Source organism: Cyanidioschyzon merolae, chromosome 1, assembly GCF_000091205.1.
Source record: "Cyanidioschyzon merolae strain 10D DNA, chromosome 1, complete genome".
NCBI classification, from domain to species: Eukaryota; Rhodophyta; class Bangiophyceae; order Cyanidiales; family Cyanidiaceae; genus Cyanidioschyzon; species Cyanidioschyzon merolae.
This window is the reverse complement of record NC_010127.1, coordinates 33411-165456: the sequence shown is the minus strand read 5'-3', so window position 1 is coordinate 165456 and position 132046 is coordinate 33411. Positions and strand designations below refer to the sequence as shown.

The 132046-nt window shown below is 56.3% G+C and overlaps 31 protein-coding genes and 6 non-coding genes across 37 annotated transcripts, besides 4 other annotated features; 22 read left to right on the top strand and 15 right to left on the bottom strand.

The window, feature by feature from the left end:
* Positions 1-1144: 1144 nt before the first annotated feature.
* Positions 1145-9802, bottom strand: CYME_CMA053C (hypothetical protein; the record flags this gene model as incomplete). The annotated part of the gene is made up of 1 exon (XM_005534995.1): positions 1145-9802. One exon carries the CDS (start codon positions 9800-9802, stop codon positions 1145-1147), a length of 8658 nt encoding a protein of 2885 aa, XP_005535052.1.
* A 3822-nt stretch (positions 9803-13624) lies between these two features.
* CYME_CMA052C (probable ornithine decarboxylase) lies at positions 13625-16135 on the top strand (the record flags this gene model as incomplete). Its single annotated transcript, XM_005534994.1, has 1 exon — positions 13625-16135. The coding sequence occupies one exon, from the start codon at positions 13625-13627 to the stop codon at positions 16133-16135; it is 2511 nt and encodes an 836-aa protein (XP_005535051.1).
* A 343-nt stretch (positions 16136-16478) lies between these two features.
* Positions 16479-18188, top strand: CYME_CMA051T. The gene has a single exon (XR_002461194.1). It is a non-coding gene; the product is annotated as a hypothetical transcript (transcript).
* A 1283-nt stretch (positions 18189-19471) lies between these two features.
* CYME_CMA050C (hypothetical protein, conserved) lies at positions 19472-21595 on the top strand (the record flags this gene model as incomplete). The annotated part of the gene is made up of 1 exon (XM_005534993.1): positions 19472-21595. The coding sequence occupies one exon, from the start codon at positions 19472-19474 to the stop codon at positions 21593-21595; it is 2124 nt and encodes a 707-aa protein (XP_005535050.1).
* A 765-nt stretch (positions 21596-22360) lies between these two features.
* Positions 22361-23992, bottom strand: CYME_CMA048C (3-phosphoshikimate 1-carboxyvinyltransferase, chloroplast precursor; the record flags this gene model as incomplete). The annotated part of the gene is made up of 1 exon (XM_005534992.1): positions 22361-23992. The coding sequence occupies one exon, from the start codon at positions 23990-23992 to the stop codon at positions 22361-22363; it is 1632 nt and encodes a 543-aa protein (XP_005535049.1).
* Positions 23993-28580: 4588 nt separating this feature from the next.
* On the top strand, positions 28581-30161 carry CYME_CMA047T. The gene has a single exon (XR_002461193.1). It is a non-coding gene; the product is annotated as a hypothetical transcript (transcript).
* On the bottom strand, positions 29389-31044 carry CYME_CMA046C (hypothetical protein, conserved; the record flags this gene model as incomplete). Its single annotated transcript, XM_005534991.1, has 1 exon — positions 29389-31044. The coding sequence occupies one exon, from the start codon at positions 31042-31044 to the stop codon at positions 29389-29391; it is 1656 nt and encodes a 551-aa protein (XP_005535048.1).
* Positions 31045-34464: 3420 nt separating this feature from the next.
* Positions 34465-36447, top strand: CYME_CMA045C (hypothetical protein; the record flags this gene model as incomplete). The annotated part of the gene is made up of 1 exon (XM_005534990.1): positions 34465-36447. One exon carries the CDS (start codon positions 34465-34467, stop codon positions 36445-36447), a length of 1983 nt encoding a protein of 660 aa, XP_005535047.1.
* A 1076-nt stretch (positions 36448-37523) lies between these two features.
* On the bottom strand, positions 37524-39320 carry CYME_CMA044C (cryptochrome DASH; the record flags this gene model as incomplete). Its single annotated transcript, XM_005534989.1, has 1 exon — positions 37524-39320. The coding sequence occupies one exon, from the start codon at positions 39318-39320 to the stop codon at positions 37524-37526; it is 1797 nt and encodes a 598-aa protein (XP_005535046.1).
* An 81-nt stretch (positions 39321-39401) lies between these two features.
* On the top strand, positions 39402-42174 carry CYME_CMA043T. Its single transcript, XR_002461192.1, has one exon. It is a non-coding gene; the product is annotated as a hypothetical transcript (transcript).
* Positions 42175-43379: 1205 nt separating this feature from the next.
* On the bottom strand, positions 43380-44696 carry CYME_CMA042C (acetyl-CoA acetyltransferase; the record flags this gene model as incomplete). Its single annotated transcript, XM_005534988.1, has 1 exon — positions 43380-44696. One exon carries the CDS (start codon positions 44694-44696, stop codon positions 43380-43382), a length of 1317 nt encoding a protein of 438 aa, XP_005535045.1.
* Positions 44697-46585: 1889 nt separating this feature from the next.
* Positions 46586-47653, top strand: CYME_CMA041C (UDP-glucose 4-epimerase; the record flags this gene model as incomplete). The annotated part of the gene is made up of 1 exon (XM_005534987.1): positions 46586-47653. The coding sequence occupies one exon, from the start codon at positions 46586-46588 to the stop codon at positions 47651-47653; it is 1068 nt and encodes a 355-aa protein (XP_005535044.1).
* A 959-nt stretch (positions 47654-48612) lies between these two features.
* CYME_CMA040C (citrate synthase) lies at positions 48613-50124 on the bottom strand (the record flags this gene model as incomplete). The annotated part of the gene is made up of 1 exon (XM_005534986.1): positions 48613-50124. One exon carries the CDS (start codon positions 50122-50124, stop codon positions 48613-48615), a length of 1512 nt encoding a protein of 503 aa, XP_005535043.1.
* Positions 50125-50618: 494 nt separating this feature from the next.
* CYME_CMA039C (hypothetical protein) lies at positions 50619-51230 on the top strand (the record flags this gene model as incomplete). The annotated part of the gene is made up of 1 exon (XM_005534985.1): positions 50619-51230. One exon carries the CDS (start codon positions 50619-50621, stop codon positions 51228-51230), a length of 612 nt encoding a protein of 203 aa, XP_005535042.1.
* A 239-nt stretch (positions 51231-51469) lies between these two features.
* Positions 51470-53080: a sequence feature (possible transcribed region).
* CYME_CMA037C (hypothetical protein) lies at positions 53018-53863 on the top strand (the record flags this gene model as incomplete). The annotated part of the gene is made up of 1 exon (XM_005534984.1): positions 53018-53863. One exon carries the CDS (start codon positions 53018-53020, stop codon positions 53861-53863), a length of 846 nt encoding a protein of 281 aa, XP_005535041.1.
* Positions 53864-57294: 3431 nt separating this feature from the next.
* CYME_CMA036C (similar to tubulin folding cofactor B) lies at positions 57295-58068 on the bottom strand (the record flags this gene model as incomplete). The annotated part of the gene is made up of 1 exon (XM_005534983.1): positions 57295-58068. One exon carries the CDS (start codon positions 58066-58068, stop codon positions 57295-57297), a length of 774 nt encoding a protein of 257 aa, XP_005535040.1.
* A 2053-nt stretch (positions 58069-60121) lies between these two features.
* CYME_CMA035C (probable mRNA guanylyltransferase) lies at positions 60122-61366 on the top strand (the record flags this gene model as incomplete). The annotated part of the gene is made up of 1 exon (XM_005534982.1): positions 60122-61366. One exon carries the CDS (start codon positions 60122-60124, stop codon positions 61364-61366), a length of 1245 nt encoding a protein of 414 aa, XP_005535039.1.
* Positions 61367-62027: 661 nt separating this feature from the next.
* Positions 62028-63611, bottom strand: CYME_CMA034C (hypothetical protein; the record flags this gene model as incomplete). The annotated part of the gene is made up of 1 exon (XM_005534981.1): positions 62028-63611. One exon carries the CDS (start codon positions 63609-63611, stop codon positions 62028-62030), a length of 1584 nt encoding a protein of 527 aa, XP_005535038.1.
* A 3205-nt stretch (positions 63612-66816) lies between these two features.
* CYME_CMA033C (hypothetical protein, conserved) lies at positions 66817-68031 on the bottom strand (the record flags this gene model as incomplete). Its single annotated transcript, XM_005534980.1, has 1 exon — positions 66817-68031. One exon carries the CDS (start codon positions 68029-68031, stop codon positions 66817-66819), a length of 1215 nt encoding a protein of 404 aa, XP_005535037.1.
* Positions 67867-69353: a sequence feature (possible transcribed region).
* Positions 69354-70270: 917 nt separating this feature from the next.
* On the top strand, positions 70271-72370 carry CYME_CMA031C (hypothetical protein; the record flags this gene model as incomplete). The annotated part of the gene is made up of 1 exon (XM_005534979.1): positions 70271-72370. The coding sequence occupies one exon, from the start codon at positions 70271-70273 to the stop codon at positions 72368-72370; it is 2100 nt and encodes a 699-aa protein (XP_005535036.1).
* Positions 72371-75661: 3291 nt separating this feature from the next.
* On the bottom strand, positions 75662-77794 carry CYME_CMA030C (pyruvate kinase, chloroplast precursor; the record flags this gene model as incomplete). Its single annotated transcript, XM_005534978.1, has 1 exon — positions 75662-77794. The coding sequence occupies one exon, from the start codon at positions 77792-77794 to the stop codon at positions 75662-75664; it is 2133 nt and encodes a 710-aa protein (XP_005535035.1).
* Positions 77795-78052: 258 nt separating this feature from the next.
* Positions 78053-82417, top strand: CYME_CMA029C (hypothetical protein; the record flags this gene model as incomplete). Its single annotated transcript, XM_005534977.1, has 1 exon — positions 78053-82417. The coding sequence occupies one exon, from the start codon at positions 78053-78055 to the stop codon at positions 82415-82417; it is 4365 nt and encodes a 1454-aa protein (XP_005535034.1).
* Positions 82418-82780: 363 nt separating this feature from the next.
* On the bottom strand, positions 82781-83935 carry CYME_CMA028C (hypothetical protein; the record flags this gene model as incomplete). The annotated part of the gene is made up of 1 exon (XM_005534976.1): positions 82781-83935. One exon carries the CDS (start codon positions 83933-83935, stop codon positions 82781-82783), a length of 1155 nt encoding a protein of 384 aa, XP_005535033.1.
* A 1390-nt stretch (positions 83936-85325) lies between these two features.
* On the top strand, positions 85326-86444 carry CYME_CMA027C (hypothetical protein; the record flags this gene model as incomplete). The annotated part of the gene is made up of 1 exon (XM_005534975.1): positions 85326-86444. One exon carries the CDS (start codon positions 85326-85328, stop codon positions 86442-86444), a length of 1119 nt encoding a protein of 372 aa, XP_005535032.1.
* A 2213-nt stretch (positions 86445-88657) lies between these two features.
* Positions 88658-88869: a sequence feature (possible transcribed region).
* A 1398-nt stretch (positions 88870-90267) lies between these two features.
* CYME_CMA025C (hypothetical protein) lies at positions 90268-91596 on the top strand (the record flags this gene model as incomplete). The annotated part of the gene is made up of 1 exon (XM_005534974.1): positions 90268-91596. One exon carries the CDS (start codon positions 90268-90270, stop codon positions 91594-91596), a length of 1329 nt encoding a protein of 442 aa, XP_005535031.1.
* Positions 91597-95927: 4331 nt separating this feature from the next.
* Positions 95928-96578, top strand: CYME_CMA024C (unknown cupin family protein; the record flags this gene model as incomplete). Its single annotated transcript, XM_005534973.1, has 1 exon — positions 95928-96578. The coding sequence occupies one exon, from the start codon at positions 95928-95930 to the stop codon at positions 96576-96578; it is 651 nt and encodes a 216-aa protein (XP_005535030.1).
* A 3395-nt stretch (positions 96579-99973) lies between these two features.
* Positions 99974-101287, top strand: CYME_CMA023C (MYB-related protein; the record flags this gene model as incomplete). The annotated part of the gene is made up of 1 exon (XM_005534972.1): positions 99974-101287. One exon carries the CDS (start codon positions 99974-99976, stop codon positions 101285-101287), a length of 1314 nt encoding a protein of 437 aa, XP_005535029.1.
* Positions 101288-101520: 233 nt separating this feature from the next.
* Positions 101521-103452, bottom strand: CYME_CMA022C (hypothetical protein, conserved; the record flags this gene model as incomplete). The annotated part of the gene is made up of 1 exon (XM_005534971.1): positions 101521-103452. The coding sequence occupies one exon, from the start codon at positions 103450-103452 to the stop codon at positions 101521-101523; it is 1932 nt and encodes a 643-aa protein (XP_005535028.1).
* A 1878-nt stretch (positions 103453-105330) lies between these two features.
* Positions 105331-107751, top strand: CYME_CMA021C (similar to DnaJ-like protein; the record flags this gene model as incomplete). Its single annotated transcript, XM_005534970.1, has 1 exon — positions 105331-107751. The coding sequence occupies one exon, from the start codon at positions 105331-105333 to the stop codon at positions 107749-107751; it is 2421 nt and encodes an 806-aa protein (XP_005535027.1).
* On the top strand, positions 107194-109764 carry CYME_CMA020T. Its single transcript, XR_002461191.1, has one exon. It is a non-coding gene; the product is annotated as a hypothetical transcript (transcript).
* Positions 108188-111049, bottom strand: CYME_CMA019C (RNA polymerase III transcription factor IIIB; the record flags this gene model as incomplete). The annotated part of the gene is made up of 1 exon (XM_005534969.1): positions 108188-111049. One exon carries the CDS (start codon positions 111047-111049, stop codon positions 108188-108190), a length of 2862 nt encoding a protein of 953 aa, XP_005535026.1.
* A 144-nt stretch (positions 111050-111193) lies between these two features.
* Positions 111194-113343: a sequence feature (repetitive element).
* Positions 113344-113828: 485 nt separating this feature from the next.
* On the top strand, positions 113829-115499 carry CYME_CMA017C (probable lysophosphatidic acid acyltransferase; the record flags this gene model as incomplete). The annotated part of the gene is made up of 1 exon (XM_005534968.1): positions 113829-115499. One exon carries the CDS (start codon positions 113829-113831, stop codon positions 115497-115499), a length of 1671 nt encoding a protein of 556 aa, XP_005535025.1.
* A 4005-nt stretch (positions 115500-119504) lies between these two features.
* Positions 119505-120101, bottom strand: CYME_CMA016C (similar to transcription factor IIA large subunit; the record flags this gene model as incomplete). Its single annotated transcript, XM_005534967.1, has 1 exon — positions 119505-120101. The coding sequence occupies one exon, from the start codon at positions 120099-120101 to the stop codon at positions 119505-119507; it is 597 nt and encodes a 198-aa protein (XP_005535024.1).
* Positions 120102-121158: 1057 nt separating this feature from the next.
* CYME_CMA015C (hypothetical protein, conserved) lies at positions 121159-123906 on the top strand (the record flags this gene model as incomplete). The annotated part of the gene is made up of 1 exon (XM_005534966.1): positions 121159-123906. The coding sequence occupies one exon, from the start codon at positions 121159-121161 to the stop codon at positions 123904-123906; it is 2748 nt and encodes a 915-aa protein (XP_005535023.1).
* Positions 123907-125204: 1298 nt separating this feature from the next.
* On the top strand, positions 125205-127742 carry CYME_CMA014T. Its single transcript, XR_002461190.1, has one exon. It is a non-coding gene; the product is annotated as a hypothetical transcript (transcript).
* Positions 127227-128186, bottom strand: CYME_CMA013C (hypothetical protein, conserved; the record flags this gene model as incomplete). The annotated part of the gene is made up of 1 exon (XM_005534965.1): positions 127227-128186. One exon carries the CDS (start codon positions 128184-128186, stop codon positions 127227-127229), a length of 960 nt encoding a protein of 319 aa, XP_005535022.1.
* A 242-nt stretch (positions 128187-128428) lies between these two features.
* CYME_CMA012T lies at positions 128429-129666 on the top strand. The gene has a single exon (XR_002461189.1). It is a non-coding gene; the product is annotated as a hypothetical transcript (transcript).
* The last annotated feature ends 2380 nt before the right edge of the window (positions 129667-132046 follow it).

The window sequence follows — 132046 nt, the reverse complement described above, 5'->3', positions numbered from 1 at the left end:
AACGGGTCAGGGCTGGTGCAAATAGAGAACGACTTTTTTCAAGAAAGGTGTCACGAAAGAGGATGACTCTTGAAGCAGTCAGTGCGTGTGAAAATGACTTTTTACAACTGATGAGACGCCTTCGACTGGATCGGATGACGGAGCATGGGATAGCACCAAGATCGACTGAATGCCAATCTCGTATGCGTACTACTTGGCCGCTTTCGCCTGATGGAGAGCGACTTTATCTTGGAGCAGACCAGTAGAGCATGAAAGGTGGAAGCAGTGAATGGCTTCGACGATGGACCGGGTGCCGAAGCACCCGGCTCGTCTACCGATTTGAAGATGACCACACAATGAAATCGTCGCTAGGACGAATCTTGCCGGAAAGCTCGCTTGACTGTTCTTGACGAACAACGGTTTGTTGCAGTTTGAGTGCCCAAATGCAGATCTACCGTATCTTTCGAATGAACGAATGCTCTTCATGTGCGACGAACACCTTTAGCTCCTGTTCTAGGCGTTCACGTCTCAGCTCGAAATCAATGGGGTGCGTTCATCAGCGCGTGACGCTCTCCACTGGATGCCGTTTCGTTTCTTCGCCTCTCCGCATCTCTTTCTTGACCCTTCGTATCGGCTGTATGGAAACGTGACACCCTGTGATATCTCTGAACGTAGTGCTTGGAGAACGTATGGAGTGGCACGCACCGACGAGAGAGCAGTCGCGACGATAGCTGTTCATGAGCGCTGTTTTCGTTGCCCGATCTTCAGCTCATGGACGACGAGAAAGGCGATGCATCCACCTGCTGACCGTTGAACCACAGCATTGTGCAACTGAGACAGCTTTCCCTCCAGCTCGCAATCACAACACAAGCCGTTCCGCGGCCTTCCTCTATTCTAGAGGTTGCATTTCGTTTTCGAATGCCTGCAGCACAACAAACAAGAACAAAAAAGATTTACTGGTACAGGTAGTCCAGGATTCGTTTTTCTGAGTATCGATCTGGGTCCGGCAAAGCCGACGATGCATCATCATGACCATGTACAAAAGGATGCTCATCGTCATCTGTGGCGTATGCGCGAGCAGCCCAGCGTATCTACCGGTGCTTCCGTTTCTGATCCCGTTTCTTCTTCATCATCATGATCGTCTTTGTCCTCGCGGTGCGTCGCTCTAGGCTGGCAAAGCTAACGGTTCGTCATCATCATCATCTTCTTCTTCTTCGTCGCCGTCGTCTTCGTTGTTGTCCTCTGCATCCTCGTGCCTCAGTGGCTCTGACGCCTGCTCCGGATTCATCGCAGCGCTTCGTGCCGGGGGATCACGCATCAGCGCCCTGCGTACAAGCCGTAAACTACCGAAAAGTACCAGCTCACTGAGATGCTCACGAGCTGTGCTTCGTACTGCTGCTGCTGCGGAAGCCTGTTCCACGGCCTGTACAATTGGCGTGCGTCCCCGTTGTCGACGTCGGCGGATGGCTGCTTCTGTGGCTGCTGGCGACGCCAGTACCGCCACCTGGCTGCCTGGTTCGCCTGCAGAGCGCCCATCATCGATCGTAGATATACTTCGAAAAGGCCGTCGCAGGAACCCGAGAAACTTGCGCTTGCTCAGCTGCCCGATTGCGTCGCGAACAAAAGCTGAGGCAAAGTCTCGACGCACCATTTCGATAAAACCTTGCCACGAACCTGTCACTGCCTGGTACATGAGCGACGGCACCAGCACACAGAGATCGTCGAAATCGAGAAAACTGTGCTCCTTCCCGGTGCCGCTGTGGTACGAGCCAATGATCTCCAATGAGGATAAGTACGCATAGTCGATCTGAACGGGCGTTATAGAGGTGTTGGTCGCTCCTGTTGCGGTGATGCCACGACCCGGACGCGCACTGCTCCGCGACTCGCTGGCGGAGGCGTAGCGTTGAGCGCTCTCCTCCAGCGGCAGCAAAAATAGCGTCGATGAAGGGTCAGCGGGATAGCCAGGAGTACCCGTAAGCGCAGCATCCACAGGCGGTGCACCAAACGAGGCTTGCGGCGGTGACGCTGAGGTGGCGGCATCATGCCCGAGTGCAGTTCCAACGCTTGCCAGAGCACCAGCAGTACCAGCAGTGGCGTGAGCGTGAGCACCACCACCACCACCACTTGTCGGGGCAAGCGTTTCGTTGTCAGCGGAACGCGACGGACTGCGTCGAGTGCTCGCGTTCAGTGAGCCCTCGCGGGCCTCGTGCAGCGGCTCGTGCGCTGATCTCGTCTCAGGTTGCCCGGCAAGAATGCTGGATACGCTCGACCTCCTGCCATCTGCGACTGCAGGCGACATTCCCGGAAGAGACGACGTCTCAGACAGAGGCTGCACTGGTGCCGCTACGGTGCTCGCAGCGGGCACTGTCGCCTGTGCGGCGGATGCAGCAGCGGTAGCATTCGTGCTCGTAGCCACCCCGAAAAAGTACTCATTGAGACGATCCACCAGTACACCGTAGAGGCGAATATGCAGCGTCTTTGCCATGTCCAGTGTCAACCGCGAATATCGCATAATCCCACCAATGACGCCTTCAGAGACCGAAACATAGCGAAACGAGTCACCACGAATAACGCAGCCCAAGTCGAGGTCTCGTGAGCGATTCTGCACCACCAGATCCGTAATGCCATAGTCGTTGAGCTCACGTCCACTCATATAGCGCCGCTGCAACCCATAGATGCGCCGAATGCTCACTTCTAGGAACGCTCGCCGGCGACTTAGCAGCAGAGACCAGCGCACCCGCGCCACTTCCAGAATGATGTCGAGATCCTCGAGTTCATCTGCCAGCGCTGTAGACCGATCATCATAATGGATGCGTCCACGTAATGCATCCACAAGCAGTACTTGCCAGGCCCGGGCTTGTGCAGCAAGCCACCAACGGAACGCAAACGCTTGTTCGGATGTCGGTAACTTGGATACGGGTTGTGGGGCGGCAGTGCCGGCGCTTGTCGCAACGCTCAGTGCCGTCGGACGCGATGCAGCGCCTTCCTCGGACTCGCGGAGAGCAGCGTCAGCAGTAGCACCAGCACTTGCTCGTCCGGTTATGCGCAAACCGCCACTTGCCGTCCAGAGGAGACGTTCACCGGTTGAAGCGCCTGTGCTGCCGACCTCCGTGGATATCTTGCCGCGCCGGCTCTCTGGTGGCATTGTACTACCGCTGCTGCTATCCAGCTGCGTCCAGAGAGAGGCGAGACTCTCCTCACCGCCATGAAGCAGTAAGAGATCCACATCCTGGAGCAAGGCGCGAAGCGTCAGCGCTCGCTCAATCACAAAGTCGGCATCCTCGAAGACCACAGCGCGTTGACGGAGCGGCTTGAGAATGCGACTTACGCGCAACGCCTGGCTACCTTTGCTCAGAAGAACTTCGCGTACAATGCGGAAAAGCGTGTGGAACTCGGGAGCGGTGGCCGCCAGGTGCAGAGCCGGTACCACTACCTCCACGTGGCGAGCCCGCAAGTCCTCCGCTGGTACCGGATGAATATAGTAGAGAAAGATAGGTGCCGATTCCGCTGGATGCGACAGTTCCTGGCCCTCGACGGTGATATTCACACCGCGTAAACAGACTCGATAATCGATTTCGGTACCCAGGTCCTGGGCACCGCGGTGACAGACGCCCTCCACGACATCCAGAATGCCCTGGTTGGCTGACAGACGCACCGCATCCCGTCCCTGTTCGGAGCGAATCCAGACAGCGGGCTCGATGAGCGTCAACTGGAAGCGAACACGCTGGGAAAGCAGTTGGCGACGTTGCGTGTAACGACTTCGACCGGAACTGCTATCCGGCAGTCCGATATCGGCTGTCTCGGGAACGCGTGGATGTAGCGGCTGCTGACCAGCAACTGGTGGACGTTCCGAAGACGAAGCTATCCAGTTTGGCGAGGTCAGGTTGGCTTCATGAGCGCCCGCCTCTGTCGTCTGTGGCAACGGCTCCGGTACTTGAGTTGTCTCGCCTGCATGGAGTGTCGTTTCCGAGCGCCGCTCACTCGTTCGTGACTGCTCCCACGCTCGACTCGCTTCATCTGGACGGCGTCTCGTTGCCGAGAGTCGCTCACTGGTGAGCGACTGCGGCAAAGCGCCCTGATGACCAGGTTTCGTCCAAGTGCCGCGCTGGTGCCACAATGGCGGCGCTTCCAGGCTCTGCGCTCTTCTTTGTCTGCTGCTCGCTGCCGTCGTCGAAGCCGCTCCAGATGTATCAGCATCGAGAGTGGCTATCGCTGTGCTTCGAGGTTGAAGCGAAGCGTCGCTGGCACGCTCTCTCGCCGGAGTGCCCCGCGTGGACATGAAGCGTGCGGCAGCGTCTGCAGCGCTTCCGGAACGCGTTCGCTGCCGCTGTTCTTGTTGTTGTTGTTGTTGCTGCTGCCGCTTGACCTGCTCTAGATGCTCCTGCAGCAACAAATCCCTCAAGTCCAGGACATCCGTCTCTGGCTTGCGCTGCATCGAGAGCGACATCCCGAGCGCATTGGCGAGACGTCGAGCGCGGTTGCCCAGCTCATGCTGCTGACTTTGGGTGCTCTTCGGGGCGCTCAGTGCGCTGTTCCAGAGACCGCTGCCGCTGGTGCCAGCGCCGGTGTTCACTGCACCAGAAGCGGTGCCGGCGACGCTCTGAGCCGCTTCCGCGGCGTGCTGGTCCCGTAGCGACCCGACAAGCGTGCGCTCCGGCTTGGCGACTCTGGTAGCAGGTGCAGTGGCGGCAGCACCAGCAGCACCTTTCCCCAAGTTGCTCCCCGGAAACAGCGCATGAAGTGCATCGGATCCGGCGAGCAGAGTGCGCTGTGAGACTTTCTTCGCCGTGGCGAATACTGCAGCGAAGGAATCCGGCCAGATACGAAGCGTATCCAGGGTGCTGGGCAGAAGCAGGCCCTGCATCTTTTCAACTTCGAGTGCACGCTCATAGTGGATTCGCCCGGTCTGCAGCAGCAGCAGACCACGGTTCAGGTCGATGCGGAGCCAGTCTGCCGAGACTCGGATATTTTGCTCAAAGGCGCGGCCGCGAATAGACTCAAACGCGGAGCCAGTTGGACGGCACCAGCACAGCGTCGCCATTACGGGCCCTGCTCGCACTGTAAAGTGCTCCGTCGGACGCAAAGCATCGTAGCAGCGGAGTGCCCAGGGTTTGGGGACCGATGCGGAGAGGCTGAAACTTGACACGAGTTCCCCGAAGCGTACACCATAGCGCCGCTTTCCCGAACGGATGAGGCCGACTTTGCGGGATACTGGGCGGAAGGCATACGGTGACTGCCCCAGTAGTCGATTCACTCCGGCCAGTTCGAGCACTCGGAAGAGCATTGACGCCAAAGCGTACGTGGTTAGCTGAGCGCCTTGCGCATCGTGCTCTCCGGATGCTACACTGGAACTCCACGAGAGCTTGCACTGGAGTGATAGGTGCAGCGCTCGAGCCCGAAAGCTCCGGTATGTATCGTGTTGCGGGTAGTCCGCCAATGGTGTATACCACACTGCGTACGGCTCTCTGCGAATCGAAGCCGTAGAAGAGGCATGTTCGCTTGTTTTCGTATCGGTATCCGCGAGCGTGCTATCTGCGTGAACACCGGCGGATTCCCGAGTATGCGACGGGGTAACCGTTTCCGCATCCGGCTCCATTATCAGCTGCTTTGAATCCGTGAAACACCTAGCGCCTGCTGCGTCACTGGAGGCATCGCTCGCAGGCAAAGTGCCCAACGTAACGTTTTCTCGCGCTGCGAGTCGAGCGCAACTCCCCTGGTAGGCAGCAGTCAGCGGTACCAACGTCGACGGGACAGCGGGAGGCAGGCGTTCTCCCGGCCCCTGGACACCTCGAGGATACCCCAGTGGATGTGGGTACGCAGAGACGGGAACACCAAGCGCGGGCTCCGCATCGACCCGGAAAAGCAAGTGAATGGGTTCAGCACCGCACAGTCGACTCGGGGCGTGGAGCGGTGCTCCTTGGTTGCTCGATGTCGCTACATGGAACAGCAACTTCCAGGCGTCCGCTTCAAGTTCCACTGTTCCCAGTCGGCGATCGATACATAACCCCGTACGAGGTCCCGTTAGGCAGCACTCGATCCGCTCGTCATACTCAGGGTTGTAAGGCGCGCTGCTCAACAGGACAATCTGAAAGCCCTCGGGGCAGTGCAGTCGCCAACGGCCGTGAATCAACAGTCTCAGTTGATTCCACCAGTTGAGCAGCGGACTCGGGTCTTTGCCTGCACCCGCAAAGCCCTGAAAGCCATCCATCATATCCTTGAGGGTAGAAATCAGCGCACGGGACCAGTTCAGCCGAAAGCGTCCACCGCTCATGAGGTCCCAGTCGCAGTACCAGCGATTCGGGGAGATGGCTCGCCGGTAGCGCACCCAGCAGCTTTGACTGAGCTGAAGGTCTCGCTCAGCAGCGAACGGCTCGCAAACGTGCAGTTCACCGAGCGCAACGGTTCCCCGGAGGCGGAGTCCCTTCTCCAACTGCACCACCGGAAAGGGGAAATGACGCAAATGGACGACCAGTTCACCATCGATATCAATGACGAGGCGTCGGCGACCGAGCGTGTACCACTGGTTCGGGTCCAAGAGATGTTCTCGTTGTGTTGAAGGTGGTGGCGGTGACGGTGGCGGTTGCACTGCTCCAGGAGCAACAGCAGCAGAAGCAGTGCTATATGTGGACATCGTGGGTGCCCCAGACGACGAGGCAGCTGCGCTGCGGTGCACCAGTTCAGCTTCTCCGGCAATGCGGGTGCATCCTTTGCCTGCTTCCGGTTTCGCCGGTTCATCAGATGGTGCAGTTTCCGAGGCTTGCTTGGAACGCGAGCTCCAAGCGGTCTCGGTATTCGCCTGGCTGGAAACTGCACCTTCACCGAATGTGGCGTCCATACGCGCCGCGAACGCTGCTGCTTCGCGGTTCTCTTCAGCGCGACTCAGTCGCGAGCGGATCAGACGGAAACGTACGTTCATCGCTCTAGCCACAAACAACTGTTGGAAAGCAGCGTCCGGCATCCAAGGAGCGACCACTTGCTGGTGCAGTGCTGCGGCCCGCTCGAGTTCAAGTCTCTGCTGCTGCCATTGCTGCATTCTTCTGACATAGAGGGTTGCGTGCTGGTGCTCCAGTTCATCCGCCAATATCTCCTGCTGCCTGGGTCGATTCGCCTCCAACATGGAGTGTGCGAGCCGCTCTCGAAGAACCCGCTCCTGCGCCTCGTCCACCATCACCAGGAAGCGTTCGTTGAACCAGTGCTCCAGTTCGTGATCGCGGAGCACGAACTCCGCCTCATCGGCTCGAATGTCCACGTCGGGAAAAATAGACTTCCGCGTACCCGACCAAGTCGCCGTGCCTGGAGCAGCTCGGGCGGAGCGTGTGCCGGTATGGCGGCCAAACGTCTTGCGATATCGAAAGTAGAGCCGCAAATGCGCCAAAAACAGGTTGTATTGCTGTAGGAAACGAAATCCATAGGGCATCTGGAAGCGAAGCAATGCAGTGTGGGCCTCAATTAGACGCTTCTCCTTGCCCCAGTGCACACAGAAAGACGTCTGGGCTGCATGCCCCATACAGCGGTCATCCACAAACCAGGATAGGCGTTCGACACGTATGCGCCACGGCTGCCGCTGCAGCGGCATCTGCAAGGCATCGAATACCATACCCGAGTTATTGCCGTGAGGAAAGCGACCCCAGGCGCTGGCCTCGCCCACAACGCTGAGTTGCCACAACGAGATGGAATCCTCTGGAATTCGTGTGGGCGCCAGTTCGCTGCGCTTCTGAGATTTCCGCTGCAAGTGCTCATCCAACTGCGGTAATAAGGTTCGCCAACGATGCCAGATCGCTTCGAGTCCATCTTGGGCGTCGGGGCACCAGTCCAAGCGAGGACGCTGTACCTGCACCTGTCGCAAAGTCTGCACCACTGCCAGCTGAGCAATCACCAACAGAGGGTGTTGTGCGACCTGCAGCTCGACACGCTCGAGCACAGCCTCCTCCAGGGATCCGAATATCATCCCGCAGCGCAGCACTGTCGTTAGCGTGGCGTTCAAGGCACCGTCATCCTTCGTTGTTATCGAAGGTGTCACTAGCCTGTGAAACAGCTGTACAGCGGCCTGATCCAGGCGGATGTGCAGGGACTTGGCAAACGGACGAGCCTCGGGGACCATGAATGCCCCTACGGCGGATGCACCTGCCTTGCTTTGATCCAGAAAAAGTTCCAGCTCGGATGCTTCGAGACGCACCTCATCACGCTTGCTAATAAAGTCAAGTTTGACGTTGCGCAAATGCAGCGAGATCGCCAAGTGCGAGAGTTTCTGCAACAGTTTCGCACCAGAATCCGAACGCGACCTTCCGACCCGATTCTGTTCTGTTTTTCGTGCTTGTCTGCGTAACCACTGCTGGGTGTAGCGTTGTGCCAGTTCAACGAGGAGCTCGAAGCTCAGTTCCAGGCCGATCCCTGCCATTTCGAACTGAAGGTCGGCATTCCTTCGCGCCGAGGTCGGCGGTGTGGCTATCGCAACACTGCTGTGCGGCGGCGAGTCGATGCTTTCCTTGTCTGCATCTCGACCCGGTGGACGTGATCGGTAGACACCGTGGGTTGAGCCGAGCAGCGCGGCTCCACAACCCAACTGCCCGGGTGTCTCGTACCAGGCAATGATGGCGGCGTTCTGATGACAGCGCGTGTTGCGCTCCTCGAGGCTACGGCAGAGGTGAACGCAGCCAAAAACTCCGATACCGGCATACTGCTGCTCAGACTGGGTACCACGGAGCGCTCGCAAGAATGCTCGGGCAAAGCTTTCTTGATGATCTTCAGCACCGGATCGCTTGGGTTTGGCATAGAGCCCATAACGGCCATGAAACTGCACAGCTGGGGTGTTACGATCAAGTTCGCATTCTAAGCGCTGCAGTGTGAAGACCCCCTGGTCCGGACTGCTCGCGGAAACCAGCACCGTTGCCACCTGGGCTGCTCGGATGCCAGATAGGATCCCATACAGCATCTTGACCAGTGCATGCTCCAGCCGCTGTTTCCACACTCTACAAAAGGAACTAGGGTGCGTTTCGCGGCGCCCGAACGAAGACGCGCCTCTGTGGTGCCGCTGAAGACGCCCGTACAGATAGCGACCGAGGAGAATAACGAGCGCGCTGACTGGAACATAGAGCTGTTCAACGCGAATGGTCACAACGACCGGGTCAGCGCTCGACTCGCTTGCGTTGCTCGTAGCACTTGTCTCGGCAGCGGAAGCGCCATAGACCAACTCCAGAGCAGGTACATAGACGCCGATGCCGAAACACCGTTTCATCGGGCATCGTCGTTCCGGTTCGGGTAGCAAATCATGGCAACATTGCAGGTGCGGTACCCAGTCCAAAGGTGTATTCGAGGCCCTCGGACGAGCAACGCCTTGCCCCAGCAGCGCGCCCGGGTCTACTGCGGCAGGACGAAGCTCTCGCTTGCCTTGCTCAGCCCACGGGTGTGAGGGCTTGGTGCCCCAACACAACACCAGTCTCGTTCCAAAGGCGAGTCTGAACTTTTGAACCAAGCCGAAGGGAGCGGTCAGTCGAACGATTCGAGCGGCACGAGCCAGGAAAGCGGCCCCCAGAGCGTGCTGCGAAGGACGTGGCGGGGCTTCGCTCTCCGTGCTGCGCCTAGCATCAACACCAATACGGGTAAGAACGTCCACAGACAACTCCACGAGTGACGCTAGGAACTCACCAATAAATAAAAGAAGAAGCCAACTGCTCAAGAGTGCGATACCCAGACGGGAACCTCGCAGAAGCCACGATGTTCCGTTGGCTCGCCAGAATCCTACAGCACGCCCCAGTGTTCGGTACGAGTTGCGGCAGAGGAACACACTCAACGCGCAGCGAAAGAGCGGTCGGTATACAGGCATACTGAGGCGCTGTAGTGGTCAAAAGGAACTCTCTTCAACACACATAGACCAAAAGGCGCTCTCAAGACGACGACGACGACCAGGCTTTCGAAACGCTGGGATTGTCCGACGTGGTCTATGGCTTGCGAGCGCTGCGGCCCGGTGGCGGCGTTCAACCTGAGGCCCGCGTGTGTGCTCTTGCGAGTGGGTGGGTGTTTGTGTCTGGATTCGCGTCTTGCCAACGGAGATACGAGCGATAGGTTCATCCAGCGGAAATATGGTATGATCCATGACTGGATAGAAGCGAATATGCTCTTTATCTGTAGCGGGTGAGAATGGAACACGAAACTTGGCACTCTGTTGCTGGCTTTCGATACTGTTCGGATGTACTTTTTGGATGAACATCCTCGACTTGCGAATGCAGCAATGAGGGCTCACGGATTCATAGATCGTTTCTGAATACTCGGTCGGGTTTTCAAAAGTTGTTCCATTGAGGCTGAGCTGCTGGAATTCGGTGCGTCCTCGGGATCCAGATGATTCGACATGGTGTCGAACGAGGATTCGTGAAATGACAGGAATCATTGTTCAATGCCGAGATGCATGCCTGTACGCTTCTCTTTTGCTTTCAAGTGGCATGATAAAAGCGGGCTTCTTTCCAGTTTTCGATCGCTCTGGTTCAAGGCAATGCGAGGATGCCGAAATTCGCACCGATCGATTGAGGAGCATAAAAACATGACATTGTTCCTGGCTGTCTGAATGGAGACGGGTCTTGGACTCGGATCTGCGTCATCACTGCGATCATTTCCCGTTGAGACTGCGTCACAGCGTTACATGAAGGACACGTAGATGGAACGAAATTTTATGGACGTGTTCCCTAGTCTGGATAGTCCTTCTGGTTCTCGTTTTATCATGGACAACATCGTAGTCCACAAATCCAATATGGAATGGAACAGCGTTCGCTTGCGTGTACAGCGGACGGAATACTCGCCGAGAGCATCGCTTCGAAGAAGCCCGTGAGCGTACAGCACGGCAATGCGCACGAGAGCAGAAGAGGACGTCGACGGAGGCCTTGTGTGCGCCTTAAGAGCGGGTACGACGCGATGAAGCAGGCGTTCGCATGCCACGGGGCACCCCTGGAACTTGCCTGTGATGTGGCGGACCTCTGGGCACACCTGAGCACTGGCAAGCGTCGTCGCTGCGCAGAGCTCGTTGTGACTGTTTAGAACGAAGATGGAAACGTCGAGCGAAGGACGGAACGTATCCTCTGCCCGTGTACGAAATGCATTGATAGCGGCCATAAGCAACGAAATTGGGAGTTTATTGCCGCCATGAACATCGTTCGAGTGTAATAACAGAGCTCGAGGTGTTTCATAGACAGGCGTATGTAAATCCATAGAGAGGTGAGAAGAAAAGAACGCTGTTACAGAAAAAGCCAGCAAATGCTGGTGCTCACCATAGTTAGAGGTGGCTCAAACTTCAGTGTGCACACCCGAGGTAGAGAAGTCGTCCCCTTTCATGCCGATCTGGGTGTTGAGCGGCTGTCGATGGTCATCGACGCTTCGAGACGGCGGCTGCAGACGACTGGGAAGGGCTTTGCTTGGCGCAGCGTCAAGGAGCGCGCATACCGGAATACACGATGTTGTTTTGTATGTTCCAGAGGTCACGGCCGCGTCTGAGAAGCTGGATGCGTTCTGTGATATGCCTTTGCGTCTCGAGTGAAATGCATGACGAACTAAAGACGTCAGCGAATGGAATAGGCGCTTGCGACATTACACAGAGTTTGCGGGCACGTAATGATCATGCCTGTGAACGATAGACACTAAGAATGAGACTCTGCGAAGATGCTCTGCGTATGAGATCTAGCGGGCAGGCGTTGCACAGAGGGCCGCATGATGCACCCGGGTTCACAGACGCTTGCCCGATGCAGTCGTGCGCAGACGGTGAGCAGCGTTTCGTCGACGGCTTTCGTGGCATTCCGGTCAAGCGTAACAGGCTGCAGTCTCTTGTTCGAGTCCATCCAAGACGCTGGTGCTTGATGGCTGGTTGGCTGGCTGGCAAGGAGCATTTCAGAACAGTCCGTCACAGTGAAAGCCTTCCATACGGATATGCTCTCGATTCCGGTGCACGCGCGCTCAGTCTGTGAAAACTGGTCCAGTGCTGAGGTCGATTCCTCATAAAAATAAAAAACGAGATGATACAGGGTATACTGGCGAGCCAGGAAATGGCCTTCTCACGGGAACGTGTCTCGTGCTGGGCCCCGAAACAACCACCTGTGATCTTCAGTTGCCTGCCTTGCATCGCAGAGACGCATCACTTTTGCAGCCAGCTTCATACGTATGGCTGAGCCTGCATCTCTTCTGCAGGATATCCATGAAGTAGTTGATGTGCTTCAGGCGGAAGCCGCGACACGAATGTTGGCGCTACGCTTCCAGCAGCAGGGTTACGCGAATGCACGGGCCTGGCACTCATGCAAGGACCTCCCAGACCGACTATTGGCCTATGACATACGGCGACAGCGCGAAGGCTACAGCCTGGCGACAGATACCCAGCTCAATGCAGTTCGGGTGCGACGTTGAGACATCCACCGTTCCAGTGCATACGAGAACGCCCTCAATCGTTCCGTCAACGCCTTTCGATGCATTCGACGGCTCCAGATGCATTTCAGAGCCAGCAGACACCAGGCAACTCGAAGAGAACGTAAAAATTGCCCACCAGCACCAGTCCAATTCGCTGTTGCGCGGTATTCGGACACCGTTTCCGGCAAGCAGCATGCTTTCGTGGAAGCCGATCCACAAGCGGACCGGTGTCGGCGGCTGCCTCCTCTGTATGATGCCCCGCTTCTATCGGGCATCAGTGCCGATGTGTCCACCACGGTGCTCCGATCTGTTCCCATTTGCTCCAGCCCAGACGGCCGTATGGATTCGAGATATCGCCCATGCCGCTCGAGTTGCTCGACGCTGCGTAGGCTACCTGCTGCATGCACAGAGCGCTACTGGCGCTCGATGCGGGCAGCGCTGAGCACTCGGGTCGCCAGTTGCTGACTGTCTTCCTTGGTGTATGCAATGATGAAGCATACCCATAGATGCGAGCGACTAGCTTCTACAGTACTGACGTACATAGATGCATGGATGCGTACGTGCATCGACACCCAGCACCGAGGATCGCATCGATTGCGGCTGTGGGAGCGCGCGCGAACGCTCGCTCGCTCGCTCGCCGCTGACACCTGCATCGATCACATCGAGGCAGTGACGCACGCACGCACGCGCGCACGCACGTATTCGTACATGCACGCACGCACGCACGCACGTATTCGTACATGCACGCACGCCGGCAGCATCACCAGCACGCCGGCAGCAGCCGCATCGCCGCTGCGCACGCACGCACGCAAGCGCGAACGTCGCGACGGATGCCTGTTTGGTGCTCACGCGGTCTGCGTAAGCACTTTCGTCCAGCAGAGACACGTCGGCTGCAGGGACGAAACCGCCGATAACGACGCTGTTGCAGCTGCAACTGGCGTGAAACGTACGCGCTGGAAACGTTGTAGAGTGACATGAACTTTGTGGGAACAGGGTGGGAGAACGTTGAGAACGCTCGCGGACATACTGGCAGGGATCAGCGCCGACGCACGCAGTTGGTACACGGCGAGCCCAACTGGTGTTACTCGTCCTTGGGGGCTTACCCCGCAAGCTATCTGAAGCGTCGCTGGCGCTATCGGGAAGACCGGTGTTGCTGCTTCTGCACGAGCCCGGGACTGCGCTGACGGGAGACGCTTGTTCACACGCGAAGGCGTGCTAGGTGTGCGTGCTCTTTATTATCTTTACCTTGATTGGATAGGCATTTTGGATGCAAATATCTGACTCGCGAGCGAAGTCGCTGCGTATGCGCTTTTCAGCGGAGCACAGTGGCGACGAAGTGGCCGACGACGGGGTTCCGGCATCGAGCATGGTGACAGCTTCGGGAACCAGCGTTGTCGAGTGCCAGAGAGGCAAGCGAACGCCCTGGGCCGAATCACTTACAGGCAGCTGCGACAGGGACTGCCAAGTGTCGGTCGCGCGCTCGTTGCCAGCGTCGCTGACGCGCGAGTCCTCGGCGCCAGTGCATGGCACGGCGTATTCATTTCGTGGTTATGGTGTAGAGCACACGCTACCGGTGTCTCCAGGGAGTCGCCGAAAAAGCAAGCTGGGGAGTGGAATTCATCGTTCGGTATCCGAGCAGATCGCCCAAAGTCTTCGACAGCAAAATGTTCTCGTACAGAAACTTTTGAGGCGGCGGCAACAGCAGCAACAACAACAACAGCAACTGCTGCAGATCCTGGATCCATCCGAGGAAGATTTTCTGGAAAGGATTATGACGTCGCTGCCCGGCGTTGCCATTGATCGTCTGGTGCTCCCAGAGCCGGCACTCTTTCGTGAGCTACATTCTGCTTTCGATCCAGATACGACGGATGGAATCGGAGCCAAGCCCCAGCCGGACGGCGACACCTGCTCGGCGCCCGGAACGTCTGCGGTTGCCGGCAATAGCGAACCCGATGCCTGGACAGAAGAGGCGGAAATGATTATGCAGTCTGACACGGGCCTGGAAACCGATTCAGGGCACGACAACCACCGCATCGGTGGAGACCATACCATCTCACCGTCCGCGGCAGCGATGGCTGCCTATGCCCGAGCGATCATTACCGGGAAACCGACCGCAAGCCATGCCCAGTACGCGCGTTTGTCTCCGGATTTGTCGGCATTTTATGTGGTTGATCTGGGACATGTCGCTCGCCAGTATTGGCAATTTCGGCGACTCTTGCCGCGCGTGCGCCCTCACTACGCAGTGAAATGCAACCCCGATCGCTGTGTTGTCGCGGTACTGGCGGCTCTAGGATGCGGCTTCGACTGTGCGTCCCGGACCGAAATTGATCTGGTGATGGATACCTGCGCAGCGCTGGCGGCGTCGGGCAAGGAGAAAGGATTCCCGGTCGGCGGTGTAGGGTTCGGCGGCTCAGGGATTGACCCCCGGCGTATTGTATACGCTAACCCGTGTAAGGCACCTCCACAAATACGCTACGCACTGGAGAAGCACGGTGTGTCCCTAATGACATTCGACAACGAACTCGAGTTGTACAAGGTTAGGGACGTCTACTGGGCCGCCTGCAAAGTAGCCGGGATCGCGATTGGTCACGCGGGGAGTCAATTTGGCCCCGTGGCAGACGCGAGCGGATCGACAGGTGCACCTGGACCGTCGAACGAGCCCAGCAGCAGCAGCAGCTGCAGCAGCACGGCGGCTGGTACGCTGGGAACCGATAACCAACACATGATTCCGGTGCCGCGGATGCTTCTGCGTATCGCAACGCATGATCAAGACTCCTTGTGCCCCCTGAGCAGCAAGTATGGAGCGTCGCTGGAGGATGTGCCGGAGCTGCTACGCGTGGCTCGCGAGCTCGGCGTCCGCGTCGTCGGCGTTGCGTTCCATGTGGGCAGCGGGGCGCGCTCCTTTGCCGCCTACTATCAAGCGCTTCAGGATGCTCGCAAAGTCTTCGATATGGCAGAGGTGATTCTGGGAGAACCGCTCACGATTCTCGATATCGGTGGCGGATTCCCAGCCCATGATGGTGACGCGCCGATCTCGTTTGCCGAAATTGCTGCTCGTTTGGGACCGGCCCTGGAGGAGTTGTTTCCGGCCTCCAGCGGTGTCGATGTGATCGCCGAGCCAGGCCGCTATTTTATCGGTGCAGCACAGATCTTGGCGACGCAGGTGATCAGCGCACGTCCCAAGCATATCGGTGTCAACGGGAAGGATACGCCAACGCCAACGCCACTGAAACGCGGTATGGACTATTATATTGGAGATGGTATGTACGGAAGCTTCAAGGATGCAGCGCTGCTCGGTGTAACGTTCACGCCGAGGTTGCTACTTCCGGAACCCATTCCACCCTGTGCTACGGATGCGTCCCTCTTGCATCCGGTGCGATGCACGATATTCGGGCCGACATGTGATTCCCTCGACGTGGTGCGCCGCGACGTCATCCTGCCGCAACCGCTGCAAATTGGTGACTGGCTCTGGTGGACTGGCATGGGTGCCTATACGCTGAGTCTGGCTGGTGGTTTTAACGGCTTTACGCCTCCGCCCTGCTTCTACGTTTGTGGGATGAGTCCGAGCAGCTCGTATGCGCTCGTCTGGGGCCGCAATTTGGAGGCGGAATCGGTAACTGCGGAGCTGGTTGCGCTTCGTCGTTTGGCGAATGCGCAGCGCCAGCGCCGTGCGCGGATCACCTCTGGGCAGTCTGAAAAAGAGGCAGAAGCGTCATCGTCGTCGTCGCCGCTGCCCAGCTCTGAAGCGGGTCCAGCGGGATCAGCGCATCCGCTCTGAGAACGAGCGCAGCGCGCGGTACAACAAGTCGTCGCGCGTGCCTCGCATGCTACGCCCAGATGGAGCCCAGTTGTTGCGCGGTGGGATGCCATGAGCACACAGGTATCTGAGGCGTTGTTGATCGTCACGGCTGCAGGAAAGTGATAGGAGGCCGACAAGGGAAGACTACGGAAAGCTGGACCGATTGTTTCTCCAAGGCAAGTCGGCGAGCCGGAAATCAAGCTTGTGTTTTTCGCGTCGCCACGGTAAAGCGTTCAAAGTGTACTGGAGCATGGCGCTGTTGTTTATTTACCAGCACAGACCGCAACAGACAGCGGAACGGAGACCCGTTCTGATTCTTTTCACTGTCAACGGCCAACGGATCTAACCAGGCAGCTTCCGCACGTGCGTTGCCTACGGGCAGTCAGGGAGGCAACCACGAAACCGTTCCAGACCTCCACGTGTTTCATGAACCGCAGACTGCCTCGTTCTGACGCCCATTTTTATCGTGCGGGGAAGTGTTGGTCTGGCGGGTCTTCACCAGGCAACTTTTGTGTCTGTGCCTCGTTTTGATGTTTGTTGAGCACAGCGCAGTCGCGGGATCGTGCGTCGATGCTGCTGCGTAGCTGCTGCCCAGGTACTCGCCGGTGTTCAGACGACTTTCGGAGCGGGAAGCAGGCCCCAGTTTACCCGTCACGCCTCGAGCCTGCAAACCAGCGGGCACGCGTGAACGAGTCCACGAGCTGGCGCCATGAAGCGGGGTACCAGGAGTTTTTGGCCCCCTTCCCCGCCGCCCTCCGCAGAGGTTATGCACGGCACGCGAGAAGCAGTACTTGCGCCAGATGAAACGGGTACTCCACAAGGTGCGTTTGCGGGCGAAAGCGTTGATAGCGCTGCTCTGGTACCGTCGTACCGCTGCTGCTTGATGCATGGCAGAAGAATGGATCGAAGGGTGGCGACGCGTTCAAGTCGAGGCCGGTACAACAAACGACCCGAAGCGTCCCAATACAGCAGGTCTGTCTGAACGACACTCAGGCATTCGGTTGGTATGGGAGTACATTCAACTCTTGGCGCCCCGGAGCACACCAGAGCAGGCACGCCAGGCAACGCCCCGTGGTACGCTGTCACTCGACAACATGAGAGGCATCGTCGGCATCGTCGCGCTGACCTGCATCGCTGGTGCGTCCGAGGCCTTTCGACGCGTCCTCTGTCGGAGGAATCCCAGATCAGTGGCGGATGCGGGATACGGTTGACAGACGAACGCTACCGATGCATCGCTCGCACCAAAGAACGGGCGTGCGTTGCCCGCAACACACCTACTTGGCGAGAGGTTGCGCTTCATGCGGCCCTGCCTCGGATGCTTGCTTTCGAGTTCCCGAACGGTTACGATACCTGCTCCAGAACGGGTATCATCGTGTGCGTCGATCACGTAGCGGCACGTATGCATAGAGATGGATGAAGAGCATCGTGAGGTTTTGTGCGGATATCGAGCACAACGTTCTCGTGCATATGGATCCCATCGGGTTGGCGTGATCCGCTGCGACGCGGAGGCAATGCTCACGGCGCCCAAAAGGACTGGATTTCATCTGACATCCGCGTATGTATGCATTTGTTGCCATTTCCAGGCGATAGGATAGACGGGTGCATTGCGTTTCGTTCCCTGCTGATGCGCCAATGACGCTGGTCACCCAGGCATGCGCTTCGGAGACGGCGAGGCGTGCCTGGGGCATCTGTGGTGCAAGTTGGCTGCTGGACAGCTGAGGGCGTGTGGTGTATTTCCAGCGCGACCCTGGTGGCATGCAAAACTAGTTATTTCGTTCATTCGGCAGTCGGGATGACTGGCCGAGTACGCTCATGGGTTACAGTGCCCAGCAAGCGCGCCTAGCGTGGCAGGATAATCCCATCCACGCGATTGCATCGCAGGCGTACTCGGGTAGAGTCGACTCAGATCTGGGTGAAGCGCCTCGCCGGCGAACATACACTCTAGTCGTCCGCTGTTATTTTATAACGAGGCTCCGAATGCCTACAACCTGCGGTCTACGAATCATTTTGGCAACAGTCTTGTCGTAAACGGTGACTGGATATTACTTTGGGATTACGATCTGGAAAGTACACGCGAGTACTGGCGGGAGGCGCTCGGATCCCTGGAGCTTGCTCGATGCACCCGTCGGCTCGCCAAAGTTCGCATCGACGGGGGTTCGGCTCGCCCGCACGCCCTGTCTCTGAGTCGTGTCGGAACTCTGGATGCACACAGTACGAGTCATACGGCACCTGGTGTCAGGATGCGAACGCTGAGACTCCGATACACGTGCGCATACAGCGACCACGATGGTATCTGGAACGCAGCCTCCTCTTTGAGGGACGACAGCTTCTGGGTGTCACCATAGAAGGTAACGCGAGACGACACCGGCTGAGTACGGACCTGGCAACTGATGGGTCTGCATCCGAGCCGCAACGCCCTCGGGTCGCGACAAAAACACACGCACGATCTTCTGAATGAAAGGTCCCGCGAACCAGTTGCGTACGTGGGCCCAGCGATACGTACACCTCCTCTCGGGTAGGTACCGAGCAATCGTTCCCTTTCGCGAACGGACGATGCATTGCGCACACGCGATCGCAAGGGGGTAGCACGGACCCCCCGGGATTCATGCACATCTCGAGGGGCATTCAGACGCTTCGTTTCTCGAAGGCAGGCCCGCCTATGCAGAGTTTCTGTATGCAAGCTGACGACGAAACATGACGCGGCATGAATTGAATGAGGCCTCAATCCGAATCTTCACAGTAGCTTGACAGAGTCGTCATCGCTCTGTGCTGTACCATCCGCACCTGCGCCGCCATCGCGACAAAGGAAACGAACTACAGGCACTTGGCGCACGATAGAACCCATGAAATGAAGAGTACATCCGAGAACAAGTAATGGAACTTGAAGATAGGATGCAGCATGGTGGTTACTGTCCCGAAAGCCAATACCCATCCCGCATTCTACCATCCAATAGTCAAGGTCAACGTTTTGTCATCGGGAGAAGGGGCATCGCCGGACGTTGCAGCGTCTGCGCGGGATCTTGAATTAAGGGATTTGCCGGCGGCAGGGGTGCGCAGGTCACACGTTCACGCAAGCGCAGCTCTTGCAGTGCGCCGCGCCCTATGCATCGATTCCGCATCGGTCCGCGCATCTAACGGAGGGTATTCCCTTAAGTGCCGTTGGCCGGGGATTAGGGATTCCTTTCAAGTTTTGAAAGTTCAAAGCCGCTTGCGGTAACGCGGGTTCGTACCCGCGGCTCTCGCGAGAACGTCAGAGCCCGTGGAGGAGCGGGTCGCCTCTATATCCCTGGTGAACGGTTCGTTTTCGTGTTCCTGATGACTGATTCGGATCGAGTACCTGTTGAAGAGGAGAAGAAGCGGAGCTTTGGACAAGAGCCGGGTGACGCTTTGTCACGAGAGGTCGACGGTGATGTTGAACGCCGAGCGTCGCAGCCGGTGTTCGCCTCGCCGGCGGACGTTTCTCGTGCTGCACCGGCGAGCACGCCCAGTACCTCACCACAAACGCCATCCAAAGGTTCTGGTGAAGCGCTTCTGCTCAGCGCCCTGCGCAAGAGCGCGGTGGCGTCCCCGGGACTCTCGAGTAACGCTCTGGAGGGCGGGAGTGTCACGCGGCCGCGGAAACCGTGCAACTGCAAAAACTCCAAGTGCTTGAAACTTTATTGCGACTGTTTTGCTGCTGGAACGTACTGCAACGGCTGTCACTGCACAAACTGTTTGAATCTGCCTGCATACGACACGCTACGACAGAACGCGATCCGGACCTCGCTTGAACGTAACCCGCACGCGTTCCGTTCCAAGGTGGTTACCCTCGAATACGATACCAGCAGCAAGGATACGGCATCGAGACAAAATTGTGCTGCTACTGCTGCTGCCGCCAAGTCCGCGGACGTTGCACCGGAGGATTCTTCGGAACCTGTCCAGGAACAGGTTCCGAATGAGGAGGCCTCCAGCACGAGCACGCAACCGAGAACGACCGGAACGACGACGCAACGTCACGCGCAGCATATTAAGGGATGCTCGTGCTTGCGCAGCCTCTGTCTCAAAAAATACTGCGAGTGTTTCCAGAATGGCGTGTACTGCAGCGCATCCTGCCGATGTTCGAACTGTCGCAACTTTGAGGGAAGCGCTGAGCTCAGTCAGGCGCGCGAGCGGCTCGTGCTCGCTGAGCTTGGTATATCGTTCTCGCACCAGAAGGGTGCAAGCGGCACGCCTACCAAGAGCTCTCTCGTTGGCGTGGTAGAATCCGGACTGCTTTCTGAGGAAAGCGTGCGGAACATTGGACTCGAGGGCATTTTAGAAAAGGTCCAATCGTTACGGAAACGAACACCAGGCGAGTCGAATGCGCAGTCAACGGGTTCCAGCAAGTCACATCGTGCGAAGCGCTCTGAGACGAGCAGGCGAACGTCATATGCTCAAACATCCAACGGTTCCACAGTGGAGTCGTCGCCACGAACTCCGACGGCCAAGTTGCGCAACAGCTTTATGGCAACGGACACGGGGACGCCGCACAGGTCACCTGTGGCGTCGCCATCCGGTGGCAACCTGCGAACCGGATGCGAGTCTGAGCGATCCGAGCATGAAGTCTCGAATGATTCCCCGTCGAATATGGAAGCATGGCACCGGCATTCGCCGCAGTCGCATCGCAGTTCCGAGGCGAGTCCATCACCATCACCATCATCATTATCGGCTCCAGCGAGTTTGGCTGATCGGGCGTCCCTACCGGAACAGCGTGCTCGACAGCGCAATGGTGTTGCTGGCATCGGACGCGCATCGTCGATGACCAGGATGTCCAAGCGGAACGCGTCAAGAGTGGTCTTGTCCGGCCAACGTCGCCGACTGGATTCGGGTCACTCGCCGGGCGCTTTATGCGCCTCGCCGTCGTACGCGTCTGCCGGCACGGTTGTTGGTATGGCATCGCTTGTGTCGCCATGCAAGACGTGTGCGCTAACAGCGCCGCAAGAGTCCGCCGCCATCACCGCTACAACCGCCACGACGGGCATGAGGCTGGGCGTCCGCGGAGCGCCTCAGACGTTCATGAACGTCGCCGATGTTCGGAATCCGGCGTTTTTCTACCCGCCCATGACCGACTACCCGGAAGCAACCGCGAATAACCCGCGCGCCATCGATCTGAGCGAGGCAATGTACCGTCAGTACCCGACACTGCGGGGCAGGCCGCAGCTGCTGTCGACGCCGTCGACACCGCCGCCTCGAGCCGCTGCTACGGCAGCAAACATAGCATCCTTTTCCGCGGTGAATGCCGGGCTCCGGAACGGCGCCATCTTGCGCCTGCCTGCCGGCAAACGAGCAGATGCGAATGACATTGCTGGTGAGCAAAACGTGCCCGGTATCGCTCGAACAAGCAGAGCCTATGGCACGGCCTCTTGGGAGGAACAGATCGCTGCCGATGCGCTGCAGCATCTCAAAAACCAGTCCTCCTGAGCGACGTTCCAGACGCTTCACGAACACTTGCTTTCGTACGGGCATCGCCACGTGACCCAGACGCAAGTTGATTCATATGGTGCCTTTAAGCAACGCACTTGCGTATGTGATTAGGTGCATGCGTGTATGTGTCAGTGCCCGCGCCATGGCGAACGCGCACTCTCCGCCTTTATCCCGGCTAATCGCACCTGACTCGCTTTGTTTGTAAAGGTGCCTACGATCGTAGAGCGCCGCACGTTTGCATCTGCTGATTCATGACGTACGTTACCAAGATCATCCACAGTGCAAATTTTACGTATTCATGCATACTCGTCTACGTTGCATCCGGGAACACGACGTTTCCCCCATGCCCTGCGCCGCTGCCGCCTGCAATGCGTGACGGGCACGCACAGTCGCGCAATCTGCACCACACATGCCTGGTGCATCGCATAGCAATCCGTGCGTCGATCACCAGAAATCGGATAGAATCATCAAGCATCCTTGATGCCTGGTGCATCACATAGCGTGCATGGCATCCACAGCCGATGATTTGCACGCATGCGCGCAGCTGCGAATTGTCACCATCGGCAGCGCACGATGCTCTAATTCCACGCACGGATCGTGTACGGATGTTATGGATAGGCATCCTTGATATCCGGGGAATGTACGAGCTCCACACCGCAATGCAACGCTTCATAACGCTACACTACAGTACACTGCACTGCAGTGGCGCTAGCTCGTATCCGCGATGCTCGAGGCGCCCGCGTTGACTCGTGGCGATCTTCGTCACGTGCTTTCAAAAACGGATACCGATCGTAGTACTTGGAAATAGTCAGGAAACGTCTTTCGGACGCAGCTCGGGTTTTGGATACGCACCGGGACGCCCCCGCATGCCACGAGCGCGAATGCCATCGCCATCCGATGGTCGTCGTAGGTCGCGATGGACACGTTTGCGTGAAGCGCGCCCGGCTGCGGCGGGTCAATGATACAGTAGTCGTGGCCTTCCTCGACCCGGGCACCGAGTTTGCCCAATTCCGTCACAATTGCCCGCATGCGTTCTGTTTCTTTCACTCGCCAGTTGTAAACGTTGCGAATCGCAGTACGGCCTCTGGCAAAGAGTGCGACCACGGCAAGCGTCATGGCTGCATCCGGGATATCGCCGCAGTCCACATCGACGCCGTGAAGCACTTGTCCCGGTTCGCGTTGAAGGCGAATCGAGTCCGGAGACCAGGACACTTTGGCCCCCATTTTTTCAAGAATCTGGGCGAAGCGCACATCACCTTGAACTGAAGCGGATCCACATCCATGAACTTGTACATCGCCACCGGTAATGGCGGCACCTGCGAGGAAGTACGAAGCCGAGGAAGCATCGCCCTCAACCATGATGCAGTGATGGGTTGGCGGTCGGTATTCCTGCCGCGCCGGAACCCGGTAGCGGCGCGATTCGCGCCCATCAGGCAGGACACGGTGCTCTTGGTGCACGGTAACCCCAAATTTCTGCATGAGCTTCACGGTCATTTCCACATACGGCACAGAGACGAGTGTATCGCGGATTTCGAGTTCCACGTCTTGATTGCGCGCCAGCGGGGCCGCCATCAACAACGCACTGAGATACTGACTGCTGATCTTGCCGCTCACCGAAGCTCTACCGCCTGGAAACGCCCCGGTGCGGCGAATGCGCACTGGCGGACAGCCGGTACCCAAAACACATTGCACATCGCAACCGAGTTGCTGCAGCGCTTCGACCAAATCCTGGATAGGTCGCTCTCGCATACGCGGTACACCGTCGAGGACGAAGATCTGTTCCGATAGCGATGGATCAGGTGGCGCAACCGCGCATAATACGGCAGTTAAAGGGCGCATTGCGGTTCCAGCATTTCCTAGATGGAGTTCGATGACGGGCTTACGTCGCGGGATGCGGCCACCACAACCGGTGACGACTGCTGTTCGGTTGTGTTCGTCGACTTCGACAGGAATCCCCAGCGATTCCAGCGCTCGAATCATGGCCCAGACGTCATCGGAAAAGAGCAGATTTTCGACCCGGATCTGGGGCGTATCCGCTCCATCACCGCACAAGGCCGCGAGCAAGAGAACTCTATTGGAGAGCGATTTCGATCCGGGGAGGTAGACATCGCCCTGGAGTCGACGTATAGGCTCTAGACGAAGCTCGTCCTCCGAACGAACGCTCTCGTGATGCGACGCCAGGGGCTTGGTCCGCGGATCAGGCAGATTGGCGTTTATGAACCTCAGCGGTTGCGCGTTCCCGACTGATCGCGGGTAACCAAGGCCTCGAGGTCCACGCGCAGGCTTCGTAGAAGCGCGCCCTGTCTGCCCACAACAGAACGTGCTGATGTTATGTCGATCCGAGAGCCACGCAGATGCGCATACGAACGACAGCGTAAGAGCTGGAGACGGCATCCTGGAGCGTTCCCGCGTGCGCTGCGTGCCTTTCGAGTCGCTTGCCTCGATCAAGCGTCGGCACGGGCTGGCGAGTGCAGGTACCTTGTCGGGAATTCTCGATATCCCGAGGCGTCTCTACTCGCTACCAAGACGGCTAGGTAAGCCGATCTCGGTTAATGAGCGTTGGTGAAGCGGTAAAAACGACACGACGACAGCGCCGCACCAGTCAGGTCCAAAGCAAACGCTCGCCCGGGAACTGCCTTGAGTACGTAAGTATTTTCTTTCGATGTGGCCTGATTACAGTCGGTAAGCCCCAGACCTGTACTCTCAGGTCCAATACGGATCAATTTACGTGGGGTTCGTCGACTCTTGGGAAACGAACGCTCGGTAAATGAGCGAGCAATACCTTTTCGCGTAGTGAAACACACACTCAGGTGCGCTACCGCGTCAAGAAGCTGCGGCGACGTCGCAAGCGCCGCAGCGGCGCATCGCAGATGCCGCGTTTTCAAGTCGAGGCGATCGACGGGCGATGCTTCTCTTTATATACACATACGTAAGGAGGCCAATCTAGGAACTCTTGATTGCACGCTTGGTCTTAGCGTATGGTGAAGCGTCCATGGCTGGTAGCACACCGTACGTACAGATTCCAGACTCCATTCTGGGCCTCGGAGGTACCGGTTATTTTTCACGTGCTTGTGTGTGTGTGTATGTGCTGGGTGCCGGCTGTGTGTATTCGCTATAGCGGCGGTATAGTGCAGGTGTGGATGCAGTAGCATGGAGCGCGTACGGCTCTGTCAGTTCACTGACGCGACGCTCCGGACTGAGGTGTGGTTCGTATTGCACCGACTCGGGCTTCATCGTGAGATTGTTCTGGTGCACCCTGCGAATATAGGCCTGCCTCCACAGCGCGCCGCCTTGGGGCAGACCCGCGATGAGGGCGAATGCTGGGTACCGAGTTTTCATGTCGTTCTCTCGTGTGTGAATGCGCTGTCGGTTCGTGATGCGGGCCGGTGCTCGGTATCCACCAGTGGCAGGGCGCATGAATCGCTGGACTCGGGTGCATATCCGGGTAGCTGGACCTGTCATGTTGAAGGTCGCTGCCGATGGGCCAAAGTCAATCTCCGTAACGTAGCGCGGGGCACAAGATTCGCGGGACCGTGCACATCTCAGGCAGCGGTACTGGTGACAGTGTTCAGCTGCGTGCAGCTTTTCCCGACAACACTGCGCATAACGCACATCTGGTGTCGAGCGCGTGCCGATGCCTTCATTTCTCACCGAGTTTGAATTGGGTATAGGTGTGGGTACGGGGATCCTCATTGGCATCCGACGGCCGGGGTGCGCGCGAGTCACTCGCAATGTCTACGTACCATGGAATCTGCGCACGGCAGCACCTGACTCTTGGAACGTTGGGGACGCTTTGGAATCCGTGAGCGAGCTGTTTCCTCGCAGCAACAGCGATACGGGACGGATGTCGCTGCAGTAGCCCGTAGCAGTAGCGATTGCCGCACGCGATGGCATCCCTCTCTACAACCGTGGCGCTAGTCGAACGTCGATAGGGCGCTGCTCACGTGTGAAACAACGGATGCTTGCGCCTCCAGGATCAGTAACCCGTAGCAGTAGCAGTAGCAGTAGCGATTGCCGCACGCGATGGCATCCCTCTCTACAACCGTGGCGCTAGTCGAACGTCGATAGGGCGCTGCTCACGTGTGAAACAACGGATGCTTGCGCCTCCAGGATCAGTAACCCGTAGCAGTAGCAGTAGCAGTAGCGATTGCCGCACGCGATGGCATCCCTCTCTACAACCATGGCGCTAGTCGAACGTCGATAGGGCGCTGCTCACGTGTGAAACAACGGATGCTTGCGCCTCCAGGATCAGTAACCCGTAGCAGTAGCAGTAGCAGTAGCGATTGCCGCACGCGATGGCATCCCTCCCTACAACCATGGCGCTAGTCGAACGTCGATAGGGCGCTGCTCACGTGTGAAACAACGGATGCTTGCGCCTCCAGGATCAGTAACCCGTAGCAGTAGCAGTAGCAGTAGCGATTGCCGCACGCGATGGCATCCCTCTCTACAACCATGGCGCTAGTCGAACGTCGATAGGGCGCTGCTCACGTGTGAAACAACGGATGCTTGCGCCTGCAGGATCGCGAGTGAGGCAGTTGCCGTCCATGCCGCTGCCGAACACGTGTCCTCGAAACGACCACCAGGCGCGGGATGAACAATGCATCAATAGCATCATGAAAACTTGCCAGCGGGCTTGCTGCGGTACCCAGCGGGCGGCAGAACTCGGATCCGCCTACGCTGCATCAAGGTGCAGCACGAAGTCCGCACAGATGGGTACCGCTTCACAAGCCGCTGTCGCAGCTAGGCTGGGCGCAGGTCGCAGCGCCCACCGTGGCGCCTGTGCACGTACTGTGCATAGCTATCGCCGGGGGCTAACGAGCGGGAGCAGCATCAAGCCCAAGTCCGGCAGGGTGTGTCCAAGGCGACTTGCCTCGGTATGCGCCTTGCAGCGAAGCATCGGACGCCAACTAGGTACCCACGATGGATGGCCTCCACAACCAGCGTATCATGGGAGCATGCCTCTGTGCCACCAACAAGCTCACATGTCTGGGTCTGGCGAAGCAGCAGCGTCTTTGAGTGAGAGCGATTCGGCATCTGCCTCGGGCACTGGATCGTAACTTTCACGTATGTCGAAGCGCATGGTCAGGTGCATCCACCTGACATCACGCAATACGCGCTGCTGCTGCTGCTGCTGCTGCTGCTGCTCGGTTATCATTCCTTCGTCATGCACAGCATCCTTATACGCAGGCGATCCTACTGTACGATCCCGGAACATGCGCTTCATCTGGTGCCAACGAACGCTGGCTTCGGTGAAGCGGGGTGCCCTGTCTATGCCGCTGACGCAGTCACGGGATCCAGCGCGAGCGCTTGCACCCACAAACTTTTCCTCATCCCATGTCAGAAGTGCTGTGTCCAAGGCATCGGATACGTCTACTGTTATGTGATACTGCTCGGTGGTTGGGAGTGAATCAGTTTCACAGTCGAAGCATGAGGAATGACAGGGACGCACCTCAACCGTTGCGGTGCGGGCAGGTGTCGCAGTGCATTCATGTCAACATAAACTAGGACGTGTCTAGGCTGCTACCCGAGGGGGTGGGGCTTGATACCTGCTAAAGTAAACTCCTTCACGCATGCTCACGAGCACCAGCCATTGCGGGTCTTTCTGCCTCTGCTGCCTGCACCCCTATCTTACCAACGTTTTAAATTACGAAGTTCTCTGCTAGCCTTCCAGCTCTGGTGTCAGCAAAACACGGATGTTGGTGGCAGCATAGGATTCCCGACTTTACTATTTTCGGCTGTTTGCTTCGATGTTCATGCACAGATGGAAGTCGCGATGCCCGCTTTGCTTGCCGTTCTCATTTTGTGTGTATACGACCAAGATGCGCTTCTTGTAGCGGAGTTATCGATCAGTGATCAGGCGTTTCCATAGATGTCCAGCACAACGCCTCTTCGTCGAAGGGCCATCCTGTGGCGCGCATGAACATTTCCCTCATTGGCCTCGACATGCTCTTGACGCATAAAGCAGGCCTGCCTCGATGATGCCCTCCGTTTCTTCTCCTGGTGCCGTACCGAGCGATTCTCGGCTTCTTCTGGACGATGTCATCAGCGAATTCGGTGTCCGCTGCACACGTAAGAGCTCGTTGTTCCACTCGACAGAGGATTTGTCGAAACGCGATCTTGTCTATCATGAAACAAGTACCGGATGGAAAATCTACGCTACAGCTCAAGTCGAGAAATTTCGATCTATCCACGCTCGCTATGTGCAAAGCTGCGACCCATACGCAACTGAAAGCGATCGCTGCGATGACTCAAGTCGCATTCCAAGACCCTGTCCCATGCAAAGCGAAGAAACACGAGCCTCTACAGCGCATTCGCTGAGCGTTCCCATGCCTCGGTGGCCTGCCGTTCCGTTGACGGCCACACAGAGAAGCGCATTCATCACCCGAACGGATTCGATTACACGACGTGACAAGTTCCGTGAACCTCTGGTATGAACTTGTGAAGAGGTAATCGTCACGGGCACCGTCGTGTGCACTTGCTCAAATCATACCGAGCGATGCAATGGAGAGTACTCACGAGTTGCCCGGAAACGGAAACATCGACCATCCGAAGAACGCGTGATTTGAGCATGCAAGGGGTATCCAGCGGAGAAGCGTGGCGGCTTGTATATATGCACCGGGTCATGCTGTCAGATATTTTACGAGTCCCGCTTCAACGGCATCACGAGCTACCACAATTCCGATGCCATCGTAGAGTGCACCAGCGAAGCGTCAACAGAGAGCCACTCGGAAAAGACGTCTGATGATCCGAAAACGACGGTTGAATCCGGAAGCACACACACTGCCGTACTTGGAATGTGGCAGCTCACCATCGATGAATAAAGTCTGGAAACAAGTCCACATGCAAAGGATAGTTCGAGGAGTTCAGCGTCCCACGCTAGGATCAGGTACGGGTGTCGCGTGCCGGAAGCCGCTGCCAGCCGCTAAACCTTGACGACAGGTGATGCGCGAGTCCGGGTCTGCAGCTGACGTTCTCCAGAGTCGTGCTGAACACAGATGCCGTCCTTTGTACGGTTCGCGATTTATGTTGCTGGTACGTTTGTACTGCTTCAAGGGCTAAACGAGCTCGTTCCGCGGATAAACGAAACGCTAGCTGCACGACGTGAGCACTACGCGAGACTCGAACGCGAGATCCGGCGGCGGAGAGAGGCTGTGCGGGACGGGCGAGCCCAAACGCTAGGTACTGATCCCGTTTCCGAGACAGCAGGAGGAGAGCCTGACACACCGAAAGTGCAAGAGGCGGCACCATAGCCCACTTCTGTTCGACCTGGACCCTGGGAAGGGCAACTGCGCGAGTCGAGCTCCAGCTCGCGAGCAGAAGCACTCGTCGTTGTCGTACAGCGGAGGCAAGTCTGGCGCTGCTCCGACGCGTACAAGCACAGCATAGGATACTGTGCCCGGTAAGTGTGTGGTTACGAGCGGTTAGTCGAGAGCTTTTTATGGAACCAGACCTGCGCCACGCAGACCCGAACGAGGACAACGCGTTGTTATCCTGACAAACGCAGCCGTCGCTCGCACGAGGTCCTGGTGCTGTCCCGCCTGCCTGTCTACTTGCGGGTGTGCTTGCGTGCATGCTCTATTTGCTTGTCAGCTGGATGGATACGCACGGGCATGCGTCACCGCATAAATAGAGCCGATCGGTCCATCTCCAGGTACAACGACACGCCTGGCGTGCACCAGGAACGCAGATCATCCGGAAGAAAAACGCGGCATATAGGCAGATAAGACCTATACTCCAGGTCTGTGGGATGCCGTGTTTCGCCATCTCCAGATTCACGGACGTTGGACGTATTAATCGGTAGAAGGGGCCAGGCTGGTCGCCGCCGAGGAAGATGATGTCTTCTGCCTGCCACGTTGTGGATGATATCGCAGCGCAACCTCAATGGCTCGAGGCGGCCAGTGACGCTCGTTTCGAAGAAAGTTTTCGTCTTGAAATCGGCGTGGGCGCTGCAACGCACCCCATAGACCCTCTGCGTCACTGAGCATGCCTCGGTCATAAAGAAGGACTGCGTAGGCTGCTTTCACTTCATCGGACTGGGCAAAACTCGGCTTACTCGCTACTCTGCGCATGATGCCGAGGGCATCGGTGTCACGTCCGCGTTGGAAGAGCGTCAACGCATAGTCTACCCAGAAGGGCTGCACATCGCCCGGTCGTCGCTCCACAGCGCGTTGATAGTCCAACAGGGCAGCATCGTATTTCGCCAGATCCACATAGACCATTGCACGATTTACAAGGAGCAGCGGCTCATACGGACGAATGCTCAGAGCTCGATTCATATCGCGAAGCGCTTCCTGGTGGCGGCGAAGCGTTCGGTACACCGTAGCTCGATTCAGGTAGAGGACCCATAGCTCGCGCTCCAAACACGGGGCGTCAGCGTCCGTCAGCCGCTCGTCTCCGGTTGATTCGTTTCCAGATACCGTCTTGCAGAGCAACCGAATCGCTTGTGTGTAGTCCGCGAGGGCCTGATCGTACTGCCCCAGGCGACTGTAAAGGTTTGCGCGGTTAGCATATGCCCAGACGAGGCCTGGCTCGCGATCGACGACCGAAGCGTAAATCTTGAGGGCCTCTTGAAACTCGCCCTCATCTTCCAGGCGTTGCGCTCGAGAGAAGAGGATGCGCACATCGCCCGGGATCCGGGTAGTTGCGGGCTCTGCGCTCGAAGACGCCGGTGCTGCTGCGGCTGCGGCTGCTGCCACAGAAGCGAGCGGTTTCCCAAGACTAGCAACGCCCAGTGCAATGGCTATTGAGAGAAACGCACGTCGCGGGACGCAGTGTGTTGGCCTCGGTATCTGGCGAAGTCGAGGATGCGTCTCATTCAACGCTGCCTGTTCAGTTCGGTGCTCTGCATCTACGAGAGTGGTTATTTTTGGGTCAACAACGTCCGAGTCACAAGGTGCGAGCTCAGCAGTTTTGACGCTTTGTCCTGCGCGAAACTCGTAGACGCTGGCGTTTGGCGCTTCCTGTGGACGCCCGACTCGGCCCCGGCAGGTAGCACGCTGTGCACGTCGGTACGAGAGCGGCGTCGTGGCAGGTGCCCGCCCCGCCGCGCACGAGATCTCCATAGAACGCTCTGAACAGGAAGCAGGTTCCGTTCGGAAACCGTTTTGGCGCTGGGTGCTGCGGGAAAGTCGCGCTCCGGGAGCTGTCAAGGCCCCTGGAAACGCAAGTTCAGTGGCAGCCGCACCAACCGTGCACGCCGGCACCAGTGAGCTGCAGTTCGTGACCAGCTGCCCGGAGCTGCAGGCAACAGGGCGCCACGCGCTCTCCCTGTCCCGCACCGCAGCCTCGTCGGAGTTTTGACTGGGCTCTCCGGGTGCCTGCGCTGGCGAGACGCTCCCCCGTGAACACGTTACGACTGCTCGAACTCGCCGCTGAGCACCGGACCTCGACCACCTGATGCTAGAAAACGTTCTGCATCCATGTGAAGATGGTAGGAAAGCAATCATGCGAGCAGCGTCCTCGATGAGTTGGCAAATCGTCGATGGCAGGCGAACGCTGCAACGTCAGTGCGCTGTATCCTTTAGAGCTGTCGCGGTGCGGCTTGCGCGAGCGCTCCTCTGCCGCGTGATCCGCCTCCGACGATGCGCCGTGGGCGGGCGGCAGACGCGCACAGGCCGGTGCTGCGGGATGGCGATATGCGTTTCTGAACGTATATGGATATAAATGTATTTTTAGGGACTAATTGGATATCGCTCTGCTTGATCCACACGCATGATCCTCTGGACGGTCATCTGATCGCCTATCAGGTAGAGGTTGTTTCAACTCCGCTGCGGTGAATAGCAGGCGATCGCTGTCGCGATGCAATGTACCGGATGGATCGTAGACGAATTGCCTGCAGAATATACATTCTTTATTGAGCAGTGCAAGGAGGACTGAGTTACTCAATCCGGTAAGGCATACCACAGTACGCATATGGTTGAGGAACACGGTTCGGAAAGAGGGGTATGCGCACTGCGCCAATAACCGATATTCTCGGAGACTGCTTGCGGTCAACGGTGGAAAGCGGCGCTTTGATGACCATAAAGACAGCGAATGCGATGATTCTAGTCACCACGGGCGTCTATTCCTCTATGCTGCTGGCTCGGGTAGCTCTGAAGACAATGGAATAAAATCGCGTGAAATGCACTAGTTCACAGACGGTCATCTCGCACCGAAATGACAAATCCGGCATTCCTAGGCCGCAGCGATCGGTATACAGCGCAGGGCCGTCAGTTTGTTTTTTTTTCATTTGATGAGCGTTTCATCGGAACAAACGGTCGGAGCGTTTACTGGTATCCGAGACGAAGAGAGCCCGTTCTACGTATGATCGAACTCGATGAGAGCGACGACAGTACCATGCGTTCTAGTTGCAATGGATTCTCTTGGCTGTCTCAGCTTCGCTGGTAGACGAGGCTCAAGCAACAGCATCAACCACTTTGTCGAATCATTGAAGACTATTGCCTTGACGTCAGACAATGTCCTTCTGACAAACAACGTGGCATTTCACTATTCCCGGTGCGGTCGAGCTTTCTGCCAATTCTATTGGGTAGAACAGCCGCTTTTCATTCCTTTGTACTTTCTGTGGTTGAACCCCATCGAAAAAGTATTTTCTATCGTGAAACGTGAGGATCGCTCCACTGAGAGAATCACTGAAGCGTTCAGCACAGGATGACATAGCAGGGCTCATGTCGTCTTTCTTCCGCAAGTCCCTCTCGCTCCAAGCAGGTCCTCACCTAAAGGCATAAAGAAGTGCGTTCATTTGAAGAAATAGAGAAACCAAGGGATGGGCTGCGGTATACAATGCCGAAGGTCTATATGGAGAAATGCCAGCGGAGCGCCTGGACGATAGCAGATGATGGAGAGCTGACGGGGCACCAAATGGCAAAGAGGGAGCGAGTTGTAGCAATGCCTGCAACGCTGAGTTCTACCACTGGCAATAAACGCACTGACTTTGTCCACCCAGACTTCAACGCCGCTTTCAAAACCGGGCGATGTGCGGTGTTAAAGATGAGACCCGTGGAGCCGACGCAATCCAACTTTGTGGGGAACCCTCTCATACTCGAATTGGACAAGGCGAAGCTGAAACCGATAGCAGACCGCACGTCAAAAAGACTGGAAGGCGTCTGCGCGTGCGCATGTATCTATATACTCTCTGGTCGTGACACGTTTATCGTTCCACTGAACATAAAAAGAAAAAATGAATGAAACCCCGTAACTCGGGCGTCCATGCGAAACTTTGGGTCTTTACTCAGAGTGATCAACATCAACATTTGCGGGCTTTCCTGTGACTGATTTCTTTCCATTCTCTCCTGGATCCGGCTGGAAGAGCACGACCGATGAAGGTTTCCGTTCAGATCCTTGATCGATAGTCGCAGGAAGTTGATGGCAGCGAACGTCCCGACATCACTGCTCCCGGCTGCGGTTCATGCATTTCATGCACAGACGTATATTGCGATACATGCTTCGTTTGCCATGTGCATTATCTTTGGATACGGTCTCTGTGCGCCTTTCCAGCTGTGACATACGATAGAGGTCAGTTGTGCCCATAAGTCCAGAAGATTCGCTCCTCCGCAGGCCGCTCCATGACGCGTGAAAACATGCTTTTTTGGTAGTTCCATGCCCTTGACGGGCACAGAGGACTCGCCTCGATACCCTCGGGTTTTCCTGTGCCCAGTGCTATGCAAGATGATGACGAGTTTCTGATGTTTGCTTCCCCGGGGCGCGTACCCTTTCCGATGTACGTGCAAGCGCGAGCTGTCCATTCCAATTGGGGAATTGTGGAACGCCATCTTGTCCCTGGTGAAACAAGAACCGGAGGGAAAGTTAAGGCAGGAGAACCATTTGAGGAATCTCTCGAGTCGTCAGCGCTCCATACGTCCAAGCGGTGAAGCTCAGTCTATCGGAAATAATCGCTGCGATAACTTCGGTCCGAATCCAAGAAGCATTCCCATGCAAAGAGAAGAGAAGGGGATCCTCTTGGAGCAAATATTCCGTCAGTCAAACGATGCTACTATGGAAAGTCGTTCAGCCTATAGCGCTAACGATAGGAGCGTTGTCTGCTGAACGAAATCGATTACGGAACGCGAGATGTTCCGTGGACATTTCGCATGAGTGGGCGAACAAGTCTTCAGAGGACGATGCCGAGTTTTGCTCCTCGTCAATCCAACAGTGCAAATCGCTCGGCCCACACGTTGTCTTGACCCGGAAAGATCGAAAACTTGAAGCATATGTGATTTGAGCACGCCATATATCAGCAAAAGAGAAGCGTGAAAGCTTGCATCTACATCTGAATTCGATGGTGCTATCGGGTAGTATAAAAGAACCCCTGATCGGGAGCCTCGAGGTTTATGCTGATTCAGGTACGGTAAAAAAATATCCGCGGAAAAGCGTCCAAGGATCCACTCGGAAAATACGACCTGGCATTCTAAAACTACCGAAGAACCTGTGAACGTGTATTGCAGCACTTCGACTCACAACGCCATACATAAAAGCGTGTTCGAAAACGAATCCCGCGGCAGGAACAGAGCGAGCAGTTTATTTTCTCCACATTCATCTGACACGGGCGTATGCATAGACACACTCGCCATGCACCCCGAAGTTGTCTTCACATGATTTCTCTAGATCCAGAAAGCAACGCTTTGGTGCCAAAACAGCGAGGAGGCGCCGCTGCGCTGCACCCATATCTCCGACAGCGTCCATCGGACTAGAAGCGAGTTCCGCTGCGACTTGTCTGGACGCCCGGGTCGTGTGCTGCGACCAGCAGCTAGCCTTTGTTGCCTCACCTGTTCGAGGAGCGTGCTCTTGCTCTACGGGGCCTCTGCAACTAGTTGGACGGGTACGACGACCAAGGGGTTTCGCTGGCGGCAGTGGTTCCCGGCAAAGCGCTGATGATCGCGAGTGCCGAGGGAAGCCTCGAGGCCGCTGCGTACGGCCCACCGGAGACGCTCGTCAGACGTCGAAAGTTTGGCCACGAGATCCAGTGCCTTATGCACGCCTTTGGGGAAGTCCGGTACTGTGCCCGCGACGTGCTGGAACTCATGGAAGATATGGTTCGGGACGGTGTGCGGCTCTTTGCACTGGAGGTGGCGGCCCGAGAGCCCGACGGCCGCATCACAGCAGCAGCTGTGGCAAGACGCTTCTGTCACGACCAGCGAGCGCTACGTAGGCTATGTAAGCTCGTCGAAATCATGGCCAAACAACAGGCAAAGGGACCGGTCCGCGAGGCCGCGGCGGAACTGGAGGCGTTCTTGCAGGAAACCGAAATGACGCTTCCGTCTTTTGCGGACCACGACGCTGACTCGCACTCCGGAGGCGGGGCACACTGCTCCTGGCTTGTCCGCATGGTAGAGCAAACGGCAAGTGCCAAACTCGTCGGATATGCGAGCGCCGTAATTGGATCCCAAAACGCTCAGAAGACTGGCCCAGGCAATGCCACGTCGGGAAGGAAACCAGCAGCGGAAGCTCAGCGAATACCAGAGGTCGCATCACGAACGCCAGCCTCTGCGACTTTAGCAGTGGAAGCGCAAGCTTTGGGCCAGCACGTGGAAGAACCGAAAACACCGGTACTGGGGACAAATCGAGTGGTAACGCCCGCACCAGACGTTTCCGTTGGGGAAAACGCTGGCAACTACGTACACGAAACACGTTCGAACGACACCGGTGGTCATGAGCAGCGACTGCAGCGAGCCAGCGCCCGGCAAAGTCCGACAAAGACGAGTGCAGCACCTGGTGAGGCTAGACCGCTTGAGGAGAAGCGCCTCTCCCAAGGCCCCAGAGACGATTTGCAACTGGATACGAGCGTTGCGGATGAATCGTCGGGTGTTGACGGTCCGTCGGAAGCGCTCCCTGACGCTGATCACGCCAATCATCGCGAGCCTGGTGGATATCCAGGCTCTACGCAGGCTCACGAGTACGCAACTACTCCAGATGCGGAACCGGCGCTCGTAACTATGCATCGTAGCGTTCCGCAGATACGAGCGAAAGCAGCGGATACCATGAAGCTGGAAGCAGCATCCGAGCCGCATGCGCAACGGACCTCAACACAGAAACCGAGCCCGGACACCGGTGAACGTGAAGCCAATGCAGCAGCAGGAGCAGCAGCAGGAGCGAAACGCAAACGCCTCCGACTCGATAACGAGACCTGGATCGAGGTCCAGTCCGAGACGCGTACGGAGTCGAGTTCGGGCAAGCCTTCCTCTGAAAACCCAGTATTCATGATCATTTTTCGAGCTGATTTTATTCTCAAACAGTGCCTGCCTCGACATCAATACGCAGACTTTGTGGCGTGTCGAAACGTGCGGTATACGTACGGGGAGTCGCGTGCACATCAGGGCGTTACACGAGCCGTCCTCTTCCGCGACTGGTTACATTTGACTCCAGAGGAGGGCGTCATTGTCACCGAGGATGGTTTGCACGCCTTGGGTCACGTCGCGTGGGAGCTTACCGGCCTACTGACGCAAGCCGCACTCCTCTTTCGGCACTATGATGAAATTGCACACGAACGTGGTGACGCTAGAGCTGTCTGTTGGCGTCCAGCGCGTCATATTTTGGCAGCACTCGGCAACGGTATCGCCACTGCTATTGTGCTGCCCCTGGAGACACGAGAATACGAGGCGCTGCGTCGTGAGTTGGAGCTCTTCGAGCTTACCGTGGCTCCGGGACGTGTATTTTGGCGAGGTTTCGCGAAGCACAGCACCCGATGTTTGGAGCCCTGGCACCTGCGCGAAACCTGGCGACGACTTCGACACGGGCGACGTGTTACCGGCCTCTGTGCAGCAGCGACAGAGCAACGCTTCAGCTTTGCTGGTTTATTGGGTGCGCATCCACTGCGGGTTTGTTTCGACCCAAACAAGCGTTTGATTCGGGAATAGCAGTTCTGGTATCTAGGAAATGTAAAGGATTTCGAGCTTGGTCGTGGACGCTGGTTTTTCGCTATCGCATGCGGCGCGAACTCGTTGCGTAAGCATCGCGTACGAGACAGAAACCCGCAAGGTGCATTGGGCGAAAAACACGACGAAAACTGCGTAGTAGAATGCACGGGTGCTCAAAAACCGGTTCGTTCGGGTAGAGGTGTACTCCAGTGACAGGCATTGAGCGAAGCAGATGCTGTAAAGTTGTGTTCTCGCGAGCTGGTGGAACGCTCACCGGGAATGCGGAAGCATGTTTCTCGATGACACTAGCGTTTCTTATGTGATGCGGAATGAGAATTCCTTGGTAACGGGATCTCAGGGAAATGGATACTCGAGGCAGCTTTTCCCAGGAAAACGCATCACCAGAGCGCTCAGCTTCCAGCACCATCCTGGAGGCTGCGAACGTCGTGCACGTATCCGTCAGGTCTGCAGCATTCGTTTTGCGTCATTTGAACATGACGTCGCGTGCGGCCTCTTCAAGCGTTTCATACAGCGACACATGTCCGTTCGTGAGCGGTTTCCTGCTGGTGCCACCACCCAGAGACGTGTATCATGCGGGATCCAGCAAAAGCGCGTAGAATGCAACACGTTTGCATAGGTCAATGGTCAACGTGAGCGTTGCACTCCTCGATACGTTTGCAGGAATTGGAAACCAGGAGTACCCGACCGTTGGCTCCGTCAGTGCAACCCGAACGTGTTGCTCCTGTTCATCCATCGTGCACGTCTCGCTTCTCGCACAGACCCGTGCACAACACGTACTTGCTCTCTGTCCACGCGAAACGCTGCTATGCACAGGGCACGTCTGGGGTCTGCTCCTGACCAGTGCACACTATGCTTCTGCTGATGAATCCCGAAACATCACTGCACAGGAGTCTGCATCCGTAACCGACTCGCGCACACGGCTTCGTGGTCGTTTGGATGCGTCCCCTGCTGCCGGCGATGCAACGAGACAACGCGTGTGACGACTTATCGGGACCTGGGACCGTCCTGAAAAGACGATATCCCTCTAGACTGTCTGTGTCTCACAGCGCTCGATTTTACCGCTTCTGGGATCGAAGGTATGCATCGAGCACCGTCTGCCGGTTTTGTTCGAGCGCCGCGCTCCCGTCTCGGTTATCGAGGATGTCCACAGCTCCGGTATGCGCTTGACGCATCCAACCCGGTTCCCGATGTGGTTTCCCCGTCTGTTTGGTTTGCCGTCTCCCGCGAGACCCCGACTTGGTGCCGCGGACAGAGCATTTGGGTGCATTCGCAGCATCGTCGAGGTTCTTGCGCCCGCCGTGCAGATGGCGCACGACTGGTGCCGGATACTCCGGATAGTGCTCGTGCAGATGAAGAACTTGCGACCAATCGGTGCATGACTCCAACTCCGGTAACCATCGTCGCATATAGTGTCCTTCGGGATCGTACATGCGGGCCTGACGGATCACATCAAAATGACGATCGGCACGGGGATCGAGGCCCACACCCGCAGCGTACTGCCAGTTGCCGTAGTTCGAGCACGCGTCATAGTCGAGGAGGAGGGACTCAAACCACTCGGCACCAAGGCGCCAGTCTATTTCAAGGTCTTTGGTAAGAAAACTCGCCACGTTCTGGCGACCCCGATTCGACATCCAGCCGGTCGCCAGGAGCTCTCGCTGATTGGCGTCAACCAGCGGGAAGCCTGTCATACCGGTCTGCCAGCGATCGAGGAGCACCGCATCCTGCCGCCATGTTTTCGAGGGCCCAGCGACCTGCGGGTCGCCCCGAAGCACCGCCTGCAGACCCCGTCGCCAAAATAGGGCATTCCCGTATCGCATTGCAGTGAAGCGAAAGAAATCCCGCCATTCGAGCTCAAACAGGACCCAATAGGTTGAGATACCCTTCTTCTCTGGTCGCTCTGTTTCGTAACGACGAAGTACGGCGTACAGCTGCCGCGGTGTGACGTTCCCCAGCGCCAGGTACGGCGACCATTTCGTGGAATACTCGGTTCCAAGGAGTCCGTTGCGAGTAGCTTTGTAGCGAGCAATGGCGTCGGTTCCGAAGGTGTACGCCTGTACACGTTCCTGTGCAGCCGACTCTCCGCCCCGAAACGGACAGGCATGTCGTGGATCCACTCGACTCGTGGCATCATCGGGCAACGTCCAGGGTACACGATGCCGTAAGCGTGCTTGTTCGCAGTTATCCCCGATCACTTCGCGAGCACAGGTCGGTATGGGGTCACAGCCCAGCGAGAGGGGCAGCGGCTGCACCTTCGCGGGATCCGGCATGGGCAACGGTGCTCGGATACGAGCGCCTTTCTCGACGAGTTTGCGCCAGCTGGTGAAAACTGGCGGCATGTTCCCCACGGACGCTCCTGACGGTAGATCATCGGCGTGATAGAGGGTGCTGCTTCCGTCCAGCGCCCGCAGTGTGACCGCAGGAAGCTCGCCTCGTTGGTTGAGGGCGCACAGAGCGGCTCGCAGGGCGTCCTCCACGGCGCGCTCTTCGCTGCAGACCTCGCGGTGATAGTAGACGGCCCCGACGTGAACCTGCTTTTCCGTTGAGAGCTCAGCGATGAGTTTCGGAATGACGTTTTCTGGAAGAGCGTTTTTGTATACGAGCAGTTGCATGCCACGATAGTGCGTCCGTAGCGTGTTTGCCAAGTCCTGAACGGCCTCTACAAGGAACTGTGCACGGGGCGTCGAGCACTTGCTGAACTGGCCCAGTCTAGTTCGGGCGTGTGGGCCAACCTGCCGTTTATCGAAGACATAGACAGGGATGATTCTTCCGGCATGCTCCAGACAAGCTGTTAAGAGTGCTTCGTGATCCCGAACTCGCAGGTCGTTGCGAAACCAGACCAGTCCCCAACTCATGTGATATGATGTGAAGAGGTCCACACGAGGTCATGGGCGAGTGAATGGGCTTCGATGCGCAGCGATGTTGGCATCTTTTCCGTTATTGCGGCTTTGAAGCGAAGTTTTCGCGGGATTCGGGAGTCTGCGGCTCGAGTACGTGGGCCATTCTTTGCGTGGTGTAGTGAGTGTACCCGTGAGACTTGAAGGCCCGGCACGCTCGTTCCGAGTGAAGCGTCCCGGGTGAGAGAGAGACTCGCCGCACCCGCTGTGCCTGGTGTCGGTTGTGCTTGGCTGGGGGCGCAGCGGCGTACCTGCTACAGCACGCGGTTCTTGTTTTTATTTGATAGTTCAGGGGTATGGAACAAAAGGATGGTAACTTATGGATTGGAAAAGGTTGCGGGGAGACGTGCTCCTATCACTGCTAACTAGCGACAAGTTTGCGCTAAATATGCACGTCAGACAAACGACGGTCAACAAGTGAGTGAATCACGCTGCTGGGTGTCCGTCGAGTGCATGTTACCTGCCAAAACAGACCTTATCGATCTCAGTGTACACGAGAGTCAACTCTTCAATCCATTTCACCCCATAATTCTCTAAGAAATAGTACCGAGGATATACAGGAAACGATATTTCAGAACGGTTGGTACGAACGCGAATCAAGAGACCCCAACAGACCAAGGAGATAGCACGTGTCCATGGGAGCGCGTCGCGCGCTGAGTAACCCCTGATCAAGTTCGTAACGGAACGCGAACGCGTATTCCAAGACCGACGGGAGCTCGTCTCTTTCGATGGGAATTCAGACACGAGCAGTCGTGTGCCAGTGCAAGGGCACGCAAGGCGTAGCAAACCGCTGCTGGTAAGGAAGAGACAAGCGAGCATGCCGAGAGCATCTACACTTGCGGCGACTCAGTGGTACGGTGAAGCTGGAATCGCTGTGCAGACTGGATCCTTCAATACCTCATCCTCAGTCGAGGAATTCATCGTTGCTCGTCGGACCCGTACTCTCTTGTACTGGCCGTAGATGACGCCAGGCTCCATCACTTACAATCAGTCAAGGAGTATGTAGCTGACATTGGCGTTGAGCTATTCGTCGTACAAGCCTATGCTCGCTGATTCGATGTACTCGAAGGTCTTATCTCGTATCTCGAACGCCGAGTTTACACTCAATGATGAATAGACGAGTGAGTCGCACCCTTGGCGCCTTGGTTTGAAATGCATTGCGCCGCCTTCATCAACTCTGAGCTGCGGTTTTGATTTTCTGCTCGTACGCAATGCGGACTCGAGACACGCGTTTCGGTTCGTGGGCGTGCGCACGACGGAGCGGAAGACGAAAAGATATTAGAGGAGTCGGAGGTACATGCACGGAAAAGGTTAGTTCGGGTCTGGTCGTCCACCCAGCGCCTCTTCGTCCCAGGAAGATAACGGAAACGACGACAGGGGACCACATCCATGCCACACCGTCATGTCTATAACAAGGCGAAGAGGAAGGACGAGGAGGAGTCATCGGACAATGAGGAGAAAGATTCTCCCGGAAACAGGGCGACGCGCGACGTGAAGGTAAACTGTCGGAGCGGAAAGATCGTTCTCAAAACCATATTCAAGGCCTGCCTGCCAGAGGACATCAGTAGGGCCAGCATTCCGGAAAAGTGAGTTGCTGGACGCCACGAGCGATCGTGGCCCCTAGTAGTCGAGAATGGTCTGCTGAGCGTCGCTCACCTGGACGCAACCCGAGATGAAACAGTTCGTACGGACTCTGGACGAAAGGCTGCCGGTTTTTCACATTCATCTGCAATTTCTCGATCGAATCTTCGTGCGCAAACACAACTGATGCTCGGTACACAGCATGCGATTCGGCCTGATCGTAGGATCAGAGCATGAAACACACGCTCCCCAGAGTACCATGACCTGTCGTCGCGCCATATCGGCAATGGGAATGTATATCTACAGGGCGGTTGCCAAAAAGTATCAATCCGAAACCAAACCCGAATACTATGTGCTGATCTTCGCCGAATGGATCATGAAGCGTACCCTGTTGGCTTTGAAGACGCCTCACGCTCACCTGACTGGTCTGGATGAGCGCGACTGATGTATGAGAGCGTACGCGTCTGGTAGTACGTCAGCGTCTGAATAGGTTATGCGCATGGTGTTCACAGGGGGAACGTCGGACAGCGCTGGGGCCCTCCAACGTCTCCAGTTGCACGAAAGCGACAAGCGTGCATACGTGAACTTCAATGCGTTGGACCAGGAAACGATCGATAGCTCGGTTTGCTAATTGGTTGCCCAGGGCGCTGGACGTGCTGCGGCGTCCAGAGACTGTTCGCATGCTCCGTTGACAAGAGCGTCCAGCGCGTGCAGGAAGCGATGGTGTACGTTTCCCATCAATGACTCTAGGACGGCATGTAGTATCACGAGCACGTCTGCACTCGGCGACTGGTTGACGGGAACAGCTTGAGATCCAGCCGGATGCACCAAATGGTGTACACGAAGCTGTACGGACATCAGACGGCAACGGAATTGAAACCGAGAGGCTTGCGCTAGTCTGCTGTCACCAGCAATCACGCACATAAGAACGCTCTGGACCAAGCGATGAACCGCTTGATCAAAACCAGGAAATGTGTCCTGCTTGCGGAACTTACAGTGAGTTTGTGGCGAACGAACGTTCAAGGGAATCGTGTTGTCCTGGAGACAGGTATTGTGCTGGAGCGCTCCAGAAATGCAACGCAAAAACTGTAATAACAGGGAGAGCGGGCACTGCATTCCCGCCTGGAACAAGCCACTGATGGAGTCTGTTGCAGCAGTACAGTGAGCTTGAAGAGCTGTAGATACACACACACTGGAAACCGTTCTTTCTTTCGAACGGATAAATGATCATGCGTTTGTATCACGCGAGACTACTGAGGATTGAGTATCGTTTGAAGCGTCGTCAGGATTTGGGCCCAAGGAGCATTTCGACCAGCAGGAGAGCGTCCAAGGCGTTCAAGGCGTTCCCGAGCCACGAAAGTGCATCACGTGCCTTCGTCTGCCTGTTGCTTGTATCAAAGCGCGCTTCAGCAACGACGTTCGACTCGTTAGGAAACGATGGATACAGAGCGTTGTCGTCTGGGTTGATGCCCAAAGCGCCACGATCAGCGTCGCTTCGGGAACCTGATTGCACCCTAGCGCGAGAATACTTCTCCGATATGGTACGGGGCGGCAAACCTACCATCGCTATGCCCCAGGGATGTGATGGACGCACGCTCGATAATGAATGACGTTGCTCGGTTGAGACTAGCCTCTACGCTCCGCCGACGCCAACGAATGAAAGCGTATTCGATAGCAACGCCACCGGAGCAGAAGACCTGCTGCTGGGGAATTCAATTGGTTTCCGTGCAGCAGCGATCGCAGCCGGAACTCGAAAAGGCAGCGAGGTCTCAGGGGAATACGAGTCCGGCGTTCAAGTGGATCGCGAAGCAACACAGCAGCGCTTCATCATGACGATCAGCGCTGGGCAGAGTGCCAGGGATTGACAACTCGAATGACAGCTTCGCTGCCGCTGCTCGCTCTCCTGGATGTCTCTGCGAAATACGGCTAGCGTATGAGAAAAGGTCGCGCAGTGTTGTCCACAGGCGCTCGATCATCCCCTCAGATGCCATTTCATCCTGGCGAGACATGTTTCGAGCCCCAGCAGTAGACGCGCGAATACAGAAAAGCCGCACTGCAGCTGGGATGCTCTAGTGCCAAGCTTTCGGAGCAGGCAACGGGCCAGACGACGTCCACAGACAACACATGGAAGCTATTCGCACTCAAGACAAAACCAAGGCGGAGCTGCGCCCACACGCATATAGTCGGCTCGACCGTGCCGTTGTTTGTCGTGTACGTGCAGTTCGCAGATGCTCCCATGGCCGCAGCCGCACCAGCGCACTTGGAATGCGGGTTGCTTTTCAAGCCCGCGCTTCCTGTGCCAAAACGTCCTCCAAGCGCGACCAAGTCTACCCTGACGCTTACGTCACACTCAGTATGCGGTTCTGCTATGTTGCTGTGCGCAGACGCGCGGCGTTCTGAGCTCCGGGCCGCGGTATTCACGTCCGCCTTGGCCCTCTAAGCCAGTCGCCGAATGAGAAGCGCAGTAGCGCCGCCGCCGCCATTGCAGATGGCAGCAACGCCGTATTCCCATTGGTGCTCCTCTAGAACAGATAACAGCGTGACAACAATGCGCGCTCCACTGCAACCGAGAGGATGACCCAACGATACCGCACCACCTCGCATGTTCAGGCGTTCGGAACGAATCCGAGGCAGCTCCCGGATCGCTGCCAGAGGCACCACACTGAATGCCTCGTTGATTTCCCAGCAATCAACATTTGCCATGTCGCTAGCATCAAGTCCATAGCGAGTCGAGAAGAGCTTGCGAATCGCGGTCACGGGAGCGAGCGTGAACCATTCAGGCTCACGCTCAGCATCAGCTGCGGCAACGAGTTGAAAAATGGAACGAGATCGTCTGCCGTCACGAAGCGTATCCTCGGCTGCTGCGCTGTCAGCGGAAATGAGGCCGAGTTCGCGAGCCTTGCGGCGCGAGACCAGCACCACTGCAGCGGCACCGTCGCTGATCTTGGAACTATTTGCAGCTGTGACGGTGCCTCGCTCTCGATCAAAAGCCGGTCGTAAGCGCGGTAGCTTGTCGGCTTGGAGACGCCACGGCTCCTCATCTCGTGCAATCGATGCGCTGTCTGCTGAATTCAGCGGGACAGGGACGACTTCTTCGGCCATGGAACCCGATTCCCAGCCCATTTGGGCGCGTCTGTAACTTTCCAACGTGTACGCGTCCTGTTCCTCCCTGGTGATTGAATGATGGACAGCGCAGGCATCTGCATACCATCCCATAGGGCGCGCAGGTTTCCCTGCCGGTGATGCATCCAGTAAACCGTCTCGCATGATACTGTCAACGAGTTGAGCATCGAAGAGGCGCAGGCCACCGATGCGGACGCGGTGAACGCCCTCAGGCCCACCAGAGCCGCCATTCCCGATGCAATAGGGTGCTTGACTCATACTCTCCATGCCTCCGGCGACGACTACATCAGCCTGCCCCAGAAGTATGGACTGTGCGGCCAGCGCTATGGCCTTTGCACCACTCGCGCACACCTTGTTCACGGTCGTGCAGCAGCAAGTCACCGGTAAGCCCGCCTGCAACGCAACCTGGCGTGCAGGTGCCTGTCCGAGGTTCGCGCTCAGGACGCAGCCGAAATAGCACTCCTCAACGAGAGCGCCGGGTATGCGGGCGGCCTCGAGGGCGCCTCGTACCGCAGCAGCACCCAGGGTTACAGCGGAAACACCTGCCAGAGCGCCTCCCAAACAACCTAGCGGTGTACGCTTTCCAGCCACTATAAGCGCGTCATTTTCTGCAGGCGCAGGTGCATCCATACGCGCGACCCTGAGCGCAAAGGCTGCGTTTGCGCTGGTGGCGCCCAGTCGTGCGTACTGGTGGCACTTGCCAGGCGACGAGCGTCTGCAGGTCCGCGAGATGCAAGGTGGTGGGCTCGTGTGTAAATTAGCGCTGTGCTAAATTTATACTAAATAGATCATTATGGATATGATGGATGCGGGGATAGCTGCATTGCATCATAGATCGCCACCCGTTCGCACTTGAGTCCATTTGATTCAATCTTGGATCATAATCGACGTTATACATTGGGGATTGCTGCATTGCATCATAGATCGCCACCCGTTCGCACTTGAGCCCATTTGATTCAATCTTGGATCATAATGGACGTTATAGATTGGGGATTGCTGCATTGCATCATAGATCGCCACCCGTTCGCACTTGAGTCCATTTGATTCAATCTTGGATCATAATGGACATCATACATTGGGGATTGCTGCATTGCATCATAGACGGGCGTACGTTCCACTGCTCTGGAGCGTCAACGCTCTTGGCGGTAGTTTCGGCAATGGCCGTAAGGCGGCGCCTCCAGTGCCTGATCTGCGGTGGATAGCGCCAATGCCAGGGAGGTAGCTTCGCTTCGAGTGCAGGCTGCAGCGTCGCGGCGGCAGCATCGAGCGCTACAAGCGGAACACTGCGCACGGGACGGCGGATCATCGGATCGTTCGCAGGCGCATGATAACCCATGGCATCGCTGGGTTCGCTTTGCGAGCATTGCGCCAATAGCGCAAGTGGGATTTTGTTCGAATGGTAGGTAGTCATGTCTGCCGGCCTCTAGGTGCAGAATGGTGTTTCGCATTTACGTTTTCGTTTCTCGGCGGGCTGGCGAGTGCGCTCCCATGAGCGGCGATGGCTCCGTGGCGATCTCGGCAGCTGGCAAGAACGTCGCGGCTCTTTGCCACCTCAGCATACGCTCTTCCATGATTCGACGGACTTGGTTGTCTGCGGCTACTACTGTGCGTAAGCTTGCTAGAAGCTGAAAGATCCTTGATCCGAAGCGGAGGTCCTCAAGCGCATGCTGGTTGGCGGCAACCAGCTGCGAAGAGGCCGCTCATATCCCCACCCGGATGCCGCCGCGTTCCACGAACTCCAGACCAGAATGCGTCGACTGCATAATCGCATGCTCGATACACTGATTAGATGGACATGAAGCTTACCGCAACTGAATGCTGTTCCACTGGATAAGCCGCTGCTGCGCTCGCCCTACGAGGCATGCATGCCTTTGCGAAGCCTTTGAGGGCGCCGGCTCCAGACGCAGCTCACTCGCTGCAGAACGCAAGACTCGACGTCATCGTCATCGTCGATCAGGACGCTGATCGGTTACACAAGCTAGCCTGCCTTGAGCCCGGAATGACAAGCTGGAGGAAATGAGCGATCCGGGCAACGCCTGAGCGCTGGGAGCGCACCCTCTGCCTCGTTATCCAGAGCGACTCGTATTCCGTTCGAGCGGCACGCTCTGCGCTGCGCATCGACAAGCATCAGTGTGTGGAAACACGCAGGCACGCACGCAGGCACACACGCACGCACGCACGCACACTTAGCAGAGACGCCACCGTATCGAGCGGGTCAGGAGATCTTCTGCGTCGTTCCCGAAGGCAGCACGAACGCCTATGGGGCGCTCGCGTAGCGCCCTTTCCAAATCGGTACATAGCGGTTACAGGAATGTGCGGCCACGAGCGCAGCTGGCGCGGTTCGCGACGATGTGCGCGCAGGCACCGGTGCAGCCCGGGGATCCCGAGACGCGTCTCAGCATCGCTCGCGCGGGGACGTGTCGGCTTTCTGGTACACCGGCACGTATACGCCCTCGCCGACGAGCTCATCCTCACCACCACCACTACTACTATCATCATCATAGTCGTCGTAATCTTCTATGGATCATACGAAAAGGATATTGGTAACTGGAGGGGCAGGTTATATTGGAAGTCATACGGTCGTAGAGCTCCTTGAATCGGGTTACGATGTGGTTGTCCTGGATAACCTGAGCAACTCGAGTGAGGAGGCGCTGCGCAGGGTACGGGAGCTCACCGGGGCCAGTGAGCAGCGGCTGCAGTTTCAAGCCGTTGACCTCACGGATGGCGTTGCACTGGACGCTGCTGTGGCAAAATCAGCGCCAATCAGCGCTTGTATTCACTTTGCAGGCCTGAAAGCTGTAGGCGAGTCTGTAGAGCAACCGTTGCGGTATTACCGGAACAACTTGATTGGCACGTTGAACCTTCTGCAGAGCTTAAACCGCCACGGATGTCGTCGATTTGTGTTTTCATCGTCGGCGACAGTGTACGGGCAGGCAGAAAAGGTGCCGATTTCGGAAACATCACCACTTGGTGCCACGAATCCATACGGCAAAACCAAATTGTTTATTGAAGAGTTCTTGCGGGATCTGCACGCCTCGCCACATGGTGGACGCGACTGGCACATTCTCATCCTGCGCTACTTTAATCCCGTTGGTGCCCATGCTTCCGGGCGTATCGGGGAAGATCCCGTGGGTATTCCGAATAATTTGATGCCGTTTATCGCACAGGTTGCCGTCGGACGCCGAGAGTTTCTCTCGGTGTACGGGAATGACTACCCCACTCCGGATGGAACCGGCGTTCGTGACTACATTCATGTGGTGGATTTAGCAAAGGGCCATGTGGCGGCGTTAGAGAAACTTGAAAAAGACGAGGCAAACGTGGGCTGCGTTGCGGTAAACCTTGGCACCGGCCGAGGATACTCCGTGCTTGAGATGGTGAAAGCTTTCGAGAAAGCGTCCGGGCGTCGTATTCCGTACAAAATTGTTGCGCGAAGACCAGGCGATGCTGCTGTTGTCTACGCGGATCCGAGCTTTGCCAAAACATTCCTCGGTTGGGAAGCCAAGCTCGGTATCGATGAAATGTGTGCGTCCACGTGGAAATGGCAGAGCGAGAACCCTCATGGATACCGGAAAGAAGGGTCAGACTAGAGCGCCAGCAGCAGCGTTAGCAGTAGCAGCAGGAACTTCATCGTCGTGCGGTCTGTCGTTGCTAGGCCGAGCGGGGTGCCCTCGAGTGAGGACGTCGATGTGCCTCCTAGCCATGTTCTGGTCAGCACAGCAGGCTCTCGTCGACCAGGCAACTTTGCGGCTTTGAGTGAGAATCTCGTCGAGCAGGTCGCTCGTGCTGGGAGATGCAGATGCGACGTCTGCTGCGGTTGTCGTTCTGCGTCTTGGACCCGATCGAGCATCTCAGTTCGAGGCCTTCATGGATCAGCTCTAAAGCAGCGTACCTGGAATATTTATGCATTTCGCTTCGACCGGTCGTTGGACTGTGACCTGCGCGCGTCTGCGACGCGAGCGAAAATGCGGGACTGGAACGCGAGCAGTTCCCAGAAAGTGACCGCTCTCAAATCTAAAGTTGGGCTCGGCAATGAATCACTTGACGTTGCGGGGAGTGGCGTCAAGGCTCGCTCGTATGCACCCAGGAAACCAGGAAGCTAGACGGCATCAACGATAGCTTCCAATTCGCTATGGAAGACGCCTTGGTGGTGCAGCGTACCGTATAGGAGCGGGCACTTATCGCCGTGACGCCTTGAACGGAACATTGCGCTTTCGAGTCGTGTTCGAGATACAAACACTTGTTACGGGACCGAGGGCGCAGTACAGGCCGGTCAAGGCCTGCGTTGGCTTGCATGCCGCTGAGTCGGTTGGGGTCTAGGCAGCACGCGGTACCTTGCACGCGTCGTTTACGAACGACATGAGGAACGAATCCAGTACGGGTCAGGGCACGGATCCGTCAGCTATATGGACAGATTGCGAGCAAGCGTAGGATACGAGCATTCATCATGAATTCATATCGGGTTCATCGTCGCGTATGGCGATCAAATCGTCGCTCTGTGGCATCGTATGCGCAAGGTGCGACCATTCATCATGAGTTCATATCTGGTTCACAGTCTCGAACGGCGATCAGGTCGTTTCTCCACCGCTTCAAGCGGGATGCGTTGTCGCCGCTTTCCGATATAGATCTGTCGAGGGCGTACGATTTTGCGTTCAGCATCCGTTGCGTCCCGTTCGAGCATCTCCATCCAGTGCGCAAGCCAGCCAACAGTGCGCGCAATGGCAAACAGCACTGTAAAGAAAACACTCGGAAAACCCATCGCGCGATACAAAACCCCTGAGTAAAAGTCAACGTTAGGATAGAGTTTCCGTTCCGTAAAGTAGGGGTCTTCCAGTGCTCGCTTCTCCAGCGTCTGAGCAATGATCAGCAGCGGGTCTGATGCGCCGTTCGCAGTCGTCGGTCCGTTTGCAGTACGACCTTCCGTGGACGCCTCCCGCAACACTTGTTGTGCTAGCGTTCGCAAAATTTTTGCCCGTGGATCATAGCTCCGATAAACGCGATGACCAAATCCCATGAGCTTCCGTTCCTGACGCTTCACGGATGCGACGAAGGCTTCCACCGCCTCCGGGCTGCCGATCTCCTCCAGCATGTTCAGAACTGCCTCATTTGCGCCGCCATGCAACGGTCCATAGAGTGCCCCGATCGCAGCTGCCAAACAGGTCAGGACATCGGAACCTGCTGAAGTCAGGTGACGCATCGCTGCAGTGGAGCAGTTCAGTTCATGATCTGCATGCAGTACAAAGATGACATCCAGGGTTTCGGCGAAAACTGCCGATGCATGACGTTGCTCAGGCCAGAGTGTGCCTTCGGGGTCAGCAGCGTGCAGGAAGGCTCGCGCGAACCCGTCAGGGGCAAAGGCATCCAGAGGATGCTCCCGCAGGTGCTGTGTGCTCTTCGGAAAGCGCACAGGGCAACCACGCATGTGACGGAAAACCGCTGCAGCGATACTGGTGAGTGACGAAATGCATTCCTGTGCGATACGTTGACGTTCAGCGCGAGTGCGATACACCAACCGCAAACTGCCGCCATCGCCTCGAACGAGGGCGGGGTTCCATGCCGGGCGACTCGCACTCAATGCAGCCGTCGCAGCCATAAAGACCGTCATCGGGTGCGCCTCCTGCGGGAAGCTCTCTACGACGTTTGCGACAACAGGGTCGAGGTCGAGACCTGGTTGAATGCTCTTGGCAAACTGGGCGCGCACCTTTGCGTCCGCCGGAAACGTTCCCTCGAGCAGCATGTACGCTACGGTGTAGAAGCCGCAGGTCGTTGCGAGCGCTTCAATTGGAAACCCGCGATACTCCAAAATACCGTTCTCACCGTCAATAAAAGTGATTGCAGAGCGACAGCAGGCCGTGCTTGTATAGCCAGGGTCATAGAGCCAGACCTCACGCGGGGCCAGTCGAGGCGCCGCAGACGCCTTTCGCTGCAAGGCCGTCTGGAGAGCGCGCCCCACGGCAGCTGCCGACACAGCAGCCGCTCGTCCGGCCTCGGCATCACCAGGCTCTACTGGAATGGTGATAGTTACCTCATCCGCACGCGACGTCTCTTTCTGGGATACCATCCGTGGAAGCCAGTGGCACCGCGGGTGAAAAACGATGCTCAGCGCGGCTTGGATAAAGAATTCTATCTCGAGCTGGCTCGGGCCGCAACAGCTCCACCATCCACTGCGCTCGACTTGCTCGGAGGCGTTGCTTCGTTCCAACGAGTCAAAGCGGAAAACTCGAACCACTTGCTGGTGTGTTTATCTGATTGGTTGGTGGGCAAGGGTACCGATTCCCGAACTTGCCGAGTTTCTTCCTTGAGAACAGACACCAGTTGGCCAGCAGTGCGCCTTTGTATTAAAGGAGGCGTTGCAGAAGAGCGGTGCCGTTCTCTGCTCGGGGTTGGTGAAAGAGCGCTTTTTTTCAAAAGGGTGCTACTTTCCTTGTAAGGATCTTGCGTTGGCGGCTGGTGGCGGATCCTCTGTTCCAGAGAGCCAAAGTTTGCGATCGCGTCGAGTACTGCTCTCGGGAGTCTCAATTGCAGGGGGAAGCGTGCACAGGCCACCGACCCGCCATGATTAAACGCATCGCCTGGAACACCTGGTACGGTGATGATGCGCTCACTTCAACCAGCGAGTCCGAGGACTCCGAGACGACGGTGTCTACTGGAGATCGACCCGACTCGTTGGCGAGCGAGTCCGATCCAGAGGAGGAGGACGTCGCCGAAGACCAACTCGCCCGTCTGTCCCGAATGCAAGCCAGCCGTTACCAGGTTGCACCTAGAGATGCGGCTACGCTAGACGCTGTCATGGACTCGAGTACCAAACCTTCGTACGACCCAGCGAATGACGTGTTGAGCGACTCGGGCGAGGCGAGCGATGCTCCGCAGTGCCGTGCAGACGATCGACGCCAACAGCACGACCCTGAGACACAGCTCACAGTCAAAACTGCTCGCATCGTGAAGTTGCACTCAACCAGTCGAGCGACTTGTAGTGATGCGCAGTCCGACGGCGATCATAGCGTGCTACCCCCAGCCATCGAGAAGCGCTCGCGGGATACCTTTCAGTGTCAGATCTGCCGGCAAGTCGTCCTGCTGAATGCACGGGATATGTGGGATCATGCACGCTCCAAACGTCATCTTCGAAGACTGCACCGCCTTCAGGAGACAAATCAGGACGCCGTATGATCACACAGTCTGGAAAATATCCTGGTTGGGATGCGCTTTCGAGTTCGAGTCTCGTCAATGGTGCGCTAAAATGATGCATCTGATTGATCTGGAACAAGGATCTGTTCCTGCTGTTCCTGCTGTTCCTGCTGTTCCTGCTGTTCCTGCATTGTGATTCTTCCTTCATTTTTTAGATGAATGGCCGCTGCACTGGAACCGCAGCAATGAGGGCTTGCGGATTCATTGGTAGTTTCAGGATATTTGGGGGTTTTTTACGATGTGGCTTGTTCGACGCTTCGCCGCTGGAATGCGTCAGCCTACTGGAATAAAGAGGATTCGCGACGCCCTCAAACAAGGTTTCGTGAAATAATCCATACCATGATCCAACGCAAATGGGAAAACCAGTTCTAGTCTCATTTCCTTGCGTTCAGGATGCTGGCATCACGCTTGTCTTCAAATTTTCGATCTCTCGAGTGCAAGGCAATTCGTACGCGCAGCAACTCGCGCCTCTGGATTGATGACGAACAGAGCTCGACATCGTCCCTGGGCGACTTGTTCACAGGCTCCCGCAGAAACTTCAGTGCACTTCTCACGGAAAATATTCGATTCCTTTCGAGAGCAGAATCCTGCTTTCTATCGAACCAGTGACGAAATAGAATTCTACGTCGTATACGAATCTTTCACGAGATATGCTTTCAGAGGCGCTCGTCTCTTCCGTTGGCATATACGAGGGTCTTAGATACAGACCTGAATCGTCGCAACGATCGCCTGCAGTGGAGCGTGCACCACCGGTTCGCACAAAGGGAGCGCAGCTGGTTGGAAACCTCTCGACTCGTTCTCTAGCCTGGATATTCCATACGGGACTCGTATCATCATGAACAGCATCTAGTTGCGCAAATCCTCTATCGCATGAAACAGCGTGTACCTGCGCGTGCAGCAGAGAGCATGCTCGTGGAGGGCATCACCCGAAGACGACCCTGATCGTAGGGTACGGTACCGGGCGTTATATCAGAGGATGGCCTCGGGAAGACTTCTAGACTCGTCAGCGGCACGTACCAAACGATGGCGTGAGCATTCACGCGCCACAGGGCAGCTCCCGGTGGAGGCGGTATCGACGGCAGATTCGAACACCCGACCACACTCAAGTGTCACCACTGTGAAGGACGCATCAAGACCGTTTACCATGATAAAACTGGCAAGCGAAGCGTAGATCGCAACTTCCGCATGCGCATCAAATGCGTCATCATTGGGACTTGAACGCTGCTATCAGCATCCTTTGACTATTGAAACCAGAGCTATAGGGAAAAAGGAGGCCGGAGCATGCAATGCCGGCGATGCGAGAGAGGAAAATGAAGCAGTCGCAGAACAGGGCCCCATTTCCTGCTATTCATGGCACTGGGAAGAAACCTGTACCTGCCTAGGTGTACGCAAGAGTCAGCGAACTAGACCCGTTCTGTTGTCGTCCGAGATAGGCGTAATGGTCGCTGTTGCTGTCCAGCGAACTCCGGAGCGATACCCCGCGGAAGGCAGTCGAGGGTAGATCTCCTAGTCCGGTAGGTTGGTCGCCTCGCGAGCACCTCCACGCACACCCACGCGTTGCCAGGTCAGTACAACTGGTCTGGAAACCGGGTTTCCGTTTCCCTCAGCGTCTACCGTGCGCGGTGGGCAGGGCGGCGACTCGAGACGCTGGGCACTCGCCGGGCGAACACCGGCTGGGAAACACGTCACCAACGCGTCCTCGTCGACACGTTGTGTGGACGATTGCTTCTGGCACTCTCATAGACGACATTATCGTTCCGCTTTAGCAGATGCGACTGATCATAGTGCGACACGCTGACCCGGACTATGCGACGGACTCGCTCACCGCTGATGGGAAACTACAGGCGGCAGCGCTCGCTCGCAGACTCGGACACGCCCATGTGCGAAGGCGACCGTTCATCGCCTGCGTGTACACGTCACCGATGGGTCGGGCTCAGGAGACTGCTCGGTACATAGCAAGGGAACTGGACTTGCCTCTCCAGATCGAGACCTGGACCCAGGAACTGGTGACCTGGCGAGCGAGTGCTTCGAACGCGGGCGCCTCAGACACAGCGCCTGCTGCTGGGCAAGGCGGGCGGGCGCTCTGGGATATGGATGCTGCTTTGGTGCGTAGCCGCTGTCGCAGTACGACCGGAGCGCTACCGGACCACGAGAGCCAATGGAAACTCGTTCCTGGACTCGACGATAAGATCAGGTCCGACTTTCAGGCGCTTGTAATGAATAGCGATGCGTTTCTTGCACGGCATGGCTATACGCGTGAGCCGAACGGTGTCTATCGGCTCACTGAGGTCGATGCGGCAGTCGCCAGAGCACAGGGCACTGCTGGGCGTGATGCTGCGGTTGTCGTCGTATGCCATGGCGGTTTCGGACTGACCTGGTTAGCACATCTCCTGGAGCTGCCGCTGGCTCTCTTCTGGAATGCATTCTGGCTTGCGCCGAGCTCAGTCACGACGGTTCTATTCGAGACTCGCAGTCCAACGACTGCGGTGCCGCGTTGTCTAGCGTTGGGCGATGTCGGTCATTTGCTTGTCGCTGGTTTGCCCGAAGCCGTGCCGAATCGCTACGAGAAGCCTCATGGAGACCGGCCAAGTGGCCTCAAAGCGAACTGGTTCTAAAGCGGATCCAGGAACATGATGGCGCTGACAGCGTTCGCCTAGGTACCAAGGGCACGCGCTACGGCGGCATTATACTCATCGCATCGATCTCGTGAATACCTGTACAGGCACGCCAATTTGTTTTTGTTGGCTTTTTCCGCTGGTAGTGAACGATAGGAATCTGTGCAGAAAATTGAAGAAGGTTGCGGAATGCGTTTACGCTTTGCATGATATCTTATGGAAAACCGGCCTTGCTACTGCACGCTAGGCATTCAACGAACAGCAGATGGATGAACTGCTATTTGTCTAGACCTTATTCGGATGGTCGTGTGCCCAAAAAAGAACATGTTAAACGCTATCGGAACACTACCTACTCATCAGTCCAATCGACTACGTACATGATCTGAAAAATGCTTCCAGAGAGGGCACAGCTTGTGAAGCGTCCGCACCATGGATATATGCAGGATACAGAGATACAGGTGTATAAAGAAAAAAATGCGCTTCTCTGGGAGACCATCTGAAGATGACCAATGCTTCATCGATTTCGTGCTGAAACGCGAACGCTTGTCACAGGAACTCCCTGTATTTGTCTCATTCAATGGGGCTTCATCGGCGAGAGATAATAGAGTTGTATATGGGCTCTCCATGAGCGGCAAACTGTCATTCGAAAATGGAACACAAGCGAGAAGGGGACCAGCTACCGCCGTAAACCGCATTGCATTCGTGTGGTGACCGGCAAACCGCAGAACGGGCAGGATCGTTCAATACCTCATCCGTCGTCGAAGCACAAGTCGTGACCCATCGTTCCCAGATGACTCTGTCCTGATCATAGAAAACGTCGCTTTCCACCAGAAAACAGGGGTCAAGCAGCAGGCATCTGGGACTAGCATTGAGCTGGTCTGCCTGCCAGCTTATTATCTGCGGTACAATCGAGTCGAGAGCGTACTGGACGTTGTTCAAACGCCAGTTTTACGCGCAAGGCCCAATTGACGAGTCGTTCGCAGACGCGACTCTGATAGATGCAGCGTACCAGCGAGCATCGAATAGAGTCTAACTCGAGAGAGTATCGCTCGTCTGCTCTCGGCTTGACGCATCTCGTCGACCAACTCTTCACAGGCGTTCCTAGAGCAGGACAGAAAGCTGTCCAGCTGTCTGTGGAATACTTCGATCGAATTCCCATGCGAAAACATAGCTGATGCTCGGGACAGAAGATGAGGTGCGCATCCATCATAGGATCAGAGATTTGCATATCTGCTCCGTTGAACAAGCTGACGCGTGCCCGCACCACTCCGGCGATCGCAACATCTACAGCGCTGGTACCAAAAATAAGAAACTGTCATCGTAAACCAAAAGCATACGCGGATCAGTCTCGAGCGTATCTTAGGGGCATCCCGTGGGCGCTGTACCCCAATCGTATTGGCGCAGAAATTCGCGGACGAATCGACGAAATTCTTGGGGTAGCGATGGAAGCAAATGATGAGCTAAAGGCGGAAGAGATCGAGGTGGTAGCGAGTTCAGACGAGGAGTCGCAGTGAGATCGAGTGCCTCCTCAGTTCGTCTACATTCACCGTGGTATTCTCGAATGCGGACCAATGCGCTTTGCATTCAAAGGACAAAGGAATTTTGGAATCTGCTGTGCTTGCGTTTTGGACGAGAAAGATTTCCTGAAGAGAGCGCTCTGGAGCAGAGCAGACGCCCACATCGGTACCCGAGCGCTCCAGCCTCGTCAAGCGCCTAGTCATCTGGTCTCTATGGGTCCTATCAGGGACCGTGATATGACCGTAGGCAATCGTATAGAATCGTTCATGGCCTGCGCAGTGAGGAACGGCTGGTCCCTGCGAGCATTGAAACAGCATTGGGCATCGTTGCGAAGCGCATTTGCGGAGCTCATTCGAGCGTTCTCGGTTACGGGGAGCAAATGAAAAGCGGCTTTCACGGACCATGGAGACAATCGGAATATCCGTTTGCAAGCATGTTGTGAAAAAATTGCCAGAGTCGAGCAGCGAGCCCCATAAAAATCATGCGAGGAAGATGAAGCGGAGGACTCTCCCAAGGGCGTGGATCCCGGGTTGAAGCACCTCAACACGTTCGCCATATCTCTTCATCAAGAGCACCAGCCAATGACTCGATTCGAAAACAGAAGAAGCCTCTCAATATTTCCAGGTGTCGGTATCATCGAGAGTCGGACATGAGCGACACCACGAGGCGCACCAGCGAGTGGAGCGAGGGCATCAGGACCCATCTCGACGCTTCGAGCATCCCATCGAGCAGCAGGTTGCGCTTTGTGCGCTGTATTCAGAGAGTATATGAGTGTCCATATGGCTGATGCGAACGCTCTTTGGCGAGCGTACAAGAAATCGCTTTAGTTTGTCGACGGTTTTCGACGTACATTGGCGCAAAACCTGCATTCGCCGCCCTCTTTACCGAGTCATACAGGAAAACGGCCTGCAAGTTCTGTCATTTTGTTTAACCTCGTGCCGCTGGACATGCAGTAGCATACAAATCCTGCATTTTGCTCTGTCGGCCAGTGCCTACACCTGATGCAAGCATCGATTCCGTACGATTTGCATCGATAATTTCAGAACGATCTAGATGCATTACGAGCACGAGCGCATGCTAAAACAGGTAGAGAATCAGAGAGTGCAAGAGAGATGGATGCACGAAATGGACTACAATATGATGACCGAACGCTAAATGGCGAGACATTCGCAGGTGAAAGGCTTGCTCTGAAGTGATACCACCAGGAAAAGAGCCTGGAAACGCATGCTGCACCAGATCTTGAGCGTCCTGATCAACGCCGGGAAATTTGCCATACTTCTGAAACGATCCGCGGGTGTGTCCAGCGAACTCTCGATGGTATCGCATGGGACTTATCGGAAGCATTGAGCCAAACCGTGGAAGAACTTCGATGAAATAGAAATCAGCTGCAGAGAGCGAGTGCATTGGATGCTCGCCCCGAGCCACGCACTAGTTTCCTACGCTTCAGCAATCCAACAAGGCTCGAGATCAATATAGAGATATATATAATGGGAACGGTTTCCCTCAGCGATTGGTGAACGATCGTACAGTTTGACTCCTCGATATTAAAGCGTATGGACGCGCATGAGCGCTTCGCCCAGCGCACACACCCTGTCGGTACGGAAACGATCCGATCCGTTTGCGTCGCGTCGTGTCTCGAATTGCTACGGATACATTACTAGGAAATACAGCAATTTATGAGAAGCTTTCTACAGGTATAACGCTGTGGTGTGTACCGGTAGGGATGCGGCGAAGCGGGGACAGCGCGCGCCCCCATTTTTCCCGTCAAAACATTTCGTACCCGTCGTACCGGACCTCGTATCGATGCCGCGCGGGCGAAGCGTCTGTAAAGTGCCGCCATCATATCCAGCCACTTTATCCGAAAACGTATCCGACCGCTTTCCAAACAACACTCTCTGCATCGAAGGCGTCGGTTAGATTTCCAGAGGAATCCCGTCTGTATCCGTTTTCGTCGTTGCCGCACTGTCGATTGGATGCTCAGCGTCGTCTGTGCACACTTGGACTCGTTCTGGACGCACAAAGAGCCCGTGATTCGCAGTGCATTCAAAGTAGCGCGTGCCGTCTGGTGCAGTGCCATCGTTCTTTCCGTTCGGTTCATCGAGAATGACGCCGATCCAAGTGTCATCACCAGCGATCGTCAGTGCGGGAACAGGTCCCACATAGGCAATGTGGCCTTTGCGATTGGAGTTTCGCAGACTACATCGCAAGCCGGGACGCAGGGATACGGCCAGTTGGCTGCGACCTGCCGCCCACAGCTGTTGCTTCTTGGCCCTGTATGTGTCCAGACGAGTAGCGTATGTGCTTTCACTAATTTCGTAGCTAACTTCGTCGTCTGAGCCATCATGAGTGTCTTTGCAGCAGGCAGCAGTACTCGCTGTCGGGTTTACGAGCCCAGTGGCGATCACTTCTGCGCTGTGCACAGGCTCCGGGAGACGCGAGTCGACAGACGCCAACGTGAGCGTCTCTGCTTCGGCACACGAGATAGTTTCGGAGTCCAGAACCAGCTCTTGGCCGTTTTTGCTACGTAGCACTACGCGCATCTGAGCCGGTGGCACGCCGGTCCATGCGTAAAGTCGCTCAACAAAGCGTTTCAAGGTGATATCGGCGGGGAAGCCGGTGTCATCCAAAGGATTCAGCACTCGATCGCCGTACGTAATGTACCAGTGCACTCTGCTGCTGTGCCCCATACTGCCTGTAGTGAGAGGCCAGCCCGAGAGCCCGTCGCTCGCTGCGAGCGTGCCGCCTCTTCCAGCGTCGTGGTCTGCGCTAGCAAGCTAGAGGGATCGCGTCTCGAATGCGGTGCGGTGCGCTTGTTGTTGTTGTTCGGCGAGCGCCGCTTGGCTTCGGGGCCGCAATCGTCGCCACAGCACCGACGCGCGTACATCGGCGGAAGCGCTTTCGCGCACGCAACAACATATTTCCCGCTAAAATTGTAACACGCATGGCGCATGTACGAACTAGATCGGCGGAGGCGGTTTCGCGCACGCAACAACATATTTCCCGCCAAAATTGTAACACGCATGGTGCATGTACGAACTAGATCGGCGGAAGCGGTTTCGCGCACGCAACTACATATTTCCCGCTAAAATTGTAACACGCATGGTGCATGTACGAACTAGATCGGCGGAAGCGGTTTCGCGCACGCAACTACATATTTCCCGCTAAAGTTGTAACACGCATGGTGCATGTACGAACTGGATCGGCAGAGAGGCCTTGGGCTTCAGCGCGATTCAGCGCTGCATGGATGGCTTGCCGCGAGCCCCAGCCAGCCGGGATTCGGGGATCGATTGTCCTGTGGGATGCGTTCCTTGAGAGCCATTTCGGCATTGTTCCGAAAATGCCACGGGGATAGACGGCGGCTTTGGTTTGGAGCGTACTGCAAAAATAAATCCATGATCAGGCTTTGCTGCTCCCTGACTGTCGCGCCATGCGATGTAACTCATACGGAAGCTGGGCTTGATTGCCGCTGCGAGCACGCGCGCATGCGCAAGACATGCTCGCGAGCGCGATACGCACCCTTGCTGCGCGACGCACTACAAGCAGATCCACAACGCTTCATTTCCCAGTACAGACCCGCAAATTTGTCAAGTCCTATATCGAGTTCTATTTGGACAACGCGCACTTGAGACGCATATGCGAATTCCGTGAAGCGAGTGCTGCTGCTCTGTGCGTTCTCTGGACGAGACGATGTTGTCGCGAACTGCAATCATGCAAGGCTCAGCGAAACACCCATTTTCTCTGCCCAGCTGTTCCCTCTGTATTGGCCAAATATACCCGAGACTTGCCTGGATTCCGCGTCGTTCAGAAATGCGACGCTCGAGCACGTGCCTGTACACTTGCAACATGCACTTCCATCGATAACGACCTCTGCGAGGCAGCTGCGAGGGACATTCCTGAAGCCATCCGACGAGCCTGGTGGCACCGCGCTCGCCACGTAAGCGCAACACCGAATATCATGTTGTTGCATGCGTACGGATACCTGGCAGAGAATCCAACCTGCGCATTCCCTCTCAAGGGGCGTTTTGCTGCAGGAATCGTACTCGTAGCTCAGCGCAGTGGGCACCGGTTCGCAGCGAATTGGCCATTTGTAAGATGTCAGCTCAGCTAATCTCATATGCAAACATAGTATCGAGAACAAGCTAATGGTGTACTGCCCAGAGCACGAGGACTCGTAGAGCGCTCCATGAATGAAGCAGCATGGCGACATCTACCTGTTTATCGCGTTCATGGTCGCGAGCGGGTGCGCCCCAGGCCAATGCAGTGACGACGATGCACCTGAAAACATTCGAGCGCGAAGCATCAGTGCATACAGGTCGATGGACAGATGCTGACGCACCCGTAAATATTCGCGAGCAAAGCGTCCGTGCATACACGCAGGTCGCTCGGGAGCAACGGTCACCAGTGGCATACACCTCCAGAGACTGTATGCTAGATTTTTCCAGCAGGTTCTACGGATCCAGGGCCCAGAATATCCACGCCAAAGTATTTCCGAATCTGTTGATCCACCGCGGACAATACGAGGTGGTCCTGATCGTCCATGACGCAGCGGGATTCGGCGCCAGCGGGTCGTGTTGCACTTCGTTCGTCTGTTGCCGGTACCGCTGCCAGCTGCTCCCGGCTACGGGTCCAGCCTCGCGCACTGCAGGCCCAGTAGCCTGCTGTGCTTCTGCTGGGTGTCGCTCGAGCGTTACTGCAACCGCTGCTGCCGGTGTAACAGAGGCAACCAACCGTGAAGCGAAAATGGCGGAGGCCGGCTACGTGCGTCTGCCACCAGCCGAAAAAGGTCAACTACTCGTCCGGCTTCAGAGCCTTTTTCAAAGGGTAGCACGAGCGTCCGAGCCGCCGCGCTCCTTCGCTGGCAGTATGCCGGTGACGCTGTCAAGACGCCATTTCTCAATGGTACGTGACTGCGACTACCTGCTCCTGGAGAAATCGGACGGCGTTCGCTATCTACTCTTTGCTACAGAGCTGGGCGTTCTGCTGGTGGATCGACGTCTCGACCTATTTGCTGTGACGCCATATCCGGTGCTTATGATGCCTGACGGCTCTCTGCACCAAGACACACTTCTTGATGGTGAGTTGGTCTACAACGAGTGCATCGAGCGCTTCGAGTACCTCGCCTACGACGTGATCGCTATCCAGGGCGACACCGGCATCGCCTACCAGTCCTACCGCGTCCGCCTGGATGCTATCGAGCGGTACGTGACGGGGCCGCGTGCCCTGCACCCCGCTACTGCGGGCTGTTTGCGAGTGCGACGCAAAGACGTCTATGAGAAGGCTGAGCTTCCGCTGCTCTTTTCGCGCATTTACCAGGGTCGTTCCGGGAAAGCCGATGACCCTCAAGGCGGCGCTCCGACGTACACGTATCGGCACTTGCGGAGCGATGGCGTCTTTCAGAGTGGCAACGACGGCATCATCTTTACCCCAGTTGGCTTGCCGTATACCCTGCGCACCTGTGCAGCACTTCTCAAGTACAAATACCCAACGCATAACACGGTCGACTTCATTCTTTGGCTACAGGCTGGGAATGATCCGGCCAACGACGTCCGCGCGTTTCTCGGCTATCGCGGCGACAACGGAGTCGTGCGCTATCGAGAGGTATATTTTCCGAGTCGTTTAAAGCGCGAGTGGTTCGCAGACTACGCTCGTTGGCATGAGGCGGTGATCGAATGCACTTATGATCGTTTGGCTGGCGAATGGCGCTTTTTGCGCCCGCGTCTCGACAAAGAGTCACCGAACTACGCCTCCGTAGTCATTGATTGTTTGGAGGCGATTGCGGAAAATGTGACGCGGGCAGAGCTGCTTGAACGTGTTTGCGGCCTAGAGGAGGCACGGCAGCGGTGCAGGGCACTACTGCAGACCAAGACAGCTACAGGAAATGCCCTGCAGCCTGGCGACCTTTTCGACGAGAGCGATTGGGAGTATCTGCGGACGACTCCGATCTCGCTGTTGCCACCGCCGCGAGTCAGTGACGCTGTACGCTGAGTGAGCATTCGACGTTGACGATGTTTTTCGTGAGCATCAGGCGAGAGTACTTACATGCCAGCAGCAGCAGAAGCAGCAGAAGCAGCAGAAGCAGGATTCGCATCACGCGCACGGCTACCGCGCAACAGCACCAGGCGGACATAAAAACGCCCCAGTCCTGGGCGGCTATCCGCAGACGAAAGGTCGTCGGGGCGGCATCAGCGCACCGGGCTGGACTTGTAAGTTTTCCATGTTGAACAAGTTTAGATATCATCGATCGGAGCCGGTACCGAGCATCCTCCTTAATCCAGACTGTTCTGGTCGAGAAACGTGCAGTCATTCTCTGACGGGCGCTGTTCGAATTCTCGTCATACTTCATGAGTGCGATCACGGAGAACGGTTGATGAAAGGCCATCAGGCGAATAGCATTCAGCATAAGTTGAAGAATGCGTGGCCTGTGGTGCTTTATTCGCCAACTGCAATGCTCATAGTCGTGCATGCGTTGGAGCGTCTGCGTTGCCAGAACGACAATCGCCACAGTGCCGTACGGTGACGCCGACTGCCTCGCGCTACTGCAATGGATCGTCAGATTTGTGTAGACGCTTCGTACAGACGATTATTACTATTGTTATGGTTGCTGCAGCTACATCGGTAAACCGCGCCCTGTGACCAAGTCGGCAACTCACTGCGGAGACGTCGGATCTGTGGAAGCGCTCCCTGTTGCCAGTTTTGCTGAACTTGGACCGGTTTTCTCGTCGTGATGCCCAGGGTCGGCTTTCAGGTCCGCGGCGACACGTTTCACACCGCGTCGTGGCATAACCGGCACAGCATCGGCCGGTGGTGGCCCAGTAATGTTCTCCGTCTTCGCCGATAGGCACTGCCGGTTTCGATTGTCAGAAGAGGCCGGGTAATGCTCACGAGCGGATTCTTCCTGTTTTGCGAGTCCGCGCACAGCATCACGTATCATCCGGCATTCTGATTCCAACTCTTGCACGAGCGCAGCTACATCCTCGCGTTCCTCCTGCGGCACTTGCTCGAACTGGTCAGTGAGAATTGCTTTCGCGACGAGCAAGGCGTCGAGCGCATCCGTCCAGCGGCCGGCGCTTCGCAAAGCAACATACTTCCGGTGGGCCAGCGACGCAACCCGTCTGCTGCGGGCATCACCAGCGCGTTCTGCTGTGGCAATGGCTTGCGCGTAATCCTCGGCCGCTTGCTCGAAAGCGTCGTTCACATACAGAGAAAAATCACCGAGCAATTCATAGCAAAGAGAGACGCGTGGCAGATAACGCTCGCCAGCCTTGAGGAATATCATACGGGAGCATTCGAGAACCTCCCAGGCTCGTTGTGCGTCGTCCTCGTCATCTTCGTTGTTGTCATCGACTTGGCCTTCTTCAATCTCGTCGTCGCCGTCGCTCACGTCACTTGAATCTGGATGATCGGAATTTGCCGCATCGGCATCCTGCTTGGAAAGAATTTCTGCAGCACCGTTACCGTTTCTCCCGAGTGATTCCTTTTCGAGACTTTTCGAGACGGTGCGTTCGCAGGGCGAGCGGCTATGTTCAGGCGTCCCAAGCAACCCGTGTCCCTCTCGGGTGTCCGTGGCAAACTCGTCCAACTTGTCCTTGCCAGTCTGTGCGGACGATAGCGGCATTGCGCCGGTTGACTCGCCTGCCTCGTGTGCAACTGCAGCGCAAACTTCTGGTTCCGCAGCAGCAGCCTTGTGGTTTGCGGGCTCGGTTCCGCTCCGTATTCGAGCATTATTCTGGCCCGTTTGCGTGAAGTCTTCCGGTTGCTCCTGAACCCCGTCAGGTACCTCATCAAATGTCGTTTCCTCATTCCTTTCGGGCTCGTCATCGCTTGTAACCGCATCGGCGCCTGAGCCTGCGTCCGTAGCGATATAGCGTGGAACCGGTGGGCCAAGCACCTTCGCCGCAGCCTCCTGCTCCAGCGCGTTCCAGGCCGCCCCGAGCAGTGCCCTTCCGTATAGAAGTAAGAGTTCAGCGTACGCCGGTGACTCATCTAGTCCTGTAAACGTTTCGCTTGTCTCGAAACGCTCTAAAACTTGTGAGAAAAAGCTCGCAACGTCCGTGAACGTGGGCTGTTCCTCGACTGGTGCATGTGGATCAGCGTCGACGACACCGGCTTCTTCTCTCGTTCTGGAACGTATCACATCCTGAAGCTGCTGAATGCCTTTACCGATATCTCGCTGCAGCCACTCAGGGAGATCAGAGAACGTCTCTTTCGGAGGACACTCCAAAACGTCCATGACAGCACCACCACAACAACAACACGTCGACAAGCGTGTCGCCCTGCGTGCAGCGGTGCAGCGCGGGAAAACGGCACGCGCACCTGCTCGTGCGTGCGTGCGTGCGTGCGTGCGTGCGCGATCGATTAGAAACTAGACATATAAAGACATAAATGATCCTGCGCAGGGATGCTGCGCTTTTTCGGACATCTCGGATCGTGTCGGCCATCGCAGGGTAAACCGATGACGCGAGCTTCTATCGGGGATGCTCTCCCGTGTTTCCCCGGTACCTTTGTCAGCAATCGAAGGAAGTTCATGGCAGCGGGCGAGTTAGTCTTTTACGGCTTTCAGCCGTTGTCATCGAATTTGCTCCACAGAGGTTCGTTGTGATTAATATTTTTTGCCATTTTCATCTTGTTTGTAGATGCCGTTGGTGCGCCTTCTGTGTCAGTGATATTTGGCTGAGGTCAGGTGCGCTCCGGGGTGCTCATAGCACTTCATCCATCGAGTGTCACCCTATGGTCCATGAAGGCTCGCTCCCTGGCTCAGTGTACGTCCTAAAAGAGTACTGAAGACTGGCCCGGATCTGCTCTTCAGTCTAAGCGCCTGTTGTGGTGCCTTTTGATCACGGACTTCTTCGGGGAGATCCCCTTAGCGCTTAGTTTATACGCTGCGCATGCAAAAGCAAGCTGTTCTATGCGCTATAGGATTTGTGGAACGGGATGTTGTCCATGTTAAGCAGTTACCTGAAGGAAAACCTGGGATAGAGAACATGTCGAAAAATTTCGATCCGTGTACTCCCTCATCGTACGAACCCCAGACACATACTTTATTGGAAGTAGTCACTGCGTTGACTGAAGCCCAAGTCCACAATCATTTTTCCATGCAAACGGTCAGGGGGCCGGGCGTCTTATACGCTTTCAACTCAATTATGTTACCCTTCCCTGGGTGTAATCGAATGTTTTTCTGCAGTGCATAGCAGGGCATCCAAATCAAGAAACAATTTACCCTATCGATGGTAGACGAATTGAATGTAGGATATCTTCCTCACTGAACATTGCAAGGAGGACCGCATTCCTCATTCAGTTCCGTCATACCACTGTACTCAGATAAGTATAGAACAATAAAAGAAACAAGCATATGCGCTCCGCACCAAAAACTGGGACTGTCTAAGAGCACTTGTTGTCAGTGGTAGAAAAAGACCTGTTCATCACCTATGGGAAAGCAAAAGCGACGATAGTGGCCGGCAAGGGCGTCTCTGTTTCTCAACAGCTAGTTCGTATGGTCCAGAAAAGACTCGGATACAGTTGCAAAAAAGGGTTCTATTTCAAACACGGCCCCTTCCCATCGAAATCGCAGCTGCAGCTTTCTTGGAACGTCGCCATCCGAATACAGCAGTGGGACGTCGAACTGTTTTTTTCGGTCGATGAGACTTTTACCCGATGAAATTGCCGGACTGTCTATGCGCATTCGTAGAAAAGGGACCCGTCGTTTGTATGATCGAACCGACAGAGAACGATGAGATCGTAATCTATTCCAGCTGGGATGTATTGATTTGGCGGCCTCAGTTGCGCTCGTTGAGAAGGCTAACACGGCAGCACCAGCCTCTTTGTCGGATCAGACAAGTATCATACTGCTGTCGAATGGCGCCTTGTCAATGACTACAAAGAGCGGAGCATCGGTCGCTCTAACGGAATCGATTATGCCGTATCAAGAGTCCAGTGAAGTTTCATCATGCACTTGTGAGGTCAGCGCCTAGAGACGACGTTGCGTATTTGTCTCGATAATCCAGTGACGCGAAATATTGCGCCCATGAGTTGCCCTGAGACAAAAGCATCGAGAACTCCAAAAATCAACAAGTTGAACATGCCACATGCAAGGAGTGCTCGTAGACGGGCACGCAAGAATAGGATACCGATGTCGATGTTTTTATCAACGCTTTTTCGATGGCATCACGAATCACCTCGATTCATGTGACGGAACGAAATCAAGCGGCAGAGAGTTAAAGAAGCCGTTCTCACAAGAGGAGCGAGAATCCTCAAACTAGCTATGAATCCGTAAACCTTTACTGCCGCATTTCGAATCTCGAGGCTGTACATCTAAAAACCCGTTCCGAGAAAATATCCAGTAGCTGGAAAAAAGCAAGTAATCCACGCTACCATTTTAATCTGACACGGGTGTAGAGAGACGGGTCGGGCACATGCCATTTTTCATGGCAGGCGCATGGCCCGACTTGCGTTAGCAGCGCGTCCGATCGTAGCTATGCGCTCGTGCTGGACATGCGCAGACATCCACGAGAACAGCATACAATCGGCAGAGGCGCCAATAAAGTCACTCGCTCCATGCAAGTTTCGCTTTCCGTTGACCGAGGCGCAGTACACGAAAGCCGCCTTCGCCGACTTGGAGTCAAGGGCGCATCCCGGCTGTGACTCTGCGATGATTTCCAGGTTTCCGCATATTCGTTCCGCCAAACCGAACGGAGGGAGGACTTGTGCCTCGAGAATGGCTCTGGCACTCGCGCTTGTGACCGGAGACGCCTCTCTATCAGGTAGATGCATCTGCGATGTGCTGCGTTGCCTCGCAAAACCGCTCGTATCCAGGCGCACAGCCTCGGTACACCAGAAAACGCATTTCGAACTGACGAATGCGTTCCTACACCGTTACCATCGCTTCCTTCTGTGAACAGGAACGGAAGCGCTCTGCATTTTTGGGTGCATCGCGTTTTCGTTGGGATGAGCGTGCTTGCCATGATCAGCGATGGCTATCTTGATCTCTATGGATTGTGGAGCATGCCGCGCGCATGAGCTGGAGCTCTAGATTTCCTGGCAAGGCTTCCAGCTCCGGAGAGGTTCACGCGCCGCAGCACAGGCGACAACGCGCGTACCCATCGAATCACGTACGAAGCGGTATTGCTCCCCATAGATGAGACATGATGCTGGGCATCCCTGCATGGTTTCGCTCTCATGTGCATGGACAGAATCAAAGGCACGCCTTTCGGTACGATTCGTACTGACGAGGCTTCCATCCAGTAGCTTCCTGTGGTTAAAGTTCGTTTCCACGAAGAAACCGTCTTCCCTGCGAAAAGTATCGAGGCGCAACTCGCATCGATGAGCACGTTCAATCAAGCACATGGGTCTGTTTCGGACAGACGTTCTTGTGCGCCGACCAGCACCCAGATGCTTCTCCCGAATAGAAGCAAACAGCGCATGTCACGTGGACAACCCATCTAGCTGGATGACTCTGTTTCAAAGGCATGGAATACAGGCCCGACTTGCTCGAGAACGTCTGTTGCTGTCATGGCCCGATATTTGGCCCCGAAGGCTGCTCGTGATGCGCGCCGGGTTAGCGTGGATGCCCCCACCGCTGCTACTAGGGCGCTTGCGGATTCGCCCTGAAAGCCCATCCATGCCAGAGATGTTGCCAAGATGCCACTGAGTATATCACCTTGGCCGCCACAGCGTCGCGGTGAGCCGCATTCCGCGCAGTCCACGGTCACACAGGATGGTTCAGGTTCGTGAGCCTCGTCGCATACCGCATGGATTCGGTCTGTTTCACCTTTCTCTAACATGACATCGCCAGGAGCCAGTACATGACGGACCCATTCTTGCGGCGAGCGGATCTGAAAAGACTCCAGCAGTCGTCGAGTTTCCACTGCGTTCGGGGTCACCACGATGGGAGCAATGCGATTGGAGGAAGACCCTCGGTCAGCAGTTGCGTTTCTTCGTTCCTCCAGGGTGGTCGCTAGTGCCGTTCCGGTGTGTCGTGGACCGAATTGGCTCAACAGGAACAGAGCATCCGCGTCAATAACCACGGGCACTGGATGCTTGAGGGCGCGCACCAAGAGCTCCTGCACAGTAGCAAGCACACCGGGGTCTCGCCCGAGGCCGGGTCCAAAGCACACCGCATGCATGCGCGGTAGCCATGAAACGAAAAGGTCTACCGCAGCCGGCTCGGAGCTATGAACAGAATCACTCGGCTGCAGACTCGCCAAAGGCCGTGAACTGTAAGCGGGAATAACGATCAAGTCTGGGGCGTAGGTTTTCAGCGGGAATGCCGCCTCGACTGCACAGAATATGTAAGCGAGATCTGCGCCAGCTCGTGTGGCACTCATAGCGGCAAGGTACGGCGCGCCGGTGTACTCGAGACAACCACCGACAACCGCTACGCGTCCAGCAGCACCCTTGTGCCGTAGCGTCTCCCAGTCTGGAATGCTCCGTCGATACGCCTCCAGCAAGCGCGCTGGCTCCAGCACGTCCATTCTTGATCGAGCGTGTTCACCAAACGTATGCGCGTTTCGTAGATATCGAGGCTTTGCAGGCACTCGCTGCTGATATCGAAGCGTTACCAAGCGGGTGCCCTGTCGCACACTCCGCAGACCGTGCCGCGAACTGTGAAAACAGCACCACCCTAAAATCTGCGACGTTTCGCACGACAGGAGCATACCGCCCCGTTTCCCGTGTATACGATCACCTCACGCCTGTGTGACGCTTGCCCGGGATGAGATCAGAGCCAAGCACGATCAAGTACGTGAACGTAAGCTGCCTCGATGCCGATTAAGCGGATATGATTCTTCTTTGCCGGAATCGCTCGACGGGCACACGGGCAGTGAAGCGTATCCCACAGTTCCGAGTCCGTTTTGTTCGCTTCGCGGGCGCTGAGACGCCGTTGCGTTCGCAGCCTACATCCTCCCCACAAACACATATGCAACCGGGATGTCAAGCAGTCGCCATCCCAAGGCAGTGAATGCTCCATGGATCCATGCATGTGTTGTGATCAGGGGTTCGTGATCGAACGGCTGGTTGCGCTGGCAAGATGCAAGCGGATTCTTGCGATTCTCGGCACATTGGTTGCATTTTTCTTCTTCTGATTCGAACGACGATTTCCTGGTGCAGCGCATTCGGTATATGGCCTGGATCGGTTTGTAACACGGTGCGCTAAAAGACAAGAAGACCTGGGTGCGACATAACCTCATGTTTTGAGCAGCGGGTTGCAGATTATCGCTTCCTTTCGTGAACACGGTTCAGCGCGGGTTGCATGATGACAACAGGGGATGCCGCGCGGAGCTCGTGCCGCCTCATTGATGCCCAAAGGAAAAGCTGGCGGCGTTGCTAGAGCGACCAGCGAACGGGACCTCCCAACGTCGTCGTTCGACGTCGCAGCACGCTAGTCCAGCTTCTTTGGAAAAGCGCTTCCCCAGTTACCGCAGTTCCAGCGTTGCCGCACCGATCAAATCTGAGTCTCCAGGAAGAGCTGTGGTCTGGATTGAGTGTAACATTAAAATTATTTATAGAGACACATGCGTCGCTTGCCTTTTTATGAGCAGAAGCTGCGCATTCGAGGGAGTCTAGTTAGATGCGTGGATCCTGTGCCTTAAAACAGCGATTCGCAAGGTGTTCATCCGTACCAAATGCAGCGAATCCATCAAACTTCCGTGATGTTCGCGCGGAGCGCATGCTGTTCGAGGCCCTGGCAGATATTGCAACAACATGTTTTCCAGGAGTTTTTCTTTTCTTTCCAGGCTCGCGCTGGGTCAGTCGCGCCTCGATCTGACACGTGCCAGGGCGTCGCGCTGACCTGCTGTCGTGCACTGCATGCGAAGGCTAGACAGATTGAGCCTCTGTGCTCAAGGGCACCACGCTGCACATTGCATGAGGCTGTGTCCACCCACGAGTTGACGTTTACGCCACACCAGTCAGCTGGACTCGCGTTTCCGTAAGGACGCTTCTGGCCGGAGAACGGTACGCACTCTGTTGAAGGCTCAGCTGAATTGGAATCCTTTTCTAAAAAGCCCCCCAGATCTCATGAGCATGCCTATGCCGTCGAAAGCATGGACGCTCTGCAAGATGCACCGATGCAGCAGTACCTTTGAGAGCTTCGACGGGTGCACGGCGGATGCCAGATCTCCTCACTTCTCGCCAGTGGATCGTCGTCTGCATGAAACGTTCGTCCACGTGCGTGTACGTTGCTCCGAAATCAGCACAGAAGCTACCGCTATCCAATAGCAACGTTTCACCGCAACACACGATTTTTGGTAGCTACAATGGACAGGCGATGTTTCATCACGTCATACGCTGCTTGCATGGCTATCATCGAACAGCGACGTTTCTTCAGTAATCGCGCGGTTTGCCAGGCGCCTCAAACGAAGCTGCATGCATCGACGGATACTTCACCGCGCACTGAAAAAATAACACAAAAAAAGAAAGAAAAGAAAAATGCGCATAATCGGAGAACGCTGGCCTAGGGAAACGTTTTGCCGGAGGATCTTTGGATCGATGGATCGATACCGCGCACTGAAAAAATAACACAAAAAAAGAAAGAAAAAAAATGCGCATAATCGGAGAACGCTGGCCTAGGGAAACGTTTTGCCGATGAGAAAATGGATCGATGGATCGATCAATAGATCCGCTGGTGTCACGGCACGCGCTGCATCAAAACATCGCCAGAGCGCAGCGGATACCCGGCGGTACTGAGTGCGTCGGGGCAACGCCTGCGGGGGCACCTGTGGACGCGTACGCCGCAGCTTTGCGGCGCTGGGGCCCAGTCAAACGGTTATCGTTGCGCTTGCCTAGCCGCACCGTGCAGTGAGACGGTGCTCGTGACAGGTCGCGAAGCGTGTGGCAGGTTTACTCATTGCTTGCTTCTGGACGGGGATCTTGTTTAGTCGGCAGGAAGCAGGCAGTATGATGGAGCCGTCCGAGTGGCCATCGGCTCCGATAATCGGTGCTGAGAACGCGAAGACGGCAGCGCTGACGTCGGTGCCTGATGCGACGCCAGCTGCTGGCTCTCGAGGTGAACTTCTGCAAGAAGGTACTTCGCACACCCGAGTAAAACGTTACCCGCGCCCGAGTATTGACGAGATCAAGAAGCTGGAGGCGGAGAAACTTTCTGAGGTGGATCGCATTCGACAAGAGCTCTCCAAGTCGGCAAAGTCGCGACAGCAAGTGCGGGCGATACGAGAACGCTATCAGGCTGAACTGCAATCGGCAAAGGCCGCTTTCCAGGAAGCGCAGCAGCGCTGGCGCGAGCTCCTGGACAGAAAGCGTGCTGTGCAGGAGCGTTTGCGCGAGAGCACTTCTGCATCAGGGCCGAAAACGAGTGCGCCGGCTGTAACGCGAAAGTACCGCTCCGTAGCAGAAGTCGACGCACGCATCGCAGAGCTTGAAGGAGCGCAAGCGCACTCGACACTGAGCCTTTCTGATGAGAAACGGCTCATTTCAGAGCTCACCTACTTGCGGATCCACGCACGCGAAGAAGCTCGCCGAGCGGAAATCGAACACGAAAGCCGACGCGAACAAGTAGAAAAACTTCGTCTTGCGCGGGAAGAACTTGAAGCTCAGCGTCGCGAACTCGACGATGCGCTGAACAAGGCCCGCACCGACCTGGATCGCCAGCGCGACCAACTGGACGAGCTACGGAAACGCATCGATCGACAAGTCGAAGAGGTAGAGGCTGCTGCTGGGCCCGTCAATCGAGAGTCGCTGCATGCAAGAATGGCTGCGTTGCGTCAGGAGATACAGTCGGCGTGGGATTCGTTTCGCGAATCAGACCGCCAATGGAAAGAGAATGAGCGGCTCTGGTGGGAGCAGGAACGGCAAGCTCGACAAGAGCGGCGTGAGGCGGAAGCAGCCCGTCGACGTGAGCAGTGGAAGCAGCGGGAACTGGCTCGTCTCCGCGAGGAGCCAGTTGACCCGTACATCGAACAGAAGCACTCCTGTGATCTAGTGCTTCGAGCGCTTCAAAGCATGCTGCCGGAGGATGATGCGATTCAGGCGGAGATTCGCGCGCTTCTCCCGAGTCCAAGTCCAACGACGGTTGCGCATGCGATCTCGTCTGCGAATGCATCCAGCGAAGCTGCCGCAGTCGATACGGAAGTGCGCAAAGCGCACGACGCAGCAGATCAGCTGCGCGGCAACGTGGCCTCACTGGCCGGCTTTAGACCTGTGGGAAAAGTAGCCGCAGATCGAGATGGCGTGGATGAGCTCTATGCAAGAAAACCAAACAAGACTCGCGGGATGCCTAGCCAACGTGACGCCTCCAAGCATGCAGTGGCGCAGCGCACGGGGCCTGCTCGCCGCCAGACGAATGCGCTGAACTTTGCTGCTGAGGTTATTTTCGCATTTCACAAGTGTGGTGTTCAGGTACCGGCAGCGATGGCCGAGGTTGCAGCATGTGCCGCACAAGCGGTTGCTGCCAAAAAGGCATGGCAGGAGAAAAGCCAGGTATTTCTAGAAAATGAGCGTTCGCGAAGACTCGCACGCATTCAAGCGTTGGAGAATGATCTGGATATCGCCGAGGATGACGCCTCTGCGACATCGTCGCATCCCGCCAGCACGGAGACGAGTACGGAGCTAGGCGGTGTTCTCAAGTCGCCACCAGTGTATTCAGCAGACACTGAACCGCATTCCGTGGTTAAGGGGGAGACGCTACACCGAGAGCACGCTCCCGTTCCGAAACTGGTCCCTAGCGGGAGCCAGACGACGCCTCCTGACACGAATGCTGAAGCGAGTGATGCGAGCGTGCGCAAAGCGTTCCCAGCTGACGACGACCCGGGGCACGCGCAAGTTGCATCCACGCGGCAAGCGTTGAACGACGACGATTTTCTGGCGCTGCGTACCGCAGACGGTAACGTGGTAACCGCACCGAGCGGTCCCGTTGTCCAAGGGGTATGGGCGTCTCGCGCTTCCACCTCGCTCATCGGTTATAGCAAAGCAGCTGGAGGCGATCCGCTTCAGCAAGTCGCTTCAAGCACTTCATGGCCTGATGCGCTGCACACTGACTAGACAAGACCATGGCAGCAGTCTCGCCAACAAAGCAACGTACTCTGTGCTGAACGCTGCCCCGGATCGTGCTTTCGTCAGGCGTCCACAGAGCGTGTTCAATCCTAGTCGCGAGAAACTTGGGGTGGACGACTTTCGGTAGAGCCCCGGGGGATGGTAGCATTTTTTCTGGTAAACATGCGGGAGGATCCAAGAATCGGAAACGCCGGAGCAACTCTTTCACGTCTGAACGCATCATTCGCGCTGTGCACGGGCGTCACCGCAGCAAACCCCGTGTCGTCTAGAGTGTCGTGAGCGCGTTACGCGTGCATAAAGTTTGGCTCTGAAAGAGACGAGTCTCGGCCATGGCATCGCTTTTTTCTCTGGCGTCGACCGGTACGGTACTTGGACCTGCTTCGACGCCATGCAATCCTTCGTGTGTGCGAGGTTTCGTCTTTGCGGAACACATCAGGTTTGCGTCGTGAAGCCGGAGCCGTCTTCATCGACCAAACGCGTGCCAACACGTATTCAGATGCACTCTATTTCCGAGAATCCTAATCAGGGGGCGGGGTGCCCAGAGAACCGGATGATGACACAGGGGCATACCCGTTTGCCGATGCTGTCGCTCTCGCTGGCCGGGACCCAATGCCCACCGAGCGTCCAGGTTTGGAAATGGGTAACCGCGTCCGCACACATAGACCTGATGTGCGAGTCGGAACGCCACGGCAGTTGAGTCGACGTTGAAGCGCCCCAGTGTCTTGTAGGGTGCATGCGCTGCAGTGTATACCCTGTATTCAACGGGTGATCAGTACGAATGTGCAGCGTGCGACTCGCCTGCTGCGATGTTATCGGTCAGCTTCGATGGAGCCGCATGTACGAGGGCGCCTCTCTGATACGGGTAGAACGTGGCAGACGCTGTGGAAAACAAACGCGATGCCTGTTCCCCGGTTACCAGTTTGTTTTCTGCGTCCGCTGGAATTTCAGGGGACAACATCATGCGCTGCACCAGGAAGAATCTTTACCGACTGGTATGCGTCTGCGATCTCGGGACAATGGATGCAAGACGTTCGCCGTATCCAGCATTTTCAGAACCTGGAGCGGACCCTGCAGACGAGGCAGCACCGCATGCCGACGTCCGAAGCGTTCGAGCTGATGCCCACGTGCATTGCTCCGGACGGGAAACGCGCCTTCGTGGATCCCGTGTCGCTCGATCGGATGCTCGTGCAAATCTATTGGACTGAATCCAAACGAGATTCGAGGCCGTATGCACTACTTCAAGGCCGACTCATCAACCGTTCGCGTATACCATAGAGATGCACGAACCAAGTTTGGAGACAATTGGCGTCACAGCTTCGCATCCAGTGGAACGCACGAATGACCCGTGATCTCCAGAGAGATGGATAGGTAGTGATGTTGATGGTGGTGGTGGTGGTGGTGGTGGTGGTGGTGGTGCGTATTGCTGTCGGATTCTGAGGCTACGGAACGAAATGGTGGACGTGCGCATGAACGCAGCCACTACATGCATGTCAATGAAACAAACAACGTTTCACAATAATATAGAGTGCATGGAAGCCCAGACGCAGACGCCTCCTAGCCGTTTTCGACCGGCAACCTCTCGTCGGTTTTTGTTTCTCCTTGTACATTTCGACATTGAGAAGCTACCGCACGAAGTTGGCTCGCATCAGCTCCTCCGGTCTTGTCTTCAGCACCAAACATTGTCTGATGTTGAAAGCGCTTTGCGGTCTGAGTTCATGAGCTCTTTGCGTGCATTACTGCTGAGTGGACGCACTGTTCCAAGGATTTCCCGAATTCATGCCTCCTGTGCTACTACAGTCTCGTCCTCGACCCGTCGGGGAAACACGTTCTCTCATCTGTCTCCCTTTTTTTGCGTCGTCTTCTTCGACAGTTGCTCTTCTTCGCTCGATGGTCGGTGAGAACGGGATATTTTCGTTTTTTTTCTTGGGCAGCCGGCGATGACCGCCCGCCGGGATCCCCGACTTGCACGCCCATACCTTTCCCTGGGATTTCTTATTTCACCGAATCGACGGAACTCTGTATGCCCATCGGTTATCATTAATTCGCCGAGTGAATCGATCATTGTGTCTCGCGATCGAAAACCCTCTTTCGACGGAACTGAACCACCGGGAGTACGGACGGATGAACAGCAGCTCTACCCCAACATAATCTGCAAAAGATCTGAAGCAAGCTGCATGCTGAAATGCGACGTTGTCGAATAGAAGGTCGATGCCAGACTTCAAGGGAAAAGTCTTCAATGATTCGACAACGTGGTTGGTGCTGTTGTATGAACCTTCTTTGTGAGCGAAACTGAAGCCGTCAAATGAATCCACTGCAGCTCGAACAGATGATGATATCGCGCTCTACGGGTTCGATTGCACATGGAACGAGCTCCGCAGACGCAAGTACCCATATACGTTCCGACCAGTGTGCCCGAAGCAACGATCGTCAACCGAAAAAAACAAGGCGACGTCCCTGTGCTTCGTATGGATCGCTGCATTTCAGGAACGCGGTCGTTGCGACTTCACTGGAAGATGACCGTACGTGATACTGGACTTTTTTGCAACTGTATTCCAGTGATTTGAGGACCACTCGAACGAGCTGGACAAGACCAGAGACGCTTATCGTGACCTCAATGGTCGCTTTTTGCTGCTTGTAAGATGTTCAAGGAACCGCTTCACTACCGTTTACCGCAATCAGCCGGCAGGAATATCGGGTTTCTGTCGCGAGAGCATATACTTGTTTCTTTCAGAGTTCCTCAACCATCTGAGTACTATGATACGACTCATTTTAAGGAGGTATGCAGTCCTCCTTGCACGATTCAGTAAAGCATGTATCCTTCAGGCAATCCATCTACGATCTATAGAGTACATTGCATCTTGATGGCGATCTCCTGCTATGCACTACAAAAAAAAGCACTCGATTACATCCAGAAAAGGGGAAAAGACTGAAACGAAAGACTATAAGCATGGCGTACAGCAAGGAACGTAACGCAGTGCGTAGCAGCGGCGGCCACTGCCTTGTTGCGCAACGCCAACGAGGCAAGCTTAGGGTCAACGACCTGGCGCATCCGATGCCACTTAAAGCGCGTGCGTCTCTGTACCAGCGAAAGCTGCAGATACTCCGTACCCGTGCACCCTGTCCTTCATCGAGTTCATCTGGTACCGTGCATTCTCGTTTATGATTCGCCTCTGCTACGAACGGACGTGCGAAGACTCGCAACTATGCTCACGCGGGGCATCCTGCAGCCTTTCATCACGTTCTTAGAAATGATGCACTCGTTTCCGTACGGATCGCGAACTACTCCATGATGCGAAACTGAATCGTTTGAACAATTTCAGCGCTATCCTGGGCAAGTTGACGGAAAGCAGCATAATCCACCTGATCGAGCACCCGCCGACGACCTGTCGTTCCGGTGCGAGCGGTTTCCAGCGACGCAGGTTCGGTGCCATCACGCTCAGTTGAACCTGCAACGCGCTCCATACATTCCTCAAAATCCGGTGCAACAGCACATTCCTCAATGAGCGCTTGATCCTGCTCATAATCATCGAGCCAGGTTTCCAGCTCTACATCGTCGCCAGCTTTGAGACCGAGTTCCCGTAAACCTCGCCGGACAAGCGCACGGCTAATATAGCCACGATTCTCCACATCGAGATTGCCAAAGACGAAAAGCATCTCCTCCTCTGTGGCTCGATTGCGCCCACCGAGCACGTCGGCTACCACGACGACGCGATCACCGGGTTGCAGCGCCCGACGGTCTCGCAACTCATCCATAGCGCGCTGAACGGTGACCTCAGGGTCTCCATCAAACAATATCCGAAATGCTCGCACACCGTAGAGAATGCTCATCTTGTTTCTTGCCATGACGCTGCTGGTAAAAGCATAGAGGGGGCAATGCGGGCGACATCGCGAAAGCAACGTAGCCATGAAGCCTCGCTGTGTGAAGCATAAAATCGCAGCTGCTCGCAGTTGCTCTGCGATTGTGCACGCTGTAGCACAGACTCGCTCTGTGTTCCGCAGCACCTCCGGTGACCAGTTGTTGTTCGATTCGAAGGCGGGTACCGCGTTGAGGCGTCGCATGCCGGCTGCCAAGCGCTGCTCTATGCGCAGCGCAACGCGGCTCATAAGGCTCAGCGCCCGCAGCGGATACTTGCCGCTGGCGGTTTCCGCAGTCAGCATGAGGGCGTCGGCCTGCTGCTTCACTGCTTCGGCAATATCCGTGACCTCAGCCCGCGTGGGGGTTGGATAAAGAACCATGCTTTCGAGGAAATGCGTTGACACGATACACGGCTTTGCATAAGCGCGACAAATTTGGCCTATTCGCTGTTGCCAGAACGGCACCATATCGTAACGAATATCAGTGCCGAGGTCACCGCGAGCGATCATTACAGCATCTGTCGCTTGTATAATCGCTGGCAAGTTCTGCAGCGCAGCAGCACTTTCGATCTTCGCGACAATCGCAGTATTGTTCGCACCGTTCTGCCGAAGCAGCGATCTTACCTCTAGAATCTGTTCTGGGTGCTCCACAAATGAAAGCGCAATCATTTCGACGCGTTCTCGTATCGCAAATTCAAGGTCGTGCTCAAAGGCGCCGCTTTGAGGCGGTCGCGTCTTGAAACTCTTTCCACGAATCGCCACCGGTGAACGACTGCGGACACGTCCTGCCTCCATGACAACACAGTGTGCATCTTTGCCGTCGTTCGACAGCGACTGAACCCGGAGTAGCACCATGTTCCCGTCCGGACTCGCAAGAATCTCAATAACATCGCCGGGCTGGACTACCTCTATAAACGCATCGTCGCTCACCTCCGTAACGTTCTCCGGATACGATGCTTCATGCCGAGCGGTAATCGTCAACATATCACCCGAACGAAGCACGAGATCGTTGCCGGGAAATTCACCCAGGCGAACCTGATCGAATGAGCCAATATCCAGCATCGTCGCGAGCACGAACGGCGATTCGGTGTTGATTCGTCGAACGTGCCCAATGACCTGATCGTGGAACATATAGTCACCGTGCGACATATTCAAGCGCACGACGTTCATTCCGAGCGCTGCCATTTTGAGCAACTGTTCATAGCTCGCAGTTACGGGCCCAATAGTGCAGACGATCTTCGTTCGACGAGCGTTGAAGGCGGGTATATCCTCCAGAGGCAGTGATCCGTCGTCAAGAGCTTTTAAAAAAGGGCGAAAACGTTCCGGAAATAGCTCTGATACGAGCTTCTGATGCGACCGGGGCGCGTTCGATGGCGACTTCGCCTCTTCCGCAAGGGTCATCTGGAGGTCACCGGCTGCGAGCCGCCGCCCTCGCCACAGCCGACACCGTCGGTGAGGTGTTACGAACCTCACGGCACCACGAGCGCTCCATCGATGGTGTAGTGAGAAGCTCCTCGAATCAGGAGCAGTGACACTGAACGTGAAGGCAGGTAACATGTTTCGTTGCTCGTAACGAGCACCAGTTTCGCTCTTGCGCAGAAGCGGGAGTTGCGCGTTAGCAGCACGACTACAACGGCGAAGTGCAGTGCAGGGCACGGCATCGGCAGGCGACACCGGCGGCGGCCGTAGCTGCGGCTGCTGCGGTCTAGTCGTTGCACGAGTCAGGGCTTGCTTGACCGTTGGCCTGCCTGGGGTGCTGCTGACATCGAGCGTGCACCTAGTGCACTCTGGTACACCGCGACCAGAGTCGAACGGATGGAGAACCTACGTGATCTGCGGGTGTCTTTGCTCGCGGGCACGGTTGCCGAACTGGAACTCGCGGCCAATCAGCATGACGGGCATAGCCCTGCAGTCCATAGCGTGGAGCACGTGCCGGTTGCGTTCCCAACTGACAAGTGTGCTGAACTGCCTGGATGTACGTCGCAGGAACAGAGAGCTGCGCCAGCTGACTTGATGCACGAGATCACGCTCATCCTCAATTGTCGAGCACAACTGCAACACGCAAAGCCGGGAGAGCGGGCGGCACTATGGCGGGTCGCTAGTGAGGCCGCAGGACGCGTGTCGTGGTGCCTCAACCGTACCGATGACTGGACCGAGGCGTTTCTCGCTCAGGTGGCACCTATCGCACTTGAAGCCCTGGAGTTTGTGCTTGACGCAAAGCCCGCTGTCCTGGAACACGCAGACGTAAGCGAACAAGCCGCTGGCTCCGGACCAACAGCCGACCAAGATCGAGCCTATGTTCAGGCTGTCTGTGCGAAGCTGGTGCGGTATCTGCCGGCGGACCGTGCGACATGGCGTCTCGCGGCGGTGCGGCGCGCTTGTCGGCGCTGGCTGCTGCAGAGCGTTGCCATTGATACGCAGTCGTTGAAGCCGGCGCTGCACGAGCGTGTTGCAGAGGAAGTTTATCATATCCTGGAAGACGCCCTGGCCGAACTGCTCGAGCGCGAATCTTTCCAGCGAGCTTCTGGCGTGGAAGCGGCGCCCTCTGACCGGCGACAGCTTCCATCATCGCCTGTCTGGCGCCTTGTCGTTCTCTGGATGCGGACTGCGGATGCCATTGTCCCGTTGGCGACGCTTGAACTACTCGCAGAGACTCTGCTGAATCGGGATCTTCCGGAGAGTCGGCATGAATCGTTGTTGACGCTGCTAAAGATGAGCGTCTGGCATCCGTATGCGCGCACGGAGCCGCCGGCCACCCGCGAAAAGCTCGTCACACTCGGCACTAAGATTCTGGAGTATCTCCAGAGTCGGACCCAACTTGCCGGCCGGCGGCTCATCCTGTGGACGACATGTCTCGTGTCGATCATGGAGCGCTCGGAGCACGTCTGGGTCGATGGACGGCCGATGCCGGTGCATCTGCGAGCATCGCCCATTGAAGGCAACGCATCGGCTACGAAGCCGGTCCCAGCAGCGGATGCGCTTCTCAGCCGTGCACTCGCTTGGCTGGCGCGAACGCTCTGCCGCCACCTGGGTCACCAAGACAAGATCTCGGTGTTCATGTCGCTTTTGGCCAGATTGATGCAGTTCACAGAGCCAGATCGAAATGCAGAACTCATCCAGGAGTTTCTCGAACCAGCTCTGGAGCCATTATGGCCGTTCTTGAAGCAGCCGCTGCGAGCGCTTGTGGCGACACATGCACGCGTCCATGCAGCAGGGTCTCAGAGGATGCGTCCCGGCGCCGAGCAGAGACTCGATGAACACCAGCAGGTACGGCGCTGTGGCACGATGACCTCGGCGCTGACTGGGAATCGCCGATTCGATGCAGCGGGGCGCCTCTCGAAACGGACACTATACAGGGCACACGAATCGACGCCGCTGCGTGCCGATGCATGCATCCAGGCGGACACGTGTCCCTGGTTACCATGCATGCATCTGGTGGTGGCGCATCTGCTGACACGCTACGATGCGTGCGTCTGCGCGGGGCACGCACGGCCGCAAAGCGCGCGTGCGCTGCGATCGCTCCTTGTGATGGCGGTGCGCGCACTCGGTACTGCAGCCTTTCTGGCGCATCACGGAGATTGCCGTTCCTTCTTTCCCTGGCTGTTACCGATTTTGCGCCACTCATTGGAGTCGTCACATCTCGGAGCGTACGTAGAATGGGCGGAACGCTGGGATAGCCAACTGCGCGCGGAGCGCTTTGGTGCGGAATCAGCGGATGACGCTGCGCAGGTCGACGCTCTGCGGTATGATTTATGGTTGATCGGGCCGGCAGTCTGTCGTGGGGCGCGAGAGCTTTGGGAGCCCGGGCACGATGCATTGTGGGGCACGATTTTGGAGCGTCTGCGTGAATGGTTGGTCACTGCAGATGATGGAACTGCTGGGATGCAGCAGGCCGCGGCGGACGAGACAGCATCGCCATGGGCTTTGCTTGCTTGCCAGTACATGGTTGCGCTGGGCGAGAACGTGCCGGCGCTGGTGCAGTCAACGAACGATGCTGCACCACACACAGCAGTTCAGGCGCCTGCGTTTCGGCCGACTGTCGAGGCGCTCCTGCGCGCGCAGTTCGAGCGCGCCTGTGCGGCGTCAGTAGATCGACGCGCCCCATATTTGGCAGCAATACGATCGACGAGCTTGCGTTTAGCGGACGATGCGACACGTCGTCTGTACTTTCACCAGGCTTTGGAGCGTCTGGCGCAGCTCAGTTCTCAGCCTGCAGCCGGGCCGAACGCCGAAGCGATTGCGCTGTTGCTTGAAATCACAACCGCACTGGTCGACTCCGAGACTGCTCCGCTGCTCTTCGATGCCGTGAGGGGCGCTCTTGGCGCACCTGCCCCTATGCAGGTCCAGAAACGAGCGTACCGAGCACTGCTGCAGGCCATGAATCTGACAGTGTCCCTGGAACAGGTCGTGATGGCGCTTGCTGCCGCATATCGTCAGTCGCACAGCGCAGCCGAAGCGGTTCGTCTCGCTTGTATTCATCGGTACTTTCAGCGAAGCATGAACGCCGCATCTGCGTCGGACGTAATGGAAGCTCCCAGTCCAGTAGCCGAAGCCGAAACGACGCTGCTGTATGAGGTCGTGTTCGGTCTACGCGCAGCATCCAGCCGCGCTCGGGCGTCTGCACGGACGACGTTGCTCCTTCTAGTGGACAGGCGAGTGCAGCAAGAGCATCCGCGACCGTCCCAGCGCCTCGTTGCGCTGTTCTTAGCCGGTCTGCTGGCGGATCGAACGTCGGCAATTGCCGCCTGCCTCGACGCATGCTCGTTGACAACGAAACGCGTTTACCACGCGCTCCGTGACCAAAAACGCCAACCACAGGTGCAACAGTCGGCACTGGTCCGCGATCTCGAGCGAGCATTCTGGGAGCCGCTGCGCGCACTCCTGCACCGCGAACAGACACCGATCGTAACCAAAGCGCTGCTGCGCGCATGGAAGCATTTTATCCCTTTCTGGTTTCAACTAGTCAAAGCACGGTCTAGCGCGCATGGATCCGCTCCGAATGGCGCACTGGAACAAGCCAGCATTGAACCGTTACTGCGAAGCGTGGTGCAGGCGCTTGACCGCCTCCTGGCTCGGGGCACGATCCATACGCGTACCGCCAGCGAGATACGAGGTCTGGTGATGCGCATGGCAAGGCGCTGCCCTGATTCCCTGCTCGAATCGCTCTGTCGAAGCGCAGCACTGAAAGCAGTGCTGCAGTCCGCCAGGAAACGCCTGCGCCATTGGCAACGACAGAACGCGTCGCGTCAGCAGTCCATGATTGGCGGCATCAGCAACAACGACGACGACACCGACAACGACAACACCGCTGCCCTGCTCGTTTCCATGATGCCCTCGCAGCCGAATGGAGCAGCAACCCTGGTGGATAGACGCGATACCGTGCGCGATCAATGGCATGCGTCAGCGTCAACCAGATTGGATCGGGTAAGGCGCATCCGCGGCACGCAGCAGCCGCTGCCGCGAATGGACGCAGCGCACCCGTGTAGGCGACACGCTGCGCGGGCACTGGAGCAGCACCCCGATGCCGCTACACGGAGACGCGGCGCTGCCGCAGAGCGCCCGGCGCATGCGCTGTCCAAGCGATCGATGGCACGCAGCGGCAGCGTCACGGCCGCTGATGCCTCGAGCGATGCTTCCGAACTGTCCATGTTCTGGGATGATGGCGGCCGCCTGCACGTGCAGCCGATCGACCCGGGAATCGGCGATGGCGATCGAGGCGCGATGCCTGCCGCCCGCGCGCCAGTCGCCTCTGCGCGCGTGCCGCACGCCGGTGTCAGCAGCAGCAGTAGCAGGAGCAGCAGCAACGCCGCCGCCGCCGCCGCCGCCGCCGCTAGCGACGATGACCCCGATGACGCTGGTGCGATGCGCGCCACGATTGCGACTGCGCCAGCAGCAGGGCGGCGTTCGTTGGCGCGCTCGCGGCGCCCGGCATCATCGGGGTCGTGGGTGCGCTTTCGGGCGCGCGGTGCACGCGGCGATCGACCCCGTGCCGTCCGACGTGACGACGGGAGGCGCGTCCTACTGGAGCCGTACGCCTACGTGCCCCTGGTCGGTGACCGGCGTCCTGGGGCGAAACGAAAGCCGGTGGACAGCGAGCGCCATGCGATCGGTGTGCTGCGCGAGCTGGTGCGTCCGTCGCGGGAGCGCGTGTTCAAGGTGAAACGTCAGCGTGCAGGTTGAGGAGGCATGCCGGCTGAGGTATCGGCCGTCGTTGGTGCTGTTGTTGCTGGTGCTTCTGCTTCTGCCTCTGCATCGGTATGTATATTGGCGACATGCTTGTGCGTTGGAGGGGCGCGCTGCTCTAGCGTTGCAGTTGTGTGCTGCAGCTTGTTCGGACGTGGATTTGTTAGAGCACGCTGCGGAACGCCCTGCGATGCAAAAATGGGCAGCATGCAAGGGGAATTTTATCGAATACGCACTGGTGTAAACAGTGGATACATGTCAAGAACTCGATAGATTTACCTGTATATGGTATCGGGTAGAAAATCCCCTTGGGATACATACGCGAAAGAACAGTGGATACATTTCAAGAACTCGATAGCTTTACATATACATGGTATCCGGTGGTGGCGGGTCCAGATCGCCGTACCGACGATGACGAGAAGCTCCCTGACCGTACCCGTCGGGTGGCGACGGGAGCGGCGGCCCGAACGGATCGATACGCGCGCCCGGGGGCGGCGGCACCCGCGAGCCTGGCGGCAACAGCGCAAGACGTTCCCGTTCCGTCATTCGGCGAGGGCGCTCACCACGGCGCCGCAGGTCAGGCGGGAAACCGGGATCGCGGTCAGGGTCGTTGAAGCGATGCAGTGCGTCGTCGTCGTCGTCGTCTTCAAAGCCCGAGCGGAAAACCGGATGGCGCGGGCCCATGAGCATTCCGCCTCCAAGACGTTCATCATCGGTGCGGAACGGGGGCCCCAGTCCCGGTACAGACGGGCCGCGCCAGTCGCCAACAGGTCCCAGTGCGGGCAGGCGATCATCGTCGCCAACGACTGGAAGCACCCCTGATGACGGCAACTGTGGCTGCGGGGGCCGCGGCTGGCGGTACCCGAACGGCACCGCGCTGGGGCCGCCTCCACTGCGGGGCTCGCTTCGGGTGCCGGCACCGTGGTCGCCCGTCGAGGCCGCTGTCGACGGATTCCCGGCGGTCGCCGACTGTGCCTGTACACGAGCTTCGTATCCATCTTTGGCACTATCCGGAATCAACGTGTGCACCAGGTCAACTTGGACGAGGGTTGCGAGACGCTGCCAGCCCTGGACAAGCATGGTCCAATCGGGTGGCGAGCCAGCAGCGCGACTCTGTTCCCAGACATGTGTCCGAATGTAGTCGCTGATTCGAAGCGACAGCGTCGCAACTCGGTCCGGTTCCTCGGTGGCGAAACCAGTCACCATTAGTCGATCCACACCGCACGGTACGGAGCGAATCTGGAAAAGCAGAGCGCTGCGGAAATGTCGATACTGGGTTCCGTAGCCGGCGTGCTCGGTGGTCGGCAGCCAGTCGCTCGGCAGCGCTGCCGGTGCCTGAGGCAACGGGTCCCGGTTCAGGTCCACCTCGAGGGCAGTCTCACGCGTCCGCAAGCCGTGGCGTAGGAGCAGCGCGTGCACCGCCAACGCAAGCGCTTCGGCAGGGCGCTCGGGACTATATCCGAGCGTTTCGAGCCACCTCGCAGCGGCAACAGATGCGTCTCCAGCGTCTGGCATCGTCTTTGCGTCTGTTACTCTTGGCAGACGGTTTAAACGACGCGTGAAAGCACTTTGCAACACCACCCGCCCAGGACCAAAGCGCCGTCACGTACGCTTTTACAGTGTACAGGAAACGGGTACCTCTCTAGAACGCACGTGTGTTTCCTGGTGCCGCACCCGCGTTCTGTCGTAGCCAGCGCAGAAGCGCGTAGCGCAGTGTTGAACTCGATGCCGGTCTCCGCCAACTCCTGTGCGCTTGACAAACACCAAGCGCGTTATGTACAGCGCTCGCACAGGTCACAAGTGCGTTGTGAGTGTACACACACGACCACTTCCTACCTGCACTGAGCGAGTGCGGAGCACGACTCCACACGAGCAGTATAAGCGTAGAGCGGGCGAGCGCCAAGGCTATGAGTGCGTTCTCACAAGCGCCCGCTGCCGCGCACGTCGCTGTGCGGATTGCGTGCGAGATTGCAGTGCGTGCACGCGGCGCACTCTATAAACAGAAAAAAAGCCTAGAATCTAGGCACGAACTAGCAACGAGACAACAGCTTCTTTACTCCTCTGCGGTAAACGTTGAAAAGTGTGAAAAGGTTTCCATATTATCGAAAATTCACCTCCTAGGAGGCAGGTCCAGTACGTCGGACGAGTCTGCTCGACTCGCGCATTATCTGCCTCAGCAGTAGCGAGTGCCGTGGTGAGTTCAGAGCAGCAACTCGTCCGAAACGCAGTTTATTCTGGGACTGAGGTTATTCAGGCTGCATCCAGGTGTCGTGGTGGTCATACTGGACTCCTAGTAGACCGCTTTGCGCTGTCGCAGGCAATGTACCTGTCTGCGCAGCTTGCAGGCCCCCAGAATGATGATGAAATCCGATTTCGTGTCGTACAGAAAAACGCGTCGATCAGACGCCCTCAGTGATATGAGAATGCCGTTCGACCTCGTTGATGCATTCGTACCAACGGTGTCGCTGCGGTTGCGGGTGCAGCAAGGCAGGCGCCCGGCGCACGATAGAACGCACGAAACGACCAGTACATCCGAGAGGAACTATCAGTAGTGGAACCTGGAGGTAAAGCACAGCAGCATGATGGATGCTCTCGAGAAAGCAAATACCTATACATCCCACAAGTTTGGATCCATGGTCCATGTAAGCGTTTTTGTTGTCGGAAGCGAAATCGCAACTACATTCGCCGCGTGCTCGGCATCCAAGCACCTGCGTCCATGAGCGCCGCGGCGTCGGTGCCAGGGTAACGGGATTACGTAACCCTGCCCTGAAACACTGTTATCGACCGAGTTAACCGGTGTGTTGAACGCTTTATCTCTGGTTTGAGGCTGGAGTGGCTGGAACGCCACGCTGGGACTCGATCACCGGGACACACACCGCTCACCGTCGTCTGCGCTGCGGGGTACATGGAGGTACCACGGAAGCAGAACGCTCGCAAGTACGCGCTTGCGCTTTTCAGTGACCTGGACGGGACACTCATACACTATGAGGACCAGCTCAGTGATGGAATTCGAATCGAGCCGGACGACGGAGTCTCCGGTCGAGTCAACCTCGTCTACGACACCCTACCGAAGACAATCGTTCCCTGTAGGGTGCTCCCGACTTTGACCAAAGGTTGCGGATACCTTAGCGAACGCGTTGTCGAACTCGTGGACACGCTTCGGGTGCACGGCGTCTTCGTGGCGCTGTTGACTGGAGCGCGCTCCAGCACCCTCTACCGCCGACTGCCGCTCTTGCCGGTGGTCGACGCTATCGCGTGGGAGAACGGCGGACGTCTGATGTGGCGAGCGGACACAGCGTACGTTGAGGACGTCACATGGGCGCGACGGCTCGAGCCGTGGACTGGTCCGCACCCCTGGTGTGCAGCTGACGAGTGCGTGGTACCGCGGGAGCAGGATAGCCCGTACCCGTCCACGGCGGTCGATGGGAGCAGTGACGAGCACCCTGACCCCGTTGCACCACTGTGGCAAGCGGCGTCCGAGCTGGCGACTGCTGGATGGATGCTCGACACCCGCGAATATTACACTGCATTCCGCGTCGACATCGCGTCGTCGCTGCGGTCTAGGAACGTGCAGTGGGAACGCCCTGCGTCGTCGACAGCAGCGACGAGCGCGGTCAACGGAGTCGTCACCGAGCAGCACATGCAGGCCGCAACCGCGGATATCCGGGCTCGAGTCACCCCGCTGGGCTTGCAGACAGCGTCCAATTTGGGAAAGCTGGATGTGTTTCCCGGATGCTCTGGGAAGCGCAATGTAGCCGAATACATTTTAGCGCGAACTGGTTGTACTAGGGACCAGGCCGTTGCCATGATCGACGACGACAACGACATCGAACTCGCTGAATGGTGCGGGAGCGCCTACCTGCCGAGTGTTTCCCATGAGCACGTGCGGGCCGTAATTCAAGAACACCCCGAATGGAAACTGAGCACATTTAGCGGCCCACTCGCCACAGAGGAGGCGCTCACCGCAGTGCTGGAGCGCGTGAAGCAGAGCGACGCATTCGGGATCAGCGAGGTGCACCGCTGATCCGCTTTGTACGAACTGTGCACTACAGCATGCTGATTGCTTGGAGCACCGGACACGATCATTCGATTTCGAGACGAATCAGGTTGTGCTGCAACGTGTGAACGTGGAAAATGCCTGGAAACGCGATAGCCCGGTGCATGGCCTCTTCACATTGATCGCTGCGGTCTTGCGCGCTTCGGTTCGTTACCGTGGGGAATATTGCGCAAGTGCCGTCCAGGTCGAATAGCAGCTATGCAGATCCATACCGTATCGGGAGTTGCGTTAGAGCCTGGTATGCTACGCAGGTTTCTATGCGAACGATATGTTTTTCGTTATGCAGACCTGAATACCATGATGGGCAGTTGCTGCAGACAGCTGGCATCGGTTTTGCTCAGGGCCGGACCGGTGCCGAAACACCCCGAACGCGATCGAAATTGCATGCCTCTAACCATAAACGACAGTGACCAGAGGGCGCAGGTACAGCCGCCTCTTTTGCTCGTTTTCGGATTCTCTTTCTCGTCATGCGGTCGAGAAACGGATTCCTAGTGGCGCGGAGAACCGCCGGCATTTTCGGGGCCTTGCACACCTTGGCGTCGTGATGGCATAAGTGCCAGCGCAAAAGCTATCGTCCCAGACTGCTGCTGAACTCTGTGGCAAACGCTGCCATGCCGTTTCAGCATTCGCGATGAGGGTCATGCGGCCATGGTGAACGCACTCGAGGATGTTCAGATGTATCGATGCATATTCGCAGCTCGTGCATCCGTCATTGTGGGCTTGTGGCTTTGCATCTTGCACCCAAAGTCGCCAGAACATACGGGAGAACTGTTGATATGCAGCATTGCGTTACGAACCAGTAAAAGTTTCCAAAGCCTCTGGCGCTGGCGGTGACGTGCAGCTGGGACCAACTGCGTGCCCCGGGCGCACTGGTAAAGGGACTGCTTCGAGGTGGCCCAGGCGTGGCCCAAGTGCATCCATGCCTTGTTCTCAACAGCACGAACGCCACGGTCAACTGGGACGTTCGGGCTGGACACGTCGTGTCTGGCAGAGCGGGAAGCATAACACACACATACCCTAGTTACTGCACCCTGAGCGTCAACTGGACGCTGTATTGAGGTCTATATGATAAGCACGTCGGGCGCTCTGAAGCCGCCCTCACAGCCTGATGCGAAACTGGCGTGTAGCGTACCCGAGTACTGCGTGCCTTGGCGATGAACATTCGAGTACCCGACGCGCTTCCTGTGAAGCCGTGCTGTCTCCGTATGGCATTCAAAGCGGAGCTTCCAATGCCACAGTAGATACCCACGGTAGGCTCTGTATCTGGAAAATCCCTGAATCTGACCGTGATACCCGATAGAATGTCTGGTCTGGTAGTCGTGCAACGATCAATTGTCTGAAATCTCCTTGAATCTAACCGTGGTGCTGGGCTGGAAGTCGGATCTGGCATTCGGGCAACGAGAACATTTTGACAGTGGATCTACAGCCTCGTGCCCCGCGGCCTACAGCATTCGAGCATCCAGCGGCTTCTGCTATGTAGAGTACAACGAAAAATGTTTGAAGTCCATGGAGGGTCAATATAGGTACTCACTCACAGTCGTCTTCTCGCCTCTGCGGACCGGCGGAATGCTACCGGCTTCAGTTTTCGATTGTACGCTTCGAGCCTTGCAAGCTGCACCGCGAAGTGCGATCGCGTCATCTCTTCTGAGCTCGTGTTCAGAACCACGCATCTTCTGGTACAGATAGCAGCGTTGACGTCTCGGTACACGAATTCCATGCGTTGTTTGCCGCTGGTTGAAGTCACCGATGCAAGGATTCCTCGGACTCGTGCCTTTTTTACCATTTGCTACTCCGTCGGCTCTGAATGCGTTCCTGTCGCCGAAGCGCTCCGCTGCCCTCTCTCCATCTCGACCTTCTCTAGTGTATACCGAAGCTCATCCCTGAATTTTTTTTGAATGAACTGGCTCCTTTATGCCCATAGATGAAGTCATTGCAGGAGGTAGAAGCACCTGTGCAACAATGACGACATGCGCCCTGGTTTGACATCGTGAGCTGAACGCTTCGGCAAAACGCTCAGTGGAGCGATCATTATGTTTCGGACTAGAAAAAACTCTTTCAATCTGGTTGAGCCACGGAGATTACGGAGGAATGAAAAGCTCCTCTACCCCGATAGGATCGGCAAAAGCTCGAACCCAATGGGAATGGTCAAATGAAACGTTGTCCAATAGAAGGACGTCGCCAGATTCCAGGGAAACGTCTTCGTTGAATCGACGAAGTGGTCGGTGGTGTACGAGTCCTCTCCAATTGCGAAACTGAGGCCGCCAAAAAGATCCTCTGCAGCTAGAACACATGATGATGTCCGTCTTTTCGAGTCCGATCTTTCATATAACGGGCTCCGCGCCCCGCGATTACCCACATACGCTCTGACTGTTTCGGCCAAATCAAGCGTCATCAACTGGAAGAACTAACCGATGCTCCTGTGCTTCACACCGGTCGCAAAGTTCCAGGAATGCTGTCGTTGAGATTTCGTTGGAAGATGGCCGCGCGTGAACTAGAACTTTTTTGGCGATTGTATCCCAGGGTTTTCGGGTCCGCACGCGCCAGCTTCTGCGAAACCGTGACATGCGTGGTTGCTTCGATCGTCGCTTTTGCGTCCCGTAAGATGATCAACCGTTGTTACTTGTCCCATGGACAGCAAACAGTCTTTGACAAAATCAGTTTCTGACGTAGAGCGCAGATACTTCTTTGTTTCATTGTTCCTCAATCATCTGAGTACTGCGGTATGGCCTTCCTGAATGATGAATGCAATCCTGCTTGTACGCTCCAGTAGGGAAAATATAGCCGACAAGCGATTCGGCTACGATCTATCGGGTACATCCTACAGCGGTTTCGATCTCCTGCTCAACGCTGCGAAAAAGCAGTCGACTACACTCAGCGGGAATTGGACAGCATTGCATTGAACGTCCGTAAGATGCAGCAATGTTCCATGGTAAACGATTCGTCATCAAGCCTGACGACATGCACGCACGTGAGACTCCTGCAATGTCTCGCACAATCTCCAACCGGATACGTAGCTGTGCACATGGAACGCGCTGCTGCAATCGCACGAACGTTTGCGAGCGACACGGGAAGCAGAATCATCGTCAACATTCATACCATCACTCTTAAGAATAGCATCCATAGCATCTCTACGAGGGATACCATTCACAGCGCTCCGAATTCCGCACAGCGATTTTGAGAATTCCCCCCAGGGATTCAGGGCTGTGCATCGGGTTCGCAGCGCTCCGAATTCCGCACAGCGATTTTGAGAATTCCCCCCAGGGATTCAGGGCTGTGCATCGGGGGCACAGCGCTCCGAATTCCGCACAGCGATTTTGAGAATTCCCCCAGGGATTCAGGGCTGTGCATCGGGTTCGCAGCGCTCCGAATTCCGCACAGCGATTTTGAGAATTCCCCCCAGGGATTCAGGGCTGTGCATCGGGTTCGCAGCGCTCCGAATTCCGCACAGCGATTTTGAGAATTCCCCCCAGTGATTCAGGGCGGTGCATCGGGTTCGCAGCGCTCCGAATTCCGCACAGCGATTTTGAGAATTCCCCCCCAGTGATTCAGGGCTGTGCATCGGGGGCACAGCGCTCCGAATTCCGCACAGCGATTTTGAGAATTCCCCCAGGGATTCAGGGCTGTGCATCGGGGGCACTGCGCTCCGAATTCCGCACAGCGATTTTGAGAATTGCGTCGGGGGCGCAGCGCACACCATCCCGTGCGCCGTACTGTGCGTTACAGGGCTTGGCGTCGGGGTCTGTCGGGCCTAGAGCGCTAGACGGCAGAGTGTATCTTCCACTGGGGCAAGATGGTACTTGCCGAGGTGACGCCAACGACCAAGCTGGAGGACTTTGTTGAAAAACGGAAACGGCTCGACGAAGAGTACCTCGACTTGCTCACGAAAATAACGGCGCTTGAGGCCGAAGAGGTAGCTGCACAACGGAAACGACGAGATGAAGCTCGCGAGCGTATTAATCGGGTGATACTGGCCATCGAGGAAGCCCTTCGGAACGAGGAGCTGGCGTACATCGACCAAGAGGCCACGGCGAAGCTCAATGACCCAGTGCGCTTGGTCATTCGACGCGTGCCGCGGTCACTTCCGGTGGAGCAGAGGCCGCCGAATGCGACGCTCTTGTCGCGTCCGGCGAATACCGGGGTGGACTTTACGCGGATTCCGCCCACCAATGACTATCGGCGGAGGATCAAACAGCCTGTTTTTCTGAACCACTTCCGGGAACGGGCTCGCAAAAACATGTACGCGAGTTTGGATGCCTTCCTCGCCGACGTGCGTCTCATGCGTGACAACACACTAGCGTACAACCAGGATCCAGCGGAGAACTGGGTGTGTCAGCACGCCGAGCTTCTTCTAGAGGCAGCCGAGGAGAGGGCGCTGGAATATCGCGCCGAAGTTGCTGCCTACGAGGAGCAAGCTGCCGCTGCGGACGCGAGGCTAAAAGAACTTGAAGTTCATATTCAGCAGCGCGAACGTCTTCTTCGACCACACCTACACCCGAATACGGATATCGAGGTCTTCTACGCGCCACTGCGTGCCTGGATGGGGTGCACGATTCTGCGTATGGATGAGGGCACTGGACTCTATGAGGTGTTTTTCCCAGAGACGCAGTCCAGTGAGATGCTCAACCTCGAGCGTGGCGGCACACGCTGGCGACCAGCTCGTGTCGGTGTTCCGAAACCGAACGGGCCTGCGCATGGGCGAACGGGCACCGACGGGAAACATCAGACAGCAGCGGGTACGATTGCTGGTGCCGGACCACTCCAGGCCAGTGGCGAAGCCCAGACCACCCAGAGCGCAACCTCTCATCCAACGGGGGCTGCTCCAAGCGGTGCAGCCGGTCGACGAAGACAGGTGCATACCGGACTGGTCGCTGGCGAGGAAGTGAGTGGTGCGCCCGGTTCTGGTGCTGGTGCTGGTGCTGGTCGGAGCTCACGCCCGGTGCCAAAGTCTGCGCCCGTGTCGGTTGCGGCGGTAACACCGGCAGACCTGCAAGCCTTGAAAACTGAAATTCTCGCACGCATTGACGCTGTTGCTGCCTCGATACTAAGCAAGCTCGATAGTAATGCTGAAGCGCTTTCGCATGTAACAGCGGGAAAACGCTCCGAGTCTCGTCGTCGTTGAGACCGCACCAGTGCTGCTTTGTGCGAACAGCTGGGTGCGGGTGCGCAGAACGACTGTGGCCAAGTCACGCGCGTCGTTTATCGTCGCAGCGGGAGGCGTCCAAGGCCTCAGCGACCTGAAACGTTCGCTCGTGCGCTTCCGCTCAGAAAAAGCATACGACCCAGCAAGAGATACCCGTTCTAGAAACACCCCCGATTATAAAGTAACCTACGGCATATGCATTCGCTTGAGGCGAGTCGCCACGAAAGAACTACCTCTTGTCTGCGATAAGGGCCCAAGGATGTACACTTTTAAGGTTGCAAGGCACTTCCAGGAACGAGCTGCGTTCCAGGTGCTCCATCTCGCAGGGCCACAGGTATGTGGATAGCGCCGTTGATTGGCAGCGGGCTATTCCAGAAACTAGCTGCTCATCTAGACACGTCGGGTGCTTCAGGGCTCATCGTCCAGCATCCGTTTATCGTGAGATATTCGTAGCCGCATCCCGCTCTGGGTTTTTAGGCTGTGTTGGATTTTGTGGACACGAGCGAGATATCCCGAACGGCGCGACTGGTATCGACATCCGAGGGAGCCTTCATGGTTGCGCCTTATGTCCTCCAGTCTCCATAAATCTAACACCGCCAGTGCCGCTGCCACCATTCCATGGACTTTCATTTGAATATGAAGATTCGCTGGCAGTAGGCCCCGGATGCTTCGTCTATAATTTCTTGATCTTACGTGCGATGCGATCCCTCTCTGCAGACAATGAAAGCAGCCACAGAGGAATTTCGAGTAATGGACTACCGTGAGCGATCACCAATTGTCCGAGAGAACCTTTCTCGTTGTATATATCGGGAATCCATTCCTTTCTGCATTACGAACGCGTACCAGTCCATTGCATTGCTCTAGATGCGCATCCAATGCACCTCTGACGGCCGCTGGTTTTTCATCGAGACTCTTCAGCGGTTCAGCATTACGTCCACACTGAATACTCAGTGATTTCCTTGAAAGTTCGCTCGATGCAATGCTGCTGGGCGCTCCGGAAACACACGACATTTCCGGACGTGGATCGAGGCGTTCACGAGGTTGTGCATGGCGAGCTCGCGCGCTCCGCTGCTGGTGGAATCACACCATACGAAGCCAGGAAATCTCGATTGCCTCACCAATCGATATTCAGCCATCTTAGTGTTTACCGTTTCGTGCATCTGGATCCGTTTCATGTTCATTTTCTCTACCTGTTCCAGCGTGTGACCGTGCTCGTGATGCGGTTCGATCCTTCTGAATCCAAGGATGAGAATCGGTTACAATCGATGCCTGCACTTGCTGCTTGCTGTCGTCGAAGGGCCAGGGGTGCGGCGCGCGCCTGGTACCGCAGGTCCAGCTCCATAGGCTACCACGAGCTCGCGCCGTGTTTTCTCGATCGTTTCCTTTTCCAGCTCGCTGAACAAATTGGCGAATCCAAGCTTCTTGCCTCCGCACAACCGAAACCGATGGTGATCCAAAGCGCAGTATCATGCACTGCCGCCAAAGCTCCTTCGCGTGAGCCATTCTGACGCCCGTGTAATCTCCGAACTGGAGAGCCGCTTTCATGAAGTTCCTCATGTTTGGGTCAGTCTGGTGAGGCTGCAACGCCCACTGCGTGCTTTCTATGAAACCCTCTTGATTATCTCGCATACGGTTTTCGAGATTGCTTTGATGATTTTCGGCAACTGCGCAGTGGATTGTGCCCATCGCCGATACGGCATGGCAACTCGTCATGGTATTCTGAGAAGCGCGTGCCGAAATCGCTGATCCTCCGATCCCGGCCGTACTGCCGCTTCTGTGCCGAGCACCAGTTGTGTTAGCGCACGAAGGTCTGATCGAGAACTTCCAGGGGAATATGGACAGATGGGAGCCCTGCATCCGGAACGTCTAGAAATCGTTCCTCGAGATGACGCTTCATGGTGAGGCAAGCTAGGCGAGCCTTGATCGAGTACGAAGCTATATACTATCCATCATGGCGCTCTGCATCTCGGTTTGTTTTGCAGAATCCCCACGCTGCATTTTTCGGAGCGAAACCTTGACAGTGGTTTCAAACTGACTATTTTGCTCCGACAGGTTTTCATCGCTGTCCCTCCTCGTCCTCGTTGTTTTTCTGCGGGATCTGCCTCTCCTTTGTCGGATGGTTTCTACCTCATCTCGTTTGTCGCTGTGTTCTTTACATGGTGGGATGTCACGCTTGTGATCGCTACACTCCGCATCTCTTTGATTCTTAGATTCTCAGACGATCTGGATGATCGATTGCACTGAAGCGCGCCTCCTCTACGAATGCACTGCGTATTCCAGCAGGGTTTTTTGTTCCGTTCTGCGTCGCGATCACGCGCACAGACCGAAGCGCACCTCTACGCTCGATGTCGTGTACGGGCTCGGGGGCAATACAGTAGTTCAGGACTGGTGAAGGTAACAGCGAGCGACTTGCCACAGAACTTTGGTGTCACGGATGCGAACGAGCCGTCTATCGTGCGCTGGACATAGAAATGGCGTTTGGCAACAGAGGAGACGTCTTTGACTAGACGGAAGCAAGTCTAATACGCTGACACGAAGAGCAGATCAAAGCCAGTTTCAGCTGCATACGCTTTCACCGTTTCTTCTTGATGGAATGTGGTTTTCTTTTATAGCAGGACTTTAGAGTGCTGGAAGGAGATGCCATGAAGAGCGCTTCAACAAAGCCGGAGGCGTTCAACAACTCTGTCCGTTGAGAGAATGCTGGGCGCCCACTCGGTATGATTGCCGTTCGGGGTCATGGTTTCGTCACGCTCGCTTCTCTCATATTAGCGAGCAGCAGATTGCCTCTCTTTAAGCATCTACATAGAAGACTGCGATTTCTCCCGAATGATGTCCCATCGAACGAGACGAATACGCGTCGCTCCTGCTATAGGCGGTCACGTTACATGATAGAACCTGCCGTGTATCATTCAACGCCCGACGATCTCCCAGAGAAGCGCGCTTTTTTCTTTCTCCGCGCCCGTTTCTTCTTCACCATTCGTGTCATTGTTTCGGAAAGTTCAGAATCTTTGGCTTCTGTATCAGCATTCGTCAAACAATCTATGGAGTAGAATGCATATACCCGAAGACAGTCGTATTGATGCGGTTTAACAACTTCCGTCTAGGGTGCATGGCCTTTACAATATGGACAACGAGAAATGCGCTTCATCCGCTTGCTGAGCGTAGAAGAACTGACTTGGACAAAAAAGACCTTTTTTTGCAGACTCGCAGTGACGGCATCAAGTCTTTCAGCGAACTTTTTCCAACCAATAGAATACCTTCCTTTTATTGACTATCCGCAAAAAAAGCCATCCATAAATAGCAAAAATGCGTCCTCGCACAGGTGTTCCACCGATCACGGCACTGCGTTTACCCATGGTGTACAACAGGGCATCCCTGATTTCCGTAAACGGTCTGTCAACCAGAAGGGTGCCGCGATCCACCGCATCCGATTGGCGATGCATTTCTCCTGCTGCCCCGTCGTTTCCTGAACCCGTCTGCAGCGAATCACCGGTCATGTGAACACGATTGCTCCACATGTCAATGAAGCAAAAAAATGTCCCTCAACCATAGAGTGTATGTGCACTCCCGCTCAAAGACGCCTCCTGGCATTTTTCGACCGGCCGCTAGCTATCGGCTTGGCTTTTTATCCAGGCACACTTCGAGCCAGAGAGGCTGCCCCATAAAGTTCGATGGCGTCAGCTCCTCGAATCTCATCTTCAGCACCGCAAATCGTCTACTCTGCATAGCGGCGCTAAAGTCCCGGTTCACGAACTCATTGCGTGCATTGCCGCTGCCTGAACTCACCGACGCGACAAGTCCTCGAACACGTGCCCTCTGGGCCGATACAGTCTCGTTATCGTCCCGTCGGGCAAGCATCTTTTCTCGCCTACCTCACCTCTTCTTGTTCTTCTTCCTCTTCGACGCTCGATAGTCGATGAAAAGCGTATTTTGCACGGATTTCTCTGGCACGCGGCGATGACGGCTCCGCGGGATCTCTGACGTCCATGTCTGTACCTGTAGCTTGGAATTCGTTGGTTTGAGAATGAGCGAAGGATGAGCGCATCCGCTATGCGCCGCGAAATGCCATTTGATATCAATCACCTGGGGGCGGAACACAATTAAGTTGAACAACAATGAACAGTGCCGCCTGCGATTACCCTCCAACGCGGCGTGTGCGGTGTCGGTGCACCAAGCGGAGGATCTAATTTGGGATGCGCTGGGGCACTGTTCTTGAGTGAGCGGTAGCATCTCCCGCTATGATACCGCGAAACGCTTTTCCCTAATTCATTCACGAACGGATATTTGTGTTGTCAAGAAAAACGAAAATCATGATGCGCAGAACTTTGCTTTCGTTTTGGGGTTTGTGGTGCGTCATAGCACTCGTGCAGTCTGCGTTCGCGCGTCCACAAGCTGGTACGATCCAAGAGCTGCTGGAAGCTCCGGCTTCTCAGTACGTAGAGAATATCTTTGTCGACGGTGTGGTTGCACTCTCAACTGCGGCAGGGTCCGTACAGGCATATGAAGGGACACGGAATCCGTTGTTGAACTCTGTCGGCTCGGCTGCTTTGTATTTCACGTTGAAGAAGTGCGCGATTCTGGAGCCGCACGTTCACACCAATACACCCGAGTTCTATTTCGTCATTTCCGGTACGGGCACCTTCAGCCTTTGGTCCTCGAACGGCTCTGTTGTCCACCTGAAGACGCCCATAACCAACGGGAGCTTCATGATAATCCCGGCCGGGTGGCCGCACATGATCACCGGGCCGGAGACATCATCGACACCGTTGGTGCTCCTCGCCAACTATCTGAGCGGTCTTCCACAGGTCTATTTCCTTGCGAGCCGGGCAAGCGTCTTTGAACAAACCTCACCATCTGTGATGGCAAGCGTGTTCAATGTCTCGACAGCGGAGTACTCGACGTTCTTCGGCGCTGAATCCGGCGTCGGGATCGTCTTTAACTCGTCGTGTCTGGCGAGCTAGCGCGAGGGCTCGGCGAACGAACGCGCTTTCCGTATAACCCAAAAATGATGTCGTCATCGAGACCGTCAAGTGTAAAATGCTGGGAAGCTCTACGAGAGAATTCGAATGAATGCTGGCGATGGAGCGCGGAACGCGACCGTAGCGACATCTGTCGTCTGCGAAACGTATGGGTAGCCAATGATATCGTCGCATGATGCAGTGCATGCGCTAGATGTGAGACACAAGAGGTCGCAATGTGTTGCATGGCAATGGTAAGAACGTAAAGTTAAATTCTCCGACATCGAGGTTTCTCCATGGTCCGGACGTGCAGCGGTTTCTATCAGCTGGCCCATCACACCGGGATGCGGCGTGAGACTTGCTCGCTTCGCAGTCCCTGATGCATCCGGAGGCGCGCAGCGACCAGTGGATCCAACTCGAGTCGGTCGACGAAAAGCGCGACTCTATAAAGTTGTCCGTCAACGCTGGTGCCCGTGCATGGTCGCTTCGTAGCGTAGGCAGCGCTCGGTTGCAACAGGCACGATCGCTTTGCGGCGAGACAACTCGGCTGTTTATGGGGTATGTGTATCGAGCACACAGACAACGACGACGACGACGACGACGATGCATATCGCACTGTACGTGCAGACCGAGCTGCTTTTACGAATGGCATGCGCACGAGGTGAACGAAAGCCAGGCCCATGGACGTCGTGGTGAGCGGGATGCCGCTAATGAGCGCATACCTTTGCTCAAGAGCAAATTAGAGGTCCCAGGTATACGACGAGCGTTGCGGTTGCACAAACGCTGCGCTTTTGTTTGGGGACATTCGTTTCCGGTACCGATGCTGCAAATCCATGAGCTTCGTCCGGAAACTGTGAGTCGGGCGGACTATTTTGGACTGCACCTTGCATGATGACGTTTAGTTGCTGTGAGCGGGAAAACAACGATTCCAGTAGGACAGTGCCGCACTGACAGCCTAGGCTACTTCGACGGCCGCAGCAGACGCCCGTAAACTAGCATTCAATATGTCCCACTTGTCGCACGCTAGAGCATTCCCTGATTCGGCTAAAGCAGCCGTCGTATTTCGTAGTCAAGCAAGACTTGTGCGTCGGATCACGAACACGGTCCCGTCCCAGGGAGATATCGTCGTGTGTGTACCGAGACCTGTGGTTCCATTTTGGTTACCTTTTTCAGATACGCTTTGTGTACTTACCAAAACCAGCAGCTTGGTTTTGCAGGTTAACGTGCTCGAAGCAGTTTCAACATGTGCATGGCACAAGGCACACCTATTTACGGATCTAGCGAAGGACAATCGAGAGCTGCATCTGCTGGCCATGATCACGCCTAACGAAATGGTGTGTGTGTGTGTGTGTGCAATCGAAGCTGGGGCCACTGTCGAGAAAAGAGCGCAACGGGACCGGCCCACCTTGGTCCCATGATGGCGCCCGATAACGCCTGTGAACGAGCCGGATTATCGTGGAACTTGACAACGCTGGCTGGCGTCTGGGCGCTACGCTCGTGTCAGGTTAGAATGGATGTAGAAGTGCTTGCTCTGTTCGTGCCTTTCAGAATTTTTCAGAACGCTTTTCAGATGCGCTATTTAGCCATTCAAAGCTCAGCAACAAGAACATACGGATTTATGCGCAGTCTCGGCATACTCGGTGGTCTTTTGGAGTGGATACGTTGACGTATTGCCGTTGGAATGCGTGACGGCACCCGCGTCAAGATGACTCGTGGCGCTCTCGAACAAGGGGTTTCATATAATGACGGATATCACCATCCAATGTATAAGTACAGGCCTCCATTCGTTGCCTTTCCTTACAGTCAGCGTGTCCGAATCACGCATGCTTCGAGCCTTGAATCTTTCTGTTGGAAGGAAACTCGTGGGCGCCACGATACGTTCTGCTGGATATACGAGTAGAAAATTTTCATCATGCCTTGAAGGCTTTTTCATTAGCGTATGCCGGTAGTTTATGAAACTTGTTGCGCCGAATAATCAACCCGTTCCGCAGCCGAATCCTCGTGTGTCTTTGTAAAACCATCGACGGAGCGGCATTCAATAGGAGCAGCACCAGCAGCATCATTGAATGGCAGGGCATTCCCCGTCTTTCCGATTGCAAGGGAGAGGGTCTTGCATTCAGACTGGAGTCGGTGCAGTGATCGCTTCTTATAGAGAGAGCGTCACCGCTTCGCACGAATGGAACATACACTCAGCCAAAAATCTCTCGAATGCTTTTCTGATCTGGATTCTCATTCTGGTAGATGTTTCATCATCGACGACATCGCGTTCCACAGCAGCGCTATCGCATGGAACAGCGTGATCTTGCGTGTACAGCGCACAGTGTACTTGTCGGCGAGATCGCCTGGAAGACGCTCATAATCGCCAAGTACGGCACCGGGCGCTTAAAACTGAAGCAAGGTATCCCGTAGTACCCGGTCCTGTTGCAACATCTGAACAGTTTGTTCATAGCGCATTTTGTTCTGCGACTAGGAGTGGCTGGAGTGCATTTCGGTGTCGCGCTGGTAGCGTTTGCTCCTAGCGTATCGCTTCGCACTGCCGCACGCACTTGGTCTGTCTGCGCAGTACGCAGGCTCCCAGAAAGATGGTGAATTCCGATCCCGTATTGAATGAATCATGCCTCGAGCTGGCGCCCTCATTCATATGACCATCTCGTCCTGTCTTCGAGCTGTATCCGCACTAGGATATAGGCGCCATTGCGGGTGCAGCAGAGCAGACGCTCAGCGCACGATGGAATCACCAAAACGATTCGTACACTCAGGAGGAAGTACGGATCATGGAAAATGGACGCAGAGTAAAGAATCATGGACGCTTTCGCGAATGCCCGTAGTCAACTCGCCATCCGGCATCCGTGGTCCACGATGGAAACCTTATATCCAACGAAAAATCGATTGAAGGCGGATTGGCGGCTGCCTGCAGCGATGGCGTTGGCGGCGGCGACGACGCATCAGAAATATCTGCACTGCAGCAACGCAGGCGCGCTCCAGGAAACGATCACAATCTCAATGCCTTGCGGCTGCCTGCAGCGATGGCGTTGGCGGCGGCGGCGGCGCATCAGAAATATCTGCACTGCAGCAACGCAGGCGCGCTCCAGGAAACGATCACAATCTCAATGCCTTGCGGCTGCCTGCAGCGATGGCGTTGGCGGCGGCGACGCTGGCGATACCCTGGCGCAGGCAAGGCAGGTGATGGCGGCGGTTCGGGGCATGGCATCGTCGAGTGACAGCCGCTGCGGCGCATGTGCCTCTAGAGTCGTGCATTCGCCCTGGAGGTCTTTTCTGCGCGTGCGTTCAGTTGGCTGACGGGTGGTGTGTCGTGCCCTGTTCTCGTTGGGGCGCTGCGTGGACGTCAGAACGTCAGCTACGTTTGTTTTTTATACGAGTCTGGACACCACTTGAACATGGAGGCGGAGTGGTGCTCTGCTGCGCACTGCGGTTCTCGAGCTGCAGACGTGTTGGCCTCGTCAACGCCTGGAGACGCTCCAGCGCAGCCTACTATACCGAAGCCCTGTGGGCGACTCGGTGCGTACGGACTGCGTGCGGGTTCGAGGTCGCACGATTCGGACGCAAAGACGCTGACGCAGCGAACGTGGGTGGCGGGGAACGACCCAGCCTCACCGCAGCGGAGCGGCGGGTGGACTGGGCCCGACGCTCTAGCAAACACTGCGAGTAATTCAGCAACACAGGGCTCGCTGTACTGGGACCTGGACCATCCTGCCGTACAGAGGCACGCTATGCGCTCGAACTGGATCGAATCGAGGCTCCCAGTATACTGGAACTACGCCGGGCACTATCTAGCGGGCGCTGAGCCCGTGGATGCTGCCTACATGCGACCGAAACTACAACCGAGTTGCCGAGCGCCGGTGGTTTACGCCAACCCCTCCTACTCGGCACCCGTGTTGCTGGACAGAAACTGTTGGCAGACGGTGCAATTCGCCCAAAATACTGAGCGGAATGTCAAGGGCTGGTCCACAACCAAGTCGTCCTGGAACGACGAGGCGCGGTGCCTGCCTCCGACTGGGGCCGTCCCAACTAGCGTTGTCGGGTCTGGCTCGAAAATGAGCTGGCCGATCTGGTATGCAAGTCCTCAATCATGGCCACCACAGGTCCAGGCCTGTCCGACAGTGCCGCATCCAGCGTACTGGCCTATGGGAGCTGCTCATATGGCCGGACAGGCAGCACGCCCGGACGGTGTTCCAGCATTAGCAGTTCCGTCCGCCGCGGCTGCATCGCCACCTGGAAATGTCACCGACATGCCATCTTCGGGGAGCGACGCAACGTTAACGCATGCTGACCAGCGGATGAAAAAGCCCAAGAAAAAGAAAGAAGAACGGATGGCGTATCTGCGGTTTACCGAGGAAGAGGAGCGGCTCCTTCTCGAAGGCGTCGCGCTCTATGGCATCGGGAACTGGAAGACAATCCTCAATAAGATGGAGGGCTTCCATCCGAAACGCACGCCAATGAATCTCAAAGACAAGTTTCGGAACATTCTCCGCGCGCGAATGCGCCAATCTGCGGGCGGTCGCATGCGTCCGAACCTCGCGCCCTTGCTCATAGCCTCAACCTGCGGCGCCGATGCAGTCGCAGCGGCTCAGAAGCGGCGCAAACCTTATGAAAAGAAGACCTGTGCACAAAAGAACTGCGAGTGTGCTGATTCGGTCTCGCCGAATGATCATGCAGATGTGCTAACCGAACCAGGGCTTGGAACGGCCTAACAGAAAACACCAGGAGGTTTGCGCTTCTTGACGTCTACAATGAGAACCAGAACAAGCAGTTTCGAGATCTTCACATGGGACGATTTCCGCGTGAATGCCCAAACAATTTGGGTCAGCCGGCTTCGCTTCTTAGGCTCGAAATTGTTTCCTGTTAACACTTGGACGCAGTCGCAACCTCTAGACTAGAGCCGTAGCGGCACCACGGATCGACGACAGCCTCGCGTCGGACGGCATTACCGAATCGTCCACGATGAACCATAGTTACCAATCTTCGGGGTGTCTCCGAGTGCAGTGCACTCTAGTTTCAAGAGGTAGAGTGATGGTGCAGAGAGCGGTGACAGGGGCGTCAGATCGCGTATGCCCTGCTTGCGACGACGTTCCTGCGATTCCTGAACACCTTTCATGAACGACTGGTAATAGGTCAAGTCAATAAAACAGAGGCGCCTCCGCTTGACAGCTAAAATTATCTCTCTGGCTCGCGCAGGAGCACGGGCTCGACCACACACGCGCACAAGCGCCTGCACAGGTACCCTGAGGTCCATGGAGCCGGATGCGGATGACCCAGACAGAGACGCGCCTGCTGATGGAAGTTTCTCGGCATCGCGTAGCAACCGCTCGAATACTCGAATGGCAGGCTCCGGATCTTCGTGCTCTGCCAAGATCGCAGCAGTCGCCAAGCGTACGTTCGCCTTGTCGGAAAGGCGTTCGCGTGCCTGTTCGTAGAGATGGCGTGCAAGCGTCGTCGCGTACGCCTTGCCCGCTGCTGTTATGGCACAGGTAAACGAGATGGCATCTGGTTGAATGCCGAAACGTTCCTCCATCCCTTGTACGAGTTTCCAGGCACGCTCAGCGTCACCGGTTCGCGCACACGCTTTCAGCACGCCGTTCAGAGCGTAGGCAGTGATCGGCGGCAGCGCCGTTGGACAGGCGGCGGTTTCCGCTGAGAATCGTCCCTGCGCTGCTGCCGCTTGACATTGATCATGGTGGACGGCGAGGCGTTCCAGCACGGTTGCTGCTACGGCTGGCTCACCAATACGAGCGTAGGCATCAATTAAAGCGTTCACGTAGAAAGAATCAAGTCGGACGCCGTACCAGAGGGCACGTCTCTCGATCGCGCGTACGGCGTGGAGGTCATGCTCAACAAGTCGTAACTGAGCCGACAGCGTCCGCGCATCTGGTTCAATACCGTGCAAGCGCATGGACTCCACCAGCGCTGCTTCAAGTTTTCGACAGGCATCGCGCTCTGCCGGAACCCTTGTTCGTGCAAAGCGGCGCGCAAGGCATTCAAAGAGGATGTTGTAGCTGACAACATCGGGACATACCCGAGCACCGGCAACCATAGCTCCGAACACTGCCATTGCGCCGTCCCAGTCGCCTCGAGACGCGTACATTGCCATCCACGAGTTGAATACATATGCATTCGGCTTCCGATGCTGTCGCATGCGCTGCATGCGCGCTAGTACCGTCCAGCCCGCTTTGGTATAGGTGTCCAGGTCCGGATGTGAGGCGGGTAACGAGCGGATCCTTTCGGCAAGGCAGGAGAGCGCGTTACTCCATCCTCGAAGGCCAATGGTGCCACCTGAACTCTCAATGAGCTGCACAGCGCGCACCACTGCGTCTGCTCGGCGGGCATCTCGAAGTGCTCGAAAAGCGAGCAGTGCGGTAACGTCGCTCGCAGGCACGCCGCGCGCCGCCATCACTCCTAGCACGTGCACCACTCCGTCAGCGTCACCTCTGTGGCGGTAGGCGTTCAGAATAGACGTGTACGCATGTGTATCCACAGCAACGCCGCGCTGATAGAGCGTGGTGCAGAGCGCAAGCGCTCGCTCAGGTTCGTTTTCGTTCGCCAACGCCAGAACTCGTGTGCGCTCATCGCTGGTACTCTCCGGACCGTCCGGTGGGAAAGAGGGACTCTTATGAGACCGGGGCAAAGTTTGGTGCCCATCCCAGTCGGGAGCCGGTTCAGCAGACCGCGGAGGCGCGTCCGTTCCCATGCGCCAAGGCAGACGAGCTGCGCGCGGCTGCACCCTGCTGGTGGCGGCTGACGGCAGGTGTGGGGCTCGCTCCGAACGCCAGCTACCGTGGCAGCAAGAAACCCTCGCCAGTGCCTGCCGCTGTCCGCGGGCAGAGCTGTAGGCAGCTGCGGACGAAAACAGCAAACTCATACTATTGTATGAACGCTGACAAGCAGCTGCGAGTCCAACGCCCTTCGCGCACCTCTACCTCCAACGCCTAACCTACTTGAATGGCTTTCGTGTACGACAAAGCCAACGAGATCGTTCCACGTCAGCACAATTGGCCACCGCACGCAATCCCACTCTGACGTAACTGAAAGCACAGAACGACGTGCTGAGGCGAAACAGCTCAACGCACGCGTTCTTGTCTGCAAGCTCGCCAGCGCTTCAGCCGTCTCGCTATCGTGTTTGCTGGCAGGCGTTGCAGCCGCCGCGAAACCAGCGCCTGCGCTGGGGTGCAGCGGTGTGCGCGGCGGCATGACCGGCGGCTGGGCGGCAGGCGCCCGCTCGCTCTTCCGCGGCCGAGTCGGGGAGCATACGCTTCGTCGAGGTCAGTGCATTGCACAAAGTGTGTAAAACGTACATTGGAAAGTCTTTCGGTAGCCCGGGTGATTCTGGACTCAATCCAAAAGTTCAGCGTCCTCACGAATCGGGCTCATTGGTGCTCAGTCTCGATATCACGTCGTACGGGACTGGACGACAGGAGCGGCAAGCCTCGTCGACGCACCACCTTGAACAGCTATATCCAAGTACTCTGTGGGGCGTATGTCGAACGCTTGGATCAAAGAGGCTAATAAATGCTTTAGGTTGGTTTGATTTGCCATTGGAGGCTGCTAGGTGCAGCGACTGGTGCCTGTGCGCGACCGAGCAGGACACCTCTATCATAGCGCTTTTGGGCGATGCACTCTTCTAGCAGACGTATCCGATTTCTTCCATGTTGCAAGCAACGCTTCCATTGTTTGCAGTGCAGCGGTGCCGGTGTGACTGCGCGAGCTCCGGTGTCGTGGACCGCGTGCTCTATCGCGCCTAGCAGGGCATGCGGCAGCGCGCACCCATACGTCATGCGCAAGCCGCAAGCAATGCAGCAGTGCGTCGTACTGGATGTCCCAACTTGACCTTGCTTGCGCGATGCATTCCAATACCAAGCAAGGCATCAGTAAAGCAACAGGTGAAAAATCATCTTTTCTTGCTCATCGTGAAACTCAACCAAGCAGCAGACAGCAGCGCAGCCGCACATATTTCGCTATCCACACCGCTTACCAACAGCGGCTACATTGCGTGGAGAGCGCTTCCGAAGCAGCCTCGTGAAAATAGGCATGCACGAGCACTATCCAGCAACCCAGAAATACTAGCAGGTCCAAGCAGTAACGTACGTGGTGCTGCAGATATCCACCGAGCTGCCCGTCCGAATCGAGGTACGCCTCGCAGCCTACTGCCTGCAATAAAACACTCGGAGCGCGACACGTGTCCCTGCGGTGATGCGTGATGCGTCTCTCGATGACAGATGAGATCGCAGGGGCACGCAGCTGCAAATCGTCGCGCCAGCGCACGTTCACGCAGCAGTGCCGCTTCGATCCGCATGAGCGTCGTAGGAGCGCGCTCGCAATCTCAGCGCCTGCCTGCACGATGCACTGGCGGCGATCGAAGGCGTGATGATGCGTCGCGCGCGCGCTCGCCGCCGCTGCTGCTGTTGCTCGCGCGCATCGCGCTCTGGGGGCCCACGCCTGCGTGCGCGCGCGCGCGATCGAGACGCACTTTGGATGCCTTCCAGACGCCGTCGTCTCCAGTTCCGTGGCTGGCGCGGATCGATTTGCACGCATGGACGCGCAGATGCACGCACGCACGCACGCACGCACGCATAACGAACACGTCGGTGCGTGCGTCTCTGCGCGCTTCCCTGTCGTCTAGAGCAGGTGCTTTGCTTTTGTTTTGTGTGCGCTTCTCGGTTTAGAGGATTGTTCTTCTGCTTTTGTGATTGGATTAACGAGGGTTTGAATGTATTGCGGCTAGGGCAGAGCTGGCGTTTGAATGTTGCCCACTGGTGAACGGTTTGGGGGAAACAGAATGGAGCTGGGGGGCGACGGAGCTTCACACCACTTGACGGGTAGCGCTAGGTTACCTGCGGCTTCTGTTCACGCTTCTGGACAGACCAGGATGATAAACTCCGGGAGCGATGAACGGCTCGGTCATGACGGGAGCCCTGCGCGTGCGGTCCGTCGCGCTATGCGTCCGTCGGGGACGCCCCAGTTCAAGACGCTCGGGAGACCGGTGGCGTCTGCTGTACGTGCGATATCCGAGAGTCCCGCCATCGCTGTGAACGCGTTCCCGGATATCGCCTTGCGGCAGCAGGACCTTGGGTCCTTGTATGGGCCGACCGGCGGCGAGCAAGCACCGCAAGGCACAACGAACGTGGCGAGGGCACAGGCGCCTTTCGGCGTTGGTGTGCGTAACTTGCTGGAGCATGGCGCGACCAACGGTTTGCGGTCCTCGCAAAACTCCGATTCCTCAACGGAGCAGCATGCATCGATGGAGGCAACTGCTTCTTGTCTGGACGGGCACTCAGGCGCCAACCTAGAGGCACCCCAACGGCTCACGTCCGTGCTGAACTCGATCGAGCAGCTGCAAATGCCCCCGCCGCTGACCGAGGAGCGTGACCGGTTGTATCAGGTCCTTGGGATACCGCGGGATATGCATAATTTGCGTCAGATTCGGAACGCGTATCTTCGAGAGATATGCAAGTACCATCCAGATCGCATAACGGCCTTAATGAACGCGTACCGACGATGTAGTGAACATGCTCACTGCAGCAGAGAGACGACGGAGCAGGGCTTGGAACGTTTGGAGAACATTCGAAAGGCGTATGTGGATCGAACGCAAGAGATTCAACTTGCCTTTGAGACGATCAGTGACCCCGAGCGCCGTCGCGTCTACGATACGTTTGGTTACCGCTGCGTGCGGGATCGGCGTCTCTTGAACATGATTCTGCAACTGAGCGATTTCATTCGATGTCGCAGTTTGAAAACTCGGCAGCTTCGGGAGCGGGTGCTCCGTGCCTCACGGAATCGCAGTGGACCGAACGCTGGCGATCACGCTAGCACTGATCAGGGGACGGCTAATGCAGCGACCACGACTCCGTACGGTTTCACTGGCGCTGGGGGTCCCGCATACGGCTGGTGGGATAACGGATGCAGCGCGTCGATAGCGGAACGTCAAGGTCTCGATCGGTGCCTCCACAAGATGCCCTGTGATACTGTGTCAGATTCTGCCTCGCAACCTGAAAAGCTCAGCTTGTGGTCTGGGCACAGCCTGTCTTCGAGCGCGAGCACTGGCACCGAGGGCACGGATCGTGGTGATGGCCAGCGGGCCACGAAATCGACGAGCAACGCAACAGCTGTGCACAACATCGTGCACGAGCTCGCTTTTGATCTGGCAGACTTTTACCGGGGTCGGGCGATACGCGTTGCGATTGAGAGATCGGGCTTTGGGTTAGACGGACGACCTTGCCGCGAGGAGTGCGCGCTCACGATCCGGGTGGAACCTGGCATGCGCGATGGCGATCGGGTGGAATTCCCCGGATGCGGAAACGCCGCGTATCCAGGGGCGGAAGCCGGCGCTGTCATCTTCGTTCTGCGAGAGAAGCCGCATCCGCGCTTCACCCGTGTAGGCGATGATTTGCGAATGCGCAAGAAGCTCACACTGGCAGAGGCGTTGTGCGGGTTCTCGTTTACGCTGAAACTTCTGGACGGACGCACCATCATGGTGCAGAGTCGTGACGGCAGCGTGACACGCCCCGGCACGGTGAAACGGATCCCGCACAAGGGCATGCCAAAACGGCGAAGATATGCAAGTACACCGCTCGACTATGGAGATCTTTTTATTGAATTCGATGTAGAATGGCCACGTGACGGTGTCATCCGCGGACCCGCGAAAGAACAGCTCCTGGCAGTGCTGGCGACCATAAGTAGTGAGAATGATATGTGCAAAACTCGAGGGATGGAGCGCTCGGAAAGCGCACAGCTTGGCGAGACGAACCGGACAAGTATCGAATCGGTTCGAACGATAGATGAAGCACGACACTCGTTCGACGATTCCATGGACGATATACCGACACTAACGTCGAACACGGCCAATCAACGAGCCATGTCGTCGTATACACCGTCTGCGATCGATGATAACGACGACGATGATGACGATGATGATGATGATGATGACCATGACGATGCCGAGAACACCACCGGCGACGAAAGCGATGAAGACGCAGCTGCTTGCGTCGAAGAAATTGTCACCGCAGAAAAAGTCCGAAGGTTGCCGCCCGAATGGAAAGCCTGCCCTCGATGCCATCAGGAGAAGACACGCGCGAGGCAATCATCGTCGGATTTGCCTCGTATCTCCATGGTGACAGATGCAAGCTCTCGCGAGCTCTCCCGCAGTTTCTCACTGGATCACTGAACGCTCCCGCATTCGACTCGTGTATCGCGCGAGGCGTTCAGAAACAACTCGCCTCTACCACCGCTAGCTACTGTCATACGTTGCGTTCGCGCTGCGCGCTGGAGGAAGGCACGCGACATCCGTGATCCACCGGCCCGCGCGCCACCTTCAGGGTCACGAACACCAGCCTCGCATCCAAGGATGATGGTGTTGGTAGGTTCCGACCTGCACGTGCCTTTGCCTGGTTCACGTCCACAGGCGCTACGCAGCATCGAGCAGAGTTTACACCAAGCAGCTGGATATGTCCCGTCTATTGCGCAAGTCATCCGAGGCGCATACGGGGAAACGGAAGCAGCACACGCGTAAGCCTTGTATCCGTCATGCGCTCGGATCCGTACCTAAACACCATGTATTACGAAACGTCCTGGATTGCTGCACGCTCCGTCGCCTAGCTCCGTCATGTCTGGTGCGTCGGTTGAGGGGTAGCGGAGGCGGCGCGTTGTTGTTGTTGTTGATGGTGCTGCTGCTGCCGAACAACGCGTTTCGCTACGCGCGTTGGTGCTGGTATCGACGACTGCGCAACCGGTGGTCGTCTCTCGGGTGCAGGTTGATCACCAAAGTCAAACAGACTCGGTGCTGGCTGCGATGGACGCCCGGCAGCATCTGCGACTGCGACTGTTTCGGCATCGTTTGTTGGAATCGAGTCGCCACGGCCGCCAAGGTCGTACTGTTCTAGGGCATCATAGTTGATTTTCTTGCTCGTACGCTTCGAGTGCGTCACTGCGCTGCGCACAGCGTCGCGTACGGAGCGCACGACCGCCTCGACTGCGGCAGGTGCAACTGTACTGGGACGCTCGCCACCAGGCGCTGCTGCTGCTGCTGCTGCTGCTGCTGCTGCTGCTGCTGCTGTCGTTGTTGTTGCAACTGCTGCTGCTGCTGCTGTTGCTGTGGCGCTGTGACTCCAGGGCGCTTCAGCAGCGGCGCTGTTGCTGGCGTTGGATTTGTAGAAACCACGCATGTACTCTCGTTTGCGCATGAGACGCTGGTACCGCTCGGGATCGTCGCGTTCCCAACGAGCGATTTCAGCCTCACGCTCGATCCATTCCTGGTTCATCGCCGTCCATATTTTCTCCCGAAAGGCAGTTTCCTCGGGCGTGCACACGAACATAGCCTCCTCCTCGGAGTCGAGGTCGCTGAGCTCTTCGACTCGGTCGCTTAGCCAGCGATAATTCGCTCCGCCCTCGGGGCCGGATCGCGTCGACAGACCAGATGTACCAGCGATAACGCCCGTTGTCACCGGGTTTGCGGCACGCTCATCCGCTGCAGCGCCAAGCGGGGCCAGGGGTCCCGAGGCCTCGCGCCTCACCGAGCCGACGTAGTTCGAGACTGCACCGTGGGACGTTGCCGGTGCCACCAGTACCGTTACGGGTACGCGCTCGCCCTCGGCAGTGGCGGAGGCTTCCAGAAAAGCTCGCTCCTGCTCGGTAAGCGAGGTATCCGCGACAATGTCCTGTTCAGCTGCCTTGCTCTGTTCCAGGACGTGGTGTTGCTGCTCGAGCCACTCCAATGACGACGACGACGACAACGCGTGCCGGCGCCGGAACGCTGGCGGGTCGCAGCCGTCGAGTGTGTCAACTGCCTCAGGTGACACTGCGTTTGCGGAGGTATCCGCGGTTGCCGCCAGAGGCGCCTCGGTGGTGTCTTCCTCGGCAACGGATTCGATCAAGCCCGACTCGGCGGCAAGCTCTCGACCAGTGAGCGTTCCAGTGGGCGTCTCTTCGATCTCACAGAGTCGCTGGCGAATGGTCATATCACCGACACGAACGACGGCACCTATTTCACGCTGCGAGCGACGGAAGCCGTGCATACGAGCTGCAATGAGCAGTGCTGCCCCACAGAGACCAGCCGGACGCCGCCCAGTATGGATCCAGTCCCTCTTCATTCGACTGATCAGACGCAGTGCGGTTTGCGCTACTGCATTCTGCTTCTCGCCCAGATCTAACCGACTTGCAAACCGGTGAATGTAAAACGAAGGATCAATGATCGGCAATGCCAAATGCAGAACGCGGCACAATTTCAGATAAGTATGACCCAGGACGTACACATTGATACGCAGCGTATCGCTAAAGTCAATGAGCAGATGCGGCGTCTTCTCCCGTCGACAGACAATGTAGAGCGCTGCAGCCGCCACCGTCTGGGTACGCCTGCCCTGCACGAAATTGTGCTGGACAGCCAGCGTGAACAAACGATGCGCTGCATCCACAAACCGCGGCGGCAGGTGTAACTGCGAAGCGATGGTGGCGATTCTCCGGCGTCCGGCTGCGTACGTGAGTTCCCGCGACTCCCGATGCCCTATGGTGAGACGCGTCACACCGGCCGTGGATGCGTTATAGAGCAGCGACGCACCGGCTGCGGTGGCTGCAGCGGCTGCGCCCAGCGACGCTGCTCCGCTGCTGCCGGTGCGTACGAACTGACCTACGACGGCACTGTGACCGCCAGCACCCTCTACGAACTGGAGCTCATTGACTACGGTGTTCTCCTCAACGACATGTCCGCAGAGCATGCACGCTGTTTGGCCCGAACTGCTACCAAACTCGAGATCATCACCCCCGCAGTTCGGACAGCGCTTGATGACGGCTGTGGCCGGTCCGTCGACCTGTGGCGAACGCATGACGACAGCGCCTCTGGTGAGATGCTCCGATGAGGGAGCAGGCGTCCAACGAAGATCAGCACCGGTGCTTTCGGGAACAGCAGCACTGGTGATGAACGCAGCTGGGGTTTCCGGGGCATCCGGTCCAGAAGCACCCGCTGGGTGCCAAGCATCCTGCCCGCTCTGTCCTGTGTTGGTTCCTCCGACAGAGGTGCCGCTCCTTGGAGCCGCATCAGACGGCGGGTGCGTACTCACTGGGGCTCGCTCTGCAGCGCCTGTCGCGGACCGACGCTGCACCACTCGCTTCCGCACTTGGCGAGGACCCAGTGCAGAGCGCGTCAGTTCCGTTCCTGCTTCGGCTTCCTGACGCACCTGTTCCAAAGAGCCAAACCGTTCGGCGTCCGGCTCCAGGTGCTTGCCCGAATCCCGGGTTGCGCTTGCTGCAGGGCGCAAGTCGTCGCACCCAAAGTCGCTGGGCACCTCAAGCGTCTCCGCTGAGGCGCCTGGCTGGGACGCATGGTCCTCTCCAGAGACATCGCACGGGGGTGTGGATGCCTGCTGTGGCACCGCTGTTGCAGCAACAGGTCCGTGCTTTGCTCTGGATGTGGACGCAACCGCTGGGGCTGCAGTGCCCACACCCGAACCTCGCCGAGGCGTGTGCCGCACCATGATACCAACCGCGGGCTGCCTCTCACAGAAACCCGAGTCGCCCTAAGCGCTCGGTTCAGTAGTTTGCTCAGCTGCAGAAGGCCTGGGAGTACGAAAGAAAAAGCGACTTGACGCAGACTTTTCACAGTGGCCTTCGTTCACGCCCACCTCCAACAACAAACGCCTTTCAAAAGACAAACGCTGCTGCCAGTGGTACAATAGTGGCGAGAAGCCTGCCCTAGACAAGAAGTCTCCAAGTGACGTGCAGACGCCTCCCAGTTTTTTGGACCGGCCAACGACTACTGGTTTCAACTTTTTCTCATATAGTTCGACTTGAAGTGATTGTCCGATAAAGTTCACTCTTGTCCTGTCTGGAGGTTTATGCTCCATCACCGCCCATCCCCGTATATTGATCGCGGCGTTCAAGTCTCGATTCACAAACTCCATCCGTTTCTTGCCATCGTTGGTTGTACTTACTAATGCAAGTAGTCCTCGAGCTTTCGCTCTCCTTTCCATTTGCTCTTCCGCCAGCGGTCCATATTTTGCTATATCCTCCTCAGGGCTCCGCTGGCACTTTTCCATCTCGACGTTCTGAAGTGTACATCCCAGTTCATGGTGTGTGTAGGACATTCGGAACTCATCTACAGGTATCGTAACGAAGCGCCTTGCGCACTCTTTGAATGTTCTCGTCGTTGGAGCTGGCATAGTTTCTTTTTGGATCTTCCATCGCCCTGCTCCGTATGCTACTAGGAGCCTCTGACTTTCATCCTCCTTCAAGGCGCTCAACTCATTGAAAAAAAATTCGCGAATGCACGCTGTTTCCCAAAATACAAATTCATTCGCAAACGAGCCCACCGGGGCTTTGTATACTCCGCCGCCCACAGCGCCTCCCAATGCGCAACGCGAACTTCCATGGACTCCCGAAAAGCTTTCAAGTCTGCTTCGCGGCTCGTCACTTCGCTCATAGCTTCCAGGTGCTCTTTCACTCCTGCATTCCAAGTCTCGATTTTCCTCCTCGCATTCATGATTCCCCATTCTCGATCGTATCTCGCTCTAGAGAATCTCAATAGACGCATTTCTTTCCGACGCAAGGTACCATCAGTACCATCTTCCGCACGCCTGCGTACTGCGATGGTTACGATGTTCGTGTTCCCGGGGTCCGCGCCAACGAAAAAGTCGTTCTTCTGCACGTTCTGCATCGCAGGATCCTCCTCCTTCTCATCTTCATGCTTCGTCTCGGGCAAAGCCGAAGACGGAACATGCCGATCTGTCTTGAACCGCCGATAGTGTACACATATGGCTAGTCCATCAGTTTCTATCATCCCAGTGAATTTCTTTTTCTTGCTCACTTTGAGACGTTTGATATCGAAGATATTCTTCCAGTACGTCTCCTGGGTTTCACCGGAGAACTCTGTCTTCCTTACATCGAACCCCGGACAGATCCCCTTCATGATGCCGTAAAGGACGCCGGAATCAATACGCACAAAATGTGACTTGATGTTGCACAACGGAACGATGTTGGAGCGCTCCCCCATTCGGAAAGCCTTCCGTCTCTCCCGCACTTCATTTTTTCCTCACTTAGCATCATCTCCGCCTTGCGTTCGAGCTCGCGGTCCAAAAACACGAAATACCGCAGGATGAGATATTAGTATCTTTCCGTATCTGTTTTCAACTCTGATATCTTTTCTGCTGGATTCGCCAGTCCCAATTCTGCGCGGTGCTCTTTAGTAGGCGCACGGATTACAGAAGCTTCATTCCTTCTCCTGTGTGACGCCTTCTTGTCGACGAATTCAACCTCATCTTCATGCTGGGGATTGTTTGTAAAGCCATTGATAATTGCCCATATTCCTTTGCGAGAGATGCCCGCGTAAAGTGCAAACACGGGGCGTATCATGAAACGTTCGACGTTCATTGTCAAATGGTTCTTCAGATTCGTGAGATACTTCATCGCCCCGTATATGTAAGCATCCGCGTCACCCCTGTATCGATTACCCTCGAAGCGGAATTCTGCAAAGTTTTCGTGGAGGACGTGCACCCGCTCATTTTCACCCCGCGCATCCCCTGTACCAAGCACAAGGTGACGAATAAAGGTCTTGTCGAAAAACTCGTCCGGAATCTTGACTCTTCGAATGTCCGTCACATTGTCGTACATCTCCTTCGCCATATGCACCAGTCCCGAAGAAGCCTCAATAATACTCATTGAATACGACTCGACAAGGTTTCTGATCGTTTCTCGTAACTTTTTTTTGTAGGGATACTAGCTATGGCCAAGAAAAGAGGCTTTCACCACCATCCCGTCGTACTGTCGTCTTTCGAGATCCTTTTCAACGTCCGGCCTCGCGCGATTGCTTCTGCTGCATCGTCCTTTCCCGTTCCTCTATGCTCGGCACGGCTTTCCAGTTTTGTTCAACCCGGCAATGAAAGCCTTCCGGGATTTCCGCATAGCACCCCCATACCATTCCCTTAGATTTTTTTATCACGTCTAATGAACGACCTGCGATAGCGTCTGCTACATACAACGAAAAAAGCATCGACTTCCACACACCTTTGTGTGGAACACGCTTCAGTTGAGTGCGGTATACGGTGCGCCGGCACCAATCGGCACTGGCGTTGCCTCTGGAGCACACGCCCTGAGGCGCAGCGCACGCCTGCTCGACAACGTCACGATAAACTGGCCAAAACCTTTTTTCTCTATTCCAGAGACGGGTCCGACGTGACTCAAGTCTTTCGTCCGTCGGGTTTTCGGTGGCGAATCCAGCTTCTGCAGCTTCCGCCTGGTTCTGAACGGTGTCGGTGAGGCATGGCAGCGACCACCGCCAAAGCACAGCCGCCTCTGGGCGAGAACCCTGGGGAAGAGCCCGTTCCGGTGGACGCGCGTGTGGCCCAGTACCTCGACGCTGAAAAGAGAACTGGTTCTTTCGCGAAAGCGCAAGATAAGGTGTTCGATGACGGAGATCGGAACACGTCACCTGCAACGGCACCGCCACTGAGTAGGGAGAGACCTCCAACCCCTCTGATCGAGGCGCCTCAAGAGCGGCCCGCTGCCTACGACATCACCCAGACAATGCGAGGTCAAGGAAAACAAGTGGAGCGCGCTTCGCCGCTGGCCGTGACCCAGGAGTTATCTACGGTCTTGATGAATGCTGCGCAGGCGTCGCCGTCGGCAAGGAGCCAGGGTCCGCGCGAGGGTCTGCTTACCCGAGGACAGACTCGCACGAAACTGGCGCTCCAGAGAGCAAGCGAATCCTGGGCCGACCTTGCTGGAATGGTACGTGGTGACCTGGATGCCTCCTCTGATCGCGAACGCGTGCAAGAGCGCTTCGAGCGGGCGCTCATGGAGGTGCTCGGGACAGAGGCAATGCCTGTCAGCGGGTTACCGCTTCTCTTTGCTCCGCTGACATTCGCGACGGAAGCTATGGAGGATGTGGTTGAAGATGAGTTTTCGCGGTGCTTCAAACGGACCCCTGTCCCTGCGTGGAACTGGAACGTGTACCTTTTCTTACCATGGGTATTCGGTGTCGTTATCCGATACGGCATCCTACTGCCTTTGCGCGTACTCTGCCTCGTGAGTGGGAGCGTGCTTTTCGCGCTCGCGTTCTCCATAACCAAATGGCTCTATCGAAGAAATCCAGAACGTCGTCACGAGCTGGAAAGAAAGCTTATTGTCTTGTACTCAGCGTGCTGGATCATGTCTATGAGCGGCGTTATCGCGTATCATGGAACTCGTCCACGAATGCGACCGCATGCGATTTACGTTGCGAATCACTCGTCGCTGATCGATTTGATTGTGCTCCAGCAACTGTGTCCGTTTGCGACCGTTGGCCAGGCACACGGTGGTATCGTGGGCTTGCTCCAAAAGCACGTCCTCGAGTGTCTTGGATGCATCTGGTTCTCGCGCGACGACCTCCAGGATCGACAGCTTGTACGGAAACGGATCGAAGAACACCTTCAGAAGCCGAATGTTCCACCACTGCTCATTTTTCCCGAGGGTACCTGTGTGAACAATGAATACTGCTTAATGTTTAAGAAGGGCGCCTTCGAGATGAAGGATGCCGTCATTTACCCGGTTGCAATCAAGTACAACAAGCTTTTCGCGGACGCGTTCTGGAACTCCATGGAGGAGTCGTTTCTTTGGCATCTCTTTCGTATCTGGACGAGTTGGGCGTTAGTTGCTGACGTCTACTTCCTGGAGCCCATGAAACAACAACCGAATGAATCGGCCGCCGAGTTTGCAGCTCGAGTGAAGCGAGCGATCTGTTCTGCGGCAGGCCTCAAGTCCGTTGAAATCGATGGCTATTACAAACGGATGCAGGTCAGCGATAAGTACGTTCGTGCACGGCAAGAGAAAGTCGCGCAGGCATTGGTCGCTACCCTGGAACGAGTCCCGCGCGGTGCCAAGTCCGAGACGGACATCGACGGCACCCCGTCGGATGATTTGCGCAACCATCGACCCAAGACGGCTCGCTTCTAATCTCCAGTGCCTGGTGATGCGGTGCACAGCTCTCGCACTAGGCTCGTGTTTCAACGCGAGCACGGTACGTCCGACCTGTCTGTATGCTGCTTTTCGCAGTTTCATCCGGGTGTGTTCGTATCCTGGTCGCCTATGATGTCGCGCTCAGTGCAGACTTGGAGTGCACTGCGCAACACCGCATTTGTCGCTCGTGTGGGGTGCCTGCGTTTGTGGCAGGTGTACATGCACACGCGAACGCGCACACACACAGTATGTATGTTCATTAGTTGTTCGTCCGTTTCCAAGCAGTGCGCTGCTGCTTCTATGGATCCTTCTCCATCTGCTGTCTCAGTACAGATTTCGGGATGCATGTATTGACCCTAAAAGATCAAAGCAGCCTAAGACGCAACCACTGGATTGCGTTGAAGCCGTGGTCGTCGCCGCTTGTACCGGGGAATTCCCAGCCGCTCGGGGCCCTGGACGGTTTCTCGAACGACACCCTTTTGTGCATAGAAGGCGATAGCCGATCGATCACGCGATGCCTGGTACCCGAAATGCGCTCGAGGGCGCACAACTAGTCAAAGCCGGGCGCCAGGGTCGTTCTCTCGTCGTGTGGATGGTGCCTATATGCCAGCAGCTGAAATGATTTGGATCCATAGGCACTGTACCCGTTCAACGACCAGGAGCAGGGAGACGCGCGTGCAGATTTCCGGACCCCTAGCCCTGGAGGCTTCGTAGGGAGTCGCGCTCGAGGCTGCACCGGTGTTCGATTTACGTGGGACACAAATTCACTCGAATTGTGCGTGATTTGCAGGTTTTCGGAGGTTTGGCTAGATGTACAGTATCGACATGCCAAGTGCCGCAATAGAAAGGATTCATGGACGCACATGCAGTTTCTGGATTCTCGGTTGTGTTTCCGGGGAGGCGCTCTCGATGCTTTACCGCTGAAGTTCGTGACCTCACCTTTGTCAAAGTGATTCAGTACGCCGTCAAACAAGTGTTCGTAAGATAACGAATTGTATTATTTTTCAAGGCATACGTACAACCCTCTGCGCTTCTCTTTTTTTCCTACGTTCAGCACACTCATATCACGCATTCCTCAAGGTTTCGATCTCTCTGTTCCATGGCAACGAATGGGTGCAGTTCTTCGCGCTTCGGGACTGACACGGAGAGCAAACATGACGTCATCTCGTGAAGATTCGTCCATAGGATCATACCGAAAGCTCAATGAACGTGTCACGTCAAAGAATCGACTCCGTTCGAGAGGCACATGCTCCTCTATTTGTTGCCATCGACGATATGGCATTGGGCAGCAGTGATCGATGACTGTGAAGAGTCCTTCATCACGACGCAAGAACAGCGAGGAGACACATCGAATTCTCTGGGGTCTGCTTTCTCCAGACAAGCACGAAGACCGAAAAGTACGCACTGCGGTCCTGAATAACCTGGGTGCTCACTGCCATCGGCCAGTGATGGATACGATGCAGCGCTGGCAAACGAGCGACGATTCTGTCACTAGACTGGGACGGCATGAGGAACCTCTTCAGAACCGGCGCTATCCCGAAGAGCATCGACTCGGCGCATATGGAGAACACGAGAAAACGTCATCGAAGACTCCCCAGACTCGAAGATACTCAGGAGAACATGCAGCTGCCGCTGGCGTGTAGTCCACCTAGGCAGGACGTTGTGCTTCTGGGTCTGGTATGCTTTTTCAGAGCGCCCCTGATGAGTATAGACTTTTTATGCAGCTCCGAATGCGTCTCCAGGTCGCTTGCACCAGCACCTCGATTCGTGCATTTTTCGTTTCGTTGTAGAGGGAATCGCTTGTGCATAGTCGGTACAACATCGTTTGATGGAGACCAAGAGACTCGAGGCGAGCAAATAGGAGCTGAGCAGCGCTATCACGTTCATAAAGTGGACTGTAAATTTTTTGTACAAAAATTCGAAGCAATTCGTGAACCATTGGTGAAACGAGATCGGCGGAGCACAGAGAAAGATGCGAAAGGCGAGGAAATGTGGACCAGCGAGATGCTCGCACGTCGGCAACGAGGCCTGCTGCCCGCTATCGAGACCGGTGCTGTGTATACCAGTATGCATGGTCGTCAACGCGAGTGTCGCGGACACTTTACGATCCGTCTCGGAGCGGAAACGCTCCCCAAGCTCAGATAAGGAAATACGTGGAGTTCCCATGTCCAAGCAGATGCGTTTGCCTCGAGAAGTTGGTCTGCAGTGCGGTGAGCATCGGTGCAGGCCGCAGTAGCGCGAATCTCTACACCTGCGCCTCCGTTAGACCCAAAGCGGAGCCTGAAACACAAAAAAGCCACCAACAACAAGAACACGACTTGTTGACACCGGCGACGCTTCATAGCCATGATTGCCAAATTCACCAAAATGCACCCACTGTCGTTATGTGGTACTCGCGCGTCTCTCATCTTGGTTTCACCGGATGGAGGCACATAAAAAGAACAGAACGACGAGCGTGCGAACGAAACCGAAAAGAGTCTCACAAGTCTGGGACGCATTCTCGCAAGTCGCTCTGCCATGTGCACATTTTGCCCACGAATTGGAGGCATGCCTTGATGCCCTTGATGCGCGTGGACACGTTTCGCGGGGAGCGTACACAGCATACGACGAGCGTGCTCGGAAGCTGGTAACGAGTTATCGAATTGAATAGTGTGCGCTTTGGTATACAGCGGACAGCGCACTCGCCCAGGGGATTGTCCGAATGAAACCCATGATTTTTGAGCACGGTACTGTGCACGGAAACGGAGCAAGGCACCAAGCGGAGCACTCAGTACCCATTGATCACTTGTACCAATCAATGGATCAAGCGTTACGAGGCCATAAGGCGGCTCTTTGCAGAGTCGCGCTCGTGTACACAATGGAGTACGTACATACAATAATGGGTCTCCGCTGCGAAGCGCGAACATGGACTATACGTATCGAAACTCATCAAGCAAATCATCGCTCGCACCTTTTGCCTACGTATGGGATACGTCGCTCAGGGCAGAAAGCGGTGACATCGGGACGTGAACGCTGCCATCGACATCCCTCAACTGCTGACAATCGAGCTGGCAGGGAAAGCAGAAACCGGCTTACCTCCGGCCGAAGATAACAGATAGGAAGAGGAACTGCAGTCCAGAAATCCCGCAAAGGCTGGCACTGACGACAGAACCCACAGACCAAAGATCTACGTTGTACGCCCGAGTACGCGGACCCTGCTGCGTTAGTTTCGCATACGGGTATAAAGCATGCACACTGGCGTGCAGAGCGACATGGGCACCTCGCGATCATTTTCCGTTTTACGATTATCTCAACGAGATGCGGAGCTTCTAGGTCATATTTCAGAACTCCAGACGACGGTATGCAAAGGGCGTAGTCGCGAGCGGGTCTGATTGCCAAACAGGGCCGCCGAGGCCAGGCACGTCGCACATACCCCGCGTCGTGCACGCGTTTGCGACACCACTTACCTCAAAACTCTGGGCCAGGAGTCTCGAATATGACGCAAGAAAAAACAATACTTGGTCAAGTCCGAATATTTTCTAAGCAAAATGCTACAAGCGATCATGAGCCTACCCGCACACTCGGTGTTGAAACTCAAAGTGGTATGCACTGCGCGTTCAAGACGTTCCGCGCGGATACCTGATTGCCTCAAGCGGCAGCTCTAGAGGAGTTTCCAGCGGGGCCAAGTCAGCGGTACGCCATCCACACTGATGCACTCGTCGACGCATTCCTCGTGTTCCAGCGTCCATGAATACGAGGTTGCTCATGATCCAATTCATTTTGGGGACGTCACTTGCAGCCGCGAGGACGCGCTGGTGCGTCGAACACGCTGATCCACCCGTGAGACCCGTTCGCTCATTCCTGCGTGCATGAATACGACTTCTGCTACCAGGATCACTCTTCGTGTCGATGTTCTAGAGTTCAAATGAGTGCCTGAAGCACCCACGTTCGAGAGGCGATACACGTGTCACCAGCAGCATCTCCATGAATGCATGAGAGGTGCGTTTCCAGCCGTCGAAACCGCTACCAGTCGAACTGACACTGAAGTTGGTTCAGTAGAAGGTCTTGGCCATTGATGTGTACCATAGCGTCACGAAGGAAGACTCGCCAGATTCGTTGCTTGTTTGTAGAAGGTGCCAAAACCCGTTCGTACTGAGAAAGCACGTAATTCGCAGTTTCCGGTTCTGGCTGGCCGGCAACTTGGGATATCTCGTCATCATCGTCACCAGAGGAAAGCGCTTCCCCTGAGTCTGTACCGGTATCCTCAAGTTCTGAAGACTGGGATGAACGTTCGGGCGGTAAGCTCCGTCGACGCTCACGGGGATCCCTTTGACGTAAAGTTTCATACACGTAACGAAGCGGATCCGTTCTATTCGTGGTAGTCGTGCCAGTTGCTCCAGAACCCGGTACCAGTAGATCCGTCCTGCAGAGTACCACTCGTAAGGAGCCTTGTTCGTGCAGCTCTTCGATGAGGCGCTGCCTCCACTGCGCCTCTAGCGTGCGCAAGGCTGCTTCATTGCGCTCATTCAGCTCTCCCTGGGTATCCAACGCTTCCCGCGATGCTTGCACCACCTCTTTGATCAGATCCTCCAGTGTCTCTCGTAGTTCCGTTCCGTTCATAATTTATTATAGAAGGATTGTGTTCACGCAGCAGCAAGTTGTCTTGCGGGCCGGCACAGTACACCGTTCAGCGGCGTCTTCCCCAGGAGCGCAACGACAACGGCGACAGCAGCAAAGAACAAGCCGTTCCTAATTGCTGCTAGGTCCCGGAAGCGCCAACAAACCAAAGATGAGTCTTGGGAGGCCAGTTGGCAGCGTGTCCGAGAGGATGAACGCACCCCGAGAAACTCCCGTCCGCTACCTACGTACAAGAGTCGTGTGCTGAAGGCTCGCTGCAACGACGCCGACCAGACTCCGTTCGATGCTCACGAGTCACAACGTTTCCCGCCTCGAGTACCGAACGACCTTCCGAGTGTTCCCAGTGGCAGCTGAAGTAGATCAGCGTCCTTCGCGAGCACAAGGAGAGCACCTCGAGCGCGCACTGCTCGGGAACAGCGCTCAGCCGCTGCCGTGTGTACGGCGAAACGTCTGCAGTCCGCTCGGAGACCGTTGAAACTTCCGGTGATGTTCCTACAACGACTTATATATAACTGAAACGCGATCTCAGCAGTGACTCACACAAGTGTGGAACGAAACCCCGTGCACTGCTTCTCTACTGTTCTGTCGCTCTGCAACTCGCTTGCACTAGCGCGATCGTACCGTGGACGCTCTCTACACCAGTCGCTGCTCAGGCGTGTGCGCTACTCCTTCTGCATCCACCAGCTTCTCCAGTAACCCCTTGTTCTGCGACGAAAGCGAACACCAAACCTCTCTCTGCCTCTCTATCTATCTCTCTGTCTGTCTGTCTGCCTCTCTGCCTCTCTGTCTGTCTGTCTGTCTGCCTCTCTGCCTCTCTATCTATCTGTCTGTCTGTCCGTCCGTTCAGGTGCTTCACACCGAGCGCGAGCAGCACTCCAGTCAACAGCGTAACAAAAGCAGTCAGAGGACGTCGCCGCTGCGGAGCAGTCTGCGGCGCGTACTGCGACGCGGACGTCGACTCTCGTGCTCAGACGTTTGTCGCAACCGCTTTGTTCCTAGAACGCTTTGAGTGCCTGCATCATAGCAGTTTACTAAGTTCATGGCCGGGAGGAAAAGACAGCGATCAGTTGTCCACCAAAGGGTCCTGGCACGGAAACAGCGGCGTGCGAACAAGCGACCTGTATCAACAAGTCCTGAGGCGAGTGGCGCGAGCCCCACTTTGATCGTGGTCTTGGGCCTCACTTCTTCACAACGCCTCGCACCGGCACTGACGTACTGCTTTAAGCAATGGGGATATACCGAAATCTGTGGCCGGACCGGCGAACAGTTGGAGTCAACGGCACTGGCAACGGCAACGGAGTGCGGCGAACCCGCTACTGCGCCCTGGTATCGACTGCGGTACACAGTGGCCCGCAGACGCGCCCGTCAAGTCAGTCTAGTACATCAGTGGATATGCCTTGATGCTGAAGCTCCTCTTGAAGCGGTGCTTGACGCCGCCAAGGTTGCTGATCTGGGTCTCTTGGTGTACGGCGAGGGTGAGGGACTGCACGATGTCGCCGACTCCTGGTTGGCGGCGATCCAAGCGCAAGGCCTCCTGAGTTTCGTCGCTGTGGCGCTTCCACGAGCCACCAACACCCTCGAGTCTCTGATGGACGCTGACCGATGTGATGCAGAGCACCCCGGTGTTTCCGAGCATCCATTCAGGGGCCGAGCGCACGCGAGCTCTGCCCATGCTGCCGATAGCTCCACCTGGTTAGCCGAGTGTCACCAACGTCTCGCCGCTCTGTCGATTCTGGATGCCAAAGAGGAACCTGTGCGCATTCGAGTACTAAGTCATCCAGACGAGGTCGAGCATTCGCGACGACAGCTCGAATATGGCAAACGTCGAGCCATTCGCTGGCGAGCGAGTCGTTCGTATCTCCTGGTGGAACGTGTCGTCAGTGAGCGGGCACCGACTGCACCGTGTCGTCGAGTGCGGCTCTATGGATGGCTGCGGGGTGCCGCTGCCAGCGTCCACCAACAACTGCATATCACTGGGGTAGGCACGTTTGTGGTAGCGGGTCTAGAGCGGGCCGAGGCGCCATATGCGCGACACATGGCACCCAGGGGGTATACTGATCACCCCGCGTCCATGGACATATCTGATGGTGCGAAATTTGCGTTTCCAACAGCTGGGAATGGAGGCTTGGACCCTGTAGTCCGCATTCCCGATGGAACCGATGCTGCTGGACTCCCTGCGTTTGGAGATGACGCTCCAGAGCGCCTGGCATTTGGATCGTCATCCCCCATGGAGGCGGCCGTTCTATCCGGTATGCAGTGCCGGCAAGGGAGCGTGTCGCAGACCGAACCCCCACGGGTAAGATGCGCCATTCATATCCAAAATCGTGTAGAAACGATAACCGGAACGTTTAGGTGCGAGTCGGCATGGCTCGAAACCAGCGAGCGTTCCCAGATGCCTTCTCAGAACGGCCGTGTACCGGCGGCTGGTGTACCTCTGGAACCGTCAACAAAGAATGTCGCTGTGGTGCACGATAAACCCCCAATGGAAGCAGCAGAGGATTCGTGCATGGGCTCAGGTAGCAGGAGCGCATCTCTTGCGAGCGATGACGACGACGACGACGACGACTCGGTATCCGATGACGCTTCAGACATAGGGACTGCAAGCGATGCGTCGAGTGCTCCGCATTCCAGGCAACGCGCGACTCGTGAGCCTCTTGCATCCGAAAAGGCGGAAACGTCTTCAGAGGAGACACCTTCGCTCGATGCGATCGATACCCAGCAGGTCGAACGCGACGAGCTCCTCTTTCCGGATGAGGTCGATACACCCACCGATTGCCCTGTTCGGGAACGGTACGCAAACTATCGACCGTTGCCTTCGTTTCGGAAAACACCCTGGGATCCGAGCGTTGGTCTACCGCCAGCGTATGCACGCATTGTGCAGTTCGAGCACTTCCAACGAGCGACGCGCGAGGCGTTCCAGCGAGCGCGGGACGCAACCTGCCACGGAGTCGTGCAATCACACTGCTTTGTCGCGTTCGTACTGGATGCTATTGCCGAGCCGAAGGCGCGCCGCTTAGAGAGCTGGCCTGGCCCTCTGGTTGCGTCGTGCCTGCTTTCGTACGAAGAACGTCCCACGGTGCTGCAGTGCCTGGTACAGCGCTATCACGTCATGACCAACTTGACCAGCACCGAAGACAACGAAAGCCCGGCGTTGGCCTGTCCAGACAATGGACTCGTGCATGCTGGACAGCTGCTTTGCTTCCACATTGGCTTTCGCCGACTTCTCGCTCGTCCTATATTCTCCGAGGCTGATTCCAAATGCGACAAGCATCGCTATGAACGCTATCTATTGCCCGGTCGCTGGAGCGTAGCCTCGCTCTACGCACCGGTGACGTTCCCGCCAGCACCAGTGCTGGTGACGCGCCCATCACACGGCACTGGTCCAGCAGGCACTGCCGCCACTACTCCAGTTCTGCCGGCCTTGGTTGCTCGGGGCTCTGTGCTGGGTGCGAATCCCGAACGGATTGTGCTGAAACGGATCGTGCTCACAGGGGTACCGTACCGCGCCCACAAGAATCGTGCAACAGTGCGCTACATGTTCTTTAATCCCGAAGATGTGAAATACTACCGGCACGTACCGTTGTGGACAAAACACGGTCGTCTGGGACGCATCGAGGAATCGCTCGGTACGCATGGAGCGCTGAAAGCCTCGTTTGATGGAATGATCCTGCACAGTGATACGGTTTGCATGAGCTTGTACAAGCGAGTGTTTCCGCGCTGGGTTCCTGGGACCAGTGCCGAGGAGCTTGATGAAACTGGAGATCCACGAGCAACACCTCTGGAATGATGTGCATCGTGGACGTGCGGAGTCTCGATATCGACTCGACCGGTAGCATGGCGTCCGTTGCTCCACTGCGTACACGTCGGATTCGAGTGCGACACTGAATGACGCGGTCTGTGCTATCTTGTTCATAAGTTTACAGTTGTGTTTTAGATGGACAGTCTCGACATTCGACGTGCAGCACTACCGGCCTATGGACTCAACGATCGTTTTGGGATGCTCGGTTGTCTCTTGGGAGTGGCTGTTTCGATGTTCTTGCACTGGAATTCGTGTCGTCACCAGCGTCAAGAGGATTCGCACCCCCCTGGAACAAGCGTTGGAAAAAAATCCGATACTGTGAAGAAGCGCATCCATACAAGCCTCCCGTGCGTGTTCACCTCTTCTCGCGTGCAGCATATTGGAATGCAGCATTTTTCAGATTTTCGATGTTGTGCTTCGAGGCAATTCGTTGGCACAGGAAATCGAACTTTTTGAATCGACGAGGCATTCTAGTTGACGTCGTCCGTGGATGAGAGGTTCCCAGTCTCATGCCTATGGATCGAAAATTCTCGAGTCGCTCCGGCCTGGTTGTTCCTTTCGGTACGTATTTCATCGTGGAGCACGTCGCATACCCTAAACGCTCTATCCAATGCGATGCAGTGCGCTTGTTGATGCAGTGAGCAGACTCGTTGACGACGCATCGCTCAGAGCAAGTCGTGATCATGGCGTACGGCACAGGGTGCGCAAACCGTGGACAGCGCTCAGGAGCGATTTCGATAGCCGTCACGAGCATGTGCTGAACAATACAGCATGCCTTCACGCGCCGCAGTTCAGTTCTCGAAGGAGATAGTATGACGGACACAAGGGACGCATTCCCATAGTCATGTGTCACCGCTGCGAAGGCGGCACTGAGGGTGTAAACGCACAACAAAATAGATATAAAAGGCAGCACACGTATCGAATCATCTGTCTGTGCATGGCATGTGTTGGGAAAAACCGGAAGCAGCGAATCGCGTCTATAACAGTGCCAGTAGTATCGCTCGCTTGCTGGCAACCGCGGTTGATGAAAAGGATGCAGTCGCAGTCAAAAAACTCAGAGCCAGGTATTGATGACATTAGAAAACGACGCAATATTCAGAGCGCCTGCTCATGTTCGAGGAAGCGCTCCTTTCTATCCCGACACAGGCGTGGACTGAATTGAAACGATACTCGAGTGCTTCGGTCAATGCTGACCGAATAACGCCTCCAACAGCGATGCAGTACGCTGGCAACACGTCGAACGACGTTGCCCAGCTGATCCCGAATACAGTGGCGCGTCGAGTTGCGATGCTAATGATTGCAGCACACTCGAGGCAAGCTCCAAAGCGTTTCTAACGAGAGTCGAAACCCAGAAGAGTAACCGAGTCCGTGTGGAGCGCGCCTGATGTAGGCGCTGTCCGCTCACCGGAATGCCACCGAAAAACACGAAGACTGATGCGAGGGATTCCGCGCTTCAGCGCGTGCGTCAGCGTCCCGCAGGCTCCTGCGGACGATCCCTGGACAGGCGTACATGATAGAGTGCTGGAGTCCTAGACTGCGTCTCGTGTACGGCAGCGAGGAGCGTGCATTCACGAACTTATTCCGTGAGCGGCACGAAGCCAAATGACTAGCAAGACGCCTCTGTGAGTGGTAGCCTGTGACGGTGCACGGGTTGCAGTGCGCGTGGCCTCCATTCGCGTCCCGTGGACGAGAACGGACGATAAGTGCAGCGACTGATTCTTGTTAGACCCCCGTGGATGCCTCCAGGGCGACATACCTGCATTACGAGCATGAGTGCTCGTTGAATCAGGCTGACAAGATGCGGATAGAACGGAGCCCGGTACACTCTGTGGTGTACGGTAAGCTGATCGAGTGTCATGTACCGACGGACTCGACCTGGTGAGATGCTTGCTAGGGTGTGATGCCAGTAGCCGCCGTGCCGGCCAGTGTTTTCGCTCTGAACCGAGACCTGGACACCTCGATCACCATTCGGAAGAAGAGTCTGGGGCATTCGGGGCGTCCAGCGGCTGTGTCTCGAGCGGGCGTCTAAAGTGATTGTTTGGTACACGTTATTGGCATTGTGCTGGGATGCGCAAGGCTTTCGATGCCAATGAATCCGTACCCCGGGATAGACGGCATTGGATTTCCGCCTGGAGCCTGGCACGGGTACGGTGGTGTTCAGCATTGCACCAAGGCGACAGCGCCGTACTGGTACACTGGGAAGGATTTGCTGGGCAATGGTTGCAGGAACGATACTGATATTCCGCGATTCGCTATTCCCGCGTATAGGCATGGAGGCGTGGTTGCGGAATATTTTCTATAACGACACATCTCTCTTTTTTAATTTCCTTTTGAATCCCATCTTTTCGCTCTACAATCCGTAGCTGTCGGATACGGGCTTTGTACCTGCTCGCTCTTTCCTCTTAATATTTGCGCCTTGTATCGTTGAGCCGTGCGAGCTGCGCATATCGCAGATCTCTCAGGAGACAATACAAGCGAGGCTGCACGCTCCTTGTGTTGGACAGCGGCTCTGGCGCCCAGGCTGCGCTGCGCTCGCGACGCGCCCTCTCTAGGTTCCATCCGAACGTGGATCAGCGCTAACTGATGACCCATCCACAGCGCAATGAGGCAAGTCACGCTCGCTGCATCATATTCTGGAATGATGTATGAGTCTTGACGACGGCATCGTCTCGGCGCTTTTTCGGACCGAAAGCAACGCTACGTTACTTTACCAAGGCGCGACGCAATGGATGAAAGTTTTTGCAAGTATGCGTATCTGCCACGATTCCAACTTCGGAAACGTGTTAGAGCTGAAACCGTTTACGCGAGCACGACCTGCCGCAAGAGTGTGACTCGGGACACAGGTTTTGGCGTGACTGCTGCTTTGCCAATGCCTGATACACAGCTTGGCGAGACACACACTGTGCCAAAGAATCCAAGACCCGTGTCGCGCTATCGTGCTCATCGTCGCTTGCATGTGCCAAGAAGCAGCAATCACATACTGTTTCCTGGTTCGGTCTGTCTGTAGGAGTTGGGTATCTGCGGTCGAGCGTGATGCTCCCTGCATGTCTTCTGCGCGATGATCAGGCTAAATAGCATATCCTCGTTTCCCATGCTGGCAGGAGGGAAACTTCTGGTGCACACAGCAGCACCTTCGTGTGCATTCGAATCGATCTGGTTCCCGTATTGGAGCCATAGGACGCCCAGTGTTCGGATCAGCATCTTCGACTATACGAGACAAGCGTCGAGTTTGGAAGCAGCGTCATGCCGGCACGCTGTCCTGCGCACTAGCTCAGTATGCACCCACGCCCGACAAAAACCGCAGTCGTTCAGCCCGAAGGTGGTGATTCTCGCTGCGCTTGCAGCATCGCTTCCGATCGGTACGCTTCAAGATATCTTCTTTCAGCTTCGCGCTTCACAGCGAGTAGATTCGGTACGAGATCCTCCCGAATGCGCCATTCTACCAATCGCACGGGAACCATATGACGGGGTACGATCTCAACCACGTAGCCTAGGATCGTACTGGGTACAGGATGTGTAGCGTCACCGCCCTCGGCAGCTGCACGATCCTCCTCTGCTGGTGATACGCTCCCAGCATCGTCTGCGGTTTCTCTTATTTCCTCGAGATACCATTCACCCTCGAAGCGACTAAAGTCCCGACTTTGAACCATGTCAAAATAGATACTCCGTCGCTGCGGCACCTCGTCTGGGTTGCCTACCACCTCACTCATGTCCATGAGCACTGCGGCGCGAAAACGGAACCCAAAAACGTTCTGGATACCTTCCTGCTGCAGCCGAATTCCGCCGCTCGGATGCGGGCACGTACGGGACACAGCAAGGTTCGGAATAAACTCCGCCAAGTGATTATAGTCTGTCAGTACCTTCCATAGAACAGCAATCGGTGCACTAATCTGCACTGCAGCAGCAATTCGTCGACAGTTATGAGCAGGTGCCTCTATTAGAGGCCGACACGTCCCCAGCAACGCTTGTCGCCCCAGAAAGTGGAGACGTCCAAACCGCTCACCAGGCCGTCGTGCAGGCGTCGGTGCTGCAAGCGTCCAGCGTGTTCCACGACACCTGCGTCGTAGCGCAGCAGACGAGCGTCTTGTCACCCCCGGACCGGTCCCCGAGTACTCTTGTTGCCAAAAGCGCTGGTTGGCACTCGCCGTCCTCAGGTGCCGGCAGTAACGACAGCGGCTTCCTGCAGCTGCAGACGGCTTAGGACGGGTGCTTGCTGCTCTAGGCGAGCCCCGGTTTGAACCTAGTGCACCTATAGGACCAATAAACATGAGTTCATGAGCCCAGTTACGGCGAAGGGTATAAGACGGGTTGTCGTCCACAAAACACTGCACACCGGTTGGGGCACTCGTGCGACGACGTTACGCTGCTCGAGACGGTAGCGCGTCTGCTACAGAGTGCTGCGGTGCGGCGCTGTCGACTCGCTGTGCGCCCCCAGCGCGTACCCGCTGCCGTCGTCGTCGCTGGGGTCGGGCACGATCATGAGTGTAAACGCGTCCACCGGTGCTTCTCTAAACGCAGTGTACGCACGGGAATAGCGCAGAAGGATGCGGAGCTAGCCAGGGTTGCTTATTTTTGGTTTTGTGTTCGGTGCTTCTGGAACCCCATACGCTGGATGAGTGTAAACGCGTCCACCGGTGCTTCCCAAAGCGCAGTATACATACGAGAATAGCGCAGAAGTATGCGGAGCTAGGCAGGGGTGCTTATTTTTGGTTTTGTGTTCGGTGCTTCTGGAACCCCATACGCTGGATGAGTGTAAACGCGTCCACCGGTGCTTCTCTAAACGCAGTGTACGCACGGGAATAGCGCAGAAGGATGCGGAGCTAGCCAGGGGTGCTTATTTTTGGTTTTGAGTGCGGTGCTTCTGGAACCCCATACGCTGGATGAGTGTAAACGCGTCCACCGGTGCTTCCCAAAGCGCAGTGTACGCACGGGAATAGCGCAGAAGTATGCGGAGCTAGCCAGGGGTGCTTATTTGGGGTTTGTGTTCGGTGCTTCTGGAACCTCATACGCTGAATGAGTGTAAACGCGTCCACAGGTGCTTTCGTTAGAGCGCAGCGCGGCGACGGAAAAACTACAGAGGTTCGTACGGTTAGGCAGTAGTCTTCATCGGGTACAGCTCGAGGTACGTTCACGCTTTGCTGTGCCGTTGTACTGTTCAGTCCATATAAATCAAGGTTGCTGGCTCTTCGTGGCGAGTGCGCGTGCTTCGAGGTCTTGATTTGTCGACGCCAGGTACTATCCTGCGCGCTGTAGAGCGTGTTGCTTTTTTCTGATATCGCAGCGGAACGGAGTAACTGGCCCCGTCGAATAGTTCGCGTTTACCGAAAGGTGTCATGGTGAAGAAAGCGGCTCCAGTCCGCGGAACGAACGCCAAAGCTTATCGCTGGAATCTAAGGTGAGACGGACGCTAGCATGACGAATGCTGCCCGTCCAAAGCGTTATGTTCAGAGCAGTGAATGCTGGTCCGTGGATACCGGTACACCCTATATGACGTTATTGTTTTTTCCTCGACGGTATGCTACGCAACTAATGGATCCTGTGAATTGGGGAAAGGCCAGAAAAAACTCTATGCTGTCACTGCTGCTGATGCTAAAAATTGTCTTGCGGATGCAAGTTAGTCATTCTACGGTCAGCAGGTGGTGGATGAAGCGCCCGTCTCGAACTCCCTGGGTTGAATGTCGGGCATCGCAAACAGAACGCACCAAACTGTATACGCGTGACTGTCCTGTCGTAAATCAATTTCACTCCATCCGTTATCCATGAAATAATTCCAAAGGAGCCAGCGTATGAACGTTTCCGTATCGTTCGTTCAAACGTGTGATAGAGGGACACGTTTGCGGAAAGAGAAGGACGTGCTTCCCTGAGAGACTGTCGTTTGTTGAGCATCACGTGAGTGAGTTCGTAGTGAAACGCGCATGCGTTTTCCAGTCGACGGCCGGTGTTCGTCTCACTCGATGGACGTCCATTTCAGAGAGAGATGAGACCTGTATCCGTGTACTCAAAACTGAGCACACAACGGTTCGTGGAGAAGGGGCAGGTGAGCGCATCGACATCAGCATCCCCGAGCAGCGAGTCAATCGCGTCTTCGTCTATACATCCCTGGACAGATAGAGTCGCTCAACACCACATCGCTCATCGATGCACATTCTGGGGCGGCTGCTCGCTATACGTCTGAGTCCCGCTGTAAGACAGTGTCGCTGTTCATCACACAAACGCGCTCGTGGAGTACATCGCTGAGATTCGTGATGAGCTGCTTTTCGAGCCAGCGTGTTATCCCTGTTTCAATCAAGTCGATAGCATCTCCGCTGTTATGTGACGCCATTTTGACGTTCACTGATCAATGGACCAGTCGTTCGCATTCGTGGGAACGAAACCCATGGGGAAGCCGTTCTCCGACAAGCCGACCTCTGCCTTGATCAGTCTTGGACCGCTCGCTCGCTTGCTCGCTCCGCTGCTCGGGCTTGCGGGGAAGCGGCATGATGCGCATCTGTCTTTGGGCTTGCTCGCGACGGAGACGGTGACAAAAAGGTATTTGATGAATAGTAGATTCATACGTATATACAGAGGGCACGCATCAGCCCAGCTGTCCATCGAGCCTACCTGAATCGCGAGGAACCAGGTCGGGTGTAGAGTCCAGCGACCACATCCACGCTGCCTGGCCAAGTAAGTGAGGAGCAGGCGGAGACGAGAAAAGAGCAGAAAACCATCGCACAACGGAGACAAGGCTGATCTCGAAAAAACAACGGGGAATGACGCTAACGGCGACATGCGGGTGCGCAAGCACCAGTCTCAAATCGTTGTCAAGAACTCCATGCTTCGATACATGAACCGGGATGATACTCCAAAACGTGAGATTCCGCACGTCATTGGGAATCGTGGAAATTGTCATTCGAGGATGGCTTGCCCAGCTTCTCTTGGCATGCCGCCCTCTATCACGCAATTGCTTTTCGGAATTGAAGGACCAGAGCTACCAGCTGCTCACATGTATCTGGAATACTTTGATCGAGATCTGTTGCGACCCTGCAGCCAACGTTCACGACAGGAGATGCAGTACGCTGGCAACACGTCGAACGACGTTGCCCAGCTGATCCCGAATACAGTGGCGCGTCGAGTAGCGATGCTAATGATTGCAGCACACTCGAGGCAAGCTCCAAAGCGTTTCTAACGAGAGTCGAAACCCAGAAGAGTAACCGAGTCCGTGTGGAGCGCGCCTGATGTAGGCGCTGTCCGCTCACCGGAATGCCACCGAAAAACACGAAGACTGATGCGAGGGATTCCGCGCTTCAGCGCGTGCCTCAGCGTCCCGCAGGCTCCTGCGGACGATCCCTGGACAGGCGTACATGATAGAGTGCTGGAGTCCTAGACTGCGTCTCGTGTACGGCAGCGAGGAGCGTGCATTCACGAACTTATTCCGTGAGCGGCACGAAGCCAAGTGACTAGCAAGACGCCTCTGTGAGTCGTAGCCTGTGACGGTGCACGGGTTGCAGTGCGCGTGGCCTCCATTCGCGTCTCGTGGACGAGACCGGACGATAAGTGCAGCGACTGATTCTTGTTAGACACCCGTGGATGCCTCCAGGGCGACATACCTGCATTACGAGCATGAGTTCTCGTTGAATCAGGCTGACAAGATGCGGATAGAACGGAGCCCGGTACACTCTGTGGTGTACGGTAAGCTGATCGAGTGTCATGTACCGACGGACTCGACCTGGTGAGATGCTTGCTAGGGTGTGATGCCAGTAGCCGCCGTGCCGGCCAGTGTTTTCGCTCTGAACCGAGACCTGGACACCTCGATCACCATTCGGAAGAAGAGTCTGGGGCATTCGGGGCGTCCAGCGGCTGTGTCTCGAGCGGGCGTCTAAGGTGATTGTTTGGTACACGTTATTGGCATTGTGCTGGGATGTGCAAGGCTTTCGATGCCAATGAATCCGTACCCCGGGATAGACGGCATTGGATTCCCGCCTGGAGCCTGGCACGGGTACGGTGGTGTTCAGCATTGCACCAAGGCGACAGCGCCGTACTGGTACACTGGGAAGGATTTGCTGGGCAATGGTTGCAGGAACGATACTGATATTCCGCGATTCGCTACTACCGCGAATGCGGTACTCAAGATCATATTCGGGACATCCGC